The following is a 119,842-nucleotide window of genomic DNA, read 5'->3' as shown; positions in this document are numbered from 1 at the left end:
TATGGCAATGAAGCTGGTAGCGCTACTCATACCTTTCAAAGCGGTGGGCGCCGTGATGTCCTGAGGAATGAATCAGCTGATGATCGGTGTGTTTCCAAGCGTCCTTCAGGCAGGCAGACAAAGGCAGGAAATCCAGCATTGAATCTTCTTTCGTGGGACGATGGCCTCCTTTCCAGACTAAACTAACTGAAACAGAGTTTTTCGACTAAAATGTAAGGACTTGATCTTTCGACAACACAAAAGACCTAAGCCACTAGGGGGCTGTTACCGGGAAATTCTAGCTGACACGTCGTCTGTGGAGTTTCCAATGAGATGAATCCAAACGTGCTCAAACGTTTTTATTTTATGCTACAACAATCCCGTTAAAACGATACACTTTCATTACCCTACACACACTTATACTGTTAATAACTTGTATGCAAAAAAACAAAAGGCTCAGAGTTAGGCCACTAAACGGTTGTTTTTTGCTCCACTAACTCAACTAGTTCCACAAGTTAACTGAAACTGGACAGCTGTTACCAAGCAACACAAACATTCTCCTGCACTCTGTGTCTACATGTTACCACAGATCAGCTGTTTTTATCATGTACATTTATCTGTTTGTTTTAATTTATCATCAACCAGTGAGATAAGAGTCTCCTGTGTGATTTAGAGGTACCAGCTTGATCAGTTTAGACATACACGGTCCAATCAGATTAATTGTTCAGAACTAACTATTGTATAATATAAGATATCTCCTTATAGTGAAAACATTGAAGCCTTAAAATCCCTCAGTCAGATATCCACTTAATTAAAATGCATTAAATAGTCTGAAGTTTAATCTATGAAACATGTTTTTATATCTTTTAATATTTTAAGTGCACGCTTGTTGTGCATCAATGAGGAATTTTTAGGGAAAGTTGTCTGTAATTTCTAGTAGGATCCGTCAGTAATCTTCACCTTTCAGTCGGACATTTACAAAAGAAGAAAAACAACAACTTAAAACTACTTTCCCTTCCTGTACAGATGTGTCATGTCCTGCACATTTTCAGATAAGGTCCTGATGAGTCAGTTTTTGTGAGGTTGAATTCTTATTTGGTGATGTCATTTTCGAGATATGCTATATTTGTTATATATGACCTGATATTTTAAAGGACATGTTATAAAAATCATGGCAGGAAGGATTAGATCTCTCTGTATTCTCTCTGCTAACTGCATGGAATTGTGATATAGCCATAAACTTGTTCACCAGTGGATCATGGTGCATCACAAACTGTCTGTTCTGCTGCAACTCTGCTCTGATGATTGTATTTGTTGATACATTCTGGGAACTATGGAGAGATTCAACAATCTGCCATTTGATCCCATCAAGAAAGAACAAAATGACTCGACACTCTGTTAACGTGGCTCCGTCCCAGGTGATTGCAGGTGGAGCTTCCTGTCCTCTTGTCCTGCGAGTCTTGAGGTGTTGAACTGGCTTCATCAACAGTTACAGGACAGACAGCATGTTGCTGTCAGTTCAGCACCTCAGACAGCGACAGCCACACAAGACTCCCAGGAGAAGAGAACAAGAAACTTTAGGTTACAAAGGTATCCCCGGTTCTCTGATAACATAAGTGAGGTATCTCACTATGGGGTACGCCCCTCTGCGTAGTCCTCAGAAGCCATATACCATTACGCCAGCCACATTGGCTGGCAGTCGTGACGACTGCAGCAAGAGGAGGGACATCCTCTCCCTGCAAAGGGGCTGATGCAGTCTCACCAGATCATTCAAAATAAGCACACCTCTTTCTCGCTTCAGGCAAGGAGGGTGGTCTGGTGAGAAACCTCACTCATGTTATCAGAGAACCGGGGTTCCCTTTGTAACCTAAAGTTCTCTTTCAAACATTCGCTCTGTATCTCACTATCTGGATATACTGACTCCCGTATTGCCAGACAAGCTTATCTTGAAGACCGACTGCCAATGATTAGGCTGACGACTCATGGCCCTCAGAGGAGCCTACACTCAGCACAGTATGCGCTAAAGAGAGAGCAGTGACATCCAGTACATAGAACCTTGCAAAGGTATGATGTGAAGCCAAACTGGCCGCAAAGCATATATCTTGGATAGACACGCCTCTAAACAGGGCCCAGGATGTTGCCATCCCCCTTGTGGAGTGAGCGCGTAAACCAGCTGGGGCTTTAAGCCCCTTGCTGCTGTAGGCCATAGAAATGGCCCCGACTATCCAATGAGAAAGCCGTTGTTTTGTAATAGGCTTTCCAGTATGAGGTTTTTCCCATGACACAAACAGCTGATTTGTTTTCCTAAAGCCTTTTGTTTTGTCCACATACATGCGTAAGGCACGCACTGGGCACAAATTGTGTAACCTCTTCTGTTCCGAGGTGGAAAAAGGAGGAGGTGAAAAGGCAGCTAGGTCAAGTGGAAGACACACCAAAGTAGGATTCTTTGGTATAAAAGCTGGATTTGGCCTTAGCACCACACATGCATGTCCTGTGGCAAACTGAAGGCAGTCAGGATGCACTGAAAATGCCTGGATATCACTGACCCGCTTAGCAGACTCCAGTGCCAATAACACGGCCGTCTTATGTGATAAAACCTCAAGATCGACCTGATGTAATTCATTCGGCAATTAATCATTCGGCAAATCCCATGATGGGGCCAGCTGTTTGGACACCAGACGCAGGCGACGAGCACCCTTCATAAAACGGCTGACAAGGGGATGTTGTCCCACAGCCTTACCACCAAAACCTACATGGCATACTGCAATAGCAGCCAAGTAAACCTTAACGGTGGAGAAGGCTTTCTGCAGAATCTGCAGAAAGCTGAGAATAATAGGAACTGAGACCTGGAAAGGCACCTCCTGTGACCTTGAACACCAGTCCTCAAACACACGCCATTTGCAATCATATAGTGACCTGGTGGAAGAGGCTCTAGCCCACACCCACAATCTGCCCTCTTGGGTGGCCCCCCACCCCTGCAGGGATGCGTCTGTCGTGACCACTTTCCTGGATAGGACAGGTCCCATTGGACTCCCCTGTGTCAAAAATAGGGGGAGTTTCCACTGGTGAAGTGCTGCCACACATTCTGCTGAAACCCACACAAAACGATTCCTGTGAAGTGAACGATCCAGCCCGAGGGATGCGACCCAGCGTTGAAAACCCCTCATGTACAAACGGCCTAATGGTATAGCCACTATGGCTGATGCCATCAGTCCCAGAAGACGTAGGCATGTCCTGAAGGGTAACAACTTTCCCCTGCGGAAGAGGGCTAGGCATGCTGAAAATGCTCTCACTCTCTCTGCTGACAGGTGGGCTCTGAGTGAAACCGAATTCAGAGACAGACCAATGAAAGAGATTGTTTGACTTGGAGTCAGCACACTCTTCCTGATTCACTCTGAACCCTAAGCTCTCCAGGTGTTGCAGGAGTAACCTTGTATGCTCTAGCACCCCCTGGTGGGACTCTGCAGCCAAAAGCCAGTCGTCGATGTACATGGCTATGCGTATGCCCTGCTGTCTGAGAGGAGCAATAGCTGCCTCTGTGCACTTCACAAATACCTGAGGGCTTAGGGAAAGCCCGAAAGGCAGAACCATATAGTCGTAGATTGTGTCTTGGAAGGCAAATCTCAGGAATTTCCTGTGAGGAGCATATATTGGTATGTGAAAATATGCATCCTTCAGATTGATTGAAGTGAACCAGTCGCTGGGGTTCACAAAACGCAGCAGTGCAGCGTGTGTCATTCTGAACTTGTATGACTTTAGGTGTCTGTTCAGAGCCCGCAGATCGAGGATAGGGCGGAGCCCTGTCCCCCCCTTTTTTGGTACGAGGAAATACCTTGAGTAGAAGCCGCATTGGCTCTGCTCTTGAGGCACAATTCGCATTGCTCCTTTTTTCAACAGCAATGACATCTCTTCCTTGAGTATCAGTGCTGATTTCCCCTGCGCATGGGAAAAGACAATCCCTGTGAAGCTGGGTGGGGCAAAAGCAAACTGGAGCCCGTATCCTCTGTTTATTGTCCCGAGGACCCAAGCGGATGCTCCACACCTTTGCCAGCTCTCTTTCCTTGCAGAAAGAGTTGCTGTCACAGTAGCCCCTGCCACTGGGGGTGCATTTGTGCCCCCCTGTGTAGGAGCGGTGTGTGATCATCATCTCCCTCAGAGAGGAGAATGTCGGGCGAGACGTCCGAGTTATCAGACTCTCCGTCATCGCCTAACAGCGAGCTGAAATTACACGCTGGCATGCAATCATCAAACTCTTCGGGCACAGGAGTGTTGCCCCAGCTCGTACCTGGCGTGGCCGAGTCATGATATTCCATCGGGGTCGCCGCCGTTTCTAACAGCGGGTCTTGGATACTGAGGCTTGCCTGGCGCGACAGCCTCCGGCCGAGACTCTTAAGAGTGAAGCGGCTACAGTGCTCACATGAGCCTGGTATATCCAGCGCTGCCCGGGCGTGCTGCACTCCGAGGCACGCAACTTTGGTGGGTGAGTGTCCATAGCCGATATCTTAGCCCCGCATACACAGTCCTGTGGAGGGGGTTTAACTGCTAGCACAGGCGTGAGTAGTGGTGTGGCTTGTGCGCTGTCGGGCGGTACAATGAGCTTCGACTGAGCCATGGTGAGCGAGACGATGTCAGAACTGTAGCCGAAGTAGTGATTAGCTATGCGGGATGCTAGTGTGGAGGCTAGCTCATTGCTGTAACTGTAAATGTGGAGGCAGGCTTAGCTAATGCTAGGAAGGTGGCTAGCTTGGCTAAGGTGCTTGGTGCTACTGTTTGGTAACAGGCTAACAGGTGAGCTACAGTTAGCTGTATGGAGACAGTAAAAGTAGCTTCTTTATTACTCCGTGAAACCCTTGATTTCAATGGTGAAGAAATCGGGGTTCCGTACACGACACAGAAAAATTTGTGCCCGGCGATCAAGTGATCAGCTCAATCTGTGGACCGTTAAACTAGTAATCCCGTTGGCAGTCGTGTTGGGACATAATATGTCAAAGTCGAATCAAGTATGAAAAACAATTATTTTCCTGAAACATAACTTCAACACTTCTTATGCACAGACTGTACCTTTGACTGAATCAGACATAAAGCGTCCTGCTGCGCTGTTGGAAAGCATTTAACATTTATAATGAAAGAGATTGACACTGATTCTGAATTATATCACACTTCAATGTACAATTACATTTTTCATCTTTAAGCCTTTACCTTTAAATATTATTGATCTTCCTCATTGAACCTCGTTCTTAATGTCATTCTGTGGAGCATCAAACCAGCAGATTTGAATCCTACTGTCGAAATATTTTCTCAAATGACGTTTTTTTGTTAAAACATGAAGTTTAATCTGGTAAATTATTAATAATGTAACAATGAAATGTTAAAAGTGCATTTTTAGTCACATTCAGAGCCTCTTCAACGCTGCAGCTGTTCTACATCAGGTTCTATGCTCCACATACAGCTGGAACATTAAATGTTAATTATTATAAACATATAAATATATAGTTTGTTTCTCTTATTTAAGCTGAGGAAATGTTCACAGACACAGTGAGCAGCTCTGACAGGAAGCCTGGCCTCAGCCATCATCGGTGTGTTTGCTGTGACCAGAAGAAGTTGATGTAATCACAAACAGATCATCAGCTGATGGTTGTTTTTACGTTGAGTCCCTGAACAAACATATGGGCCAGCAGGAAAACCACTTTTCCCAGAGCTCTGATGGATTTTAAATCATTTTAGGAGAGAAATGAGCGCGAAAAGCCGCTGAGCAGTGCTGCTCACGGCGGTGAATGTGTGAGGTTTGGAGGCTCCACAGAGAAAAAGCAGCCAGCAGCAGAGCTGAACATGACTTCAATATGAAGAGACACAAGTCCGCTATCTGCTGCTTCACTGTCAGCCTTCAGCACGGCTCCCACATTTAGTTTGGACTCTTTTATCGGGGAAGAGAAAACACAAGAGGCCCGGCATTCAGGCGGCTCTAAGGAGGCACAGGGTTGAGTCTCCGCGGTTCTCATGGTGTGTTTAAAGCCAGCCTCCTGCGCTGGACTGTCCATCAGTTCAGTCACTCCGTGTTGTGAACGAAACTCCGAGAAAACAATGGCAGAAGAAGCTCCAGCTCCCGCTCCAGCCGCCGCCCCGGCGAAAGCGGCAAAGAAGAAGGTCCCCAGGCCGAAGACGGCCGGCCCCAGCGTCAAGGAGCTCATCGTTAAAACTGTGTCCGCGTCCAAGGAGCGGAGCGGCGTGTCCGCGGCTGCCGTCAAGAAGGCTCTGGCCGCCGGAGGCTACGATGTGGAGAAGAACAAGGCCCGCGTTAAAACCGCTATCAAGAGCTTGGTGATCGAGGGGGTCCTGGTCCAGACCAAGGGCGTCGGGGCCTCCGGCTCCTTCAAGATGAGCAAGAAGACCGAGGTGAAGGCCAAGAAGCCGGTCAAGAAAGCCGCTCCTAAAGCCAAGAAGCCCGCAGCCAAGAAACCCGCAGCGGCGGCCAAGAAGCCCAAGACAGCGGCAGCCAAGAAGCCAGCAGCCGCTAAGAAGTCCCCGAAGAAGGTCAAGAAACCCGCAGCGGCCAAGAAGGCAGCCAAGAGCCCAAAGAAGGCCACCAAGAGCCCCAAGAAGGCCGCTAAGAGCCCCAAGAAGGTGCAGAAAAAGGCCCCTGCAGCCAAGAAAGCCCCCGTAAAGAAGGCTGCCAAGCCCAAAGCTAAGAAGGCAGCACCCAAGAAGAAGTGAGCTGTCAGCGCCTCAACAAACACAAAAGGCTCTTTTAAGAGCCACACACATCTCTCACACTAAGAGTCCATTCCTCTTTCGGAATATCTGTCGTGTGTTTTTAATAGAAATAAGTATCCTTTAATATGCTATCCATAAATGTTACCAATCACTACTTATGTCCGCATGTTTAAGATGTATCACAAATAAGGTGTATTCATTGTTATAATAACATACATGTATTAGGACTGGGAGCCACACACATCTCTAACTGAAGAGTTTACTGCTGCTCATTGAATTGGCAATATTTTTTTATTAATTTTCTTCGCCTACCTGCTCGTCTAAATTTTGATCATTACAGTGAAATTACATCCTACAACATTAACAATAAAAAACAGACTGTTTGTTGTGTTTACTATAGTGAGCAAAGAAAGATCAACAAATATAAAGACAATAAAATCTCTCAGTGCTGCAAAAACAAAGAAGGACAAATAAACAGACTTTAGAAGATTCAGACACTTTCTTCAGACTCATTTCGATCTGATCTTTGCATTTTTGTGCTTTATTAATGTTTTCTTCTTCATGTATTTAAACATGAAGTATTTTATTCCTGAAAAGGACCTTTGGGTTACTTTGATGATCAGGTTTACTCGGTCGCAGCTTCGCGTGTCCAAACATTCAAAAAGTACGATTTTACCCCCATAGGCCCACATTTATTTTATTATATTTCTCACGTTTTTACAGACATGACGAGTAAGTTTGTATTAAATATATTAAGAATATAATCGATTTACTTTATTAAATGCATATTATTTATTAATGCATTTATTCCTGTGTTCATTTAGGTTTAATTTTAGCTTCGTATTCTTTGTTGCATCATGCAAATCAGCTTCGTATTAAAATGTTGTCTACCTCAGACATGCGGTTGGGTTTCAGTTAGCAATAACTTTTATTTAATTCAGGAACGTCGTGTAGTCGACCTTTGTTGTGCTCCTCATAATCTGCTGCCGTTTTTCACGTGCTCAGCCTTAATTCCCGTCCTCAACAAGTTTAGACGACTTACAACGTACCTTTGTGTCCTCGTGGCCAAGTGTGTTTTTTGTTTTTGTAAATTGAATGTTTGATGAGCAGTTATTTATTATCACTTTGAAAGATGGATAGGCCTACTTGAGAAACTTCGCTTTTTATTGTCGGTGTGTGGCTCTTAAAAGAGCCGTTGTGTGTGTTTTATAGTTGGTTGTGGATATCTACTTCTTGGCGGCCTTCTCGGTCTTCTTGGGCAGCAGCACAGCCTGGATGTTGGGCAGCACGCCGCCCTGAGCGATGGTCACTCCGCCAAGCAGCTTGTTGAGCTCCTCGTCGTTGCGGACAGCCAGCTGCAGGTGACGGGGGATGATACGGGTCTTCTTGTTGTCGCGAGCAGCGTTTCCGGCCAACTCGAGGATCTCAGCGGTCAGGTACTCCAGCACAGCCGCCAGATAGACGGGGGCGCCGGCACCAACACGCTGGGCATAATTACCTTTGCGCAGCAGCCTGTGAACACGGCCGACTGGGAACTGGAGTCCGGCACGAGAAGAGCGGGTCTTTGCCTTAGCTCTGGCTTTTCCGCCGGTTTTCCCCCTTCCACTCATGGTCTAGTCTGCTTTCTGGAGTCGGGACTCAGAGAAATGTTACGCCCGACGGACTTAACACTCCTTTATATGCCGAGGCGCGCGGGAGGGTTCCTGCCGGACCAACCAGAAAAGAGGCTTCCAGCGGAGAAGAGAGTGGGGGCTGCGCCCAGTTTCGGACCAATTTTCTTCCAATAAGCTGCGGGGATTGAGGTGGTGAGTCGCTCCTCCAGGCGGGGCTGAGCTCCCGCAGCAGTCCATCACCAATCAGGGTCCGGAGGTGTGAACCAGCGTCACCCTTTCACAGCCGCTCCTCCACTTTAAGAGGAGCGCGTCTTCTCTCTCTCTGCTACACTTTTCTCCTGTTCAGAGAAAGAAGAGACGATGGCAAGAACCAAGCAGACCGCTCGTAAGTCCACCGGAGGCAAAGCCCCCAGGAAGCAGCTGGCCACCAAGGCTGCCCGTAAGAGCGCCCCAGCCACCGGCGGCGTGAAGAAGCCCCACCGTTACAGGCCCGGTACCGTGGCTCTGAGAGAGATCCGTCGCTACCAGAAATCCACGGAGCTGCTGATCCGCAAGCTGCCCTTCCAGCGCCTGGTCAGAGAGATCGCTCAGGACTTCAAGACCGATCTGCGCTTCCAGAGCTCCGCTGTCATGGCTCTGCAGGAGTCCAGCGAGGCTTACCTGGTCGGCCTATTTGAGGACACCAACCTGTGCGCCATTCACGCCAAGAGGGTCACCATCATGCCCAAAGACATCCAGCTGGCCCGCCGCATCCGTGGAGAGCGAGCTTAAACTGTCTGCTGGTGCACGAACGAACCACAACGGCTCTTTTAAGAGCCACCTCACTCTGACTCAAGAGATCATTCCTCTGCTGCGTGTGTTCAAACATTTCAGTAGTTTTATCAATTTAAACTGCACTTTTTAAACATAATTTTTAAGCTAAAAGCCTTCACACTGTCCGTTTATCCACGATTTCCCACCCTGACCAGACTTAACGCATGGAAGAATACCATATATGTTTGCCTGTAAGCAGGCTGTGCTCTTATTCAAAGGCTAATGTCTCAGAGAATCTCCGATTTGGCTGCCCTATTTTTATTAAAACTTTGTCAACACATGCATGCATGCTGCATAAACCAGACGTCTAATTTACAAAAACAGTCCGTCTGTTTTGTTTTCCTCCATTTATCATAAAAAAGGGGATCCATTTATCGTTGCCAGATCACTTACACCTCCTCATCCTGGACCGTTCTCGCCTCTACCTGAACAATGTCGTCCTCAGAACCCTTTTCTGCCCAAAACAACAAGCTGATATTCAGGGCTCGTTTGGGGTACCTAAAGTTAAATCTAACCGCTAACCCAACCTCCTCCGTTATAGCAGAACCATTTTCCCTCTGAAGTCATGGCTCCCCCAAAACACAACTGAATGGTCAGGATTATTCTCGGGTTATTACAGGCAGTGTGTCTCTGATTATCTTGCTCTCCTGCAACTGTTCACATTGCTACGTGAAACTTAATCATAAGGCTGACACTACTTTAGCGCATAACTGTTTCACTGTAGTATAATAATAATAATAATAATAATAATAATAATAATAATAATAATAATAATAATAATAATATGATGTGAATAATAATAGAGCATTTATTGGGTGAATTTTATGTAACATTATAAATCAAGATTGAATTGACAGAAGGACAGGATTGAGAGAAAAAGCCACAATTACTAATCCCTCTGCAACTTCAGCACCAAGGACAGAGCCATGGATTTGTCAAAAAACAGCAAATTTAGGCCACTAAATAACAAAGCACTGAACGGTCGACCAATCAATCCATTTCTAGTTTATTGAATGCCAAATCATTGCAAATAATATTTTGATATAAAGCAGGTCTGTAAGGAGGAGGTTCAGGGAAGACAACTATGCAGGACACAACCTCCCTGCTGAGTTCAGACTAAAGTTCTGATAAAGACACACACAGGCACGTTTCTCTATCATCATGCTCACATTGTTTTTCAGTGATCCTAAAATGTACATGATCAGTAAATCACAATTTGTTAATCCAAAACTTTATCACAATCAAAATGTAAGCCTTTTTACACTGCGGTTCCGCCTCAGCACTGTAACGAAGCTCCGCTGTCATGTCAGCCTTTGACATTTTACATTGGACCAAGCAACCGCAGCGTAAAGCCGCCCCAGCGTGTGTTTTTACTCGTGTGTTCAGGCGCTGCAGAAGCAAAGTGTGCGCGAGGTGTGAACAAACAGCATGTGCTTCAAAGACACAAACATGGTGCTGTTCCGCCCTGCCGGCTCCGCGTAATAATCCAGCCTTGAACTGGCAGTGTGAAAGGGGCTTTAGTCAGACACCACCTTGTTTCGCACTTAAGTGGCTGTTTTTTGAAACACAGTCTGATGAGAGGAACAGCACAGTCTACCGTTCATGATAGACTCATTCGAAAGGTGAATTTCCTATGAAGAGAAAATGCCTGATCAAGTGAAAGCACCGAAGAAGGACCTTGAGTTGCCCGTTTTTTTTTCCATTATCACACAGAAATGACTCGAGAAAACTTGAATTACATTCAGAAAAGTTGGCACCTCATTTTCAATCTTCATATCATTTAAGATAGCAGTTAGACATTTGCTTTGTTTTACAACGTGGAAATCAGCTCTTATTGATTCAGTGTGTGGCTCTTAAAAGAGCCTTTGTGTTGTTGTTGTTGTTGTTGTTGTTGTTGTTGTTGTTGTTGTTGATGATGATGATGATGATGATGATGATGATGATGATGAAAGAATATAAGAAACATACTGTAACTCCAGATGTTAGAGACACAGGCCTCCAGATCCTGATCCCACTAACTCTGTGAATAGCAGAAGAAAAGTTGTTTGAGGGAGAAAATAAAAAGTGTTCGAAATACAGGTTTCAGACAGAGACAGACAGAGAGACGGCTCTCTCATGAACAAGTCTTCACATGTTAAAACATCAGTAGATCTGCAAATTACATTTTAATTTTCTGCCATTATTATTGCTAAAGACAGCTCAGTAAAGTTCGATGTTGGTGGAGACATGATGTCAGCATCACTAACTGATTGTAAGATCCTGAAATGAGGATGGAAATAGAAAGGCTGTTGTATGAAGTCAGGGAAATATGTTTAAAGTAGTTTTAATATGATGTCAAACTTTTACTTGTTTTTCTTAAACTGCTGTTATGAAAACTTCTACTGAAGTCAAATATCTAAAGACTTCTTCCACCACAGGACGATGTGGAGCTCAGTCACTTTTACAGGAGACATGCTGTCCCTGATTCAAGCTGCTGGTCAATGGGGGCGCTAATGCTCTGAAGAGAGAATCATCGACTGACAGGAAAGAAGAAGGGTCAACCCCTGTCTTCTATTAGGTCCTCAGACAACAGATATATAGCTGTGAATCGGTCAGAGAGCATTATTCGTCTTGAAACTATCAACAAGTGACCATGAGTGGAAGAGGAAAAGGCGGGAAAGGACTTGGTAAAGGAGGCGCTAAGCGTCACCGTAAAGTTCTCCGTGATAACATCCAGGGAATCACCAAGCCCGCTATCCGCCGTCTGGCTCGCCGAGGTGGAGTGAAGCGCATCTCCGGTCTGATCTACGAGGAGACCCGCGGTGTGTTGAAGGTGTTCCTGGAGAACGTCATCCGTGATGCCGTCACCTACACCGAGCACGCCAAGAGAAAAACCGTGACCGCCATGGATGTGGTGTACGCTCTGAAGAGACAGGGCCGCACTCTTTACGGCTTCGGAGGTTAAACATTCACTGACCTACAACAACACAACAACGGCTCTTTTAAGAGCCACGCACTTTACTTGAGGAGTCATTCCTGTCTGATCGTTAAATCACTGCGATTGTTCAATATAGTGGGGCGACCAAAGTGCTCAAATTTACAGTGAAGTGAAAAGGATACAGACCAATGAAAAGATTATTAGCAAGTATGTGGGCACATAATAATTTAAAGTTATTAGTGGAAAAACACATGCTACAAGGAGAAGTAGGAGGGACTGTGGGCAAAACATTTTCACTACAACTGTTTAATTAAAATACGTCATATTTTAATGTGCACTATTTTAACTAGTGAGCAAACTGATTAACACAATTCAAATTGGAGGTAATATTCAGTTAAACTCGGTGCAGGGATCCTACTCTGTTTCTGTAGGCGGAGAGAGAAGCCTAGTGAGTGTTTTTTCACTAGCTTGATTCTTATTGAAGGAATCAAGTGTCTTGCAATGACTCCCGGTCACCCACACAAACAGTGGCTCTACGGAGCAGCAGACAGACCGTGCAACTTTCGGGCCATTTCTTTAGACAGGCCGTCGTTCTTCGGTTGAAGGGACACAGTATCATCATCAAATGTATAGAATAAGGCTCGTAGTTTCGTGGTGGGTGGTCCTGAAAAGGACCGTTGGGTTGTAACAGATATCTGCGGGTTTACTTGGAGCTGGTGTACTTGGTCACCGCCTTGGTTCCCTCAGACACGGCGTGCTTGGCCAGCTCACCGGGCAGCAGCAGGCGGACGGCGGTCTGGATCTCCCTGGACGTGATGGTGGAGCGCTTGTTGTAGTGGGCCAGACGGGAGGCCTCACCGGCGATGCGCTCAAAGATGTCGCTCACAAAGGAGTTCATGATGCCCATGGCCTTAGAGGAGATCCCGGTGTCGGGGTGGACCTGCTTCAGTACCTTGTAGACGTAGATAGCATAGCTCTCCCTCCTGGTCTTTCTCCTCTTCTTACCGGTCTTCGTTGCTTTCGACACGGCTTTCTTTGAGCCCTTTTTGGGCGCCTTGACGGTTTCTGGCATATTTGCTCGGTGCAATTCTCTGAGACAGATAGGGTCGACAGTGTTGGGACGCTCTTTATGTATGTGCCTGATGCAAATAAGCTCGTGCTCTTGCTTTCGCGGGATTGGCTGAGATGTGTGCGCACAGTCCGAGCACCCAGAGGGGGGAGGCTTTGTCCAAAATCATTTCAAAGGCTTCAGTAAATATAATAATCCCCCGTATAGTGATGGCTGATTTACCATCAGAAGTAATGTAGACCAACCGATGCTTGTCACTAATCAAGCACAACTGCCCTACTACTACTACTACTACTACTACTACTACTACTACTACTACTACTACTACTACTACTACTACTACTACTACAACACCACCACCACCACCACCACCACCACCACCACCACCACCACCAAGGCTCTTGTAAGAGCCACACACTGAATCAACAAGAGCTGATTTTCCAACAATGTCTTCTTCACAAATCTCTAATTGCTATACGAATAAGGAAATGGGCCAACTTTTTTTTAGCCGAACACGCAAAACAAAAAGCTGTCTAGAAAACTTAACGGATTCCCGAGGGACAGAAAACGGGTCTGTAAAAAAAAAAACCGTAGCTCGGGGCCCACGCAGCTTAAGGCAAAAAGCAGTGATGCAGTTAAGAGCATGATTCTTTAAATACATTAGATTCTTAAATGAACTACACCAGTGTGTTTAAAATAATAAAATGTAATTTTATTTTCTACCGTTGGGGGTAAATGTTCTTCCTGTCTGAAGTGTAGCCTAATTCCTTGTTGTGGGGAAGAGATGCATAGCAGATAGACTGACTGGGGAATAAATGGTTAGGCCTATTACAACTCAAAGAGGCAAATGTAGATTCTTTTTTTTTTAACACCCCATTCACAATCCCAGCGACTATTTCAGTTAGACGTTTAAATGATGACTATGGCACCGTTGAAGACACGTTCAAAAGGAGCATTTAACTCAAAGACCGTTTTAAGTGATTTTTCAACAAGTCAAGTCAACATTTACAGCAATGTTTTTGAAATATACCATTTTATTCTTTTATTACACATTTTAGTGTGAGCCATACTGTAGCTCTCCAGTGCACACGAGAGTTTAATAGAATGTAGTTGCAGACACACCGTGTCAACTACATTAACGCCACGAGCACATAGATACTACAGAGCAATCACGCTTCAGTTATAGTGGGTGGCTCTTAAAAGAGCCGTTGTATTTAGATTAACAGCAGAGCCGTTTACTTGGAGCTGGTGTACTTGGTCACAGCCTTGGTTCCCTCAGACACGGCGTGCTTGGCCAGCTCACCGGGCAGCAGCAGGCGGACGGCGGTCTGGATCTCCCTGGACGTGATAGTGGAGCGCTTGTTGTAGTGAGCCAGACGGGAGGCCTCACCGGCTATGCGCTCAAAGATGTCGCTCACAAAGGAGTTCATGATGCCCATGGCCTTAGAGGAGATACCGGTGTCGGGGTGGACCTGCTTCAGGACCTTGTAGACGTAGATGGCATAGCTCTCCCTCCTGGTCTTTCTCCTCTTCTTGCCGGTCTTCGTGGCTTTAGACACGGCTTTCTTTGAGCCCTTCTTGGGCGCCTTGACGGTTTCTGGCATATTCGCTCGGATGACTTTTCTGAGACAGTTGGGATTGTTAGTGTCGGGACGTTCTTTATGTACGTGCCTGATGCAAATAATCTCGTGCTCTTGCTTTCGCGGGATTGGCTGAGATGTGTGCGCACAGTCCGAGCACCCAGAGGGGGGAGGCTTTGTCCGAAATCATTTACCGCCAACCCTACAGTGAGTAACTAGAGTGAGTTAACTATTTTGTAGCCTATGTCTGTGTCAGTTTTAAGTAATATAATAATCCCCAGTGTATAGTGATGCCTCAATTTACCATCAGAAGTAGTGTAGACCGACCGATGCTGGTCACTAATCAAGCACAACATAGCATCAGCAGCAAACATCTCTAGTATAAAGCTTGATTGATCAGGAGAGTTATAAAAGGATTTTGTCCAGGATTGTAAACACTCTAGAATGAAGAGAACTGTTTATCACAAAGCCCAAGAAGCCCACATCACCTTTATACGAGAGACTCACTTGTTTGATTCAGATGCGGACAGGTTGATGAGAGACTCGCTCCTTCAGATATATCCTAAATCATTCTCTGGTTAAACATGGAGTCGTCTTTGTCTCGTCATAAACCAGCAACAACACGAGGAAGCGCTAATGACATGTCTATCATTTTTATGTTTCAAATGTGGACAATTCAAGCATTTCTCATCTAGTCAGTAGGGAGCAAAGTAAAGGGACATACAACAATAGCTTGATCCACCTTCTCTTATAATGTACCCAAAGGCAGAGCGGGGACCGAGGTATCGACGAGTCCAGGCTAGTCTAGTACAAGGACTGAAACAAACACACAAAAGAAATAATTTTCTTTATTTCAGGAGCCATAATTTAACCGTTTTATAGACAAAGACGTCAACATTTTTATTCGAGAACAAAGAAACAATTAAATGAGTTGATCAGTCTAAGGCCGACACGATGGGGAAACATTAGCCTGCTTCAGTAGCAAAAGGGATCAAACACAAAGGGATCAACACAAAACACAAAGATCAAACACAAACCTTGAATCTCAAATAAGAGAATTAAATCAACGAAAACTTTCCATTAAAAATGATTTCAACAAATGTCAGAAGTGAACTGAAGTTTGTTCTATCTAAATGTTCAGCAGGCAGGATCGTCACTGAGAGCGAGACTCGGCCTTTTATAGAAAAGTTATATTCAAGTATCAAATTAATAAATGTAACATTTGGATCACAGTAAAGACACAAAACTAGCTTTAAATAAGTGACATGACATCCCCGACGGCTTGGCGCTTGTGTGTCTACTTGCCCAGGGACTGCCGATGGAAAGGAGCTAATCAGCTAAATCTGGTGCAATGCATCTCCTCTCATTAACTGAGATTAATGTATGTTGCACATGGTCACCCTGCTTAATAAAGATGCAACAATCAAACAAGAACCAAAGTGTGACCAAAAATTAAGACTACTTAAACTGCACAAGTGATTTTTAAGACTCCTAGTTTGTTATACTCTGTACTTAAAGCTGCACTATTCCTTAAAGTAAACACACACACACTTAAGTCGGCCTAATTTAACACATGGCGACAAAAGGCTCTTTATTGGTTTCTGCTTAATTTTCTTTGAAATAAAATGTAGTCATACTTCTCATGTAGGCCATGAGTAGGCCTGCATTATGTAAGTAAAACATGAATGGCTCATACCGTTGTTTTCGCCTATGTTAATTAAGGTCCCGTTTCTAATGTAAATAAAGTTACTTGTTTTGTTTACAGGACCCACAGGGGAAACTGCTACTCAAATAAAAGTGTTGATAACACAAAGTAAAATATGTCTTTATCCTTATTAAGCGTTGTGTAATAACAGATTCAGAATTGTGAGCAATTAGTCACGGGGAGGTCCTGTGCTGTTGCGTTTGTCCAAGTTACTTTAGTGTTAGTGATGAAAATAATTCCCACCAAAGTAATCTTACTTCACTTGATATTGTGCATGGACTTAATACTATTGTTCTAAAGCACTTATATTGATGCTGTGTTTGGACTGACGTCATCATCAGGAAGTTCACGCTCTCATTTGATTCAGTGTGTGGCTCTTAAAAGAGCCGTTGTTGTAGTTGTAGGACAGTGAATGTTTAACCTCCGAAGCCGTACAGAGTGCGTCCTTGTCTCTTCAGAGCGTACACCACATCCATGGCGGTCACAGTTTTTCTCTTGGCGTGCTCGGTGTAGGTGACGGCATCACGGATGACGTTCTCCAGGAACACCTTCAACACACCGCGGGTCTCCTCGTAGATCAGACCGGAGATGCGCTTCACTCCACCACGGCGAGCCAGACGGCGGATAGCGGGCTTGGTGATTCCCTGGATGTTATCACGGAGGACTTTACGGTGACGCTTAGCGCCTCCTTTACCAAGTCCTTTCCCGCCTTTTCCTCTTCCACTCATGGTCACTTGTTGATAGTTTCAAAACGAATGATGTTCTCTGATCGATTCACAGCTAGATATATGTTGTCTGAGGACCTAATAGAAGACATGGTCCGACCCTTCTTCTTTCCTGGCAGTCGATGATTCTCTCTTCAGAGCATTAGGGCCCCCACTGACAAGCAGCTTGAATCTGGGACAGCATGTCTCCTGTAAAAGTGTCTGAGCTCCACATCGTCCAGTGGTGGAAGAAGTCTTTAGATATTTGATTAACTACTTTAATACGTAAAGTTAAAGTTTAAAATATGTGAGGCACTCAGAGGGGATAAGGCCTTAATGGCTGAAACACATAGGCATGTTTTTACTGAGTCTGTAACCCTGAAGACAGACAGGCTTTATATTAATTAGAGCCTCAAATCTTTTCAATCACTTCAGACTTGGATCCCCACACTGAAGAGCGCCAGAGCGACACCTTCTTCACACCCATGCCACACTCTATGTATCTATTTTTTTGACCAATTTAAAACACCTCTTGCTAACCTCATACACAGCTGCCTCTCTATCGTCATCCTCAGTTCAGGATCTTACAATTTAGTGATGCTAACATCGCGTCCCCACAAACATCCAATTTCTACTGAGCTGTCTTTAGCAATAATGTTTTTAGAAGAGTAAAATGTCATTTGTAGATCTACTGATGTTTTCAACATGTGGAGGACTTGTTCATGAGACAGCCGTCTGCCTTTCTGTCTCTGCTAACAGTGGAACATGAGACCTTCAGGTACCGCAAGGACGACGAGAGATACCAGTGTAGCTGTTAGCAACTTTATTTAACTTCCTGTTTACATCTCGCGGGTCCCTCCCTATATATGTTCCCCCTGTAATTGTAGGTTCTGACGTGTATACTATTCCTACAAACAGAAACTCCAGCCTGCTGTGTATTTCATACACTTGCTGTTGGGTTATACTTCTGTGATACTCCTGTGAATCAGGAGGGACGGATAAAGACCCGGATTGCTGCTTCATGTAGTGGATTAAACAGATGCTGGGAGCGGTGCAAGGCAGATAAACAGCGTGCCCATGAGGCTGAGGAGATGATGAAAAAAAGCTTTTGAGTGTGTTCTAGTTTATCTTTCAGCTGGAAACCAACATTAGACACACACACACACACACACACACACACACACACACACACACACACACACACACACACACACAAATACCAAACCTAGATTAAATCATCTCCAACACAGCAACTTGCGCTGCTAACAAGTTTATTCTTCTGGAATGAGAATCATATGTGATAAAGTTTGTAACCATGTGCAGTATAACAGTGGAAAATCATCAATGATCAAACTCGCTTTGATTTCTCTCTCTTTACATAATCAGAGACTGTAATTTCCAGTAGGATCCGTCAGTAATCTTCACCTTTCAGTCTGACATTTACAAAAGAAAAAAAACAACTTTAAACTACTTTCCCTTCCTGTACAGATATGTCATGTCCTGCACACTTTCAGATAAGGTCCTGATGAGTCCGTTTTTGTGAGGTTGAATTCTTATTTTGTGATGTCATTTTCGAGATATATATATAACTATATTTGTTACATATGACCTGATATTTTAAAGGACATGTTACAAAAATCATAGCAGATGATATCATTTTAAAAATCTATGAAGGATCAGACCTCTCTGTATTCTCTCTGCTTACTGCATGGAATTGTGATATATCCATAAACTTGTTCACCAGTGCATCATGGTGCATCACAAATGGTCTGTTCTGCTGCAACTCTGCTCTGATGATTGTATTTGTTGATAACTTCTGGGAACTCTGGAGAGATTCAACAATCTGCCATCGGATCCCATCAAGAAAGAACAAAATGACTCGACACTCTGTTAACGTGGCTCCGTCCCAGGTGATTGCAGGTGGAGCTTCCTGTCCTCTTGTCCTGCGACTCTTGAGGTGTTGAACTGGCTTCATCACAGCTGCAGCTCAGAGCAGCAGAGAAACCTGTTCTTACACTGAGCTCAACAGTTACTGTCAGTTCAGCACCTCGGACAGCGACGGCCACACAAGACTCCTAGGAGAAGAGAACAAGAAACTCCACCTGCACTCACCTGGGAGAGCTGAGACACAGCACTATTTCTGCCACTTCCCATAGTTATTAAAACTAGTGTTTCAGAATTTAACAATAATAATGATAATAATAACAATGTTCATAATAATGACAATAATAATAACAACATCATGCATCTTTATTTTTAATTGAACTAAAGCTTTTGACTCAGATGACCAATCTGTGCTTGGAGCTGATTAAAAGTTTAAAAAAGGAAAAATGTAGGAATAATATTAGAGTCACATTATATTTTGAATGACTAAATATAAATATTGATAGGGATAAATCTGTTTAGTTATATAGTTTTTTTCATCGTGTCCTGCACAAAAAGGAGCCCAGCCCACATGGGCTCACGAGACACTCCGCACAAAACAAACAAGAGCATCGACAGAATGAGAACAAAAGAACAGTTACACCTCCAAATATGTCAAAGTCGAATCAAGTATGAAAAACAATTATTTTCCTGAAACATAACTTCAACACTTCTTATGCACAGACTGTACCTTTGACTGAATCAGACATAAAGCGTCCTGCTGCGCTGTTGGACGGCATTTAACATTTATAATGAAAGAGATTGACACTGATTCTGAATTATATCACACTTCACTTTACAATTACATTTTCCATCTTTAAGCCTTTACCTTTAAATGTTATTGATCTTCCTCGTTGAACCTCGAATGAATGTCATTCTGTGGAGCATCAAACCAGCAGATTTTAATCCTACTGTGGACATATTTTGTCCAATAACGTTGTTTTTTTGTTAAAACATGAAGTTTAATCTGGTAAATTATTAATAATGTATCAATGAAATGTTAAAAGTGCATTTTTAGTCACATTCAGAGCCTCTTCAACGCTGCAGCTGTTCTACATCAGGTTCTGTGCTCCACATACAGCTGGAACATTAAATGTTAATTATTATAAACATATATAGTTTGTTTCTCTAATTGTAGCTGAGGAAATGTTCACAGACACAGTGAGCAGCTCTGACAGGAAGCCTGGCCTCAGCCATCATCGGTGTGTTTGCTGCGACCAGAAGAAGTTGATGTAATCACAAACTGATCACCAGCTGATGGTTGTTTTCACTTGGAGTCCCTGAACAAACATGTGGGACAGCAGGAAAACCACTTTTCACAGAGCTCTGATGGATTTTAAATCATTTTAGGAGAGAAATGAGCGCGAAATGCCGCTGAGCAGTGCTGCTCACGGCGGTGAATGTGTGAGGTTTGGAGGCTCCACAGAGAAAAAGCAGCCAGCTGCAGAGCTGAACATGACTTCAATATGAAGAGACACAAGTCCGCTATCTGCTGCTTCACTGTCAGCCTTCAGCACGGCTCCCACATTTAGTTTGGACTCTTTTATCGGGGAAGAGAAAACACAAGAGGCCCGGCATTCAGGCGGCTCAGAGAAGGCACTGGGTTGAGTCTCCGCGGTTCTCATGGTGTGTTTAAGGCCAGCCTCCTGTGCAGGACTTTCCATCAGTTCAGTCACCCCGTGTTGTGAACGAAGCTCCGAGAAAACAATGGCAGAAGAAGCTCCAGCTCCCGCTGCCGCCCCGGCCAAAGCCGCCAAGAAGAAGGTCTCCAAGCCGAAGACGGCCGGCCCCAGCGTCACCGAGCTCATTATTAAAACTGTGTCCGCGTCCAAGGAGCGGAGCGGCGTGTCCGCGGCTGCCGTCAAGAAGGCTCTGGCCGCCGGAGGCTACGATGTGGAGAAGAACAAGTCCCGCGTCAAGACCGCCATCAAGAGTCTGGTGATCAAGGGGGTTCTGGTCCAGACCAAGGGCATCGGGGCCTCCGGCTCCTTTAAGATGAGCAAGAAGACCGAGGTGAAGGCCAAGAAGCCGGTCAAGAAAGCCGCTCCTAAAGCCAAGAAGCCCGTAGCCAAGAAAGCCGCAGCGGCCAAGAAGCCCAAGACAGCGGCAGCCAAGAAGCCACTAGCCGCTAAGAAGTCCCCGAAGAAGGTCAAGAAACCCGCAGCGGTCAAGAAGGCAACCAAGAGCCCCAAGAAGGCCACCAAGAGCCCAAAGAAGGCAGCCAAGAGCCCCAAGAAGGTACTGAAAAAGGCCCCTGCAGCCAAGAAAGCCCCCGCAAAGAAGGCTGCCAAGCCCAAAGCCAAGAAGGCAGCACCCAAGAAGAAGTGAGCTGTCAGCGCCTCAACAAACACAAAAGGCTCTTTTAAGAGCCACACACATCTTTCACTAAGAGTCCATTCCTCTTTCGGAATATCTCTCTGTGATTTAATATAAATAAGTATTCTTTAATATGACATCCAATCACTACTTATGTCCGCATGTTTTATATTGTATTCATAGACTACTTTTAATAACTGATATATTTGGACACTTTCGTCTTCTTCTTTTGTTTCATAAATCATTAACAGTAAGAAAAACAGTAAGAAAAGAAAGATCAACAAATCCAAAGACAATAAAATCTCTCAGTGCAGCAAAAACAAAGAAGGAAAATAAACAGACTTCAGAAGGTTCAGACTCATTTTGATCTGATCTTTGCTTTTTTGTGCTTTATTAATGTTTTCTTCGTTTATAAACGCTTTAGCATAAACACAAGATTCATTAATTCAGCAGTAAGTGATAATCTTTCTAAATGTATTTGTTTCAGGTTCTTTGGGAGTAAATATAAATGTGTAAAAACATGAAAATAATATTATATAATATGATTTGAGCTCAATCATGAAGTGACACAGTGAGATCAGGTATCAGGCAGGACAGCAGCTCTTCTGGACCGGAAGGTTTTTCCTGACAATTACCTTTGGGTTACTTTGATGATCAGCAGGTTTACTTGGTAGCAGCTTTCTTATTAACATTCGTATTTTAAAATGGTTTGATAATGTTTATTATTTTGTTTTACATTAATGAAAACAACTTGGAGTTTCTAATATTAGCTCCTGTTTCCAGAACCGATTTCATCATTTCACTTCTTATGAAACATGATTGAATGTTGTCAGAAGAATAACAACGATGTACTCTGTAACCCATCATGTGGATTTTTTCCACTTTATTTTCGTGCTCATTGTTTAAACGTCTCACAATGTTACTTTGTATCTTCGTGGCCAAACGCGTTTCGTTATTATTATTATTATTATTATTATTATTATTATTATTATTATTATTAGTCGTCGTCATCATCAGATACATGAGAAACTCTGCTCTTCATCGTCGGTGTGTGTGGCTCTTAAAAGAGCCGTTGTGTGTTTCAAAGTCAGTTGTGGATCTTCACTTCTTGGCGGCCTTCTCGGTCTTCTTGGGCAGCAGGACAGCCTGGATGTTGGGCAGCACGCCGCCCTGAGCGATGGTCACTCCGCCCAGTAGCTTGTTGAGCTCCTCGTCGTTGCGGACAGCCAGCTGCAGGTGACGGGGGATAATACGGGTCTTCTTGTTGTCGCGGGCAGCGTTTCCGGCCAACTCGAGGATCTCAGCGGTCAGGTACTCTAGCACAGCCGCCAGGTAGACGGGGGCACCGGCACCCACACGCTGGGCATAGTTACCTTTGCGCAACAGCCGGTGAACACGGCCGACTGGGAACTGGAGCCCGGCACGAGAAGAGCGGGTCTTTGCCTTAGCTCTGGCTTTTCCGCCTGTTTTGCCTCTTCCACTCATTGTTCAAGTCTGCTTTCTCGAGTCGGTACTCAGAGAAATAATGCCTCCAACGGCTGAAACACTCATTTATATGACAAGGAGCGCGGGAGGGTTCATACCGGACCAACCAGAGGCTTCAGTGAGAAGAGAGGGGGGTCTCGCGCCCAGTTTCGGTCCACTATTCCTCCAATAAGCGGCAGAGATTGAGGTGGTGAGTCGCTCCTCCAGGCGGGGCTGAGCTCCAGCAGCAGCCCATCACCAATCAGGGGCCGGAGGTCCGAACCAGCGTCACCCTTTCACAGCCGCTCCTCCAGTTTAAGAGGAGCGCGTCTCCTCTCTCTGCTACACTTTTCTCCTGTTCAGAAAAGAAAGAGACGATGGCAAGAACCAAGCAGACCGCTCGTAAGTCGACCGGAGGCAAAGCCCCCAGGAAGCAGCTGGCCACAAAGGCTGCCCGTAAGAGCGCCCCAGCCACCGGCGGCGTGAAGAAGCCTCACCGTTACAGGCCCGGTACCGTGGCTCTGAGAGAGATCCGTCGCTACCAGAAATCCACGGAGCTGCTGATCCGCAAGCTGCCCTTCCAGCGCCTGGTCAGAGAGATCGCTCAGGACTTCAAGACCGACCTGCGCTTCCAGAGCTCCGCTGTCATGGCTCTGCAGGAGTCCAGCGAGGCTTACCTGGTCGGCCTGTTTGAGGACACCAACCTGTGTGCCATCCACGCCAAGAGGGTCACCATCATGCCCAAAGACATCCAGCTGGCCCGCCGCATCCGCGGAGAGCGAGCTTAAACTGTCTGCTGCTGCATAAACCACAACGGCTCTTTTAAGAGCCACCTCACTCTGACTCAAGAGATCATTCCTCTTTACATATTCTCAATTATTATAAAAATGATAATTATTGTAATCCTTAAAACATCATCTACCCTCTTCGCATTGAATGTTTTGAAAGTGAGGGTATGAAACTAAACCTTTTACTTTTCATTTTCCTCCAAATTATTTAACAATACATATAGCAGACTCTTTACATTTTCAGCTATGATTAACTTTTCTAGCTAAAATGACTTAAGCTGTCGAGTTTTAGTTTGAAACACCTTCATGCTACAATGTTACAATGTCCTTAAGCAGACGCTTTTGTCCAGACGTACATTTGAGAGTTAATACATCACCAGCACGGATGAAGACAGGAGCGGAAAAAGTCACTAAGTGCTGACAAACCGCTTCAAGTGCGACCAGACACAGGTGCCAAACATCCTCCATTTCAGGGTTTCTCAAACTTTTTGGGGCCAGGGACCCCTTACACAGGACAACATTTTCCAAGGAACCCCCCATAATCGTAACACAGATTAAGCATATGCATACTGACATTTGCACTCTCAGATTCCATTGGAACTTTTTGTATTGTAAAACCTAAATACTTCAGACATGTTTCATCGTGAGAAACCAAAACATTTCACTTTGAATCATGTTAATACCACTTATATACTTTAAAACAGATCAAATAGCTTGTGGACTCAACTTGACAGCATTTACATTTCGAGCTTTCAGAAAGTTAAAGACCCCGATTAGATGTCTTTTCATTTCCGAACCACTTTTTATTTGAGCGTTACCGTTTTTCTTTACAGTCACTGCGTTATATGCACACTCTGCTGCAGCCGCACATCACAAATATCACCCACCATGAACAAGCACTCACATGGAAGTTTTCTTTATAATATTGGGGATGCGGAGCACCTCAGCAAAGCCACTGTCTGCAGGGCAGTGAGGAAAGTGCGCAGGCTCTGAGATGTTTTTTGCACAATTGTGTTAAATTCCCTGGCCACAAACCTCTGAGAGCCATGAAGGAGAAATTCCACTGGATTGCAGGTAAACGTTGTAGAAATCTGTTTTAAAGAATGATAATGTATTGTGTACTGTTAATGACATGTTGCTGTGCCCTCAGACTAGGATTACTAATTTCAGTTTATTCTAGGATTTCCCAATGCGATTGGGTGTGTCGACGGAACCCATATTCCCATCAGGGCTCCCTCTGAAAATGAGGGAGACTATGTAAATAGTCCATCCACAGCATTAATGTGCAGGTAGATATGACCACAGTGTCAAAATGTGAAAGACTGCATCACAATCCTGCAACTAACATCTGTCATTCTCTGCACTGTCAAGATCATATGTGATGCTTCACACCTCATAACAAATGTGGAGGCCAAGTGGCCCGGGTCTGTGCATGACTCTCTGGTATACCGTAAGTCTACTGTAAGCCACAGAATGGAACGCGGTAAGTAGCCTAGAGTTTTGTTCAATATAATTCATTTGTCTCCCTCCTTTGACACACTCAAGGTATCCACTAGACATAACAGGACACTTTGACGGCTATCTGCTGGGTGACAGGGGGAACCCATGCCAACCAACATTGTTGACCCCTTACCCTGAGCCAGACCCCAAGCAGCGCTTCAATGTGGCCCACTGCAGAGCGAGAGCTCGGGTGGAGATGACCATAGGCCTGTTGAAAACCCGTTTCCAGTGCCTACGTCACCTCAGGGTAACCCCTGAGAGGGCCTGCGACATTGTGGCATGTGTTCTCCATAATATTGCCACAATTAGAGGAGAGCAACGCCCTGCCCTACAACTAGAGGCTGATGAAGACCCCATCCCTGCAGCTGACATGCAGGATGGAAGGGCAGTCAGAGATGTCGTCTGCCACAATCATTTCGCTGTCTGAGACACGTTTTTTTTTTTTTTTTTTTCTTTAACATGTCTTACCTTATTTAGATCATACATACTTTAAAGTCTTATACTTCTTAACTTCCAACCGCTTAGCCATTGTTCATATGTTTGACCTTTGACCCATTTACACAGTGCTTCTCAGATGAGGCCTGGGTAGTTTTCTACTTTCTGAAGCCCAAGGACACTGAGTACTCCTATCTCAATAAAATGCCTGTATATTCACTCATTTCTTTATCATTCTTATTAGGCTCTCTTTGGTTGCCTCTCTGTGGTGCTCTGACCCTTTGCAAAAGTCTTTTATAGTTATAATAAAATAATCAAAAGACAAATCTTTGTCAAAGTCATGTTTTGTAGATTTTCCACCACCACTGCCGAGAGCGCTCAAATAAGACAAATGAGTCACATTTTATTTGGTCCTCTTTATTTCCTACAAATACAAAAGCAGTCGTTAATTACTGGAACAATATTTAGAAAATGAAACAACACAATTCACCTGTGACTATGCACCCACCTCTAACTTGTGTTGCAATATTTCGATCTCCCGCGCTGACTTTTTAATCTGGAGGTCCAGGAACACCATTTCTTTGTTGGTTTTTTAATTTTTTTTTAAAAAGATGGCTCCTTTACAGGTAACTGGGAATACATAAGGATGACATTAAATCCTGCAGTTCATGCAGTGCTGTTGACTCTGATGGACCCTCCTCCTGCTGCCCAGCCATGCTCTGTTAAAATGGATAACAATGTCTGTTCATACTTCAATGTAGGCAACATGCCACAATATTCCACACAAGAATTTTAAGAGCAGTGAATGGGAAGAGAACGCCAGATATCAGTAACATATCATTTTAACATGTTACCTCTGTAGTCCGTTCTGTGTCAGCAGAGAGGGTCTCTTCATCATCTTCCTGAGGTTCTTCCTGTTTAGATGAGCATTAGGTTTTAGAACACTTTACACTACTATTTGGTCATCTCTGGAGTATTGAGTAGCCTACTTACAGCTGCAAGGTGTTCTGTCGTTGGATGGGGCTCGACAAGGCAGAGAACCCCCATTAGAATCTGTTAGGACAAATGGCCATGGCTATTACATCAATTAATTCATTTTCATTTGTATAGTGACAAATCACAACGAAAATAATGTCATAACACTTAACATACACTGCAGGTTTAGACCGTACTCTTTATTTCTTACATCTTATGAAGGCACTTGTGTCCTGGGGGGGTGACAGGCTCAGATGAGCTCCCCCCAGGGATTCCCTCTGCCACTGGCCTCCCCGTGTTCTGGCTCAGGGCCAGCTCCTCTGCCGCAGTCAGAGGTGGTGGTGCTGGTCCTCCACCCGTTTTGCGGGCCTCTGCCTTCTTTCTGTTGGCTGAGCAGAATTTAAATGTATTGAGGCCTAATAAATTGAATGTATGTGAAATCAGCATTATGTTAGGGATAAATCACTGAATGATATTCACTTTAATATTTTAAATATGATTGAAGTGAGATTCAGACATGAGTCCATTTCTCCTAAGGCTTACCTGTTTGAATGATGTTCTTATACTTAATTTTTAGCTGCTTCCATGTGCGTTTAGGTCCCGCTGGATTGCACTTAAATTAATATCAATTTTAGCTTCTATTCCGTGATTAAAAATGTAATTAATACACCAATTCAAACTTACGTGTTCACTCGAGCAGCGATTTATTCCCACGCCGCTTCTTTCTCTCTTGCAGCTGCAGTCGTGTTACTTCTCTTGCGAAATACATGTTTGTGTTCGCCATACCTCATCCGCATGAGTATTTCGAGCTCCATTGGTGTGAAGTAGAGGACCTCTTATTGTGTACCGTCGCCATGATGAATGTTGGTATCGGGGCTCCATTAATGCTGGCTTTTTATAGTCAGCGTGCACGCACTTAACTCCGGCTGAACCTACTCAGAGTTGATTGAACTAACTCTGATCAGCTGTTCTGGAACTGAAAACTCAGAGTTTCCTATCTCAGAGTAGATCAACTCAGAGTTTAGGGTTAGACTCACAGTTTGTTGAACCTGCTTTGTGAAATGGACCCCTGAGTGAGTTGAGTGATTCATGACAGATTGATGTGATGTGTCGCAATCATCTCAGTTTCTATTGGTCCAAAGCTAACGTGTGCACGAGTAATGGACACATGCTTCTTTCAAATGGCGCAAATGGTCCTCATCTGTAGACATGCAGTTTTTAATGATACAGCACAATTTTATAATTTATTATAATTATTTCACGGACCCCCAGGCTATGGTTCGAGGACCCCACTTTTAGAACCACTGATTTCGATCATAATAAAGACACATAAACTAATCTATAAATAAGTTATGACTTCCCCGATATGTTGAAATATATTTTAAATATATTTAAATCACCATAGATCCACTTCCACACATTTAATCTTCATCTTTTATTTTTTATTTTATTTTATTGAACACACTTATTTGACTTTTTTTTTTTCTTACTTCTATTTCATGCCATATATTTCTCTATGCTTTCTCTGTGTCAGAGCAACTGTCACTTCCGAATTTACCCCCGGGATTAATAAAGTATTCATGATTCTGAAATATCTTAAAAGCTTGAGCACTATCCTGCTCCTCACTCACTAGTTTGGGAGTTCAGAGGAAAAGACTAAAGAGCTCTTCAACAAATAAAAACACGTCCGGAAATTTCTCGGCTCATTTTCTTTGTGCTGTTAATCATCACTGCTGTTTGTTTCTTTCAGCATGATGCAGGGTGCTGTGTTGTGCTTGATTAGTGACCGTCGGCCATACACTACCTTTCATGGTAAATTGAGGCATCACTATACTGGGGATTATTATATTTACTTAACACTGACAGACAGGCTACAAAATGGCAACTTCATTGTACGGTGGGCGGTAAATGATTTCGGACAAAGCCTCCCCCCCTCTGGGTGCTCACACATCTCAGCCAATCCCGCAAAAGCAAGAGCACGAGCTTATTTGCATCAGGCACATACATAAAGAGCGTCCCAACACTGTCGACCCTATCTGTCTCTGAGAACTACACCGAGCAAACATGCCAGAAACCGTCAAGGCGCCCAAGAAGGGCTCAAAGAAAGCCGTGTCGAAAGCCACCAAGACCGGCAAGAAGAGGAGAAAGACCAGGAGGGAGAGTTATGCCATCTACGTGTACAAGGTCCTGAAGCAGGTCCACCCCGACACCGGGATCTCCTCTAAGGCCATGGGCATCATGAACTCCTTTGTGAGCGACATCTTTGAGCGCATAGCCGGTGAGGCCTCCCGTCTGGCCCACTACAACAAGCGCTCCACCATCACCTCCAGGGAGATCCAGACCGCCGTCCGACTGCTGCTGCCTGGTGAGCTGGCCAAGCACGCCGTGTCCGAGGGAACCAAGGCTGTGACCAAGTACACCAGCTCCAAGTAAACCCGCTGATTATCGGCAACAACCCAACGGTCCTTTTCAGGACCACCAACCACTAAACTACGAGCTTTATTCTATATATTTGACGATGATACCGTGTCCCATCTACCGACAAACGAACGACGGCTTGTCTAAAGAAATGCTTATTGTCTTGCTGGTAAAGGCATCGGTCATGACTGAGGCTGCTCGCGCCTACTGTCCAAAATGTACAGTAGGCTATAAATATTGGATTAAGTTTCGAAACGTTTTTCACGGGACTAACAAATGTGCCCGCTTAAAACATGGACCGAAAGTTGCACGGTCTGTCTGCTGCTCCGTAGAGCCACTGTTTGTGTGGGTGTCCGGGAGTCATTGCAACACACATAATTCCTTCAATAAGAATCAAGCAAATGATGAAACGTACTCAGTAGGATTCTCTCTCTGCCTACTAAAAAGGAGCAGGATCACTGCACTGAACATTACCTCCACATTTAATTGTGTTAATCAGTTAACATGTCCATCTTCAAACCATTTCATATAGTTGTGAGAAAAATAGACAAACTTTTGCTTTGAATTTATACCACAGCAGATTAAGCTTATTTGAAATAGTCTATGTCTTACTACATTAACACCGACTTTATTCCCTACATGTAATAAAATATTTTGCTCACGACTTACAGTGCACATTAAAAAATGACTTGTATTTCAATTAACGCTTCAAAGTAAAATCTTTAAATTGTCCCCGGTCCCCCCCACTTGTCCTTGTTGCATATCAGTATGTTCTCTCATCGAGTGATTGAGAACCTTAAATTATTTGAATGTGCCCACATACTTGGCTAATAATCCTCTTATCGTTAGGTATCCTACTTTTCACTTCACTAATTAATTTGAGCACTTAATTGGTTGGTCCAAGTCATCCCTAAGTTACTTTAGTGTTAACGATGATCATAATTGCCCTCAAAGTAATCTTACTTCACTTGATGTTGTGCAATGTGCATGGACTTAATACCATTGTTCTGAAGCACTTATATTGATGCTGTGTTTGGAATGACGTCATCATCAGGAAGTTTACGCTCTCATTTGATTCAGTGTGTGGCTCTTAAAAGAGCCTTTGTGTTGTTGTTGGACAGTGAATGTTTAACCTCCGAAGCCGTACAAAGTGCGGCCCTGTCTCTTCAGAGCGTACACCACATCCATGGCGGTCACGGTTTTTCGCTTGGCGTGCTCGGTGTAGGTGACGGCATCACGGATGACGTTCTCCAGGAACACCTTCAACACACCGCGGGTCTCCTCGTAGATCAGACCGGAGATGCGCTTCACTCCACCACGGCGAGCCAGACGGCGGATAGCGGGCTTGGTGATTCCCTGGATGTTATCACGGAGGACTTTACGGTGACGCTTAGCGCCTCCTTTACCGAGTCCTTTCCCGCCTTTTCCTCTTCCACTCATGGTCGCGTGTTGATAGTTACAAGACGAATAATGCGCTTGGACCGATTCACAGCCATATATGTGTTGTCTGAGGACCTAATAGAAGACATGGGCCGCCTCTTCTTCTCTTCATGGTAGTCGATGATTCTCTCTTCAGAGCATTAGCGCCCCCACTGACCAGCCGCTTGAATCAGGGACAGCATGTCTCCTGTAAAAGTGACTGAGCTCCATATCGTCCTGTGGTGGAAGAAGTCTTTAGATATTTGACTTCAGTAGAAGTTTCATAACAGCAGTTCAAGAAAAACAAGTAAAAGTTTGACATCATATTAAAACTACTTTAAACATATTTCCCTGACTTCATACAACAGCCTTTCTATTTCCATCCTCATTTCAGGATCTTACAATCAGTTAGTGATGCTGACATCATGTCTCCACCAACATCGAACTCTACTGAGCTGTCTTTAGCAATAATAATGTCAGAAAATTAAAATGTAATCTGCAGATCTACTTATGTTTTAACATGTGGAGGACTTGTTCATGAGAGAGCCGTCTCTCTGTCTGTCTCTGCCTGTATTTCAAACACTTCATGTGCAGCGTGGGCCCACTCACCGTCTTGAGTTGGGCCTCTTGTATGACTTTAATTCAGACAATTTTCTCCCTCAAACAACTTTTCTTCTGCCATTCACAGAGTTAGTGGGATCAGGATCTGAAGGCATGTGTCTCTAACATCTGGAGTTACAGTATGTTTCTTATATTCTTTCTTCTTCAACAACAACAACAACAACAACAACAACAACAACAACAACACAAAGGCTCTTTTAAGAGCCACACACTGAATCAATAAGAGCTGATGATGATATGAAGATTGAAAATTAGGTAAAGTGAGCCTAATTATCAGAACATACATCTGCCAGCTTTTCTGAATTTCATTCAAGTTTTCTCGAGTAATTTCTTTGTGATAATGGAAAAAAAACGGGCAACTCAAGGTCCTTCTTCGGTGCTTTTACTTGATCAGGCATTTTCTCTTCATAGGAAATTCACCTTTTGAATGACTCTATCATGAACGGTAGACTGCGCTGTTCCTCTCATCAAACAGCCACTTAAGTGCGAAACAAGGTGGTGTCTGACTAAAGCCCCTTTCACACTACCAGTTCAACACGGGATTATTATGCCTCTGTCACATTCCGTCTTCTTTGTAAGACACAGGAGGCGGAATGTTGGGGCGAAGTTGTTACACCTCTGAGCCAGCATCGGAGGTAGTAACAGAGGTGAAAGGGCGTCTGGGTGAACAGCGGAGCCGGCAGGGCGGAACAGCACCGTGTGTGTCTTTGAAGCACACGCTGTTTGTTCACACCTTGCGCACACTTTGCTTCTGCAGCGCCGGAACACTGAGTAAAACACACGCTGGGGCGGCTTTACGCCGGGGTTGCTTGGTCCAATGTAAAATGTCAGAGGCTGACGTGACAGCGGAGCTTCGTTACAGTGTTGAGGCGGAACCGCAGTGTAAAAAGGCTTACGTTTTGATTGTGATAAAGTTTTCGATTAACAAATTGTGATTTACTGATCATGTACATTACGATCACTGAAAAACAATGTGAGCATGATGATAGAGAAACGTGCCTGTGTGTGTCTTTATCAGAACTTTAGTCTGAACTCAGCAGGGAGGTTGTGTCCTGCATATGATGCCCCTCCTCCTTACGGACCTGCTTAATATCAAATATTATTTGCAATGATTTGTCATTCAATAAACTAGAAATGGATTGATTGGTCGACTGTTCAGTGCTTTGTTATTTAGTGGCCTAAATTTGCTGTTTTTGACAAATCCATGGCTCTGTCCTTGGTGCTGAAGTTGCAGAGGGATTAGTAATTGTAGCTTTTTCTCTCAATCCTGTCCTTCTGTCAGTTCAATCTTGATTTATAATGTTACATAAAATGCACCCAATAAATGCTCTATTATTATTCACACATTATTATTATTATTATTATTATTATTATTATTATTATTATTATTGTTGTACTACAGTGACAGTTATGCGCTAAAGTAGTGTCACCGTTATGATAAAGTTTCACATAGCAATGTGAACAGTTGCAGGAGAGCAAGATAATCTGAGACACACTGCCTGTAATAGTCCGAGAATAATCCTGACCATTCAGTTGTGTTTTGGGGGAGCCATGACTTCAGAGGGAAAATGGTTCTGCTATAACGTGGAGGTTTGGGTTAGCGGTTAGACTTAACTTTAAGTACCCCGAACGAGCCCTTAAAAATCAGCTACTGCCTGTAGGTATTTTTATTCTACAATGTTATTAAAAAGTCATTATTCCAGGTGGAATCATACATACATATATAATAATATATGGTATCATAATCATATCTATAGAATAATATCAGAAGAATAATGTGAATAATATTTATTTGCAACAGTTTTGTTTTTTCCATAAAAAATGTTCACTAGCACTTATTGTTAACCCTCTAAGAACCACTGTTGCAAAAATATCACATTTATCTTTCCTAAAAAAATATCTGTTCATGTTTTTCTCCTTTGTAGTATTTCAACTCTGCCTTAAACAGCCTACATGTCACTGATCCAGGACTTTCTCATGAGCTGGTTTGCTTGTTATTTTGGGCAGAAAAGGGTTATGAGGACAACATTGTTCAGTGTCAGGTGAGAATGATTTAGGGGTGCAACTTCATTGTTCAGGTTGAGGTGAGAACAGTCCAGGATGAGGAGGTGTAAGTGATCTGGCAATGATAAATGGATCCCCTTTTTTATGATAAGCGAGAGTGTATGCATGTGTTGACAAAGTTTAAAAAAAAAAAAAAATAGGGCTGCCAAATCGGAGATTCTCAGAGACATTAGCCTTTGAATATGAGCACAGCCTGCATTTACACACAACCATATGTGGTATAAATTCTTCCATGCGTTATGTCTGGTCGAGGGGGCAATAGTGCATAAATTGAGAGTATGAAGGCTGTTCAGTAGTGATTAAATACTGTTTAAGGTGCAGTTTAAATTGATAAAACTACTGAAATGTTTGAACACACGCAGCAGAGGAATGATCTCTTGAGTCAGAGTGAGGTGGCTCTTAAAAGAGCCGTTGTGGTTCATGCAGCAGCAGCAGCCGACGACGACGGTTTAAGCTCGCTCTCCGCGGATGCGTCGGGCCAGCTGGATGTCTTTGGGCATTATGGTGACCCTCTTAGCGTGGATGGCGCACAGGTTGGTGTCCTCAAACAGACCGACCAGGTAAGCCTCGCTGGACTCCTGCAGAGCCATGACAGCGGAGCTCTGGAAGCGCAGGTCGGTCTTGAAGTCCTGAGCGATCTCTCTGACCAGGCGCTGGAAGGGCAGCTTGCGGATCAGCAGCTCGGTGGATTTCTGGTAGCGACGGATCTCTCTCAGAGCCACGGTACCCGGCCTGTAACGGTGAGGCTTCTTCACGCCGCCGGTGGCCGGGGCGCTCTTACGGGCAGCCTTGGTGGCCAGCTGCTTCCTCGGGGCTTTGCCTCCGGTGGACTTACGAGCGGTCTGCTTGGTTCTTGCCATCGTCTCTTCTTTCTCTGAACAGGAGAAAAGTGTAGCAGAGAGAGAAGACGCGCTCCTCTTAAAGTGGAGGAGCGGCTGCGAAAGGGTGACGCTGGTTCACACCTCCGGACCCTGATTGGTGATGGACTGCTGCGGGAGCTCAGCCCCGCCTGGAGGAGCGACTCACCACCTCAATCCCCGCAGCTTATTGGAAGAAATTTGGTCCGAAACTGGGCGCGGCCCCCGCTCTCTTCTCCGCTGGAAGCCTCTTTTCTGGTTGGTCCGGCAGGAACCCTCCCGCGCGCCTCGGCATATAAAGGAGGGTTAAGTCCATCGGACGTATCATTTCTCTGAGTCCCGACTCTAGAAAGCAGACTAGACCATGAGTGGAAGGGGGAAAACCGGTGGAAAAGCCAGAGCTAAGGCAAAGACCCGCTCTTCTCGTGCCGGACTCCAGTTCCCAGTCGGCCGTGTTCACAGGCTGCTGCGCAAAGGTAATTATGCCCAGCGTGTTGGTGCCGGCGCCCCCGTCTATCTGGCGGCTGTGCTGGAGTACCTGACCGCTGAGATCCTCGAGTTGGCCGGAAACGCTGCTCGCGACAACAAGAAGACCCGTATCATCCCCCGTCACCTGCAGCTGGCTGTCCGCAACGACGAGGAGCTCAACAAGCTGCTTGGCGGAGTGACCATCGCTCAGGGCGGCGTGCTGCCCAACATCCAGGCTGTGCTGCTGCCCAAGAAGACCGAGAAGGCCGCCAAGAAGTAGAGACCCACAACCGACTTTGAAACACACAACGGCTCTTTTAAGAGCCACACACACCGACAATAAAAAGCAAAGTTTCTCATGCAGGCCCTACCCATCTTTCAAAGTGATAATAAATCTCTGTGTCACGCACACGCGCGCGCGCGCGCGCACACACACACACACACAGACACACACACACACACACACACACACACACACACACACACACACACACACACACACACACACACACACACACACACACACACACACACACACACACACACACACACACACACACACACACACACACACACACACACACACACACTCAAAACAGTTACTGAGGTGGTATTGTATTGTCCACTCTGTCCGTTATTATTGTTTCAAACTCGCGTTCACTCGCATGACAGGATTTGTCTTGCTATATTAACATTTTCTAAAACAAAGTCCCATATCTGCCCACTGGAAGGGGAAGCTCTGCCTCGGCATTTACAGTGTTTGATTATAATCAGTTCATACATTTAGCACTTTTAACAAGTGGGCATTTGCGAATGCAATTATGCATTACAAAACTTAAAGCAGAAAAGAGAACATAATAAAAAAAGTCTGTTTCGTGTTTTTTTGTGAAACATTTTTAAAGACAAATGAATAAGTACATTTTAAAATGGATTTTAGTTCAGTGTCAAGCTTCAGCATTTACAATTGCAATTTTTGGGATATCTGTATTTTGCCACGAGGACACAAAGGGACGTTGTGAGTCGTCTTTAAACACTGATGAGGACGGACATTAAGGCTGAGCACGTGGAAAACGGCGGCAGTTTATGAGGAGCACAACAAAGGTCGACTACACGACGGTCCTGAAATAAATAAGTTGTTGCTAACTGAAACCCAACAGCATGTCCTCTATTGCAGTGTTCTGTTCTGAGGTAGACTACATTTTAATACGAAGCTGATTTATAAATGTATTATGAGTGAAGATGCCCACTTTGCATTAACCAGAATCAATGATGCAACAGAGAATATAAAGCTAAAACAAAAAACACCAACAGGTCCTGTTAATGATGTGGAGAAAATTTAAGCTAAATGAACACAGAGGACTAAATGTATTAATGAATAATGTGCATTTAATAAAGTAAATCTATTATATTCTTAATATATTTAATACAAACTTACTCGTCATGTCTGTAAAAACATGTGAGAAATATAATCAAATAAATGTGGGCCTATGGGGGTAAATTCATACTTTTGAATGTTTGCACAAGCGAAGCTGTGACCAAGTAAACCGGATCATCAAAGTAACCCAAAGGTCCTTTTCAGGAATAAAATACTTCATGTTTAAATACATGAAGAAGAAAACATTAATAAAGCACAAAGATGCAAAGATCAGATCGAAATGAGTCTGAAGAAAGTGTCTGAACCTTCTGAAGTCTGTTTATTTGTCCTTCTTTGTTTTTGCAGCACTGAAAAATGTTATTGTCTTTATATTTGTTGATCTTTCTTTGCTCACTATAGTAAACACAACAAACAGTCTGTTTTTTTATTGTTAATGATGTAAGATATAATTTCACTGTAATGATCAAAATTTAGACGAGCAGGTAGGCGAAGAAAATTAATAAAAAATATTGCCAATTGAATGAGCAGCAATAAACTCTTCAGTTAGAGATGTGTGTGGCTCCCAGTCCTAATACATTTATGTTATTATAACAATGAATACACGTTATTTGTGATACATATTTAACATGCGGACATAAGTAGTGATTGGAAACATTTATGGATAGCATATTAAAGGATACTTATTTCTATTAAAAACACACGACAGATATTCCGAAAGAGGAATGGACTTTTAGTGAGAGATGTGTGTGGCTCTTAAAAGAGCCTTTTGTGTTTGTTGAGGCGCTGACAGCTCACTTCTTCTTGGGTGCTGCCTTCTTGGCTTTGGGCTTGGCAGCCTTCTTTACGGGGGCTTTCTTGGCTGCAGGGGCCTTTTTCTGCACCTTCTTGGGGCTCTTAGCGGCCTTCTTGGGGCTCTTGGTGGCCTTCTTGGCCGCTGCGGGTTTCTTGACCGGCTTCGGGGACTTCTTAGCGGCTGCTGGCTTCTTGGCTGCCGCTGTCTTGGGCTTCTTGGCCGCCGCTGCGGGTTTCTTGGCTTTAGGAGCGGCTTTCTTGACCGGCTTCTTGGCCTTCACCTCGGTCTTCTTGCTCATCTTAAAGGAGCCGGAGGCCCCGACGCCCTTGGTCTGGACCAGGACCCCTTCGATCACCAAGCTCTTGATAGCGGTTTTGACGCGGGACTTGTTCTTCTCCACATCGTAGCCTCCGGCAGCCAGAGCCTTCTTGACGGCAGCCGCGGACACGCCGCTCCGCTCCTTGGACGCGGACACAGTTTTAACGATGAGCTCCTTGACGCTGGGGCCGGCCGTCTTCGGCTTGGAGACCTTCTTCTTGGCCGCTTTGGCCGGGGCGGCGGCGGGAGCTGGAGCTTCTTCTGCCATTGTTTTCTCGGAGCTTCGTTCACAACACGGAGTGACTGAACTGATGGAAAGTCCTGCACAGGAGGCTGGCCTTAAACACACCATGAGAACCGTGGAGACTCAACCATGTGCCTCCTCAGAGCCGCCTGAATGCCGGGCCTCTTGTGTTTTCTCTTCCCCGATAAAAGAGTCCAAACTAAATGTGGGAGCCGTGCTGAAGGCTGACAGTGAAGCAGCAGATAGCGGACTTGTGTCTCTATATATTGAAGTCATGTTGAGCTCTGCTGCTCGCTGCTTTTTCTCTGTGGAGCCTCCAAACCTCACACATTCACCGCCGTGAGCAGCACTGCTCAGCGGCTTTTCGCGCTCATTTCTCTCCTAAAATGATTTAAAATCCATCAGAGCTCTGTGAAAAGTGGTTTTCCTGCTGGCCCACATGTTTGTTCAGGGACTCAAAGTAAAAACAACCATCAGCTGATGATCAGTTTGTGATTACATCAACTTCTTCTGGTCACAGCAAACACACTGATGATGGCTGAGGCCAGGCTTCCTGTCAGAGCTGCTCACTGTGTCTGTGGACATTTCCTCAACTTAAATAAGAGAAACAAACTATATATTTATATTTATATGTTTATAATAATGAACACTTAATGTTCCACTGTTAATTAATCAACACACTGACCAATGTCAGCTGTATGTGAAGCACAGAACCTGATGTTGAACAGCTGCAGCGCTGAAGAGGCTCTGAATGTGACTAAAAATGCACTTTTAACATTTCATCGATACATTATTAATAATTTAAAGTATCAAACTTCATGTTTCCACAGAATGACATAAAGAACGAGGTTCAACGAGGAAGATCAATAATATTTAAAGGTAAAGGCTTAAAGATGGAAAATGTAATTGTACAGTGAAGTGTGATATAATTTAGAATCAGTTTCAATCTCTTTCATTATAAATGTTAAATGCCGTCCAACAGCGCAGCAGGACGCTTTATGTCTGATTCAGTCAAAGGTACAGTCTGTGCATAAGAAGTGTTGAAGTTATGTTTCAGGAAAATAATTGTTTTTCATTCTTGATTCGACTTTGACATATTTGGAGGTGTAACTGTTCTTTTGTTCTCATTCTGTCGATGCTCTTGTTTGTTTTGTGCGGAGTGTCTCGTGAGCCCATGTGGGCTGGGCTCCTTTTTGTGCAGAACACGATGAAAAAAACTATATAACTAAACAGATTTATCCCTATCAATATTTATATTTAATCATTCAAAATATAATGTGACTCTAATATTATTCCTACATTTTTCCTTTCTTAAACTTTTAATCAGCGCCAAGCAGAGATTGGTCATCTGAGTCAAAAGCTTTAGTTCAATTAAAAATAAAGATGCATTATGTTGTTGTTGTTGTTGTTGTTGTTGTTGTTATTATTATTATTATTATTATTATTATTATTATTATTATGATGAACATTGTTATTGTTATTATTATCATAATTAAATGCAGAAACACTAGTTTTAATAACTATAGGAAGTGGCCGTCGCTGTCCGAGGTGCTGAACTGACAGTAACTGTTGAGCTCAGTGTAAGAACAGGTTTCTCTGCTGCTCTGAGCTGCAGCTGTGATGAAGCCAGTTCAACACCTCAAGACTCGCAGGACAAGAGGACAGGAAGCTCCACCTGCAATCACCTGGGATGGAGCCACGTTAACAGAGTGTCAAGTCATTTTGTTCTTTCTTGATGGGATCCGATGGCCGATTGTTGAATCTCTACCGTAGTTCCCAGAAGTTATCAACAAATATAATCATCAGAGCAGAGTTGCAGCAGAACAGACCGTTTGTGATGCCCCATGATGCACTGGTGAACAAGTTTATGGATATATCACAATTCCATGCAGTAAGCAGAGAGAATACAGAGAGATTTGATCCTTCATAGATTTTTAAAATGATATCATCTGCTATGATTTTTGTAACATGTCCTTTAAAATATCAGGTCATATGTAACAAATATAGTTATATATATATATCTCGAAAATGACATCACAAAATAAGAATTCAACCTCACAAAAACTGACTCATCAGGACCTTATCTGAAAATGTGCAGGACATGACACATCTGTACAGGAAGGGAAAGTAGTTTAAAGTTGTTTTTTTTTCTTTTGTAAATGTCAGACTGAAAGGTGAAGATTACTGACGGATCCTACTGGAAATTACAGTCTCTGATTATGTAAAGAGAGAGAAATCAAAGCGAGTTTGATCATTGATGATTTTCCACTGTTATACTGCACATGGTTACAAACTTTATCACATATGATTCTCATTCCAGAAGAATAAACTTGTTAGCAGCGCAAGTTGCTGTGTTGGAGATGATTTAATCTAGGTTTGGTATTTGTGTGTGTGTGTGTGTGTGTGTGTGTGTGTGTGTGTGTGTGTGTGTGTGTGTGTGTGTGTGTGTGTGTGTGTGTGTGTGTGTGTGTGTGTGTGTGTGTGTGTGTGTGTTTCTAATGTTGGTTTCCAGCTGAAAGATAAACTAGAACACACTCAAAAGCTTTTTTCATCATCTCCTCAGCCTCATGGGCACGCTGTTTATCTGCCTTGCACCGCTCCCAGCATCTGTTTAATCCACTACATGAAGCAGCAATCCGGGTCTTTATCCGTCCCTCCTGATTCACAGGAGTATCACAGAAGTATAACCCAACAGCAAGTGTATGAAATACACAGCAGGCTGGAGTTTCTGTTTGTAGGAATAGTATACACGTCAGAACCTACAATTACAGGGGGAACATATATAGGGAGGGACCCGCGAGATGTAAACAGGAAGTTAAATAAAGTTGCTAACAGCTACACTGGTATCTCTCGTCGTCCTTGCGGTACCTGAAGGTCTCATGTTCCACTGTTAGCAGAGACAGAAAGGCAGACGGCTGTCTCATGAACAAGTCCTCCACATGTTGAAAACATCAGTAGATCTACAAATGACATTTTACTCTTCTAAAAACATTATTGCTAAAGACAGCTCAGTAGAAATTGGATGTTTGTGGGGACGCGATGTTAGCATCACTAAATTGGAAGATCCTGAACTGAGGATGACGATAGAGAGGCAGCTGTGTATGAGGAGAGAATCATCGACTGCCAGGAAAGAAGAAGGGTCGGACCATGTCTTCTATTAGGTCCTCAGACAACACATATATGGCTGTGAATCGGTCCAAGCGCATTATTCGTCTTGTAACTATCAACACGCGACCATGAGTGGAAGAGGAAAAGGCGGGAAAGGACTCGGTAAAGGAGGCGCTAAGCGTCACCGTAAAGTCCTCCGTGATAACATCCAGGGAATCACCAAGCCCGCTATCCGCCGTCTGGCTCGCCGTGGTGGAGTGAAGCGCATCTCCGGTCTGATCTACGAGGAGACCCGCGGTGTGTTGAAGGTGTTCCTGGAGAACGTCATCCGTGATGCCGTCACCTACACCGAGCACGCCAAGAGAAAAACTGTGACCGCCATGGATGTGGTGTACGCTCTGAAGAGACAAGGACGCACTCTGTACGGCTTCGGAGGTTAAACATTCACTGTCCTACAACAACACAAAGGCTCTTTTAAGAGCCACACACTGAATCAAATGAGAGCGTGAACTTCCTGATGATGACGTCAGTCCAAACACAGCATCAATATAAGTGCTTTAGAACAATAGTATTAAGTCCATGCACAATATCAAGTGAAGTAAGATTACTTTGGTGGGAATTATTTTCATCACTAACACTAAAGTAACTTGGACAAACGCAACAGCACAGGACCTCCCCGTGACTAATTGCTCACAATTCTGAATCTGTTATTACAGAACGCTTAATAAGGATAAAGACATATTTTACTTTGTGTTATCAACACTTTTATTTGAGTAGCAGTTTCCCCTGTGGGTCCTGTAAACAAAACAAGTAACTTTATTTACATTAGAAACGGGACCTTAATTAACATAGGCGAAAACAACGGTATGAGCCATTCATGTTTTACTTACATAATGCAGGCCTACTCATGGCCTACATGAGAAGTATGACTACATTTTATTTCAAAGAAAATTAAGCAGAAACCAATAAAGAGCCTTTTGTCGCCATGTGTTAAATTAGGCCGACTTAAGTGTGTGTGTTTACTTTAAGTACAGAGTATAACAAACTAGGAGTCTTAAAAATCACTTGTGCAGTTTAAGTAGTCTTAATTTTTGGTCACACTTTGGTTCTTGTTTGATTGTTGCATCTTTATTAAGCAGGGTGACCATGTGCAACATACATGAATCTCAGTTAATGAGAGGAGATGCATTGCACCAGATTTAGCTGATTAGCTCATTTCCATCGGCAGTCCCTGGGCAGGTAGACACACAAGCGCCAAGCCGTCGGGGATGTCATGTCACTTATTTAAAGCTAAAGTTTTGTGTCTTTAATGTGATCCAAATGTTACATTTATTAATTTGATACTTGAATATAACTTTTCTATAAAAGGCCGAGTCTCGCTCTCAGTGACGATCCTGCCTGCTGAACATTTAGATAGAACAAACTTCAGTTCACTTCTGACATTTGTTGAAATCATTTTTAATGGAAAGTTTTCGTTGATTTAATTCTCTTATTTGAGATTCAAGGTTTTAACCCTTTGTGTTTGATCCCTTTTGCTACTGAAGCAGGCTAATGTTTCCCCATCATGTCGGCCTTAGACTGATCAACTCATTTAATTGTTTCTTTGTTCTCGAATAAAAATGTTGACGTCTTTGTCTATAAAACGGTTAAATTATGGCTCCTGAAATAAAGAAAATTATTTCTTTTGTGTGTTTGTTTCAGTCCTTGTACTAGACTAGCCTGGACTAGTCGATACCTCGGTCCCCGCTCTGTCTTTGGGTACATTATAAGAGAAGGTGGATCAAGCTATTGTTGTATGTCCCTTTACTTTGCTCCCTACTGACTAGATGAGAAATGCTTGAATTGTCCACATTTGAAACATAAAAATGATAGACATGTCATTAGCGCTTCCTCGTGTTGTTGCTGGTTTATGACGAGACAAAGACGACTCCATGTTTAACCAGAGAATGATTTAGGATATATCTGACGGAGCAAGTCTCTCATCAACCTGTCCGCATCTGAATCAAACAAGTGAGTCTCTCGTATAAAGGTGATGTGGGCTTCTTGGGCTTTGTGATAAACAGTTCTCTTCATTCTAGAGTGTTTACAATCCTGGACAAAATCCTTTTATAACTCTCCTGATCAATCAAGCTTTATACTAGAGATGTCTGCTGCTGATGCTATGTTGTGCTTGATTAGTGACCAGCATCGGTCGGTCTACACTACTTCTGATGGTAAATTGAGGCATCACTATACACTGGGGATTATTATATTACTTAAGACTGACACAGACATAGGCTACAAAATAGTTAACTCACTCTAGTTACTCACTGTAGGGTTGGCGGTAAATGATTTCGGACAAAGCCTCCCCCCTCTGGGTGCTCGGACTGTGCGCACACATCTCAGCCAATCCCGCGAAAGCAAGAGCACGAGCTTATTTGCATCAGGCACGTACATAAAGAACGTCCCGACACTGACAATCCCATCTGTCTCAGAAAAGTTATCCGAGCAAATATGCCAGAAACCGTCAAGGCGCCCAAGAAGGGCTCAAAGAAAGCCGTGTCGAAAGCAACGAAGACCGGCAAGAAGAGGAGAAAGACCAGGAGGGAGAGCTATGCTATCTACGTCTACAAGGTACTGAAGCAGGTCCACCCCGACACCGGTATCTCCTCTAAGGCCATGGGCATCATGAACTCCTTTGTGAGCGACATCTTTGAGCGCATCGCCGGTGAGGCCTCCCGTCTGGCCCACTACAACAAGCGCTCCACCATCACCTCCAGGGAGATCCAGACCGCCGTCCGCCTGCTGCTGCCCGGTGAGCTGGCCAAGCACGCCGTGTCCGAGGGAACCAAGGCTGTGACCAAGTACACCAGCTCCAAGTAAACCCGCAGATATCTGCTACAACCCAACGGTCCTTTTCAGGACCACCCACTACGAAACTACGAGCCTTATTCTATACATTTGATGATGATACTGTGTCCCTTCAACCGAAGAACGACGGCCTGTCTAAAGAAATGGCCCGAAAGTTGCACGGTCTGTCTGCTGCTCCGTAGAGCCACTGTTTGTGTGGGAGACCGGGAGTCATTGCAAAACACTTGATTCCTTCAATAAGAATCAAGCTAGTGAGAAAACATACTCACTAGGCTTCTCTCTCTGCCTACAGAAACAGAGTAGGATCCCTGCACCGAGTTTAACTGAATATTACCTCCAATTTGAATTGTGTTAATCAGTTAACATGTCCTATGTTAACTGTCTTATAACATGTCTTATAACATTTCATACAAGCTTAGACCGTCCGTGACTCAATCTATTTGAGTAAAATTAACTTAATTCAAATACAAAGAGCTTCCACAAGAAGTTGAATAAAAAAGATACCACATATGTTACTATAATGTTTCAATAAGTTTATTCCTTAAATTTAAAATATTTTGCTCACTAGTTAAAATAGTGCACCTTAAAATATGACGTATTTCAATTAAACAGTTGTCGTGAAAATGTTTTGCCCACAGTCCCTCCTACTTCTCCTTGTAGCATGTGTTTTTCCACTAATAACTTTAAATTATTATGTGCCCACATACTTGCTAATCTTTTCATTGGTATGTATCCTTTTCACTTCACCGTAAATTTGAGCACTTTGGTCGCCCCACTATATTGAACAATCGCAGTGATTTAACGATCAGACAGGAATGACTCTTCAGGTAAAGTGCGTGGCTCTTAAAAGAGCCTTTGTGTTGTTGTAGGACAGTGAATGTTTAACCTCCGAAGCCGTAAAGAGTGCGTCCCTGTCTCTTCAGAGCGTACACCACATCCATGGCGGTCACGGTTTTTCGCTTGGCGTGCTCGGTGTAGGTGACGGCATCACGGATGACGTTCTCCAGGAACACCTTCAACACACCGCGGGTCTCCTCGTAGATCAGACCGGAGATGCGCTTCACTCCACCACGGCGAGCCAGACGGCGGATAGCGGGCTTGGTGATTCCCTGGATGTTATCACGGAGAACTTTACGGTGACGCTTAGCGCCTCCTTTACCGAGTCCTTTCCCGCCTTTTCCTCTCCCACTCATGGTCACTTGTTGATAGTTTCAAGACGAATAATGCGCTCTGACCGATTCACAGCTATATATCTGTTGTCTGAGGACCTAATAGAAGACAGGGGTTGACCCTTCTTCTTTCCTGTCAGTCGATGATTCTCTCTTCAGAGCATTAGCGCCCCCATTGACCAGCAGCTTGAATCAGGGACAGCATGTCTCCTGTAAAAGTGACTGAGCTCCACATCGTCCTGTGGTAGAAGAAGTCTTTAGATATTTGACTTCAGTAGAAGTTTCATAACAGCAGTTTAAGAAAAACAAGTAAAAGTTTGACATCATATTAAAACTACTTTAAACATATTTCCCTGACTTCATACAACAGCCTTTCTATTTCCATCCTCATTTCAGGATCTTACAATCAGTTAGTGATGCTGACATCATGTCTCCACCAACATCGAACTTTACTGAGCTGTCTTTCGCAATAATAATGGCAGAAAATTAAAATGTCATTTGCAGATCTACTGATGTTTTAACATGTGAAGACTTGTTCATGAGAGAGCCGTCTCTCTGTCTGTCTCTGTCTGAGACCTGTATTTCGAACACTTTTTATTTTCTCCCTCAAACAACTTTTCTTCTGCTATTCACAGAGTTAGTGGGGTCAGGATCTGGAGGCCTGTGTCTCTAACATCTGGAGTTACAGTATGTTTCTTATATTCTTTCATCATCATCATCATCATCATCAACAACAACAACAACAACAACAACAACAACAACAACAACAACAACAACAACAACAACACAAAGGCTCTTTTAAGAGCCACACACTGAATCAATAAGAGCTGATTTCCACGTTGTAAAACAAAGCAAATGTCTAACTGCTATCTTAAATGATATGAAGATTGAAAATGAGGTGCCAACTTTTCTGAATGTAATTCAAGTTTTCTCGAGTCATTTCTGTGTGATAATGGGAAAAAAAACGGGCAACTCAAGGTCCTTCTTCGGTGCTTTCACTTGATCAGGCATTTTCTCTTCATAGGAAATTCACCTTTCGAATGAGTCTATCATGAATGGTAGACTGTGCTGTTCCTCTCATCAGACTGTGTTTCAAAAAACAGCCACTTAAGTGCGAAACAAGGTGGTGTCTGACTAAAGCCCCTTTCACACTGCCAGTTCAAGGCTGGATTATTACGCGGAGCCGGCAGGGCGGAACAGCACCATGTTTGTCTTTGAAGCACATGCTGTTTGTTCACACCTCGCGCACACTTTGCTTCTGCAGCGCCTGAACACACGAGTAAAAACACACGCTGGGGCGGCTTTACGCTGCGGTTGCTTGGTCCAATGTAAAATGTCAACGGCTGACATGACAGCGGAGCTTCGTTACAGTGCTGAGGCGGAACCGCAGTGTAAAAAGGCTTACATTTTGATTGTGATAAAGTTTTGGATTAACAAATTGTGATTTACTGATCATGTACATTTTAGGATCACTGAAAAACAATGTGAGCATGATGATAGAGAAACGTGCCTGTGTGTGTCTTTATCAGATCTTTAGTCTGAACTCAGCAGGGAGGTTGTGTCCTGCATAGTTGTCTTCCCTGAACCTCCTCCTTACAGACCTGCTTTATATCAAAATATTATTTGCAATGATTTGGCATTCAATAAACTAGAAATGGATTGATTGGTTGACCGTTCAGTGCTTTGTTATTTAGTGGCCTAAATTTGCTGTTTTTTGACAAATCCATGGCTCTGTCCTTGGTGCTGAAGTTGCAGAGGGATTAGTAATTGTGGCTTTTTCTCTCAATCCTGTCCTTCTGTCAGTTCAATCTTGATTTATAATGTTACATAAAATTCACCCAATAAATGCTCTATTATTATTCACATCATATTATTATTATTATTATTATTATTATTATTATACTACAGTGAAACAGTTATGCGCTAAAGTAGTGTCAGCCTTATGATTAAGTTTCACGTAGCAATGTGAACAGTTGCAGGAGAGCAAGATAATCAGAGACACACTGCCTGTAATAACCCGAGAATAATCCTGACCATTCAGTTGTGTTTTGGGGGAGCCATGACTTCAGAGGGAAAATGGTTCTGCTATAACGGAGGAGGTTGGGTTAGCGGTTAGATTTAACTTTAGGTACCCCAAACGAGCCCTGAATATCAGCTTGTTGTTTTGGGCAGAAAAGGGTTCTGAGGACGACATTGTTCAGGTAGAGGCGAGAACGGTCCAGGATGAGGAGGTGTAAGTGATCTGGCAACGATAAATGGATCCCCTTTTTTATGATAAATGGAGGAAAACAAAACAGACGGACTGTTTTTGTAAATTAGACGTCTGGTTTATGCAGCATGCATGCATGTGTTGACAAAGTTTTAATAAAAATAGGGTAGCCAAATCGTTGATTCTCTGAGACATTAGCCTTTGAATAAGAGCACAGCCTGCTTACACGCAAACATATATGGTATTCTTCCATGCGTTAAGTCTGGTCAGGGTGGGAAATCGTGCATAAACGGACAGTGTGAAGGCTTTTAGCTTAAAAATTATGTTTAAAAGGTGCAGTTTAAATTGATAAAACTACTGAAATGTTTGAACACACGCAGCAGAGGAATGATCTCTTGAGTCAGAGTGAGGTGGCTCTTAAAAGAGCCGTTGTGGTTCGTTCGTGCACCAGCAGACAGTTTAAGCTCGCTCTCCGCGGATGCGGCGGGCCAGCTGGATGTCTTTGGGCATGATGGTGACCCTCTTGGCGTGAATGGCGCACAGGTTGGTGTCCTCAAATAGGCCGACCAGGTAAGCCTCGCTGGACTCCTGTAGAGCCATGACAGCGGAGCTCTGGAAGCGCAGATCGGTCTTGAAGTCCTGAGCGATCTCTCTGACCAGGCGCTGGAAGGGCAGCTTGCGGATCAGCAGCTCCGTGGATTTCTGGTAGCGACGGATCTCTCTCAGAGCCACGGTACCGGGCCTGTAACGGTGAGGCTTCTTCACGCCGCCGGTGGCTGGGGCGCTCTTACGGGCAGCCTTGGTGGCCAGCTGCTTCCTGGGGGCTTTGCCTCCGGTGGACTTACGAGCGGTCTGCTTGGTTCTTGCCATCGTCTCTTCTTTCTCTGAACAGGAGAAAAGTGTAGCAGAGAGAGAAGACGCGCTCCTCTTAAAGTGGAGGAGCGGCTGCGAAAGGGTGACGCTGGTTCACACCTCCGGACCCTGATTGGTGATGGACTGCTGCGGGAGCTCAGCCCCGCCTGGAGGAGCGACTCACCACCTCAATCCCCGCAGCTTATTGGAAGAAATTTGGTCCGAAACTGGGCGCAGCCCCCACTCTCTTCTCCGCTGAAAGCCTCTTTTCTGGTTGGTCCGGCAGGAACCCTCCCGCGCGCCTCGGCATATAAAGGAGGGTTAAGTCCGTCGGACGTATCATTTCTCTGAGTCCCGACTCTAGAAAGCAGACTAGACCATGAGTGGAAGGGGGAAAACCGGCGGAAAAGCCAGAGCTAAGGCAAAGACCCGCTCTTCTCGTGCCGGACTCCAGTTCCCAGTCGGCCGTGTTCACAGGCTGCTGCGCAAAGGTAATTATGCCCAGCGTGTTGGTGCCGGCGCCCCCGTCTATCTGGCGGCTGTGCTGGAGTACCTGACCGCTGAGATCCTCGAGTTGGCCGGAAACGCTGCTCGCGACAACAAGAAGACCCGTATCATCCCCCGTCACCTGCAGCTGGCTGTCCGCAACGACGAGGAGCTCAACAAGCTGCTGGGCGGAGTGACCATCGCTCAGGGCGGCGTGCTGCCCAACATCCAGGCTGTGCTGCTGCCCAAGAAGACCGAGAAGGCCGCCAAGAAGTAGAGATCCACAACCAACTATAAAACACACAACGGCTCTTTTAAGAGCCACACACACCGACAATAAAAAGCGAAGTTTCTCAAGTAGGCCTACCCATCTTTCAAAGTGATAATAAATAACTGCTCATCAAACATTCAATTTACAAAAACAAAAAACACACTTGGCCACGAGGACACAAAGGTACGTTGTAAGTCGTCTAAACTTGTTGAGGGGAATTAAGGCTGAGCACGTGAAAAACGGCAGCAGATTATGAGGAGCACAACAAAGGTCGACTACACGACGTTCCTGAATTAAATAAAAGTTATTGCTAACTGAAACCCAACCGCATGTCTGAGGTAGACAACATTTTAATACGAAGCTGATTTATAAATGTATTAGTGAAGATGCCCACTTTGTAGTAAAGTAAATCGATTATATTCTTAATATATTTAATACAAACTTACTCGTCATGTCTGTAAAAACGTGAGAAATATAATAAAATAAATGTGGGCCTATGGGGGTAAAATCGTACTTTTTGAATGTTTGGACACGCGAAGCTGCGACCGAGTAAACCTGATCATCAAAGTAACCCAAAGGTCCTTTTCAGGAATAAAATACTTCATGTTTAAATACATGAAGAAGAAAACATTAATAAAGCACAAAAATGCAAAGATCAGATCGAAATGAGTCTGAAGAAAGTGTCTGAATCTTCTAAAGTCTGTTTATTTGTCCTTCTTTGTTTTTGCAGCACTGAGAGATTTTATTGTCTTTATATTTGTTGATCTTTCTTTGCTCACTATAGTAAACACAACAAACAGTCTGTTTTTTATTGTTAATGTTGTAGGATGTAATTTCACTGTAATGATCAAAATTTAGACGAGCAGGTAGGCGAAGAAAATTAATAAAAAAATATTGCCAATTCAATGAGCAGCAGTAAACTCTTCAGTTAGAGATGTGTGTGGCTCCCAGTCCTAATACATGTATGTTATTATAACAATGAATACACCTTATTTGTGATACATCTTAAACATGCGGACATAAGTAGTGATTGGTAACATTTATGGATAGCATATTAAAGGATACTTATTTCTATTAAAAACACACGACAGATATTCCGAAAGAGGAATGGACTCTTAGTGTGAGAGATGTGTGTGGCTCTTAAAAGAGCCTTTTGTGTTTGTTGAGGCGCTGACAGCTCACTTCTTCTTGGGTGCTGCCTTCTTAGCTTTGGGCTTGGCAGCCTTCTTTACGGGGGCTTTCTTGGCTGCAGGGGCCTTTTTCTGCACCTTCTTGGGGCTCTTAGCGGCCTTCTTGGGGCTCTTGGTGGCCTTCTTTGGGCTCTTGGCTGCCTTCTTGGCCGCTGCGGGTTTCTTGACCTTCTTCGGGGACTTCTTAGCGGCTGCTGGCTTCTTGGCTGCCGCTGTCTTGGGCTTCTTGGCCGCCGCTGCGGGTTTCTTGGCTGCGGGCTTCTTGGCTTTAGGAGCGGCTTTCTTGACCGGCTTCTTGGCCTTCACCTCGGTCTTCTTGCTCATCTTGAAGGAGCCGGAGGCCCCGACGCCCTTGGTCTGGACCAGGACCCCCTCGATCACCAAGCTCTTGATAGCGGTTTTAACGCGGGCCTTGTTCTTCTCCACATCGTAGCCTCCGGCGGCCAGAGCCTTCTTGACGGCAGCCGCGGACACGCCGCTCCGCTCCTTGGACGCGGACACAGTTTTAACGATGAGCTCCTTGACGCTGGGGCCGGCCGTCTTCGGCCTGGGGACCTTCTTCTTTGCCGCTTTCGCCGGGGCGGCGGCTGGAGCGGGAGCTGGAGCTTCTTCTGCCATTGTTTTCTCGGAGTTTCGTTCACAACACGGAGTGACTGAACTGATGGACAGTCCAGCGCAGGAGGCTGGCTTTAAACACACCATGAGAACCGCGGAGACTCAACCCTGTGCCTCCTTAGAGCCGCCTGAATGCCGGGCCTCTTGTGTTTTCTCTTCCCCGATAAAAGAGTCCAAACTAAATGTGGGAGCCGTGCTGAAGGCTGACAGTGAAGCAGCAGATAGCGGACTTGTGTCTCTTCATATTGAAGTCATGTTCAGCTCTGCTGCTGGCTGCTTTTTCTCTGTGGAGCCTCCAAACCTCACACATTCACCGCCGTGAGCAGCACTGCTCAGCGGCTTTTCGCGCTCATTTCTCTCCTAAAATGATTTAAAATCCATCAGAGCTCTGGGAAAAGTGGTTTTCCTGCTGGCCCATATGTTTGTTCAGGGACTCAACGTAAAAACAACCATCAGCTGATGATCTGTTTGTGATTACATCAACTTCTTCTGGTCACAGCAAACACACCGATGATGGCTGAGGCCAGGCTTCCTGTCAGAGCTGCTCACTGTGTCTGTGAACATTTCCTCAGCTTAAATAAGAGAAACAAACTATATATTTATATGTTTATAATAATTAACATTTAATGTTCCAGCTGTATGTGGAGCATAGAACCTGATGTAGAACAGCTGCAGCGTTGAAGAGGCTCTGAATGTGACTAAAAATGCACTTTTAACATTTCATTGTTACATTATTAATAATTTACCAGATTAAACTTCATGTTTTAACAAAAAAACGTCATTTGAGAAAATATTTCGACAGTAGGATTCAAATCTGCTGGTTTGATGCTCCACAGAATGACATTAAGAACGAGGTTCAATGAGGAAGATCAATAATATTTAAAGGTAAAGGCTTAAAGATGAAAAATGTAATTGTACATTGAAGTGTGATATAATTCAGAATCAGTGTCAATCTCTTTCATTATAAATGTTAAATGCTTTCCAACAGCGCAGCAGGACGCTTTATGTCTGATTCAGTCAAAGGTACAGTCTGTGCATAAGAAGTGTTGAAGTTATGTTTCAGGAAAATAATTGTTTTTCATACTTGATTCGACTTTGACATATTATGTCCCAACACGACTGCCAACGGGATTACTAGTTTAACGGTCCACAGATTGAGCTGATCACTTGATCGCCGGGCACAAATTTTTCTGTGTCGTGTACGGAACCCCGATTTCTTCACCATTGAAATCAAGGGTTTCACGGAGTAATAAAGAAGCTACTTTTACTGTCTCCATACAGCTAACTGTAGCTCACCTGTTAGCCTGTTACCAAACAGTAGCACCAAGCACCTTAGCCAAGCTAGCCACCTTCCTAGCATTAGCTAAGCCTGCCTCCACATTTACAGTTACAGCAATGAGCTAGCCTCCACACTAGCATCCCGCATAGCTAATCACTACTTCGGCTACAGTTCTGACATCGTCTCGCTCACCATGGCTCAGTCGAAGCTCATTGTACCGCCCGACAGCGCACAAGCCACACCACTACTCACGCCTGTGCTAGCAGTTAAACCCCCTCCACAGGACTGTGTATGCGGGGCTAAGATATCGGCTATGGACACTCACCCACCAAAGTTGCGTGCCTCGGAGTGCAGCACGCCCGGGCAGCGCTGGATATACCAGGCTCATGTGAGCACTGTAGCCGCTTCACTCTTAAGAGTCTCGGCCGGAGGCTGTCGCGCCAGGCAAGCCTCAGTATCCAAGACCCGCTGTTAGAAACGGCGGCGACCCCGATGGAATATCATGACTCGGCCACGCCAGGTACGAGCTGGGGCAACACTCCTGTGCCCGAAGAGTTTGATGATTGCATGCCAGCGTGTAATTTCAGCTCGCTGTTAGGCGATGACGGAGAGTCTGATAACTCGGACGTCTCGCCCGACATTCTCCTCTCTGAGGGAGATGATGATCACACACCGCTCCTACACAGGGGGGCACAAATGCACCCCCAGTGGCAGGGGCTACTGTGACAGCAACTCTTTCTGCAAGGAAAGAGAGCTGGCAAAGGTGTGGAGCATCCGCTTGGGTCCTCAGGACAATAAACAGAGGATACGGGCTCCAGTTTGCTTTTGCCCCACCCAGCTTCACAGGGATTGTCTTTTCCCATGCGCAGGGGAAATCAGCACTGATACTCAAGGAAGAGATATCATTGCTGTTGAAAAAAGGAGCAATGCGAATTGTGCCTCAAGAGCAGAGCCAATGCGGCTTCTACTCAAGGTATTTCCTCGTACCAAAAAAGGGGGGGACAGGGCTCTGCCCGATCCTCGATCTGCGGGCTCTGAACAGACACCTAAAGTCATACAAGTTCAGAATGACACACGCTGCACTGCTGCGTTTTGTGAACCCCAGCGACTGGTTCACTTCAATCAATCTGAAGGATGCATATTTTCACATACCAATATATGCTCCTCACAGGAAATTCCTGAGATTTGCCTTCCAAGACACAATCTACGACTATATGGTTCTGCCTTTCGGGCTTTCCCTAAGCCCTCAGGTATTTGTGAAGTGCACAGAGGCAGCTATTGCTCCTCTCAGACAGCAGGACATACGCATAGCCATGTACATCGACGACTGGCTTTTGGCTGCAGAGTCCCACCAGGGGGTGCTAGAGCATACAAGGTTACTCCTGCAACACCTGGAGAGCTTAGGGTTCAGAGTGAATCAGGAAGAGTGTGCTGACTCCAAGTCAAACAATCTCTTTCATTGGTCTGTCTCTGAATTCGGTTTCACTCAGAGCCCACCTGTCAGCAGAGAGAGTGAAAGCATTTTCAGCATGCCTAGCCCTCTTCCGCAGGGGAAAGTTGTTACCCTTCAGGACATGCCTACGTCTTCTGGGACTGATGGCATCAGCCATAGTGGCTATACCATTAGGCCGTTTGTACATGAGGGGTTTTCAACGCTGGGTCGCATCCCTCGGGCTGGATCGTTCACTTCACAGGAATCGTTTTGTGTGGGTTTCAGTAGAATGTGTGGCAGCACTTCACCAGTGGAAACTCCCCCTATTTTTGACACAGGGGAGTCCAATGGGACCTGTCCTATCCAGGAAAGTGGTCACGACAGACGCATCCCTGCAGGGGTGGGGGGCCACCCAAGAGGGCAGATTGTGGGTGTGGGCTAGAGCCTCTTCCACCAGGTCACTATATGATTGCAAATGGCGTGTGTTTGAGGACTGGTGTTCAAGGTCACAGGAGGTGCCTTTCCAGGTCTCAGTTCCTATTATTCTCAGCTTTCTGCAGATTCTGCAGAAAGCCTTCTCCACCGTTAAGGTTTACTTGGCTGCTATTGCAGTATGCCATGTAGGTTTTGGTGGTAAGGCTGTGGGACAACATCCCCTTGTCAGCCGTTTTATGAAGGGTGCTCGTCGCCTGCGTCTGGTGTCCAAACAGCTGGCCCCATCATGGGATTTGCCGAATGATTAATTGCCGAATGAATTAGATCAGGTCGATCTTGAGGTTTTATCACATAAGACGGCCGTGTTATTGGCACTGGAGTCTGCTAAGCGGGTCAGTGATATCCAGGCATTTTCAGTGCATCCTGACTGCCTTCAGTTTGCCACAGGACATGCATGTGTGGTGCTAAGGCCAAATCCAGCTTTTATACCAAAGAATCCTACTTTGGTGTGTCTTCCACTTGACCTAGCTGCCTTTTCACCTCCTCCTTTTTCCACCTCGGAACAGAAGAGGTTACACAATTTGTGCCCAGTGCGTGCCTTACGCATTTATGTGGACAAAACAAAAGGCTTTAGGAAAACAAATCAGCTGTTTGTGTCATGGGCAAAACCTCATACTGGTAAGCCTATTACAAAACAACAGCTTTCTCATTGGATAGTCAGGGCCATTTCTATGGCCTACAGCAGCAAGGGGCTTAAAGCCCCAGCTGGTTTACGCGCTCACTCCACAAGGGGGATGGCAACATCCTGGGCCCTGTTTAGAGGCGTGTCTATCCAAGATATATGCTTTGCGGCCAGTTGGGCTTCACATCATACCTTTGCAAGGTTCTATGTACTGGATGTCACTGCTCTCTCTTTAGCGCATACTGTGCTGAGTGTAGGCTCCTCTGAGGGCCATGAGTCGTCAGCCTAATCATTGGCAGTCGGTCTTCAAGATAAGCTTGTCTGGCAATACGGGAGTCAGTATATCCAGATAGTGAGATACAGAGCGAATGTTTGAAAGAGAACTTTAGGTTACAAAGGGAAACCCGGTTCTCTGATAACATGAGTGAGGTTTCTCACCAGACCACCCTCCTTGCCTGAAGCGAGAAAGAGGTGTGCTTATTTTGAATGATCTGGTGAGACTGCATCAGCCCCTTTGCAGGGAGAGGATGTCCCTCCTCTTGCTGCAGTCGTCACGACTGCCAGCCAATGTGGCTGGCGTAATGGTATATGGCTTCTGAGGACTACGCAGAGGGGCGTACCCCATAGTGAGATACCTCACTTATGTTATCAGAGAACCGGGGATACCTTTGTAACCTAAAGTTTCTTGTTCTCTTCTCCTGGGAGTCTTGTGTGGCTGTCGCTGTCTGAGGTGCTGAACTGACAGCAACATGCTGTCTGTCCTGTAACTGTTGATGAAGCCAGTTCAACACCTCAAGACTCGCAGGACAAGAGGACAGGAAGCTCCACCTGCAATCACCTGGGACGGAGCCACGTTAACAGAGTGTCGAGTCATTTTGTTCTTTCTTGATGGGATCCGATGGCAGATTGTTGAATCTCTCCAGAGTTTCCAGAAGGTATCAACAAATACAATCATCAGAGCAGAGTTGCAGCAGAACAGACCATTTGTGATGCACCATGATGCACTGGTGAACAAGTTTATGGATATATCACAATTCAGTGCAGTCAGCAGAGAGAATACAGAGAGATCTGATCCTTCATAGATTTTTAAAATGATATCGTCAGCTATGATTTTTGTAACATGTCCTTTAAAATATCAGGTCATATGTAACAAATATAGTTTTATTTATATATATATATATATATCGAAAATGATATCACAAAATAAGAATTCAACCTCACAAAAATGTGCAGGACATGACACATCTGTACAGGAAGGGAAAGTAGTTTAAAGTTGTTGTTTTTTCTTTTGTAAAAGTCAGACTGAAAGGTGAAGATTACTGACGGATCCTACTGGAAATTACAGTCTCTGATTATTTAAAGAGAGAGAAATCAAAGCGAGTTTGTTCATTGATGATTTTCCACTGTTATACTGCACATGGTTACAAACTTTATTACATATGATTCTCATTCCAGAAGAATAAACTTGTTAGCAGCACAAGTTGCTGTGTGTGTGTGTGTGTGTGTGTGTGTGTGTGTGTGTGTGTGTGTGTGTGTGTGTGTGTGTGTGTGTGTGTGTGTGTGTGTTTCTAATGTTGGTTTCCAGCTGAAAGATAAACTAGAACACACTCAAAAGCTTCTTTCATCATCTTCAAAAGTCTGAGGAGGAGGCCGTGTCTCATCTCCTCAGCCTCATGGGCACGCTGTTTATCTGCCTTACACCGCTCCCAGCATCTGTTTAATCCACCACATGCACAGTGAAGCTGATTCACAGGAGTATCACAGGAGTATAACCCAACAGCAAGTGTGTGAAATACACAGCAGGCTGGAGTTTCTGTCTGTAGTAATAGTATACACATAAGAACCTACGATTAAAGGGGGAACATATATAGGGAGGGACCCGTGAGATGTAAACAGGAAGTTAAATAAAGTTGCTAACGGCTACACTGGTATCTCTCGTCATCCTTGCAGTACCTGAAGGTCTCATGTTCCACTGTTAGCAGAGACAGAAAGGCAGATGGCTGTCTCATGAACAAGTCCTCCACATGTTGAAAACATCAGTAGATCTACAAATGACATTTTACTCTTCTAAAAACATTATTGCTAAAGACAGCTCAGTAGAAATTGGATGTTTGTGGGGACGCGATGTTAGCATCACTAAATTGTAAGATCCTGAACTGAGGATGACGATAGAGAGGCAGCTGTGTATGAGGTTAGCAAGAGGTGTTTTAAATTGGTCAAAAAAATAGATACATAGAGTGTGGCATGGGTGTGAAGAAGGTGTTGCTCTGGCGCTCTTCAGTGTGGGGATCCAAGTCTGAAGTGATTAAAAAGATTTGAGGCTCTAATTAATATAAAGCCTGTCTGTCTTCAGGGTTACAGACTCAGTAAAAACATGCCTATGTGTTTCAGCCATTAAGGCCATATCCCCTCTGAGTGCCTCACATATTTTAAACTTTAACTTTACGTGTTAAAGTAGTTAATCAAATATCTAAAGACTTCTTCCACCACTGGACGATGTGGAGCTCAGTCACTTTTACAGGAGACATGCTGTCCGTGATTCAAGCTGCTGGTCAGTGGGGGCGCTAATGCTCTGAGGAGAGAATCATCGACTGCCAGGAAAGAAGAAGAGGCGGACATGTCTTCTATTAGGTCCGCAGGCAATATATATTTAGCTGTGAATCGCTCAGAGAACATCATTCGTTCTGAAACTATCAACACGTGACCATGAGTGGAAGAGGCAAAGGCGGGAAAGGACTCGGTAAAGGAGGCGCTAAGCGTCACCGTAAAGTCCTCCGTGATAACATCCAGGGAATCACCAAGCCCGCTATCCGCCGTCTGGCTCGCCGTGGTGGAGTGAAGCGCATCTCCGGTCTGATCTACGAGGAGACCCGCGGTGTGTTGAAGGTGTTCCTGGAGAATGTCATCCGTGATGCCGTCACCTACACCGAGCACGCCAAGAGAAAAACTGTGACCGCCATGGATGTGGTGTACGCTCTGAAGAGACAGGGACGCACTCTGTACGGCTTCGGAGGTTAAACATTCACTGTCCTACAACAACACAAAGGCTCTTTTAAGAGCCACACACTGAATCAAATGAGAGCGTGAACTTCCTGATGATGACGTCAGTCCAAACACAGCATCATGTTACTTATTTAAAGCTCAAGTTTTGTGTCTTTACTGTGATCCAAATGTTACATTTAGTAATTTGGTACTTGAAGATATTTTTTCTTTAAAAGGCAGTCTCGCTCTCAGTGACGATCCTGCCTGCTGATTTGATCAAACATAAATAACAAGCTTAAGTTCACTTTTGACATGTGTTTTAATAATCGTTCAGTGTTCTTTGATTTAATTCTATAATTTGAGATTCAATGTTTTAACCCTTTGTGTTTGATCTTTTTTTCTATTGAGGCTAATGTTTCCCCACCATGTCAGCCTTAGAGAACAAAGAGTCAATAAAATAAATTGGGTCAGTCTAATACAAATTTTGAGGTTGTTTTCTACAAAACTTTTAAATTGTGGCTCCTGAAAAAGAGAAAACGGATCCTCTGTTTGTCTTGTTTGTTTTTTTAGCCAGGCAACAATTAAAGATCCTACATCGATACTCCTGTCACCATTCTGCCTTTAGGTGCATTATAGTCGAAGATAGATCTCAAGCTATCCAGGGTTGCAACAGGAGGGGGGCCGTGGATCCATGAACATGTTTTTGAGAAAGAAAGAAGGAAAACCCTGACTATGATTCAATGTCATTATGAATGTCTATGATGTCTGTTTGGCTCACTGGTTTATTATGATTTGGTAGGTTGTAAACTTTGCTGTCTGCATATACTTATCTATTTCAGGTGTGAGTAATACATGAAGTAAATTTAGTTATAAAGTCTGAAAACAGCTGAAATCAGGAACTGGAACATCCGAGGAGAACATGAACGCAAGGTTATCTAGATAGAACTTCATAGTCACCTCACCAACTCACGGCTGCTCGCGTATTCATACTTGAAACAACGTCTGTCTGCTGTTCACTGGCTGCTGATGCTGCTGAACTACTTTGTGTGGATGGTGGCTGTGATCCACTCCTCTTAAAAAAGCCCACAAGGTTCGTCCATGAGCTAGTTAGCAAGCTTTCTCTCTGAGGTGTTATAATTCACAACATACACGTCAACAGAAGGCAAAGCTTCCCCCGTAGTGAAACTTTTGCCCCACTGTTCACCAGTCAGGTTAGAAACACAGAGTGGAATCGACACAAAGATGAAGATAAATAAAAAGCAAACGTGGAGCCCAAGAAGCTCCCTGCTCCTTAAGTGCAAGATGGCGCCGCTCTAGTGGCAGCCTGTGATAGCAGCTCTGGCCCGTCACTGGAGGCCTTTCTCATTTCTCTATTTTGTGTCTCCTCGTCTCCTCGCTCCTCGGTCCTCCTGCCTGTGACCCAGAAATCGATCTCAGCACGCCATCTTGAAGGATGTCTCAATTCATAAAATGCATCTCGAGGAGAGAGGAGGCTTGCCGGAGGAGCTATGAGCTAGGATACAGCGGTGTATCCTTTGCGGAAGTCTTTTCGGCACCGTGACGTAAAAAGAGGCGTGAAACACAGCTGGAATATACGAACCACGGCGGGAGCCTTTTGTTGCATATCTTTGCTCCTGGGACACCTGTTCCGTCTGAGCAGGTATTCTCAGCGGCAGTCTCACATATAACAGAGTGCGAACCAGACTAACCCACAGCATGTCCACATGTTGCTCTTTCTTCATCCAAACCAGAAGACAAATTGTCTCCTACAAAATAAGGACTGTTGTAGGCCTGGACTTTTTATTTTAAGTTTCCACAGCCTGATGTTCATGTATTGACTGTTTTTGAGCAGAAACAACAAACATTTTCGCACGAGACACAGCAGGTAACTCATTAATTATCTAAATCTGCAGACACGCCGTCAGGTCCGGACAGGATCTCATGTTTATTGAAGTTCTGTGTTCTGACCATCAGAGAAAGGTGGCAGTAAGTGTTTACAGCCTCGGTGATCGCTCCTTTAAAGCAATTCTTACCTTTCTGGCATTTTTACGCTTTTTTTTTAAATCATAAAATATATATATATATATATATAAGCGTATAGCACAATAAAATGTAAAAGAAATCAACTAGGCGTTGAAACTCATCAATATTTAATTCTCATATATTTCTGATAGTAGAGCGGTGAGAGAGAGAGCAAGGAAGGGAGAACTGACACTGACTGACCAAGACGAGCCGCCACTTCCATCATCAGCTGCCCCCACAGAGAAAATTATCAGGACAAAGAAGACTATTTCACAAAAAGCTGCCTTAAAGAAAGAGCTTGATGTGGCAAGAGGCAAGACTGGAGTCAACATCGGCTCTGCTTTCCAGCAATGGAGGAGGCTAATGCAGCTACATCCGGAGCTAAAAAGAGATGAGATGGTCGCGGAGTTTCTGCTGGACCCCACGGCCCTGCTGCTCCTACCCTGGCAGCCCCTGGAAGGACCTGCCCTTCTCGGGGCTCTTACACCCCCTGTGCTGGTTCCTGCTGTAGGCTGCTGCTGTCGGCCCCTGCCTCTGAAGATCCGGAACGTAGTCGGGATCTCCAACCATACTCTCCTCCAAGAAGCACCACAATTTAAAAGAAGAAAGAGCCTTTTACTTTGTGACTTTAACATAAAGTTAAAAGAAAAAAATGTTGAAGCTAAACGTCTGAACGAGGGCTAAAGTTAGCTACCAATAGCTACCGTTAGCTGACAAAACAGGTTCTCAACAAAGTTAACCTGTAAACAAAACTGCTTGTACTGCTCCTAATTTTATGACAAACGTTACCGGGACAATTCAGGCAAGGTAAGACGTTATGACGGCAAGAAAATATTAATTCTGCCGAAAAACAACGCATTTGACTGTAAACAAACAGGCGATGAAATGCTATAATTACGATAGCAACGTTGGTAGTTCGTCAGACCACAAAAGGTAACTAAACGTTACGAGGGAGGGAATTTTATTTTATACCACATGCAGAATTGAATATTATTTAATTACTGTTGGTTAGTTTTAATTTACCTGTGCCTCTGACTCTGACTCTGACTCCGACTCCATTGACCCGTTTCACTCGCGCTACTTCTCTCACCGCACGCGTCAGGGATGCATGGAGGAGGAGGGAGGGAGGGAGGGAGGGGAGCGTCAGAGGTCAGGCAGGGGGAAGAGGGTGGGACTTTGAAGGGAGGCGGAGTTGTTCTTGTTCAAATTTTAACTAAGTGCTGAGGGACATGCCAGAAAGGTAAGTATTGCTTTAAGTGCGGAAGAAGCGTCACATGACGCGTACACACCCCCTTTTTCTGTGAGCGTGCACAGAGCGTGAAGCAGGAAGCCTGAGTTAACAGAGATAACGGGTGTCACGAAGGTGGTGATAAACTTTCTCTAACTGGTGCTTGAGGGTTGAAATTGGATTTTAATGTCCGACAGCCACCGCTAACATTTGAGTCTCGTCTCGTTAACGAAAACAAAACATACTTGTCGTCTGAGTTTTTATTGTCAAAGATCTATTTTTAACTCGACAACGTCTCGTCTTTGTCATGGAAAAATGATCGTTGACGTCTGATCGTCTTAATTTTCGTTTGCGGAACACTGTTGAAAACCTCCTTTTGTCAGTTACATGTTTGTTCTTTCTCTGGTTGGTTTCCTGTTTGAAGCTGCTTGTTAGTTTCATTTCACTCCTCGACCTCATGCAGATTCTTCTCTCCATCAGAAGGTAACGTAACAACAGTTTTCATAATGTTTGTGTGAGTGGCTGTTAAAGTGATCTGAGAACCCATGTTTGCTGCGTTTGCTGCGTTTGCTGCGTTTGCTAAATATCAGCATAAGTCTTTCTCTTTCCGGTGTGTTTCCCCCCTAACCCCGCCCCGTCCGAACGCCGAGGCTCCAAACTAAGTTGTTTTGAGCGAGCTGTAGGCTATCTGTAGAATGTTGAATTCTTGAAGTGAAAGGCAAACTTTGTCACTGTCTAGTTTTATGTAGAAAATGGGGTAACAGAACCTATTTGCTTTTGAATGTCTTTGGTAATATAACTATAAATAATGACTGTTACTGTTGAAAACCCGACATAAATGCTGTTATTTTATCATGAATAACGCCCCTGACAAATAAAAAGACTACTAAAACTATAAACCAAACATTAACATTTACAACAATAATAATACACTATAATAACTCTGCAATAGTAAATGCTTCAAATATGGATGTTCCTGCAAAGTAGCTACAAATTAGAAAAAGATGCTTGACACAAATATTTAACTGGCCATTGTGGTGGCAATTTTCTGATGACGAGACCAATAAAGTTATTAGGGAAACAAAGTTGTCTTTTGATGTCATTTAATTGAAGAATATTAAAAGATGAGTAAAAGCAATTAACAACTCGAGCTGGGTCAGACCAGTACTGCTCAGAACGCAGCTGTCTAGCTGACTGACACAGAATCAAGGTTCACAGTGTGTGTTATACATTACAGAATGAACTCCCTCTCACAGAGACAAAGTAAGGTGTTATTGTTATGACTTTAGCTGAAGCGCCTGACTATCTAGAGTTTACCCCTTGCCCTGGAGCTCTCAGCCCAGACAAGGCCACCAACTATCTCTCTAAGACAGAAGGAGCAACAGTAAATCATGCACAAGACCCTGGAGAGGAGCAGACAATACATATCCTTAAAATTAACCTGAGCTGATTATACCAATGATTATTAACTCTATAATATTAAATAAATTTTAACACATGATCAAACAGGTTAAGATAAAAATTTCCTTCACAACTATCCACTTTTTATCATTAACTGATAATTAAATTCGAGTGTATGAGTATATAAGCCTTCAGCAACACAAGAATGTAAACCCTGTTTTACAGTTTAATTACACTCGTCACACAGAAGGGGAGTAAAGGAATCATGGTGAAAATCATTGTGATATCTGCTGTCCTGTGAGAATTGTCAATACTTACCCATGTGTGATATCATGTCTGTGTCAAGGGAAAAGGTCAGGTGAGCAGGGGTCATCAGGGAGGTCAGAGTCAGTTTGGATCAGTGCTTTGAACGTCTGCTGTTTAGTCAAACTCACGCGTTAGTCTGGTTTGTTTTATTGGTCAGGTCGTGTGTGCGTCACACTAGTAGTCAGGTTATCAACTCTGGTTGTCTGCTGTTGCATTTCGAACCATAACAAAGGAAAAATGACGATCAATATTACAAAAGTTAAACAACATATCCAGGCTGCCGGAATGGTCACCACGGTCGTTGACAATCCATTCTGGGGCAGCACCAAAGGCCACTAATGAGATGGAGCTTGGCACGCTACTTTTGGAGGAGGGCGCTTGTTTCACCACTGCCTCTTACTTTAGGTTCCAACGCAGCTGTAGGGTAGGGTGGCGCTAGGCTCACTTCCCAGTTGTCAAATTTTGGCTTTTCAGCCTTTTTATTTCATTCAGGTTCTCCCCAAAAGGAGACAAAACTTGTATATTCCAAAGGTTGTAAATCATTTCCTCAGAGGCTCCCCTGTTGGAAAAGGAGCCAGTTTGCAGTGGCTGGTGTGGACCCAAGTGGCCCTCCCTTGGACTTTGAGAGGGTTGTGTGGGGTTAGGAGGACCTGGAAAGGGCCGGTGAAACGCCCTTGCTTCCATTGCTTTCTCCTGAAATCTTTGAGCACCCAGTCACCAGGCTGGGTGTTGTGTTGAGGACCAGTGGCCTGTTTAGGCAGTGCAGCCTTCACTTGGAGGTGAAGGGCTGAAAGGGAAGCTGTTAAGTGTACCCAGTAATTATCTGAAAAGTGCTCAGCCTGCGCTTATCTCACATGTGCGTCCGCATGTGAAACAGCACGAGCAGATACATCTTTACCCATATAAGTGCAGCATCCTTAGCTTTAGCATTTAGCTTTAGCTTTGAAGGAACCATTTTCACACTCTACTGCACCTGCACTCTGTGGCTGATAGGAGCAGTGGTGTAAATCAAACCCCAAAACTTCAGACATTTCCTTTGATATTAGTTATATGGTTAGTAAATTAGTTAGTTAGATACTTTATTAATCCTTTACAGGAAATTTCACTGCTACAGCAGCTTCAATCACAGTCAAGACACCACATGTAACACTACAACACAATCAGGCACATAAAAATACCAACATCAGTTTCTAAACAAAACTAAAAATCACAACTGACACATAAGTAGATATTTAATAAATGTTATAAAAATATACATTGTGGATTGAGATGGACGCAGATGGCTTGATGAATGACAGTAAGACCATCACCACAGCTCATCTTACCAGGGATCCCCCACCGGGGAATCACTTCCATGAGCAGGGCTTTTGCCTCTGCTGTTGAATCCTGTTTGCTGGGGAGGAAAACTTAAACCCATTTACTGAACATGTCCACCATGACCAAACAGCACGTTTTACCTTCACAGACAGAGTATAATGAAATCCATCATCCAATGTTGTCCTGGGCCTGTAGGGGCGGATTGGATTGGGATCGGATTGGGCGGATGACTGTGCTGTGGGACTTTTGGAGCACCCACTGCATTGTGAGTTGCACAGATAACACAGTTTTTGCAGAAATGTTTAGCAACAACAGAAAATCCTCAGGTATACCAGCATGAATTAATGGCATCACACATTCCCCCTTACCCACGTGATCTTTTCCGTGAGCCAGGCGTGCATACAAAGTGAAAAGAGCGTGTGGTAAACCAACCAATCTTGACCAAAGTGTTTTTTCAGATTGTGTAGCCATGTGAGTGAAGGCTGTTAGATCAGGTGGAGTGTCAGACAAATGTGAGGATGAGAACTTGTTAAATACACCACCAGAGCGGGCTGCTGCCTTTGCAGCTGTGTCCGCTGACGCATTTCCACAAGAAGCAGCATCATCACGTCGTGTGTGTGTGCTTCACACTTGATTACAGAAACTGCTGAGGGGAGTAAAACAGCATCGAGGAGTGATGAGACCAAAAAATAAGGTTAGAAACAGGTTTACCTGAGGATTTTAAAATCCTCCGTGTCTCCAGAGAGCACCAAAGTCATGCACTATTCCAAATGCGTATCGAGAGTCAGTGTAGATGTTAACAGATTTACCAGCAGCTTGTTTACAGGCTTCTGTGAGGGCGACAAGTTCAGCTGCTTGAGCAAAATAGTGTGAGGGTAATTTACCTGATATCAAAACTTCATGTTGTGTAACTACTGCAAACCCCGTTTGATTCTTCCCTTTTTCATCACGTGAGGCAGAGCAATCAACGAAAAACTCGAGGTCAGCATTTGGAATGGGTACATCTTTCAGATCCACTCTGGGAGAGCAAACTTCCTGTAAAACTTGAACACAGTCATGTGAGTCATCAGCCTCTCCATCCTCCTCAGTGGGCAGGAGGGAGGCGGGGTTAAGAACAGAACATTTTTTTTACAGTGATGTTAGGCATGTCCAATAAGGTAGTGTGATACTTAAACCAGCGCTGCGCAGAAAGTTGTGATGTTTTCTGAGTGTGTAGAATGTGTGTGACAGCATGTGGAAACACAAGAGTCAAATCAGAGTACTCTACTGAGTATCCAGAGGCTAGTGCAGCTTTCCTGCAGCTGCTGCAGCTCTGACACAGAGAGAGATTATTGCCACTGGATCCAGCTTTATTATTATTATTATTATTATTATTATTATCATTATTACGATTTTTAAAGGCAACAGGACGTTATCTAACACAGTGTTTTTGGCACAACACTGATGTTGAATAGCATGCTTTGTTATCCACAAACGTTACAAAAGGTTTATCAGGGTCAGGTAAACCTAGAGTTGGAACACTTTTAAGTGTGGATTTTAAATCAGTGAAAACCTGTTGGGCTTCAGGTGTCCACGTGATCTTAGCATGGGCAGAGAGTTGTTGTCATGAGTCAAAGATGAGAGAGGAGCTTGTTGTTCAGAGTAGTTAGGGATCCATTGTCGGGAATATGACGTCATGCACAGGAAACTCATCATTTATTTGTTTGTTACCGGTTTGGGGAGCTCCGGTACAGCCTGAACACGTTTGGGAGAGAGGGATTCGCCCTCTGCTGTGATCACATGTCCCAGATAGGTTTCTTTAGTTTGAGCAAACTGCAGTTTTGTGAGACTTGTTATGTGGCCATTTTCTGCTAGGAACATCAGCAGTGCGAGTGTGTCTTCTTGATAGGCTTCAGCTGAAGGGCTACACACCTTTTGATCGAATGTACTGAATGAGGGTGGAGCCTGATGGAAAAGTTTAGCAAATTTTGAGTCAGCTGTTGATGGAAGTGCGCGGGAGACTCAGAATAAACTTGGACGCAACGTGTCCATGTATACATTTTACCTTTAAACGAGAACGCAAACCAGTACTGGCTATCGGGGTGTACTGGGACCGAAAAAATATCGCATTAGTGAGGTCGACAACCGAAAAATGAGTAGTGGTGGTACTTGCAGCAAGATTCTGTGTGGATTTGGTACCTCAGGAACTCTTAGGTGAACTGCAGCATTTACTGCTTGCAGATCTTGTACAAATCTCCATTCTGTGGGTGCACCCTGGTTTCTAATTTTCTTTACAGGAAACATAGGAGTCCTGACTGGAGATGTTTCACAAAGTATAATGATCCCTCTTTTAAAGGGACTCAAAAACTGGCATAATTCTGTTTACTGCATCTTTATTTTACTTCTTTATTTATTTATTTGAGAGGATATTGTTTTGAACAGGCCTGTAGTCTGATTTTGGATGAATGATTAAAGGTTCTGACTTCTTCATGAGACCTACATCATATTTATGTCTGGCCCAGAGACATTCTGGGACTGTCGACAGATAAGGTGGAATTTCAGGTGAAGCCATGGTTATATAGGCATCAGTAAGCAAACCACGTGGTGTGACATTTTTGCACATGTACAGCTGTTGTCAGTCTCGTACGATATACATCACCTTGTGCGCTGTATTCTCTTAGGATCCTCGACGGCGAACAAAGTCATGACAAGCGGCCCTCTAACGAACCCAGTGTCCTGGATCTTGCCACTCCCAGTCTCGTGGTTTAGCCAGAGGTGCATGCATTATATTTCTCTGAAAAACACACGTTTGGAGAGAGGACAGGGAAACGGCAACAGCAGACAACAAACTTTTCCAGTATACGTGAGTTAAACTTATTCTCTCTGGTTCAACAACTTGGCCAAACCATCTGTCCTCATACTCTTTATCTGGACCGTTTGTAGGCATGTAGTTATCTATACTTTCTTTCTGTCTTTCTGTTCTTTGCGTGAACATATACTCTCTAATATTTCACGTAACTGGTCAAGTTGGCGGAGACTGAAACTGCCCTGTTGAGGGAAACCCAATTCTACCCGTTTTGATAATTGATCACCACTTCCTGGGTGCTTTGACTCCGTCACTTTAATCATGTCTGATTGGAATTTAGGTTTCGGACCTGGGTCCGGTTCGCGAGACTGCTTGCTCTGAGCCCTACCCATCCTATCCCTAGCCTTAACTTACCTCCTATTTGAATACACAACCTTGGTATCAGTTATCTATGAGTCACCGGACTCCCAACTACTGTTAAGTACTATGACACGTCTATCACCGACCCTGTGAAGCCCTCTCTCTACTTTAATAAACAACCTTGGTATCAGTCATTTACGAGTCAGCCGGACTCTCTCCTTGGCGACACGGTCCGTGGGATTTTAAGCTTTTTCTTCTTTTACCGGTAAACCTTTAGCCTACTCAAAAATCAATACTCAACAACTAGACATCATTGGAAAATTTCAAAATTAATTAAAATTTTCTCTCACCGTTGTATTGTTTCTTTGCACGCGGTTTTGGGTTGGTTCTTTTCCCTTTCGATAGGATCCGAGCGCTGGCCGGGCTCCGCAAGGCGGTCAGCTGCGCTTTTCTGCCAGTCCGGCAGAGTCCGATCAGGCGTCGAATCCCATCCTCGTCGCCAAGTAGTGGTGGCAATTTTCTGATGACGAGACCAATAAAGTTCTCAGGGAAACAAAGTTGTCTTTTGATGTCATTTAATTGAAGAATATTAAAAGATGAGTAAAAGCAATTAACAACTTGAGCTGGGTCAGACCAGTACTACACAGAACGCAGCTGTCTAGCTGACTGACACAGAATCAAGGTTCACAGTGTGTGTTATACATTACAGAATGAACTCCCTCTCACAGAGACAAAGTAAGGTGTTATTGTTATGACTTTAGCTGAAGCGCCTGGCTATCTAGAGTTTACCCCTTGCCCTGGAGCTCTCAGCCCAGACAAGGCCAACAACTATCTCTCTAAGACAGAAGGAGCAACAGTAAATCATGCACAAGACCCTGGAGAGGAGCAGACAATACATATCCTTAAAATTAACCTGAGCTGATTATACCATGATTATTAACTCTATAATATTAAATACATTTTAACACATGATCAAACAGGTTAACATAAAAATGTCCTTCACAGCCATCATAGAACATCTACCCGGTTAGTGTCACCAATCCAGTGTATTGTAATGCCACTCAGTTCATTTGTCAGTCACAGCATTGGAAACAATAATAGGTCAAAATGAAAGTTAACCGTTTACCATCCATTGTACGGGGCACTAATTTTAAATGTCGCAACATTTTGCCACATTTAGCTCAAAACAACGTTTAAAAGAGTGATGTGAATTATTTCAAGTCAACATTTACTAGAGTTACAGCAATACGTATTATCTGTAAGCAGACTGCAAACTTCAGAAGTTTCACAGAGGGGTCCCCTGAGGTGCAGTCATTAGTGTAGAGGGAAAAGCAATGGGGAGAGCTACATTGCGATTTCGATATGATTTGCGATATTAAAGGGAATTATCATTTTTACATCATTATTCTCATTGTAATTGAAAAATTAGTGATCATGGTGTGATTTTTGCAGGGATCTGTACCTAGTGAAGATATTTGATACTTTTGTCTATGTATGATGTGTAGGCCACAGCATCTCTGCAACACAATATTTGAATTAAAATGCGCTTCCTGCGATTTAAAATTGCAGTAGCCCATATTGCGATTTGGGCTGAATTTCAATTAATTGTTCAGCCCTGTGGATTTGTGCAGTGTCTAAAAATGTTTTAAAGAACAAACTTTTAAAACATTTACTATTTAAATTTGTTTTCAGACAATATTTTCTATAATATCCATTTGATTAGTAACAAACATTTTTGATGGTCCTTTTGAGGCACTTTCACTTATTTGTTAAAGTTGAGAAATAAAGATGGAGGTCTTGGATAAAATTGGTGAAAGTCAACAGTGAGTTTAAACGTTGTTTTCAGCTTCAAATGAGTTTTGGTGCTAGACATACTCAGGGTTTTTGTTTATTTTGAGACATAGAAACATATTTGGTAAAACACACTGGTAGTAGATGTGCATTTCTGGGTCGTTTTCTTTGCTGTCGATTTATGAAGATTGTTGTATTAATATTAATAACTACACCACACCTACTTCATCTTTGTTCAGTTATTTTGTGTTGAGTTAAAGCTGACAGAAAATGACGTTGATGATGGGACAGTTTGTTTTTATGAGCGTGTTTCTTTTTTATATAAAATCTCCAGATATATTTTTTTTCCTGTTAGAATAAATCAGACAAGAGAAAGATGTAATTAAGTATGAACTGCAGTGAAATCAGATATTATCCTGTGTCCCTCTGACTTTATTCATTCATGTCCTGACTGAACTGTTCTGGACTCTGGTTGTAGGTTACACTGATTTAATGTCATGTTCATGTTTCTAGACTTTGACTGTGAAGTTATTCTATGTGACAGCATCCTCAGATTGTTGAAGAAGAACTTATGAAAAATGATCAGTAGCAGTTTCTCTCTTTGTGTTTCCTCTACAGGTGAATGTAGAACGTGGACCTGAAGTCACCTGGTGAGTATTTTCTTTATCCTGCCACATGTTAAGTTGATTTTGCATGTCCTCACTTTGAACAGAAGTGAACTATAAATGAATCCATATGAGCTCTCTAGTGGACAAAAAGTACAGCTGTATAAAAAGGAATATATTCTTCTACATTTATCCACAGTGGAAATCTTTGAATCATTTCTTCCTTTGTTGCCATCTGGTGGTAGAATCAGGAATGACACTGTGGTAGAGAGCAGTGTGTGTCTCTGTGATGTAAAGCTGGTTGTAATGAATGAGCATGTTGTTGTGTTTGTGTGAAGGTGGGGGCTCTGCTATGAGTCAGTGTGAGGACAGAGAGGAGGGAGCCCCTCCCTCTAAAATAACGCGTTATGGAGAACATGACAGCCAGACCAAAGCTCAGAGGTGAGATGAGGATCTCTAACTGTCCATGACTCTTCTCCACGTCAGAGCTCAGCACTCAAATCACTGCACCATCATTATTCACACTCACAGCTCTGTGTGTGTTGTGTTGAAGGCCAGAGCAGCAGCTCAGACCAGACTCTGCTGGACCTGGACCTGGACCTGGACCTGGACCTGAGCCCAGCTGTGTGTCCTTCAAGAGTGACCAGTCTGTGGGTCGATTTATTGTTTTCAAAGATGGCCAGCAGTCTGAGGATCAAAAGTAATCATTTATCTCAAAGTTTGTTGTTATCAGTATTAAAACTTTAATAATTTTCAGCAGCAATAATTCTGGAAGATTTTCAGTGTTTATGAACGTTCATCAGAGTTTGTGATTCTCTCAGTGTCGAACATGAGAGACCAGATTCTCCTGGACCTGAACCCAGCTGTGTGTCCTTCAAGAGTGACCGGTCTATGGATGAACTAATTAATTTCAAAGATGTAAATAACTCTGACTGTCAAAGGTAAGAATTTAAAACAGAACATGTTTCTGTTGTTCTGTATTAAAACCTTTAAAATCCAACATGTCAGCAGTGTTTTATGTCTGAACCTGAACATTTATCAGTGTTTGTGTTTCTATCAGGATCCAACAGCAGGAAACTATTTTACACATCAATAACTGTACTGAGCATGTACCTTCATGTGTGTCCTGTGTTTGTAGGAGGATCTAACAGGATCCACTTGATAGAATCTATCACATGTAACACTGTGTCTTTATATTATATACAGTACATTATATTATATCTGTTCCACAGAGTTCAGCAGCAGAGATCAGAGGTTCCCATTGCTCAGTCTGCCCAGCAGCATCAAACACAGCTGGACTCCATATTAATGGTGTGTAAATGAACAAACACAGTTACTACTGAGAATCAAAGTGTACTTAAAATTACATTTGTATGTTACTGAATTGTTTCCTGATTACACTGCAAACATCATCTCTGTCTGAATTATGTTCACAGTCAGTGTTTTATTGACTGAATGAAGCGTTACATTGCTGAGCAGCACAGAGTCAGAGGTCAGAGGTCAGAGGTCGTGGTGGATGGTGGTCTCACACAGACTTTGGCAGCAGAGAGCAGAGTTCACAGACTGAGTCCAGTTTGTGTTTGAAACAACAGAAACACTTTGGTTCATGCTAATGACAGTTTGTGGTTTCAGCTTCATTCTAATAAACACATCGTGTCCAAAGTCACTGCAGATCTTTTCTGTGTGAAACCAGACCAGGATATTTCTCCAACATGAATCCCATTTTATATCAACTTAATTTCTAGGAGACAGGACCATCCACAGACTAAATACTGAACTACCATTGTGATCCAGTCTCCATGCTGCTCTCTGCAGACCAGCAGGCTTTCTGTCTGTCACTGATGATCTGATGTTGACTTCTACAAGTCAAAGTTCACTTCTTGTTCTGTTCCAGCTGCTGGAGGAGAACATTGTCAGTTTTGTGAAGAACGAGCTGAAGGAGATCAAGAGGGCTCTGAGTTCAGATTACCCAGAATGCTTAGAGATTCAGAGGGAGGATGAGGTGTTGGACAGTGAGGAGGAAGAGCAGAGGAGGAGAAGCAGAGAGGCATTTGTGAAGATCACACTGTACTTCCTGAGGAGAATGAAGCAGGAGGAGCTGGCTGACTGTCTGCAGAGCAGTAAGAGGATTTAACACATTTAACATGATGGAAAGAGGAAATGGAGGCAACATGGGAGAGGGTCACATTTAAAACTCTGCTGTTAATATGATGCACACATTTTATCAGATCTGTAGCTGCCCTCGGCATCTTGTCCTTATTTGTTAAACACTGTGAAACTAAAACATACAAAATCATTGTCAGTTCACGCACACGCACACACACACACACACTTATAAACATACAAACAATTTCATTTATCATAACAAAGTTAAAATGTGATCAAACAAACGGCGTCAGTAAATTACAATGTTGCATTATCCTTTTAAATCACTATACAACAAGGTATTAACGGTCATTAAAAACGTAGGAAACAATTACCTCGCTTCGCCTTCCAAGGGTGCAAATTTTGGACTGGCGACAGGTATGCCTCCATTTACTCACTGCTCGTGATCAATTACACAAAATACAATCAGATAAGCATAAACAACAGAGTTTAACCATAACAAAATTATTTAACGCCACATACCTTCTGAACTTCCTGCACACACACAATAAGCTCCTGGTTTCAATTTAAAAGTTGGCGTGCGACGACACACCTGACCTTTTATACAAGTTCCGGGGCACGCCGCTCAAACCCCGGAGCATGAATACACAAACCAAATGCCGGTGGCCACTTACGAGATCTATGAACTGTGAGAAACTGTTCACACCTGATGTGCTGAAGAGATTTCAGAGAGGAAGAAAATAAACACCATCCTGATGTCTTTAAGTTTAAAATCATCAGATTGATTATAGCTTCAACTTATTGATCACATTTCTTGTTTGTTCATTCAGGAACTGTTATTCCAGCTTGTCAGCGTAAACTGAAGTCTAACCTGAAGGAGAAGTTCCAGTGTGTGTTTGAGGGGATTGCTAAAGCAGGAAACCCAACCCTTCTGAATCAGATCTACACAGAGCTCTACATCACAGAGGGAGGGACTGGAGAGGTCAATGATGAACACGAGGTCAGACAGATTGAATCAGCATCCAGGAAACCAAACAGACCAGAAACAACCATCAGACAAGAAGACATCTTTAAAGCCTCACCTGGAAGAGATCGACCAATCAGAACAGTGATGACAAAGGGAGTGGCTGGCATTGGGAAAACAGTCTTAACACAGAAGTTCACTCTGGACTGGGCTGAAGACAAAGCCAACCAGGACATACAGTTCACATTTCCATTCACCTTCAGAGAGCTGAATGTGCTGAAAGAGAAAAAGTTCAGCTTGGTGGAACTTGTTCATCACTTCTTCACTGAAACCAAAGAAGCAGGAATCTGCAGTTTTGAAGAGTTCCAGGTTGTGTTCATCTTTGACGGTCTGGATGAGTGTCGACTTCCTCTGGACTTCCACAACAATGAGATCCTGACTGATGTTACAGAGTCCAGCTCAGTGGATGTGCTGCTGACAAACCTCATCAGAAAGAACCTGCTTCCCTCTGCTCGCCTCTGGATAACCACACGACCTGCAGCAGCCAATCAGATCCCTTCTAATTGTGTTGACATGGTGACAGAGGTCAGAGGGTTCACTGACCCACAGAAGGAGGAGTACTTCGGGAAGAGATTCAGAGATGAGGAGCAGGCCAGCAGAATCATCTCCCACATCAAGACATCAAGAAGCCTCCACATCATGTGCCACATCCCAGTCTTCTGCTGGATCACTGCTACAGTTCTGGAGGATGTGTTGAAGACCAGAGGGGGAGGAGAGCTGCCCAAGACCCTGACTGAGATGTACATCCACTTCCTGGTGGTTCAGTCCAAACTGAAGAACATCAAGTATGATGGAGGAGCTGAGACGGATCAACACTGGAGTCCAGAGAGCAGGAAGATGATTGAGTCTCTGGGAAAACTGGCTTTTGAGCAGCTGCAGAAAGGAAACCTGATCTTCTACGAGTCAGACCTGACAGAGTGTGGCATCGATATCAGAGCAGCCTCAGTGTACTCAGGAGTGTTCACACAGATCTTTAAAGAGGAGAGAGGACTGTACCAGGACAAGGTGTTCTGCTTCGTCCATCTGAGTGTTCAGGAGTTTCTGGCTGCTCTTTATGTCCATCTGACGTTCATCAACTCTGGTGTCAATCTGATGTCAGACAGACAAATGTCACTGATCTATAAAATCTTCATGACCAAACATAATCTGAAACATCTCCACCAGAGTGCTGTGGATAAGGCCTTACAGAGTCCAAACGGACACCTGGACTTGTTCCTCCGCTTCCTCCTGGGTCTTTCACTGCAGACCAATCAGACTCTCATGCAAGGTCTGCTGACACAGACAGGACATATCTCACAGACCAATAAAACAACAGTCCAGTACATCAAGAAGATGATCAGTCAGTGTCTCTCTCCAGAGAAAAGCATAAATCTGTTCCACTGTCTGAATGAACTGAATGATTGTTCACTAGTGGAGCAGATCCAACAGTCCCTGAGATCAGGACGTCTCTCCACAGATAAACTGTCTCCTGCTCAGTGGTCAGCTCTGGTCTTCATCTTGCTGTCAACAGAAAAAGATCTGGACGTGTTTGACCTGAAGAAATATTCTGCTTCAGAGGAGGCTCTTCTGAGGCTGCTGCCAGTGGTCAAGGCCTCCAACAAAGCTCTGTGTGTGTGTGTGCACACACACACACACACACACACACACACACACACACCTAACTATACAAGTTTAAAGAAGCTTTTCTTTATTCAGAAAAAACAAACTAAAAATTGTTTGTGATTGTTCTCTGTTGATTCTTCTTCAGGCTGAGTGGCTGTAATCTGTCAGAGAGAAGCTGTGAAGCTCTGTCCTCAGTCATTAGCTCCCAGTCCTCTAGTCTGATAGAGCTGGACCTGAGTAACAACGACTTGCAGGATTCAGGAGTGAAGCTGCTGTCTGCTGGACTGCAGAGTGAACATTGCACATTGGAAACTCTCAGGTCAGTATGAGGCTGATTGAACGACACTTGATATATTTTGCTTTCAAAATCAGTAAGATTTTTTTAATGACATCATTTTATTTCCAGTCTGTCAGGCTGTCTGATCACAGATGAAGGGTGTTCGTCTCTGGCCTCAGCTCTGAGCTCCAACCCCTCCCATCTGAGAGAGCTTGACCTGAGCTACAATCATCCAGGAGAACAAGGCGTGAAGCTGCTGTCTGCTGGACTGGAGGACCCACACTGGAGACTTGACACGCTCAGGTATGGACAGACAACAAGAACTGCAGGTGCCTCTACTTAAAAAAGATACTGTATATGTATCCTTCTGCTCATTGTTTTTGAAGTTCATACTTAAAAAGGTGTCACTCAAAGTTCAGTTCACACAGGCTAAAATTACAAAGTCTCTTCAAAGACTCTTCAAACAATTAGACAATAAAAAACTTCTCTGTGAACATTAATCTAATATGTGCAGATCACATTGTCTTCTTCTTCTTCTTCTTCTTCTTCTTCTTCTTCTTCTTCTTCTCTCAGATAAAGTGACAGACTGATGCAGACAGTTGACACAGATGAGTTTCAGCCTGTTTCTCTGTCACAGTGACAAACTGAGGAACACTGCTTCATGTTGAACAGCAGTTAAGACTCATGTTGGATAGAAAATCATTCTGACTGTGTTTCTTCCTCCAGGGTGGGCCATGGTGGAGAGCTGAGGTTAAAGCCTGGTGTGAAGAAGTGTAAGTGTGGAATCAGTTTGACTCATGATGACCAAACAGCAGACTGTCAGTTAACATAGAATAAACCCTTCAGGTGTTTCTGATGATAAACTGCTGCTGTGTTGTGTCTTTTTCTCGCCATCAGATTTCTGTGAACTCACTCTGGACTCAAACACAGTAAACAGAAAGCTCCAACTGTCTGACAACAACAGGAAGGTGACACGTGTGGAAGAGCATCTGTCATATCCTGATCATCCAGACAGATTTGACCACTGGCGTCAGCTGCTGTGTAGTAATGGTCTGACTGGTCGCTGTTACTGGGAGGTCGAGTGGAGACAAAAGGTTTATATATCAGTGAGTTACAGAGGAGTCAGAAGGAAAGGAAACAGTCATGACTGTGTTTTTGGATGGAATGACCAGTCCTGGAGTCTAATCTGTACTGATGAAGGTTACTCTGTCAGCCACAATAACAGAAGAACAGTCCTCCCTCCCTCCTCCTCCTCGGTCTCTCACAGAGTAGCAGTGTATGTGGACTGTCCTGCTGGCACTCTGTCCTTCTACAGAGTCTCCTCTGACACACTGATCCACCTCCACACCTTCAGCACCACATTCACTCAACCTCTTTATCCTGGGTTTGCGTTCTGTTATTCTGGTTCCTCAGTGTCTCTGTGTTCTCTGCAGGAGGGAGAGTCTCCTTTCAGTCCTGTGGTCTAAATGTTGCTGGACGAGGCTTCACTTTGGTTCATATTTGGCTGATTGTGTTTTTAATGTCACAAATGTTTTCCACTGAACAATCCTGACACAAAGAGGAAGTAACTCTAATGAACTACCAAAATAAAAGCTCACCAAACTTCCTGAGATTTACACATTTTTCTCTAAATGAAGATGTCCACCCTTACTATTAAACACAATGACTTTATTTACAGCATTTCATAAACATGTGTTTACAGACACATTAAACTTACATTACAGTGTGTACCCAACTCAGTGTGCACATTAGACAAGAGCTGTTAGCAGAAACACACTTCACTTAAATCATAACAAGTCCTCTGAAGGTCTGTAATAGAAATGTGCAGAGTAAAGTTGATATAAAAAAGTCAGAGAACAAATGTGAACATTTGTGTTCCTCACACAAACTAACCCTTATAAACACACTTTTACTTTTTAGACTTTAATAATGTGAAGACATAAGAGAGCCATAAGATAATTAATCTGTGAAATAAACTAAATGTGGAATAATAAGGAGGTGTAGTTAAAAGAATAAATAAAACATCAACAGAAAAGGATTTCAACAGGCAAAGATACAACAAGTAGCACCATACAGCTTGGCGTCTGAAGCACAAGTTAAAGGGAGAAACACTGGGATTTATTACATCCTCAGCTCCACTGATGACAGGTGAGTCTCAGGTGTGAGGAGTGTGAGATCTTAGCTCAGAGGTGTGGCAAACTGGGAGCAGGAGGGTTCGGCTGACCCGCAACACAAACAGAGTGAGAGAGGTTAGAATTTTAAATGAAAAATAAAGCTGCACAATGTTGTTTTATTATTATTATTATTATTATTATTATTATTATTATTAAATGCTGAGACACTATTTTTAATAACCAGGGAAGTGGCAGAAATAGTGCTGTGCATAGGAACCCTGGCTGACATGTAGTTAGTATGAAATGATTGGATATGAATTGTTTCAACTCTTCATTGACTCGAGCAAGACAACATATTTGCTGTTACACAGACAGAATGATGAAAATCCAGATTTCAGATTTTTACACAAACAGTCTTGGATAAATATCTGCTCATTTGCTGATGTCCTGACTGTCTTGTGCTTTAAACCACGAAGACCTGTCACTGACATAAGCTGCTACTGACAACTACTGGTGAAAACAAGTATTGCCCTGCTATTAAGATGCAGCAGGTAACATGTCCTCTGTTTACAGTGACACAGATTGTTTTGATAAATGATGAGAGCAGTTAAGATCTCCTGTGAACAAAGGTCCATTGCTTTGACAAAAGCCACAGCTGTGTGGATTTCCCTGTTCTCTTGTCCTGGGAGCCTGGTGTGGCAGTCGCTGTCCGAGGTGCTGAAATTACAGCAACAGAGCAGGTAGCTCCTGGCTCTGTTCGCGGGGATGTACCTGAGCTGCTGCTGAGCTCTGTGGAGCGGTCATGAAGCTGCATCACTCAACACCAACATGCTGTCTGTCCTATAACTGTGAGATGGAAACATTTAGTAACAACTGAGCTCAGAGTAAGAACAGGTTCCTCTGGTGCTGTGGTTCATTAAGTCATGTGTAAATACTGACTTCATGGACGCTTGTATTATTACCAAGTAAAGTCTGAACTTCAGAGCAGCTGCTGCACTGAGCTGCAGCTGTGATGAAGTCAGTTCAGCACCTCAAGACTCGCAGGACAAGAGGACAGGAAGCTCCACCTGGGACGGAGCCACGTTAACAGAGTGTCGAGTCATTCTTTCCCTTTCTTGATGGGATCCAATGGCAGAGTGTTGAATCTCTCCAGAGTTTCCAGACGGTATCAACAAATACAATCATCAGAACAGAGTTGCAGCAGAACAGACCGTTGACATCATCAGATGGGATTTCAACCTAACAAAAAACTGACTCATCAGGACCTTATCTGGAAAGATCCAACACATGACACGTCTGTACAGGAAGGGAAAGCAGTTTTAAGTTGCTGTTGAAAGGTGAATTTTACTTCCGGGTCCTACTGCATATTAGAGACCTGTAAAACCTCCCTGAAACAACAAACATGCACTTAAAATATTAAAATATATAAAAACATGTTTCATAGATTAAACTTCAGGTTATTAAATGCATATTGAATAGGACGGTGTGGGCGCATACCTCTGATATAACCAGACGTCCACGGTTGGATCCGGTTGTAACTCTTGATTTTCCTTGCTGATAGTCGCTTTCCTTTTTAGACTGTTTGCCTTCATCTGAGCGTCGAAGTTATTTATTTTTCTTTGGATTTTTCTTTGAGTTTTCACTTCTTTTTGAAGTTGTATATGTAGTCATCGATCTTTTCTGTGTTTGTTCAGCCATAGTAGATTACTGTTTGCTCACAACACTTGCAGAGACCGGAAAAGCAGCCGCTTAGCTCTGTCTACCCTCTCTGGCAGACCAACCACTGCTGGGTGATGGAAAACGCTTCACTAACTGGGCACCGCTTGTGATTTTTTCAACAAAAGTCGCACCAAACACCCAGTCTGTAATTCTGCAAATGCAAAGGCTTTCATCAGTCGGCTAAAGGCTCAATCACCATTGTGTTACCTCATTCGCAAAGATAGTGACTTAACATTAATTTAAATGAAAATCTTCAAGATCATTTCTTTATCTAGAACACACTTCAAAGTTTCTTTCATCATGTTCACAAGTCTGAGGAGCACGCCTTTCTCTGCCTCACATCGCTCCCAGCATCTGTTTAATCCACAACATGAAGCAACAATCTGGGTCTTTATCCATCTGCACAGTGAAGCTGATTCACAGGAATATATCTCTGGGATGGATCACAGCGCAATCTAGCAGAGAGATTTCCTCAGTGGTTTTGCATCCAGGGATAACAGAGAGGAAACTGTCTGGTCTGAATCAGAGCTGCTGAAATGTGCAAGAGTATAACCCAAAAGCAAGTGTATGAAATACACAGCAGGCTGGAGTTTCTGTTTGTAGTAATAGTATATGTTTACAGGGGGAACATATATAGGGAGGGACCCACGAGATGTAAACAGGAAGTTAAATGAAGTTGCTAATAGCTACACTGGTATCTCTCATCATCCTTGCAGTACCTGAAAGTCTCATGTTCCACTGTTAGCAGAGACAGAAAGGCAGATGGCTGTCTCATGAACAAGTCCTCCACATGTTGAAAACATCAGTAGATCTACAAATTACATTTTACTCTTCTAAAAACATTATTGCTAAAGACAGGTCAGTAGAAATTGGATGTTTGTGGGGACGCGATGTTAGCATCACTACATTGTAAGATCCTGAACTGAGGATGACGATAGAAAGGCAGCTGTGTATGAGGTTATCAAGAGGTGTTTTAAATTGGTCAATAAAATATATACATGGAGTGTGGCATGGGTATGAAGAAGGTGTTGCTCTGGTGCTCTTCAGTGTGGGGATCCAAGTTTGAAGTGATTGAAAAGATTTGAGGCTCTAATTAATATAAAGCCTGTCTGTCTTCCGGGTTACAGACTCAGTAAAAACATGCCTATGTGTTTCAGCCATTAAGGCCTTATCCCCTCTGAGTGCCTCACATATTTTTAACTTTAACTTTATGTATTAAAGTAGTTTTAAAACAATTGAACGTCAATCCTTATTGCTAAAGACAGCTCAGTAAAGTTCGATGTTGGTGGAGACATGATGTCAGCATCACTAACTGATTGTAAGATCCTGAAATGAGGATGGAAATAGAAAGGCTGTTGTATCAAGTCAGGGAAATATGTTTAAAGTAGTTTTAATATGATGTCAAACTTTTACTTGTTTTTCTTAAACTGCTGTTATGAAACTTTTACTGAATTCAAATATGTAAAGACTTCTTCCACCACTGGACGATGTGGAGCTCAGTCACTTTTACAGGAGACATTTCGCTTGACCGAATCTCTCTCTCTCTCTCTCTCTCTCTCTCTCTCTCTCTCTCTCTCTCTCTCTCCGGACATTTCTCGGCTTATTTTCTTTGTGCTGTTAATCATCACTGCTGTTTGTTTCAGCGCGATGCAGGGTGCTATGTTGTGCTTGATTAGTGACCAGCATCGGTCGGTCTACACTACTTCTGATGGTAAATTGAGGCATCACTATTCACTGGGGATTATTATATTACTTAAGACTGACACAGACATAGGCTACAAAATAGTTAACTCACTCTAGATACTCACTGTAGGGTTGGCGGTAAATGATTACACCCCCCCACCCCCACCCCCGGGTGCTCGTACTGTGCTCACACATCTCAGCCAATCCTGCAAGAGCACGAGCACGAGCTTATTTGCATCAGGCACGTACATAAAGAACGTCCCGACACCGACAGTCCCATCTGTCTGAGAGAAGAAGTAATCTGAGCAAATATGTCAGAAACCGTCAAGGCGCCCAAGAAGGGTTCAAAGAAAGCCGTGTCGAAAGCCACCAAGACCGGCAAGAAGAGGAGAAAGACCAGGAGGGAGAGCTACGCCATCTACGTGTACAAAGTCCTGAAGCAGGTCCACCCCGACTAGAGATGTCAACTCTCGTTCACTTCAGTGACCCGGATCTTCGGATCTCGTTCAGCTGAACGATTCGTTCATTACATTCGTTCACCAGGTCGTTCAGTGACATTTCCGGTTTACCCGTAACTCACTCTCACTCGTTCACGAACAATACGGCTCCCATTGCATTACTGGTCTTCTTGTTCAATCATCACAAAATAACAGTTACTTGGCCCAACTATATTAAAAAGAAAATATTATATTTATATAAAAATAAACATTCATGTGTTATCTCATCTTGTTGTTGTGTCAGTTTATTTTTGAGCTGTTGTAATATCATTTCTAGTATTGTACTTTACTTTATTTCTTTATTTCAGACACATACGTCCATATCTGTACAAAACACAATACATAAAATAAAATACGAAGACTACAACTTCATTGTGCGATCAGTTCATCATAGTTTATAACGCAGCGCGGGGAGAACACAGACGTTTAATAACGTGGACCTGTGTTCAGATCTGTCTGTCAACAGAGACTGCAGTCCGCTGTGTACTACATATATTTTACACAGAGCTGTAGATGATCAGGCTTTATGATCAAACTTTTATATCTCGTCATCACTTCAGTCCGCGATGACCCGCTCCCCCCCTCCCTCTGTGCAGATGCTCTCTCCCTCTCAGCGCTGCGAGTCTGCATCACCGTTTTTATGATATGTTGTTTTTAAAGTTTAACGGAGGTGAATGAGGCTCCTTATATATTCACAGGGCCTGATGATGTAATATATTTAATCAGAGTCTGAGTCTGTGAATTGACTTGTATGTACAGATGCACCTAATCAGGTCGCTTCGTTCAGTGAACGAGAGAGAGAGAGAGAGAGAGAGAGAGAGAGAGAGAGAGAGAGAGAGAGAGAGAGAGAGAGAGACATTCGGTCAAGCGATACGTTCAGTCACTGTCACTCGTTCATGAACGATGATACGTTCAGTCGTTCTCCTAACCAATGATGGTGATTTGATACATTAGATGTGATACAAACAGCCCTCCTCTGAAACGCAATTGGCTCGTGCTAACATCAATCAGTCTGGTTTCCTAAAAGAAGAAGTGGGGAGCCAAGTGAACGAAAGGAACGACTTTGATGCTTGAAAGTGAACGGATCATTCCGTTCACTGAAAAGATTCGTTCTTTTTGAACGAATCGTTCAGGACCGAAACATCTCTAACCCCGACACCGGGATCTCCTCTAAAGCCATGGGTATCATGAACTCCTTTGTGAGCGACATCTTTGAGCGCATCGCCGGTGAGGCCTCCCGTCTGGCTCACTACAACAAGCGCTCCACCATCACCTCCAGGGAGATCCAGACCGCCGTCCGCCTGCTGCTGCCCGGTGAACTGGCCAAGCACGCCGTGTCTGAGGGAACCAAGGCGGTGACCAAGTACACCAGCTCCAAGTAAACGCGCTGATATGTGCAACAACCCAAAGGTCCTTTTCAGGACCACCCACCACTAAACTACGAGCTTTATTCTATACATTTGATGATACTGTGTCCCATCTACCGACGAACGATGGCTTGTCCAATAGAGATGTCAACTCTCGTTCACTTCAGTGACCCGGATCTTCGGATCTCGTTCAGCTGAACGATTCGTTCATTACATTCGTTCACCAGGTCGTTCAGTGACATTTCCGGTTTACCCGTAACTCACTCTCACTCGTTCACGAACAATACGGCTCCCATTGCATTACTGGTCTTCTTGTTCAATCATCACAAAATAACAGTTACTTGGCCCAACTATATTAAAAAGAAAATATTATATTTATATAAAAATAAACATTCATGTGTTATCTCATCTTGCTGTTGTGTCAGTTTATTTTTGAGCTGTTGTAATATCGTTTCTAGTATTGTACTTTACTTTATTTCTTTATTTCAGACACATACGTCCATATCTGTACAAAACACAATACATAAAATAAAATACGAAGACTACAACTTCATTGTGCGATCAGTTCATCATAGTTTATAACGCAGCGCGGGGAGAACACAGACGTTTAATAACGTGGACCTGTGTTCAGATCTGTCTGTCAACAGAGACTGCAGTCCGCTGTGTACTACATATATTTTACACAGAGCTGTAGATGATCAGGCTTTATGATCAAACTTTTATATCTCGTCATCACTTCAGTCCGCGATGACCCGCTCCCCCCCTCCCTCTGTGCAGATGCTCTCTCCCTCTCAGCGCTGCGAGTCTGCATCACCGTTTTTATGATATGTTGTTTTTAAAGTTTAACGGAGGTGAATGAGGCTCCTTATATATTCACAGGGCCTGAGGATGTAATATATTTAATCAGAGTCTGAGTCTGTGAATTGACTTGTATGTACAGATGCACCTAATCAGGTCGCTTCGTTCAGTGAACGAGAGAGAGAGAGAGAGAGAGAGAGAGAGAGAGAGAGAGACATTCGGTCAAGCGATACGTTCAGTCACTGTCACTCGTTCATGAACGATGATACGTTCAGTCGTTCTCCTAACCAATGATGGTGATTTGATACATTAGATGTGATACAAACAGCCCTCCTCTGAAACGCAATTGGCTCGTGCTAACATCAATCAGTCTGGTTTCCTAAAAGAAGAAGTGGGGAGCCAAATGAACGAAAGGAACGACTTTGATGCTTGAAAGTGAACGGATCATTCCGTTCACTGAAAAGATTCGTTCTTTTTGAACGAATCGTTCAGGACCGAAACATCTCTATTGTCCAAACAAATGTTTGTCTTGCTGGTAGAGGCATCGGTTAGGACTCAGGATGCCCGCACCTATTGTCAAACAGGTACAGTAGGCTATACATATTGGATTACGTTTTCGAAACGTGTTTCACGGGAGTAAGAAATGTGCCCGCTTTAAACATGGACCGAAGGTTGCACGGTCCGTAGAGCCACTGTTTGTGTGGGAGACCGGGAGTGCAACACATTTAATTCCTCCAATAAAAATCAAGTTAAAGTGATATATACTCACTGCACTGTTTAAGTGAATATTACCTCCACATTTAATTGTGTTAATCAGTTAACATAATTCAAATACAACGAGCTTCCACGAGAAGTTATGTGGAAAAATATATTTTTGCTTAGAATTTCTACCACATACAAAATAGGGATCTTGATTGGATACCACAGCAGATTAAGTTTATTTGAAATAGTCTTAACACCGATTTTATTCCCTAATTTTAATAAAATATTTTAATTATTAAACTGACTATTTCAATTAAACAGATTTAAATGTTTACATTGCCCCGGTCCCCCCTACTTGTCTTTGATTCATAGCAATGTGTTCTTTCATCGAGTGATTAAGAACCTTAAATAAGTGTGCCCACATACTTGGATGATATTCTTCTTTTCATTGTCAGGTATCATACTTTTCACTTGAGCACTTAGTCTCCTCACTATATTTAACAATCGCAGTGATTTAACGATCACAGACAGGAATGACTCCTCAAAACTTGAGCTTTAAATAAGTAACATGATGCTGTGTTTGGACTGACGTCATCATCAGGAAGTTCACGCTCTCATTTGATTCAGTGCGTGGCTCTTAAAAGAGCCGTTGTTGCCGTTGTTGTTGTACAGTGAAAGTTTAACCTCCGAAGCCGTACAGAGTGCGTCCCTGTCTCTTCAGAGCGTACACCACATCCATGGCGGTCACGGTCTTTCTCTTAGCGTGCTCGGTGTAGGTGACGGCATCACGGATGACGTTCTCCAGAAACACCTTCAACACACCGCGGGTCTCCTCGTAGATCAGACCGGAGATACGCTTCACTCCACCACGGCGAGCCAGACGGCGGATAGCGGGCTTAGTGATTCCCTGGATGTTATCACGGAGGACTTTACGGTGACGCTTAGCACCTCCTTTACCGAGTCCTTTCCCGCCTTTGCCTCTTCCACTCATCGTCACGTGTATGTAGTTTCAAGAATAATGCTCGCTTACCGATTCACAGCTAGATATATGTTGTCTGAGGACCTAATAGAAGACAGGGGCCGACCCTTCTTCTTCTTCTTCTTCTTCTTTCCTGGCAGTCGATGATTCTCTCTTCAGAGCATTAGCGCCCCCACTGACCAGCCGCTTGAATCAGGGACAGCATGTCTCCTGTAAAAGTGACTGAGCTCCACATCGTCCAGTGGTGAAAGAAGTCTTTAGATATTTGACTTCAGTAAAAGTTTCATAACAGCAGTTTAAGAAAAACAAGTAACAGTTTGACATCATATTAAAACTACTTTAAAACATATGTCCCTGACTTCATACAACAGCCTTTCTATTTCCATCCTCATTTCAGGATCTTACAATCAGTTAGTGATGCTGACATCACGTCTCCACCAACATCGAACTTTACTGAGCTGTCTTTAGCAATAATAATGGCAGAAAATTAAAATGTAATTTGCAGATCTACTGATGTTTTAACATGTGAAGACTTGTTCATGAGAGAGCCGTCTCTCTGTCTGTCTCTGTCTGAGACCTGTATTTCGAACACTTCACTGAAATATGTGCAGCGTGGGCCCACTCACCGTCTTGAGTTGGGCCTCTTGTATGACTTTAACTTAGACAATTTTCTCCCTCAAACAACTTTTCTTCTGCCATTCACAGAGTTAGTGGGATCAGGATCTGGAGGCATGTGTCTCTAACATCTGGAGTTACAGTATGTATCTTATATTCTTTCATCATCATCATCAACAACAACAACAACAACAACAACAACAACAACAACAACAACAACAACACCACAAAGGCTCTTTTAAGAGCAGCACACTGAATCAATAAGAGCTGATTTCCACGTTGTAAAACAAAGCAAATTTCTAACTGCTATCTTAAATGATATAAAGTACGAAAATGAGGTAAAGTGAGCCAAATTATCAAAACATACATCTGCCAACTTTTCTGAATTTAATTCTAGTTTTCTCGAGTAAACTCAAGGTCCTTCTTCGGTGCTTGTACTTGATCAGGCATTTTCTCTTCATAGGAAATGAGTAGGAAACAGTAGACTGCGCTGTTCCTCGCATCAGACTGAGTTTCAAAAAGCAACCAGTTAAGTGCGAAACAAGGTGGAGTCTGACTAAAGCCCCTTTCACACTGCCAGTTCAAGGCGCGATTATGACGCCTCTGTAACATTCTGTCTTATTTGTAAAACACAGGAGGCGGAATGTTGGGGCGAATTTGTTACACCTCTGAGCCAGCATCGGAGGTAGTAACAGAAGTGAAATGGCGTCTGGGTGAACAGCGGAGCCGGCAGGGCGGAACAGCACCGTGTGTGTCTTTGAAGCACACGCTGTTTGTTCACACTTTGCTTCTGCAGCGCCGGAACACTGAGTAAAAACACATGCTGGGGCGGCTTTACGATCACTGAAAAACTATGTGAGCATGATGATAGAGAAACGTGCCTGTGTGTGTCTTTATCAGAACTTTATCAGTCTGAACTCAGCAGGGAGGTTGTGTACAGCATAGTTTTCTTCCCCGATGCCACGATCCTCCTCCTTACAGACCTGCTTTATATCAGAAAATTATTTGCAATGATTTGGTATTTAATAAACTAGAAATGGATTGATTGGTCGACCGTTCAGTGCTTTGTTATTTAGTGGCCTAAATTTGGTGTTTTTTGACAAATCCATGGCTCTGTCCTTGGTGCTGAAGTTGCAGAGGGATTAATAATTGTGGCTCAATCCTGTCCTTCTGTCAATTCAATCTTGATTTATAATGTTACATAAAATTCACCCAATAAATGCTCTATTATTATTCACATGTTGTTGTTGTTGTTGTTGTTGTTGTTGTTGTTATAATACTACAGTGACAGTTGTGTGCTAAAGTAGTGTCACCCTTATGATTAAGTTTCACGTAGCAATGTGAACAGTTGCAGGAGAGCAAGATAATCAGAGACACACTGCCTGTAATAGTCCGATAATAATCCTGACCATTCAGTTGTGTTTTGAGGGAGACATGACTTCAGAAGGAAAATGGTTCTGCTATAACGTGGAGGTTTGGGTTAGATTTAACTTTAGGTACCCCAAACGAGCCCTGAAAAACAGCTTGTTTTGGGCAGAAAAGGGTTGTGAGGACAACATTGTTCAGGTTGAGGTGAGAACGGTCCAGGATGAGGAGGTGTAAGTGATCTGGCAATGATAAATGGATCCCTTTTTTTATGATAAGTGGAGGAAAACAAAACAGACTGACTGTTTTTGTAAATTAGACGTCTGGTTTCTGTATGCATGTATGTGTTGACAAAGTTTTAATACAAATAGGGAAGCCAAACCGGAGAATCACTGAGACATTAGCCTTTGAATAAGAACACAGCCTGCACTTAGAGGCAAACATATATGTTATAAATTCTTCCATGCGTCAAATCTGGTCAGGGTGGGCAATTGTGCATAAACTGACAGTATGAAGGCTGTTGACTTAAATACTCAATAGTGATATTAAAATACTATTTACGGTGCAGTTTAAATTGATAAAACTACTGAAATGTTTTAACACACGCAGCAGAGGAATGATCTCTTGAGGCAGAGTGAGGTGGCTCTTAAAAGAGCCGTTGTGGTTCGTCCTGCTGCAGCAGACAGTTTAAGCTCGCTCTCCACGGATGCGGCGGGCCAGCTGGATGTCTTTGGGCATGATGGTGACCCTCTTGGCGTGGATGGCGCACAGGTTGGTGTCCTCAAACAGGCCGACCAGGTAAGCCTCGCTGGACTCCTGCAGAGCCATGACAGCGGAGCTCTGGAAGCGCAGGTCGGTCTTGAAGTCCTGAGCGATCTCTCTGACCAGGCGCTGGAAAGGCAGCTTGCGGATCAGCAGCTCGGTGGATTTCTGGTAGCGTCGGATCTCTCTCAGAGCCACGGTACCGGGCCTGTAACGGTGAGGCTTCTTCACGCCGCCGGTGGCCGGGGCGCTCTTACGGGCAGCTTTGGTAGCTAGCTGCTTCCTGGGGGCTTTGCCTCCGGTGGATTTACGAGCGGTCTGCTTGGTTCTTGCCATCGTCTCTTCTTTCTCTGAACAGGAGAAAAGTGTAACAGAGAGAGGAGACGCGCTCCTCTTAAACTGGAGGAGCGGCTGCGAAAGGGTGACGCTGGTTCACACCTCCGGACCCTGATTGGTGCTGGACTGCTGCTGGAGCTCAGCCCCGCCTGGAGGAGCGACTCACCACCTCAATCCCCGCAGCTTATTGGAGGAAAATTGTACCGAAACTGGACGCAGCCCCCATTCTCGTCTCCGCTGGAATTCTCTTTTCTGGTTCGTCCGGTAGGAACCCTCCCGCGCTCCTCGGCATATAAAGGAGGGTTTCAGGCATCGGAGGCATTATTTCTCTGAGTCCCGACTCTTGAAAGAAGACTTAAACCATGAGTGGAAGGGGCAAAACAGGCGGAAAAGCCAGAGCCAAGGCCAAGACCCGCTCTTCTCGTGCCGGACTCCAGTTCCCAGTCGGCCGTGTTCACAGGCTGCTGCGCAAAGGTAACTATGCCCAGCGTGTGGGTGCCGGCGCCCCCGTCTACCTGGCGGCTGTATTGGAGTACCTGACCGCTGAGATCCTCGAGTTGGCCGGAAATGCTGCTCGCGACAACAAGAAGACCCGTATCATCCCCCGTCACCTGCAGCTGGCTGTCCGCAACGACGAGGAGCTCAACAAGCTACTGGGCGGAGTGACCATCGCTCAGGGCGGCGTGCTGCCCAACATCCAGGCTGTCCTGCTGCCCAAGAAGACCGAGAAGGCCACCAAGAAGTAGAGACCCACAACCGACAACACACAACGGCTCTTTTAAGAGCCACACACACACACCGACAATAAAAAGCAACGTTTCTATAGGCCTAACCATCTTTCAAAGTTTAAGTGCTGGTAAATAACTGCTCATCAAACCTTCAATTTACAAAAACAAACTACACACTTGGCCACGAAGACACAAAGGGACGCTGTGAGTCGTCTAAACCCTGAGGACGGGAATTAAGGCTGAGCACGTGGAAAAACGGCGGCAGATCATGAGGAGCACAACAAAGGCCAACCACACGACGGTCCTGAATTAGTTATTGCCAACTGAAACCCAATCGCAAATGTCTTCTGTTGTATACTTCTGATCTGAGGTAGACTACATTTTCATACACAGCTGATTTAGAAATGTCTTATGAGTGAAGATGCCCACTTTGCATTAACTACAATCAATGATGCAACAGAATATAAAGCTAAAACAAACAACACCCAGAGGTCCTGTTAACGATGTGAGAAAATTAAACCTAAATGAACGCTGAGGAATAACTGCATTAATGAATAATACGCATATAAGTAAATCGATGCTATTCTTAATATATTTAATACAAACTTACTCTTCATGTCTGTAAAAACATGTGAGAAATATAAAATAAATGTGGGCTCATGGGGGTAAAATCATACTTTTTTAATGTTTGCACAAGTAAACCTGATCATCAAACTAACCCACAAAAATGCAAATATCAGATCGAAATTGAGTCTGAAGAAAGTCTGAACCTTCCAAAGTCTGTTTATTTTTCCTTCTTTGTTTTTGCTGCACTGAGAAATTGTATTGTCTTTATATTTGTTGATCTTTCTTTGCTCACTATCGTAAACACAATAAACATAGTCTGTTTTTTTTTTTTCTGTTTATGATATAAGATATAATTTCACTGTAATGATCGAAATTAAGACGAGCAGGTAGACGAAGAAAGTTAATAAAAATGCCAATTCAATGAGCAGCAATAAACCCTTCAGTTAGATGTGTGTGTGGCTCCCAGTCCTAATATATCTGTTATTATAACAATGAATACACGTTATTTGTGATTGACATGCGGACATAAGCAGTGATTGAAAACATTTATGGATAGCATATTAAAGAATACTTATTTCTATTAAAAACACAGAGAGATATTCCGAAAGAGGAATGGACTCTTAGTGAGAGATGTGTGTGGCTCTTAAAAGAGCCTTTTGTGTTTGTTGAGGCGCTGACAGCTCACTTCTTCTTGGGTGCTGCCTTCTTGGCTTTGGGCTTGGCAGCCTTCTTTACGGGGGCTTTCTTGGCTGCAGGGGCCTTTTTCTGCACCTTCTTGGGGCTCTTAGCTGCCTTCTTGGGGCTCTTGGTGGCCTTCTTTGGGCTCTTGGCTGCCTTCTTGGCCGCTGCGGGTTTCTTGACTTTCTTCGGGGACTTCTTAGCGGCTGCTGGCTTCTTGGCTGCCGCTGTCTTGGGCTTCTTGGCCGCCGCTGCGGGCTTCTTGGCTTTAGGAGCGGCTTTCTTGACCGGCTTCTTGGCCTTCACCTCGGTCTTCTTGCTCATCTTGAAGGAGCCGGAGGCCCCGACGCCCTTGGTCTGGACCAGGACCCCCTCGATCACCAAGCTCTTGATAGCGGTTTTAACGCGGGACTTGTTCTTCTCCACATCGTAGCCTCCGGCGGCCAGAGCCTTCTTGACGGCAGCCGCGGACACGCCGCTCCGCTCCTTGGACGCGGACACAGTTTTAACGATGAGCTCCTTGACGCTGGGGCCGGCCGTCTTCGGCTTGGAGACCTTCTTCTTGGCCGCTTTGGCCGGGGCGGCGGCGGGAGCTGGAGCTGGAGCCGGAGCTTCTTCTGCCATTGTTTTCTCGGAGCTTCGTTCACAACACGGAGTGACTGAACTGTTGGAAAGTCCTGCACAGGAGGCTGGCCTTAAACACACCATGAGAACCGCGGAGACTCAACCCTGTGCCTCCTTAGAGCCGCCTGAATGCCGGGCCTCTTGTGTTTTCTCTTCCCCGATAAAAGAGTCCAAACTAAATGTGGGAGCCGCGCTGAAGGATGACAGTGAAGCAGCAGATAGCGGACTTGTGTCTCTACATATTGAAGTCATGTTCAGCTCTGCTGCTAGCTGCTTTTTCCTCTGTGGAGCCTCCAAACCTCACACATTCACCGCCGTGAGCAGCACTGCTCAGCGGCTTTTCGCGCTCATTTCTCTCCTAAAATGATTTAAAATCCACCAGAGCTCCGTGAAAAGTGGTTTTCCTGCTGGCCCACATGTTTGTTCAGGGACTCAAAGTAAAAACAACCATCAGCTGATGATCAGTTTGTGATTACATCAACTTCTTCTGGTCACAGCAAACACACTGATGATGGCTGAGGCCAGGCTTCCTGTCAGAGCTGCTCACTGTGTCTATATATTCATATGTTTATGATAATTAACATTTAATGTTCCAGCTGTATGTGGAGCACAGAACCTGATGTAGAACAGCTGCAGCGTTCAAGAGGCTCTGAATGTGACTAAAAATGCACTTTTAACATTTCATTGATACATTATTAATAATTTACCAGATTAAACTTCATGTTTTAACAAAAAAAAACAACGTCATTGGAGAAAATATGTCGACAGTAGGATTCAAATCTGCTGGTTTGATGCTCCACAGAATGACATTCATTCGAGGTTCAACGAGGAAGATCAATAACATTTAAAGGTAAAGGCTTAAAGATGGAAAATGTAATTGTACAGTGAAGTGTGATATAATTTAGAATCAGTGTCAATCTCTTTCATTATAAATGTTAAATGCCGTCCAACAGCGCAGCAGGACGCTTTATGTCTGATTCAGTCAAAGGTACAGTCTGTGCATAAGAAGTGTTGAAGTTATGTTTCAGGAAAATAATTGTTTTTCATACTTGATTCGACTTTGACATATTTGGAGGTGTAACTGTTCTTTTGTTCTCATTCTGTCGATGCTCTTGTTTGTTTTGTGTGGAGTGTCTCGTGAGCCCATGTGGGCTGGGCTCCTTTTTGTGCAGGACACGATGAAACTAAACTATAAAACAAAGGTAAGGAAACAGATTTATCCCTATCAATATTTATATTTAATCATTCAAAATATAATGTGACTCTAATATTATTCCTACATTTTTCCTTTCTTAAACTTTTAATCAGCTCCAAGCAGAGATTGGTCATCTGAGTCAAAAGCTTTAGTTCAATTAAAAATAAAGATGCATGATGTTGTTATTATTATCATTATTATTGTTAAATTCTGAAACACTAGTTTTAATAACAATGGGAAGTGGCAGAAATAGTGCTGTGCATAGGCATGAACCCTGACTGACATGTAGTCCGTACGAAATTATTGGAAATGAAGAGAGATCTGAGATTGTTTCTCAGCTGTCCCAGGTGAGTGCAGGTGGAGTTCTCTTTCACACATTCGCTCGGTATCTCACTATGGGGTACGCCCCTCTGCATAGTCCTCAGAAGCCCAATACCATTAAGCCAGCCACATTGGCTGGCAGTCGTGACGACTGCATCAAGAGGAGGGACATCTTCTCCCTACAAAGGGGCTGATGCAGTCTCACCAGATCATTCAAACACCTCTTCTCGCTTCTATCTCAGGAAGCCTTATGTCCCTTATGATTGCTAGTTTAACGGTCCACAGTTTGAGCTAACCACTCAATCGCTTGGCACAAATGTTTCTGTTTTGTGTACGGAACCCTGATTTCTTCACCATAGAAATCAAGGATTTCACGGACTAATAAAGAAGCTACTTTTACTGTCTCCATACAGCTAACTGTAGCTCACCTGTTAGCCTGTTACCAAACAGTAGCACCAAGCACCTTAGCCAAGCTAGCCACCTTCCTAGCATTAGCTAAGCCTGCCTCCACATTAGTTACAGCAACGAGCTTGCCTCCACACTAGCGTCCCGCGCAGCTAATCACTACTTCGGCTACAGTTCTGACATCGTCTCTCTCACCATGGCTCAGTCGAAGCTCATTGTACCGCCCGACAGCGCACAAGCCACACCGTTACTCACGCCTGTGCTAGCAGTTAAACACCCCTCACAGGACTGTGTATGCGGGGCTAAGATATCGGCTATGGACACTCACCCAATATGCGTTGCGTGCCTCGGAGTGCAGAACGCCCGGGCAGCGCTGGATATACCAGGCTCATGTGAGCACTGTAGCCGCTTCACTCTTAAGAGTCTCCGCCGGAGGCTGTCACGCCAGTCAAGCCTCGGTATCCAAGACCCGCTGTTAGCAACGGCGGCGCCCCCGATGGAATATCATGACTCAGCCACGCCAGGTACGAGCTGGGGCGACACTCACTGATCACTGCCTCAACCTCACCAAGTGCGCTGTGTAGTCAGCGGGGAGGGTCATGTCCACCATGATTGCCCAGGAAAGGGCCCGATGGCTCAACCTCTCTGACCTGTCTGACAAGCAAAAGCTTGACATCCTGGATGAGAGCATGGATCCAAGTGGGCTGTTTGGCACTGCTGTTGCGACCATGCAAAAGCGGTGTGAGGAGAAAAAGAAAGAGAGAGAAGCCCTGCAGCTTTGGCTTCCTAGGAAAACTCAGGCCTCTGTCACTCCTCGCCGAACCTTCACCCAACTGTGACTCAACAGGCCAGTGGCACAGCCTTCAAGATTCCCAGGCACCCAGCCCCCCAGCCTCCAGCGCAGAGTCAGCCAAGGCCACCAAACAAGGGACCCTGGCCAAAGAAATCCTTCGCCTTGGTGGCTGCTCAGGGGGGACCTCCAGCCCCTGGCCCCTCCCAGGGAGCAAGGAGGAAGAAGCGGGCCTAGCAACTCACTGATGCCATGTTGCCCTTCTTCAGCTCTGTTCCTGAGCCTGTTCCAGAGTGCAGCCTTCATGCAGCGTGCAGGGCCCAAGTTGGCGTCCACAGTTCAACGCCCCATGAAGAGAAAGAGAGACTGTTCACCTGTGGTAGCTGTTCACATGCTCCCTGTATGTCTCACAAGCACTCACATGTGTCCCACATCCATAAAGTCGGGCCCAGTGTAGCCAGGCATGTTGCCAAGGGCACTGGGGAATACAATAAAAAAAAAAAATACACTGTTGAAAAACAATGTAAAAAATAAAACACTGTGTGTCCCCTCTATTAGAGGTGACAGGCCATATAAGCACTGCATCAGTGCAGGCCTCCCACAGTGTTCCCCTTGCAGTCTGCCACACCACTCCTCCACAGGGGGGCACAAATGTACCCCCAGTGGCAGGGGCTACTGTGACAGCAACTCTTTCTGCAAGGAAAGAGAGCTGGCAAAGGTGTGGAGCATCCGCCTGGGTCCTATGGACAATAAACAGAGGATAAAGGCTCAAGTTTGCCATTGCCCCACCCCGCTTCACAGGGATTGTCTTCTCCTGTGCGCAGGGGAAATCAGCACTGATACTCAAGGAAGAGATATCATTTCTGTTGAAAAAAAAAGCAATACGAATTGTGCCTCAAGAGCAGAGCCAATGCGGCTTCTACTCGAGGTCTTTCCTTGTACCAAAAAAGGGGGGGGACAGGGCTCCGCCCTATCCTCGATCTGCGGGCTCTGAACAGACACCTAAGGTCATGCAAGTTCAGAATGCTGAGAGACACACACACACACACACACACACACACACACACACACACACACACACACACACACACACACACACACACACACACACACTGCACTGCTGCGTTTTGTGCACCCCAGCGACTGGTTCACTTCAGTCAACCTAAAGGACGCATATTTTCACATACCAATATATGCCCCTCACAGGATATTCCTGAGATTTGCCTTCCGAGACACAATCTACGACTATATGGTTATACCTTTCGGGCTTTCCCTAAGCCCTCGGGTATTTGTGAAGTGCACAGAGGCAGCTATTGCTGCTCTCAGACTGCAGGGCATACGCATAGCCATGTACATCGACGACTGGCTTTTGGCTGCAGAGTCCCACCAGGGGGCGCTAGAGCACACAAGGTTACTCCTGCAGCACCTGGAGAGCTTAGGGTTGAGAGTGAATCAGGAAAAGAGTGTGCTGACTCCAAGTCAAACAATCTCTTTCATTGGTCTGTCCCTGAATTCGGTTTCACTCAGGGCCCAATTGTCAGCAGAGAGAGTTAGAGCATTTTCAGCATGCCTAGCCCTCTTCCGCAGGGGAAAGTTGTTACCCTTCAGGACATGCCTACGTCTTCTGGGACTGATGGCATCAGCCATAGTGGTTATACCATTAGGCCATCTGTACATGGGGGTTTTCAGCGTTGGGTTGCATCCCTCGGGCTGAATCGCTCACTTCACAGGAATCGTTTTGTGTGGGTTTCAGTGGAATGTGTGGCAGCACTTCACCAGTGGAAACTATTTTTGACACAGGTGTGTCCAATGGGACCTGTCCTATCCAGGAAAGTGGCCATGACAGACGCATCCCTGCAGGGGTGGGGGGCCACCCAAGAGGGCAGAACTGTGAACGGGGTGTGGGCTTTCCACCTTTGTTTGACCCACATAAATTCCCTGGAACTCCTAGCAGTTTCCTTGGCACTGAAGCACTTTCTCCCCTTTATAAAGGGTCATCACGTGCTTGTAAGATCAGACAATACAACTGTGGTCGCATATATCAACAGACAAGGCGGACTGCGATCCTTCATTTGCACACATTGGCTCACAGACTGTTTTTGTGGAACAATGTGCATCTCCTGTCGTTGAAAGCCACCCATGTGCCAGGAGTACAGAATTGTGGGGCAGACCTACTCTCCAAAGGCAACCCTCATTACCTTCCTTACTGTCTCTTACTGGTTCTATGCATGTCACTGCGCTCTCTTTAGCGCATACTGTGCTGAGTGTGGGCTCCTCTGAGGGCCGTGAGTCGTCAGCCTAATCATTGGCAGTCGGTCTTCAAGATAAGCTTGACTGGCAATACAGGAGTCAGTATATCCAGATAGTGAGATACAAAGCGAATGTTTGAAAGAGAACTTTAGGTTACAAAGGGAACCCCGGTTCAACCCTCTTTGCCTGAAGCGAGAAAGAGGTGTGCTTATTTTGAATGATCTGGTGAGAATGCATCAGCCCCTTTGTGGGGAGAGGATGTCCCCCCTCTTGATGCAGTCATCACGACTGCCAGCCAATGTGGCTGGCGGATTGGTATTGGGCTTCTGAGGACTACGCAGAGGGGCGTACCCCATAGTGAGATACCTCACTCATGTTATCAGAGAACCGGGGTTACCTTTGTAACCTAAAGTTTCTTGTTCTCTTCTCCTGGGAGTCTTGTGTGGCTGTCGCTGTCCGAGGTGCTGAACTGACAGCAACCAAGTAGGTAGCACCTGTCTCTGTTCAGGGTGCTGCACCTGAGCTGCACTCAACGCCAACATGCTGTCTGTCCTGTAACTGTTGATGAAGCCAGTTCAACACCTCAAGACTCGCAGGAGAAGAGGACAGGAAGCTCCACCTGCAATCACCTGGGACGGAGCCATGTTAACAGAGTGTCGAGTCATTTTGTTCTTTCTTGATGGGATCCAATGGCAGATTGTTGAATCTCTCTGTAGTTCCCAGAAGTTATCAACAAATACAATCATCAGAGCAGAGTTGCGGCAGAACAGACCGTTTGTGATGCCCCATGATGCACCTGTGAACAAGTTTATGGATATATCACAATTCCATGCAGTTAGCAGAGAGAATACAGAGAGATCTGATCCTTCACATATTTTTAAAATGATATCGTCTGCTATGATTTTTATAACATGTCCTTTAAAATATCAGGTCATATATAACAAATATAGCATATCTCGAAAATGACATCACAAAATAAGAATTAAACCTCACAAAAACTGACTCATCAGGACCTTATCTGAAAATGTGCAGGACATGACACATCTGTACAGGAAGGGAAAGTAGTTTTAAGTTGTTGTTTTTTCTTTTGTAAATGTCAGACTGAAAGGTGAAGATTACTGACGGATCCTACTGGAAATTACAGACAACTTTCCCTGAAACTTCCTCATTGATGCACAACAAGCATGCACTTAAAATATTAAAATATATAAAAACATGTTTCATAGATTAAACTTCAGACTATTAAATGCATTTTTATTAAGTGGATATCTGGCTGAGGGATTTTAAGGCTTCAATGTTTTCACTATAAGGAGATATCTTATATAATACATTAGTTAGTTCTGACCAAATAATCTGATTGGACAAGAGGCATTCCATGAGCAATACAGAGAACATCATTGGGACTTTTCACTCTGTGTATCACTCCGCCTCAGCCAAGTGTTCTGAATACTGTTAATTAACATTACAGCAGACCGTGTATGTCTAAACTGATCAAGCTGGTACCTCTAAATCACACAGGAGACTCTTATCTCACTGGTTGATGATAAATTAAAACAAACAGATAAATGTACATGATAAAAACAGCAGATCTGTGGTAACATGTAGACACAGAGTGCAGGAGAATGTTTGTGTTGCTTGGCAACAACTGTCCAGTTTCAGTTAACTTGTGGAACTAGTTGAGTTAGTGGAGCAAAAAACAATCTGTTGTTGATTATTACTGTTGACTACTATTTGCCGCGGCTGTGATTATCTGCGGCCTCGTGCTTACGACCGAATGACAGCCGTGATGATATTCAGTACAACATCACTCCCTCTAATGTGATATTGATTAATCGTATCATCATCTCACCATCACAGTACCATTCTTCTGTTTATTTATTTAGTCCTAAAGAGCCTGAACACCTCCATCACTGCCTCCACCTGCAGATTCTACATACATATATGTTTATAAACAGACGTCGTTTCAGAGGCTCTGCGGCTTTTTTTTAAACTGAAGTGGTCAGACAGTCCAGTGAAAAGTCTCAGATTATTTAAAGAGAGAGAAATCAAAGCGAGTTTGATCATTGATGATTTTCCACTCTTATACTGCAAATGGTTACAAACTTTATTACATATGATTCTCATTCCAGAAGAATAAACTTGTTAGCAGCACAAGCTGCTGTGTTGGAGATTGTTAAATCTAGGTTTGGTATTTGTGTGTGTGTGTGTGTGTGTGTGTGTGTGTGTGTGTGTGTGTGTGTGTGTGTGTGTGTGTGTGTGTGTGTGTGTTTCTAATGTTGGTTTCCAGTTGAAAGATAAACTAGAACACACGGAAAAGCTTCTTTCATCGTCTTCAAAAGTCTGAGGAGGAGGCCATGTCACATCTCCTCAGCCTCATGGGCACGCTGTTTATCTGCCTTACACTGCTCCCAGCATCTGTTTAATCCACTACATGAAGCAGCAATCTGGGTCTTTATCCGTCTGCACAGTGAAGCTGATTCACAGGAGTATCACAGAAGTATAACCCAACAGCAAGTGTGTGAAATACACAGCAGGCTGGAGTTTCTGTCTGTAGTAATAGTATACACATAAGAACCTACGATTAAAGGGGGAACATATATAGGGAGGGACCCGCGAGATGTAAACAGGAAGTTAAATAAAGTTGCTAACGGCTACACTGGTAACTCATGTCATCCTTGCAGTACCTGAAGGTCTCATGTTCCACTGTTAGCAGAGACAGAAAGGCAGATGGCTGTCTCATGAACAAGTCCTCCACATGTTGAAAACATCAGTAGATCTACAAATTATATTTTACTCTTCTAAAAACATAATTGCTAAAGACTGCTCAGTAGAAATTAGATATTTGTGGGGACGCGATGTTAGCATCACTAAATTGGAAGATCCTGAACTGAGGATGACGATAGAGAGGCAGCTATGTATGAGGTTAGCAAGAGGTGTTTTAAATTGGTCAAAAATATACACATACATACACATACATAGAGTGTGGCATGGGGGTGAAGAAGGTGTCGCTCTGGTGCTCTTCAGTGTGGGGATCCAAGTCTGAAGTGATTGAAAAGATTTGAGGCTCTAATTAATATAAAGCCTGTATGTCTTCAGGGTTACAGACTCAGTAAAAACATGCCCATGTGTACAGGAGACATGCTGTCCCTGATTTAAGCTGCTGGTCAGTGGCGGCGCTAATGCTCTGAAGAGAGAATCATCGACTGCCAATGAAGATAAGAGGAAGAGGCGGACCATGTAGGGCCTCCTAGGAAAGGAAGAACCACCACAGACAACATCCTCCGATTATCAGAAGACATCCACAGAAACTTCAACAAAAAAGAAATAACCCTGGCAATATTCTTCGACATAGAAAAAGCATTTGACAAAGTATGGCATAACGGACTCAAATACCGACTACTGGACACCAACCTCAAACTCCCAAAACCCTCCCAATCCATCATTTCAAGCTTCCTCAATAACCGACAAATCAAAGTAAAAATTGCCTCCACCATCTCAACACCTTTCACCCCCCAAGCAGGAGTTCCCCAAGGTGCAGTTTTAAGTCCACTTCTCTTCCTTCTGTATGTCTCCGACATCTACTACCCCCCAGCCAACAAAGCTAACGTCTCACAGTTCGCCGACAATCTCTGTTACTGGTCAAGCTCCAAAACTCCACAATTAGCAGCCAAAAAACTCAACATATGCATAAATGAAATAGAAAACTGGTCAAATATGTGACGAATCAAACTAAACCCTGCCAAAACACAATGCCTCCTATTCACCTGCAGCCCAACAACAACATCAACTTAACACTATACAACCAGAAAATCAACATCGGCAAAGAAGCAACATTCCTAGGAGTAACATTTCAAAGCAACAACACCTAATAACAGACTCAACCACCTCAAAGCCCTCTGCGGAAAGCACGGCGCATCATCCTCTACAGTCATCAAAGTCTACCTGGCATACATCCGACCACTCTTTGAATACTCTGCCCCCGCCTGGATCACCATCTCAGACAACCAGCTACAACGACTTCAAACCATCCAGAACAAAGCACTAAAACTGGCACACAGGCACCCTTTCTACATCAGCAACCATTACATACACACCATGACAGGCATCCAAACCGTAAGACAAAGACAACAAGCAATAACACTGAAATACCTAAAGACAGCAACAAACAACCCCGCCCTCCAGAAGATCATTAAGGAAGCACGAGCAACAGCCAACACCACCCTGTCATCCATCCTACAGCTGGCCAAAGTCACTCAACCCCCCGTAATCGAGTAATCGAACCTACGAACAGAACACTATTCCACCACCACTAGTGCCTAAAATCACCTAATATCACTTAATATCACCCACACGCACACACACACACACACACACACACACACACACACACACACACACACACACACACACACACACACACACACACATATTAATGTAAGTGACACATCACGCACAAGTCGTTTTTTTTGTTTTTTTGTCCTTTTTGTTTGTCTGTGCCTTGGTCCACATCCGTCCTCCAACCTCAAGAGCCCCTCGGTTCCTTCCTCCCCTCTTAAAACCAGATAAGCCATGACCACCTACTATGGATAGAAAAGGGCACAGGCCCTGAGCTATCCCTCCAGGCTCATGATCTCTTACCTTACCTAGAGTGCATCCTTCGACTTTAAACCATCGACCAGTGACCATGAGTGGAAGAGGCAAAGGCGGCAAGGGACTCGGTAAAGGAGGCGCTAAGCGTCACCGAAAAGTCCTCCGTGATAACATCCAGGGAATCACGGATGACTTGGACAAACGAAACAGCACAGGACCTCCCAGTGACACAATGCTTACTATTCTGAATCTGTCATTACAGAACGCTTAATAATGATAAAGACACATTTTACATTATCAACACTTTTATTCAAGTAGCAGTTTCCCCTGTGGGTCCTGTAAACAAAACAAGTTACTTTATTTACATTAGAAACGGGACCTTAATTAACATAGGCGAAAACAACCATATGAGCCATTCGCCTTTTACGTACAAAATGTAGGCCTACTCATGACCTACATGAGACTTCTGATTACATTTTATTTCAAAGAAAATTAAGCAGGAACCAATAAAGAGCCTTTTATCGCCATATGTTAATTTAGGTGCTGTTTCTAATGTAAATAAGTTCCTTTTCTGTTCAGACCAACCCCCGAAACCTGTGAAACAACCCGAATTTACCCCTGGATATGGCAAACAGCCAGGTAAAGTGAAGAGTGATTCATGTACTTTTACTATAGCAGAGTTATTTACAGTGGCTTCACACGCCTCTTCATTCATCCTGTATAATAAATCTGAATGACATTAATGAAGCGAACATATTCAGATTGTTTGAGGCCTTTATGAAGGTAAAACTCATGTACAGGACAGACAGGCCTGAAGCCCAGCTGAAGCATCAGCCGCCACGCTCTGCTCATGATTCCAGTGTGAAGCCGCCTGAACCGTGTGTGTTTACTTTAAGGAATAGTGCAGCTTTGAGTACAGAGTATAACACACTAGGAGTCTTAAAAATCACTTGTGCAGTTTAAGTAGTCTTAATTTTTGGTCACACTTTGGTTCTTGTTTGATTGTTGCATCTATATTAAGCAGGGTGACCATGTGCAACATACATTAATCTCAGTTAATGAGAGGAGATGCATTGCACCAGATTTAGCTGATTAGCTCATTTCCATCTGCAGCCCGTGGGCAGGTAGACACAAGTGCCAAGCTTTTATGATACATATTTCAACATGTCGGGATGTCGTGTCACTTATTTAAAGCTAAAGTTTTGTGTCTTTACTGTGATCCAAATGTTACATTTCATAATTTGGTGCTTGAAGATAACTTTTCTATAAAAGGCCGAGTCTCGCTCTCAGTGACGATCCTGCCTGCTGATTTGATCAAACATTTAGAAAGAACAAACTTCAGTTCACTTTTTTAATGGGATTTTTTCTTTGATTTAATTCTCTTATTTGAGATTGAAGGTTTTAACCCTTTGTGTTATATCCCTTTTTTCTATTGAAGTAGGCTAATGTTTCCCCATCATGTCGGCCTTGGACTGACCCAACTCATTTCATTGTTTCTTTGTTCTCTAATAAAAATGTTGAGGTCTTTGTCCATAAAACTTTTGAATTCTGGCTCCTGAAATGGAGAAAATTTTTTCTTTTGTCTGTTTCAGTCCTTGTACTAAACTAGCCTGGACTAGTCGAGACTTCGGTCACCGTTCTGTCTTTAGATACATTACAAGAGAAGGTGGATCAAGCTTTTGTTGTACATTTGAAACATAAATATGTCAAACATTAATTTGAGTTACATTAATTTAGGCCTCCAGACATGTCATTAGTGCTTCCTCATGTTGTTGCTGGTGACGAGACAAAGACGACTCCGTGTTTAACCAGAGAATTATTTAGGATCTATCTGACAGAGCGAGTTTCTCATCAACCTGTCAGCATCTGAATCAAACAAGTGAGTCTCTTGTATAAAGGTGATGTGGGCTTCTTGGGCTTTATCATAAACACTTCTCTTCATTCTAGAGTGTTTACTATCAGGGACAAAATCATTTTACAACTCTCCTGATCAATCGAGCTTTATATTAGAGATATTTCGGTCCCGAACACTCCACTCCTATGGAGGAGGGCTGTCTGTATCAAATCAAATGTATCAAACGACCAACATTGGTCTATGGAACGTTTCGCTTGACCAAACGTGTGTGTGTGTGTGTGTGTGTGTGTGTGTGTGTGTGTGTGTGTGTGTGTGTGTGTGTGTGTGTGTGTGTGTGTGTGTGTGTGTGTGTGTGTGTCTGTCTGTCTGTCTGTGTCTCTCTCTCTCTCTCTCTCTCTCTCTCTCTCTCTCTCTCCGGACATTTCTCGGGTTATTTTCTTTGTGCTGTTAATCATCACTGCTGTTTGTTTCTTTCAGCGCGATGCAGGGTGCTATGTTGTGCTTGATTAGTGACCAAGCATCGGTCGGTCTACACTACGTCTCATGTAAATTGAGGCATCACTATACTGGGGATTATTATATTTACTGAAGACTTCGACAGACATAATAAACTCACTGTAGGGTTGGCGGTAAATGATTTCGGACAAAGCCCCCCCCCCCCCCCCCCCCCCCCGGGTGCTCGGACTGTGCTCACCAATCTCAGCCAATCCTGCGCAAGCGAGAGCACGAGCTTATTTGCATCAGGCACGTACATAAAGAGCGTCCCGACATTAGGAATTCTATCTGTCCCGGAGAACTACACCGAGCCACTATGCCAGAAACCGTCAAGGCGCCCAAGAAAGGCTCAAAGAAAGCCGTGTCGAAAGCCACCAAGACCGGCAAGAAGAGGAGAAAGACCAGGAGGGAGAGCTATGCTATCTACGTGTACAAGGTCCTGAAGCAGGTCCACCCCGACACCGGGATCTCCTCTAAAGCCATGGGCATCATGAACTCCTTTGTGAGCGACATCTTTGAGCGCATCGCCGGTGAGGCCTCCCGTCTGGCTCACTACAACAAGCGCTCCACCATCACCTCCAGGGAGATCCAGACCGCCGTCCGCCTGCTGCTGCCCGGTGAGCTGGCCAAGCACGCTGTGTCTGAGGGAACCAAGGCGGTGACCAAGTACACCAGCTCCAAGTGAACCCGCTGATATCTGTTACAACCCAACGGTCCTTTTCAGGACCACCCACCACTAAGCTACGAGCTTTATTCTATACATTTCTTCATCATCATCATCATGATCCAATACGTACAGTAAGCATTGAATATTGGATTAAGTTACGGGAGTAAGAAATGTGCCCGCTCAAAACATGGACCGGAAGTTGCACGGTCCGTCTGCTGCTCCGTAAAGCCACTGTTGTGTGGGAGACCGGGAGTCATTGCAACACACCTAATTCCTTCAATAAGAATCAAGCTAGTGATGAAACATACTCAGTAGGGTTCTCTCTGCCTACTAAAAAGGAGCACGATCACTGCACTGTTTAACTGAACATTACCTCCACATTTAATTGTGTTAATCAGTTAACATTTCATACAAGCTTAGACTGTCCGTGACTCATCTGAGTAAAATTGACTTAATTCAAAATCGAGTTTCCACGAGAAGTTGAATGAAAAATAGATACCACAGCAGATTAAGCTTATTATGTTCCAATAACTGAGTTTATTCCTTATATTTAATACGATTATTTTGCTCCGCAAACATAACGCACATTAAAATGACGTATTTCAATTAAACAGTTATAAAGGGAAATGATGCCCCCAGTCCCCCCTACTTGTCCTTGTAGCATGTCAATGTCTTCAATAATCGAGTGAAAGAACCTTTAACTCTTTGAATTTGCCCACATACTCAATAGTCCTTATTCTTTTCATCGTTATGTATCCTACATTATGACTTGTGCTTAGGTCGCCTCACTATATTTAACAATCACAGACAGGAATGACTCCTCAAGTAAAGTGTGTGGCTCTTAAAAGAGCCTTTGTGTTGTTGTAGGTCAGTGAATGTTTAACCTCCGAAGCCGTACAGAGTGCGTCCCTGTCTCTTCAGAGCGTACACCACATCCATGGCGGTCACGGTCTTTCTCTTAGCGTGCTCGGTGTAGGTGACGGCATCACGGATGACGTTCTCCAGGAACACCTTCAACACACCGCGGGTCTCCTCGTAGATCAGACCGGAGATGCGCTTCACTCCACCACGGCGAGCCAGACGGCGGATAGCGGGCTTGGTGATTCCCTGGATGTTATCACGGAGGACTTTACGATGACGCTTAGCGCCTCCTTTACCGAGTCCTTTCCCGCCTTTGCCTCTTCCACTCATTGTCACGTGTTTATGGTTTCAAAACGAATGAAGCTCTCTGGCCGATTCACAGCTACATATATCTTGTCTGAGGACCTAATAGAAGACACGGTCCGCCTTTTCTTCTCTTCCTGTCAGTCGATGATTCTCTCTTCAGAGCATTAGCGCCCCCACTGACCAGCAGCTTGAATCAGGGACAGCATGTCTCCTGTAAAAGTGACTGAGCTCCACATCGTCCAGTGGTGGAAGAAGTCTTTACATATTTGACTTCAGTAAAAGTTTCATAACAGCAGTTTAAGAAAAACAAGTAACAGTTTGACATCATATTAAAACTACTTTAAACATATTTCCCTGACTTCATACAACAGCCTTTCTATTTCCATCCTCATTTCAGGATCTTACAACCACTTAGTGATGCTGACATCATGTCTCCACCAACAACAAACTTTACTGAGCTGTCTTTGGCAATAATAATGTCAGAAAATTAAAATGTAATTTGCAGATCTACTGATGTTTTAACATGTGGAGGACTTCATGAGAGAGCCGTGTCTCTGTCTGAGACCTGTATTTCAAAGACTTCACTGAAATATGTGCAGCGTGGGCCCACTCACCGTCTTGAGTTGGGCCTCTTGTATGACTTTAATTCAGACCAGACAATTTTCTTCTGCCATTCACAGAGTTAGTGGGACCAGGATCTGGAGGCCCGTGTGTATAACATCTGGAGTTACAGTATGTATCTTATATTCTTTCAACAACAACAACAACAACAACAACAACAACAACACAAAGGCTCTTTTAAGAGCCGCACACTGAATCAATAAGAGCTGATTTCCACGTTGTGAAACCAAGCAAATTTCTCACTGCTATCTTAAATGATATGAAGATTGAAAATGAGGTGAAATGAGCCTAATTATCAAAACATACATCTGCCCACTTTTCTGAATTTAATTCAAGTTTTCTCGAGTAATTTCTGTGTGATAATGAAAAAAAAAACGGGAAACTCAAGGTCCTTCTTCGATGCTTTTACTTGATCAGGCATTTTCTCTTCATAGGAAATTCACCTTTGAATGACTCTATCATGAACAGTAGACTGCGCTGTTCCTCGCATCAGACTGAGTTTCAAAAAACAACCAGTTAAGTGTGAAACAAGGTGGTGTCTGACTAAAGCCCCTTTCACACTGCCAGTTCAAGGCGCGATTATGACGCCTCTGTTACATTCTGTCTTCTATGTAAAACACAGGAGGCGGAATGTTGGGGCGAAGTCGTTACACCTCTGAGCCGGCACCGGAGGTAGTAACAGAGGTGAAAGGGCGTCTGGGTGAACAGCGGAGCCGGCAGGGCGGAACAGCAACATGTGTGTGTCTTTGAAGCACATGCTGTTTGTTTACACCTCGCGCACACTGAGTAAAAACACACGCTGGGGCGGCTTTACGCCGGGGTTGCTTGGTCCAATGTAAAATGTCAAAGGCTTGCATGACAGCGGAGCTTCGTTACAGCATCACTGTTTTATGACAAATCCATGCCTCTGTCCTTGGTGCTGAAGTTGCAGAGGGATTCATAATTGTGGCTTTTTCTCTCAATCCTGTCCTTCTGTCAATTCAATCTTGATTAATAATTTTACATCAAATTCACTCAATAAATGCTCTATTATTATTATTATTATTATTATTACTATTATACTACAATGAAACAGTTATGGGCTAAAGTGGTGTCACCCTCATGATTAAGGTTCACGTAGCAATGTAAACAGTTGCAGAAGAGCAAGATAATCAGAGACACACTGCCTGTAATCGTCCTATAATAATCCTGACCATTCAGTTGTGTCTGTGTTACTATTGAGCCAACTCAACAACAAAGTGTTTGGGGGAGACATGACTACAGAAGGAAAATAGTTGTGCTATAACCTGGAGGTTTGGTTAGCGGTTAGATTTAACTTTAGGTACCCCGAACGAGCCCGGAAAATCAGCTACTGCCTGTAGGTATTTTCTTTCCACAACGTTATTAAAACGTAATTATTCTAGATGGAATCATACATATATAATAAAATATTGTATCAGAACCATATCTTTAGAATAATATCAGAAGAATAATTTGTAGTTTTATTTTTTTTCTCCAAAAAAATATTCACTAGCACTAATTCTTAACCCTGTAAGAACCACTGTTGCAAAATATCTGTTGATATGATTTTTTCTTAAAGACAACAGTAACTCAGTCAGTCTGATTGTTTATCCTCACAATGTTTCCTCCTTTGTAGTATTTCAACTCTGCCTTAAACAGCCTATATGTCACTGATCCAGGACCTTCTCATGAGCTTGTTGTTTGGGGCAGAAAAGGGTTCTGAGGACAACTTTGTTCAGTGTCAGGTGAGAATGGTTTGGGGGGTGCAACTTCATTGTTGAGGCAAAGGTGAGAACGGTCCAGGAAGAGGAGGTGTAAGTGATCTGGCAATGATAAATGGATTCCCTTTTTTATGATAAGTGGAGGAGAACAAACAAGACTGACTGTTGTTGTAAATTAGACGTCTGGTTTCTGTATGCATGTATGTGTTGACAAAGTTTTAATACAAATAGGGAAGCCAAACCGGAGAATCACTGAGACATTAGCCTTTGAATAAGAATACAGCCTGCACTTAGAGGCAAACATATATGTTATAAATTCTTCCATGCGTCAAATCTGGTCAGGGTGGGCAATTGTGCATAAACTGACAGTATGAAGGCTGTTGACTTAAATATTCAATAGTGATATTAAAATACGGTTTATGGTGCAGTTTAAATTAATAAAACTACTGAAATGTTTTAACACACGCAGCAGAGGAATGATCTCTTGAGGCAGAGTGAGGTGGCTCTTAAAAGAGCCGTTGTGGTTCGTCCTGCTGCAGCAGCAGAAAGTTTAAGCTCGCTCTCCACGGATGCGGCGGGCCAGCTGGATGTCTTTGGGCATGATGGTGACCCTCTTGGCGTGGATGGCGCACAGGTTGGTGTCCTCAAACAGGCCGACCAGGTAAGCCTCGCTGGACTCCTGCAGAGCCATGACAGCGGAGCTCTGGAAGCGCAGGTCGGTCTTGAAGTCCTGAGCGATCTCTCTGACCAGGCGCTGGAAAGGCAGCTTGCGGATCAGCAGCTCCGTGGACTTCTGGTAGCGTCGGATCTCTCGAAGAGCCACGGTACCGGGCCTGTAACGGTGAGGCTTCTTCACGCCGCCGGTGGCCGGGGCGCTCTTACGGGCAGCTTTGGTAGCTAGCTGCTTCCTCGGGGCTTTGCCTCCGGTGGATTTACGAGCGGTCTGCTTGGTTCTTGCCATCTTCTCTTCTTTCTCTGAACAGGAGAAAAGTGTAACAGAGAGAGGAGACGCGCTCCTCTTAAACTGGAGGAGCGGCTGTGAAAGGGTGACGCTGGTTCACACCTCCGGACCCTGATTGGTGCTGGACTGCTGCTGGAGCTCAGCCCCGCCTGGAGGAGCGACTCACCACCTCAATCCCCGCAGCTTATTGGAGGAAAATTGTACCGAAACTGGACGCAGCCCCCATTCTCGTCTCCGCTGGAATTCTCTTTTCTGGTTCGTCCGGTAGGAACCCTCCCGCGCTCCTCGGCATATAAAGGAGGGTTTCAGGCATCGGAGGCATTATTTCTCTGAGTCCCGACTCTTGAAAGAAGACTTAAACCATGAGTGGAAGGGGCAAAACAGGCGGAAAAGCCAGAGCCAAGGCCAAGACCCGTTCCTCCCGTGCCGGACTCCAGTTCCCAGTCGGCCGTGTTCACAGGCTGCTGCGCAAAGGTAACTATGCCCAGCGTGTGGGTGCCGGCGCACCCGTCTACCTGGCGGCTGTATTGGAGTATTTGACCGCTGAGATCCTCGAGTTGGCCGGAAATGCTGCTCGCGACAACAAGAAGACCCGTATCATCCCCCGTCACCTGCAGCTGGCTGTCCGCAACGACGAGGAGCTCAACAAGCTACTGGGCGGAGTGACCATCGCTCAGGGCGGCGTGCTGCCCAACATCCAGGCTGTCCTGCTGCCCAAGAAGACCGAGAAGGCCACCAAGAAGTAGAGACCCACAACCGACAACACACAACGGCTCTTTTAAGAGCCACACACCGACAATAAAAAGCAACGTTTCTATAGGCCTAACCATCTTTCAAAGTTTAAGTGCTGGTAAATAACTGCGCATCAAACCTTCAATTTACAAAAACAAACTACACACTTGGCCACGAAGACACAAAGGGACGCTGTGAGTCGTCTAAACCCTGAGGACGGGAATTAAGACTGAGCACGTGGAAAAACGGCGGCAGATCATGAGGAGCACAACAAAGGCCAACCACACGACGGTCCTGAATTAAAGTTATTGCCAACTGAAACCCAATCGCAAATGTCTTCTGTTGTATACTTCTGTTCTGAGGTAGACTACATTTTCATACACAGCTGATTTAGAAATGTCTTATGAGTGAAGATGCCCACTTTGCATTAACCACAATCAATGATGCAACAGAGAATATAAAGCTAAAACAAACAACACCCAGAGGTCCTGTTAACGATGTGAGAAAATTAAACCTAAATGAACGCTGAGGAATAACTGCATTAATGAATAATACGCATTTAATTAAGTAAATCGATGCTATTCTTAATATATTTAATACAAACTTACTCTTCATGTCTGTAAAAACATGTGAGAAATATAATCAAATAAATGTGGGCTGATGGGGGTAAATTCATACTTTGCGACCAAGTAAACCTGATCATCAAAGTAACCCAAAGGTCCTTTTGAGGAATAAAATACTTCATGTTTAAATACATGAAGAAGAAAGCATTAATAAAGCACAAAGATGCAAAGATCAGATCGAAATGAGTCTGAAGAAAGTGACTGAACCTTCTAAAGTCTGTTTATTTTTCCTTCTTTGTATTTGCTGCACTGAGAGATTTTATTGTCTTTATATTTGTTGATCTTTCTTTGCTCACTATAGTAAACACAACAAACAGTCTGCTTTTTTTTTTTTTTTTTTTTTACTGTTAATGATGTAAGATATAATTTGACTAATGATCAAAATGAAGACGAGCAGGTCGACGAAGTAAATTAATAAAAATAATGCCAATTGAATGAGCAGCAATAAACTCTTCAGTTCGAGATGTGTGTTGCTCCCAGTCCTAATATATCAGTAAATATAACAATAAATCCAAGTTATTTGTGATACATTTTAAACATGCAGACATAAACAGTGATTGTAAACATTTCTAGACAGCATATTAAAGAATAGTTATTAATGTTAAAAACACAGAGAGATATTCCGAAAGAGGAATGGACTCTTAGTGAAAGATGTGTGTGGCTCTTAAAAGAGCCTTTTGTGTTTGTTGAGGCGCTGACAGCTCACTTCTTCTTGGGTGCTGCCTTCTTGGCTTTGGGCTTGGCAGCCTTCTTTGCGGGGGCTTTCTTGGCTGCAGGGGCCTTTTTCAGCACCTTCTTGGGGCTCTTGGCTGCCTTCTTTGGGCTCTTGGTGGCCTTCTTGGGGCTCTTGGTTGCCTTCTTGACCGCTGCGGGTTTCTTGACTTTCTTCGGAGACTTCTTAGCGGCTACTGGCTTCTTGGGCTTCTTGGCCGCTGCGGGTTTCTTGGCTACGGGCTTCTTGGCTTTAGGAGCGGCTTTCTTGACCGGCTTCTTGGCCTTCACCTCGGTCTTCTTGCTCATCTTGAAGGAGCCGGAGGCCCCGATGCCCTTGGTCTGGACCAGAACCCCCTTGATCACCAGGCTCTTGATGGCGGTCTTGACGCGGGACTTGTTCTTCTCCACATCGTAGCCTCCGGCAGCCAGAGCCTTCTTGACGGCGGCAGCTGACATGCCGCTCCGCTCCTTGGACGCGGACACAGCTTTAACGATGAGCTCGTTGACGCTGGGGCCGGCCTTCTTCGGCTTGGAGACCTTCTTCTTGGCCGCTTTGGCCGGGGCGGCGGCGGGAGCTGGTGCTTCTTCTGCCATTGTTGTCTCAGAGCTTCGTTCACAACACGGGGTGACTGAACTGTTAGAAAGTCCTGCGCAGGAGGCTGGCCTTAAACACACCATGGGAACCGTGGAGACTCAACCCAGCGCGTGCCTCTTCTGAGTTGTGTGGATGCCGGGCCTCTTGTGTTTTCTCTTCCCCGTTAAAAGAGTCCAAACTAAATGTGGGAGCCGCGCTGAAGGATGACAGTGAAGCAGCAGATAGCGGACTTGTGTCTCTTCATATTGAAGTCATGTTGAGCTCTGCTGCTCGCTGCTTTTTCTCTGTGGAGCCTCCACACCTCACTTATTCACCGCCGTGGGCAGCACTGCTCAGCTGCTTTTCGCGCTCATATCTCTCCTAAAATGATTTAAAATCCATCAGAGCTCCGTGAAAAGTTGTTTTCCGGCTGGCCCACATGTTTGTTCAGGGACTCCAAGTAAAAACAATCATCAGCTGATGATCAGTTTGTGATTAAATCAACTTCTTCTGGTCGCAGCAAACACACTGATGATGGCTGAGGCCTGTGCTGCAGGTCGGCGAGGCTTCCCGTCAGTGCTGTTCTACGGTTGTGAATAATAATAATAATAATAATAATAATAATAATAATAATAATAATAATAATAATAATAATTGTTCTTTCAATAATACATGTTTGTATATTGCAACATATTTATCTGCAGTAGTAACACGTGTGTTCAGTATAACACTGTATTTACGGTTAGATAAATAAACACACTCACCAACAGAGCTCTGATATAATACCATCTATGATCTTCAGCCAGTGCTGAAAAGAGGCCCTACATATTGTTATACTGATAAACGTAGTAGAGGTCGACCGATAGTGGATTTTTAAAGGCCGATATAATAACGATAGTTTGTTCGAGGAAAAAGCCGATAGTCGATTAATCGGCCAGTATCTCCCTACCCCACGAAAAAAAATTGAAACTAATTTAAATAAACAATCTTTATCTTTATTACATGTCCTTACACATATCTGTTGAACTGAAAGTCTATTTCAAATTAATAACAAAATAAAAACATCAATCTGGAACAGAACATGGATCTCAAAGAGTAATCAATACCTAAATAAATAAAATAAGTAGTAAAGAAAATATAATCTGCAAATGAACATCTAACTCAAATTTTTGTGCCCACATTGTGCCTTTCCTCAGCTAAATAGTCCCATAGAGGGACTGTGTTTCCTTCATCTGGCGTCTAATGTAAGAAACAAACATGTAAATCAATTCAATATAGCTATTAACTAAATAGGCTATCAAATAGATAATGTATATATATATATAACTTTATTATTTACTTTTATATATTTAATATTTATTTCAGTCTACATGAATGATTTAAGTTGCATTTTATTAATCATTTTTAAATTGAAATGATACTGCAGTTGTTTTCTTAAAGTTGCTGGTTTAATAAAACCTTTCTGATAAAGTAAAGTTTTACTAAAGTTACAAATGAATGGTTATTATCATCACAGAAGCTTTCTGGCATATATTTGTCGCCCCTGCGTCAGTCTCTCGCTCCTTTCCTTTAACTTTACCTACACATTGTTCACAACAGTTTGTGTTAACGTCGTGGCGTGCTTTACTCCTACAACAGCCTTATGCAAACGCCGGTTTTTAATAAACCCGTTTTTTGCCATTTCGACTGTAGCGTATATCAGGCCAGATGCTGTGCATCCCGTTACATTTTTAAATACCACTCTTTCAAACTATTAGTGTTTGTGCACATTACCGGAGTGAGGAGGATCATAAAAAAAGTGTGAATTCATGTCATGAATGGACAGTTGACGTTACGTGGTTGGATTATTTAGAAGAGAGAACGGCAAATTGGTAAGTCATTTAAGTAACAGTTAAATGATTTATTTTCCTCCCTGCCTGCCCGTCTTGTATCGTGGAGAGCTTGTTACGTTATATTCCAGAGATAACTTTTGAGGGGAGAAATAAACTGAAACGAGTCAGATATAATATGAATCACGTACAACTTGTCAGCTGTTCCCCGGTGCAGCAAAGGTTTAGCCCCCACCTGCCCGGTCTCCACGTACGAGTGGCATTTCATGTTTTTTTTATGATCCCATTAGTTGTGCAAGGCTTGCACTCACTGCTAGCCAAATTGTAGCGAGCTTGCTAACTAAACAGAGATGGCAGCAGCATGAGTTCGGCAGAAAAGCAGTAAAAGTTATTGATAGTCTAATTCATTAATAATGCAATACTATAAACAACAACCTTATCATGATCATACTTTGTGAATAAAGCTGTGTTATGAAGTTAACTTTAATTCATTATCCCAGGTACCTGCATTACCTGTATGTCACGTATGGAGACTCCATTAAAAAGGCGAATGCACGCGATGTACGTCCCTGCCTGAGGCTGCACAGCCATCGGCCACTATCGGAGCCCAGATCCGCTGATGATTATAGTTTTTAATAAGTCCTATCGGGGCCGATTAATCGGCCAAAACGATCAATCGGTCAACCTCTAACACGTAGTGTTAATGAATTATAAAAACATTGTGATTGGAGGAAAATATGTTGACAGTAAGATTAAAAGCTGCTGCACCCAATGACATAATAATCGTCAGACTCAAATATATTTTGTTAAAATAAACAAACACTGTTAATGAGAACTAAACATTTATTGAAGCCCACAGCTTTTTATTTTCATGCAAACCAACTCTTTAGATACAATTATTAGAGTTCTTTCTGTTGTTTCAACTATAATATTCTATTTTACAAATATTTTCAAAAAGATAAAAAGCATTTCCCTAATTTATAGATTTTTAATCTGCTGAATTGTTCCTTCAGAAATGTAATATGCCCATCTGCAGACTTTCAGCATGTGGAGGTCTTCTGTTGTAACAGCTCTGCTCTTGAGGACACACTTGACAAAGCTTCATTTTAACATTTTACAAATCTGCATCATGATGTTGAAATTTCAGCGAAGGTAAGACCCGTTGATTAAAGTCAATCACAAGAAAAAGGGTTCATTTATCTGTCAACAATGCAGCACGCAAAAAAGACTGGAAGTCGTTTATCCCGTTCACCTTGACACATTTGTTCTTTCTTGATGGGATCCAATGGCAGATTGTTGAATCTCTCCGTAGTTTCCAGAAGTTATCAATAAATACAATCATCAGAGCAGAGTTGCGGCAGAACAGACCGTTTGCACCATGATGCACTGGTGAACAAGTTTATGGATATATCACAATTTCATGCAGTTAACAGAGAATACAGAGAGATCTGATCCTTCACAGATTTTTAAAAAGATGTCATCTGCTATGATTTTTGTAACACATCCTTTAAAATATCAGGTAATATGTAACAAAGATAGTAGATCTGGAAAATGACATCATCAAAGGAGATTTCAACCTTACAAAAACTGACTCATCAGGACCTTCTCTGGAAATGTGCAGGACATGACACATCTGTACAGGAGGGGAAAGTAGTTTAAAGTTGTTGTTTTTTTTCTTTTGCAAATGTCAGACTGAAAGGTGACGATTACTGTGAGCTCCTACTGGAAATTACAGACATGTTAACCTTCCCTGACACTTCCTCATTGATGCACAACAAACATGCACTTAAAATATTAAAAGATATAAAAACATGTTTCATAAATTAAACTTCAGGTTATTAAATGCATATGTATAAAGTAGATATCTGGATGAGGGACTTTAAGTCTCATATTGTATAACAGTAAGTTTTGACCAAGTAATCTGATTGGACAAGAGGCATTCCATGAGTGGCGATATAGAGAACATCACTGCGACTTTTTACTCTGTGTATCACTCCGCCTCAGCCAGGTGTTCTGAATACTGTTAATTAACATTACAGCAGACCGTGTATGTTTACACTGATCAAGCTGGTACCTCTGAATCAGTCAGCAGACTCTTATTTCACTGATTGATGATAAATTAAAACAAACAGATAAATGTACATGATAAAAGCAGCTGATCTGTGGTAACGTGTAGACACAGTGTGCAGGAGAATGTTTGTGTTGCTTGGCAACAACAGTCCAGTTTCAATTAACTTGTGGAACTAGTTGAGTTAGTGGAGCAAAAAACAATCTGTTGTTGATTATTTCTGTTTACTTGCTGCGGCACGAGGCCGTAGATGTGTTTTTGTTTAGTCTTCTGCTCTCCCTCTCTGGTCGCATTTACCAGAGAGGAACTTCTAAACATCGGGTTTTCCTCTGATAGTTTTAGTTTTTTTTAGTTTTCACCTAACTAGAAAATTTTACAGAGATTCTTGTCAGAGGATCAGCAGCTCTATATGGAATCAGCCGGAAACACAGATGGGGGAAACGAGCAGGAACACTCATGAAACTGAGGCAGCAGGGATTACGCACTGCGCTCCCATCTATCCATCTGTCAGCTCTCTGGCTAACAAGATGGACAAACTGCTGCTCCTCGACTCTAAAGTTACTCCCCGTTATGCGGTGCGCTCAGTGAACACATCCCAGACAGCTCATTACATCTACCAAGCTTCCAGCTTTACTGAGCGCACCACATAACGGAGCTTTCGGGAAAGACGATGGGAGGGGGAAAAGACGGGTCCCCACCGCCATACAGGCCCGTCGCCCTGATGTCTGTGGTCATTAAATCCTTTGAAAGACAGGTGTTGAGTCACCTGAAGGACATCACAGCCCCCCGGCTTGACCACCAGCAGTTTGCCTACCGAGCAAACAGGTCGGCGAATGATGCAGTCAACATGGGATTGGACTACATCCTGCATCACCTTGACTCCCCAGGGACCTTCACGAGGATCATGTTTGTGGACTTTGGCTCAGCCTTCAACACCATCATCCCTGAAATCCTTCACTACAAACTCACCCAGCTCACAGTGCCACCCCTTACCTGCCAGTGGTTTACCAACTTCCTGACTGACAGGAGGCAGCAGGTGAGGCTGAGAAACATCACATCCAGCACCTGGACAATCAGCACTGGCGTCCCCCAGGAGTGTGTGCTCTCCCCTCTGCTCTTTTCCCTCGTCACTAATGACTGCTCCTCAGGGGACCCCTCTGTGAAACTCCTGAAGTTTGCAGACGACACGAAGGTCATTGGCCTCATCCGGGATGGTGAAAAGACTGCTTACAGACGGGAGGTGGATCAGCTGGTCCTCCGGTGCGATCAGATTCACCTGGAGCTTAACCTGCTCAAGACTGTGGAGATGACAGTGGACTTCAGAAGAAGCCCCCCTACACTTCCCCCCTCGCAATCCTCAACAGCACAGTGTCTGCTGTAGACACCTTCAGGTTCCTAGGATCCACTATCTCCAAGGACCTGAAGTGGACCTCCCACATAGACACTGTTAGGAAAAAGGCCCAGCAGAGGATGTACTTCCTGAGACAGCTCAGGAAGTTCAACCTGCCTCTGGAGCAGCTGTCACTCTGATGAACAGGTAACTCAGCCAGAGTGTCAGGGACTATAAATGTGTAACCTAATCAGCTGTACATCCGAGTTATACAAACATCCACTGTGCATGAGAAATATGTTATTTATCATTTATTTTCATTGCTTAATTAACGGACCTATCGTGTATATATCACTCCTACATCGAAGGTCAATCCACATTCTCTGTAAATACTGTAAATACTACGACCATCTACCTCTTATAACAACCTGATTCACAACCATTTTTATCTCTGCACCTTTGCACTCTCTATTGCACCATTGCACCATTGACTCATGTCTATAAGTCATGTAGTGTTTTCTTTAAAATATTATAGCAAATAATACATTAATAATTTGTAATATATATTTGTATGCATAGGTCTTTAGTTTTAGTTTTTAGTGTCTAAATGTCTGCGTTACCTTTGTCTAACCTGTCCTTGTTTTTTAATTTTAGTATGTGTGTCTGTACATCGAGTGCAAAGAAAACCCAGACTCAGACTCCTTGTATGCGCACACATACTTGGCCAAGAAAGCTGACTGTGATTCTGATATGTAACAGAGGCTTGTTTAAGCGGACCTACTCGTGACGTGGTGTTTACAGACTGGGAAGATGGTGTCACATGCGGCGTCCCAAGACAGGAAGTACCACTAGGTGTCATTCTTTGTTCACTTAACTTGCTGACATACCAATGAAAGAACCACAAAACAGGCCTGCAAGGAGAATTATCTATGTAAACTCTGTTACACAAGAAGTGTGGCCTGTGTAAGAAAAAAAGTTTCAAGAAAATCTGAGGCTCTGATTAACACAAAGCCTGTATGTCTTCAGGATTACAGACTCAGTATATATAAAAAAAGAAGCATGCCCATGTGTTTCAGGCATTAAGGCTTTATCCGTGCCTCAGATCTTTTAATAACGTTTTGTGTTGAAGCAGTTTTAAAATGATGCCAGACTCTTACTTGCTTTTCTTCAACTTTTACTGAAGTCAAATATCTAAAGACTTCTTCCACCACTGGACGATGTGGAGCTCAGTCACTTTTACAGGAGACATGCTGTCCCTGATTCAAGCTGCTGGTCAGTGGGGGCGCTAATGCTCTGAAGAGAGAATCATCGACTGCCATGAAGAGAAGAAGAGGCGGACTCTGACTTCTATTAGGTCCTCAGACAAGATATATTTAGCTGTGACTCGGACAGAGCGCTTCATTCGTTTTGAAACTATCAACCAGTGACGATGAGTGGAAGAGGCAAAGGCAGGATTAATGAATGAGTCCTTTCCCTGCACTCTCTTTATTCTACTGTTATGGCTCCCCTCAGACCTGCTCCTTATGCTGCTAAATTCGGACACTTATGGGTAAGGCTTAAATACACTGGTGATGGTGAAGCACCCCCTCGTGATTATGTAGCAGAGGAGCTATTGTTTCAGACAAATTGGCTCAGTGCCAAAGACATTTACTCTTTCATTTTGTTACCAAACAAGAAAGATTATGAGTTGGTTTTCTGCCAAGAGGCTCCCCTCCGCCGTTTCTTGGAAGCAGCATCAAAACAATCACAAGACCCAAAATGGAAGGAGTGGTTAATTGAATCCTCCATAGAAATTGATGTCACCACAATTGTGGTCAAATTCTGGACAGGCAGAATCCCGGATGAGGACGTTGAACTTTACCTGAAAAGGTACTGTGACATTCTTCAGCCTCCATTCAAACCAGTGGACAGATTTGGGATTTGGTATGGGGTGAGGAAATTCAAAGTCAGAATGAAAAAAGACAGCAACGGCCACCTCGTCCAAATACCCAACTCCATATCACTCGGTAACTTACAACGGCCGAGTCATTTACAACGGGCAAGCAGCCAGGTGCTTTATCTGTCAGGCATCCGACCATCAGGTGAAGGAGTGCCCTACTGTAAAATGCTGGCGCTGTGGGAAACTAGGTCACAAGGCCAAAGGTTGTCAGGGAACAAGTAAATGTTCCCTTTGCGGACAGAAGGGTCACACCTTCTTCAACTGTCCGCTGTCATATGCCAATAAAACAAAGAATGTCAAAGCACCCAACATTCAGACACACAATACAGCTCAAGCTCTCCCACAGCTGGCTCCCCTGCCTCCTCTGCAGGACGAACCTGCTCCTCTTCCGACGCCTGTTCCAGCTCAGCCTCAGCCTGAGCAGCTGATCGTGGCCCCCCAAACACAGCCTGTCGATCAGCAGGCTCCAGATCAGCCCCCACCACAGCTGCAGACAGACAGCCAGTATCACTGCGAGGAGATCCCACCTGCTGAGCCGCAGGCTGCAGAGGAGGTGCAGGCAGAAACCCACAACGACCCCGTTTCCTGCTCAACCCCGCCGATGGGAAGTGAAGGAGATGACGACGACGATGATGATGAAGAACAACAACAACAACAACAACAACAACAAGGTGACAACAATGACGTTGGCAGTGACGACGACGACGCGTCGGAGAAGTATGAGAGCCCCAGTGATAGTGATGAATTCAGCACTTCCATTGTTCCCGGAGGACATCACACCAGCTCCCCCCTCCCTTCTTCTGGTGAAGTAGATGTGAGTATCCCGTCCTCCTCCTCCAGCTCCCCTCCATCTTTTCCAAGGGAGCTGGTACCTGAACTCAGTGCCCCGGAAGTTGTTCAGCAGCGCACCAAGTTCTGGCCCAACGGAGAAACATAAACGAACCAACGAGAGAGTCCTACATGATCATTAACGCGTAAGTATTGATCATATATGTTGTCTGTGTCTTACTAGACGTTTTGTTGTTTTGTTCTGTTGTGGTTAGTAAGTTTTTATTGAATTAACGTTAGCTAACGTTAGCTATTGCTATCAATAACGATTGCTAGCTAGCTAACCACACACACACACACACACACACACTAGTACTAACTTTGCAGAAAATCAGGCAGTGTAGGTAGGATTTTGAATGCAGGATTCTATTTGTAATGAAGTATTTTTACATGTGGCATTGATACCTTTGCTTAGGTAATCTGAGTACTTCGGGTCACAGAATCTGCTGGTTAACCAAATACCGCGTAACACCGGCCTGTTTTCTTTTCTGGTTAACTTAGATATGTAAGTGCATGTGATGATAACTTTTTTAATAAAAAAGCATGTTAATTTGCCGTGACAATCACTGGAGGCTGAATGTATCTTGACTGTCATCTTCACTTTGTAGAACAATGTAACATTGTGGGAACAGAGCAGGACCTACACAACAATGCAATCCCAGGTAGGTCAATACATGGTGTATTATAACAGATTATGATCCAGCTAATACATCGCAATGTCACTAATGCTACAAATTTGCACATGTAACATATCTATGACTGCCCCTGACATTTTAATTTTACAAGCATTATTGACGTGCAAATGTAGAGCTTGGGCTTATCTCGTCAATTTGCCACATGCTATAGTATTTTTGGATCGTGTAATGAAATGTGTCCAGTTGTATAGACATTAAGGTTACTTTGTACTGACTTGGCAATATCTGTGCCTGCAGGAGCAAGGACGAGAGGAAATCTTGCAGAGGATTCAAGCAAGATTCAGCTTGGTTCTCATAAATGAAACAATAGATTTGGATTACCTCCTGGACGTTGCTCAACAAGAGCTTTCCTTGGCAACAGTTGCATCACATCACCTAAACATCCCACAGGAACTCATTAACAATCTACAGGAGTTGATCAACGCACTTAGCTTGCCTGTTCCTACCGGTACCTAGTATATCTGACACCGATAAACTATTTGACATAACACTAAATTCAGTAGCTTAGAAAAGCCAAAAACACAAACTACACCAAGTCATACATTTATTTTGCTTCCTTTTGTTGGTAACTCAGACCATGTATGCAAATTTGTAGCATTAGTGACATTGCGATGTATTAGCTGGATCATAATCTGTTATAATACACCATGTATTGACCTACCTGGGATTGCATTGTTGTGTAGGTCCTGCTCTGTTCCCACAATGTTACATTGTTCTACAAAGTGAAGATGACAGTCAAGATACATTCAGCCTCAAGATACATTCAGCCTCCAGTGATTGTCATACCGGTGTTACGCGGTATTTGGTTAACCAGCAGATTCTGTGACCCGAAGTACTCAGATTACCTAAGCAAAGGTATCAATGCCACATGTAAAAATACTTCATTACAAATAGAATCCTGCATTCAAAATCCTACCTACACTGCCTGATTTTCTGCAAAGTTAGTACTAGTGTGTGTGTGTGTGTGTGTGTGTGTGTGTGTGTGTGTGTGTGTGTGTGTGTGTGTGTGTGTGTGTGTGGTTAGCTAGCTAGCAATCGTTATTGATAGCAATAGCTAACGTTAGCTAACGTTAATTCAATAAAAACTTACTAACCACAACAGAACAAAACAACAAAACGTCTAGTAAGACACAGACAACATATATGATCAATACTTACGCGTTAATGATCATGTAGGACTCTCTCGTTGGTTCGTTTACGTGTCTCCGTTGGGCCAGAACTTGGTGCGCTGCTGAACAACTTCCGGGGCACCGAGTGAGCTCTCCAGCTATGGAGCTGTCTCATTAGCCAATGGGGATGCACCCCTTAAAGAACCCGCCCACCCGAGAGGTTTGTGCCAAAACTCCAAACAAAAAATCAGGGAGCGCAAACGAGACAGCTGGGAGCGCAACCGTAAAGCCAGCAGTGAGAAGGAAATAAAGGGAACTGTAAACAAAATGATATGTTATGAAAAGAGTAAAAGACCAATACTTTACACAATTACACAGATAATTTGTTTGCAAATGTTTTAATTTTGAGATTACTTTTTTTTTTTGCTTGGGTGAGTTTTATTCTCTTTGAAATTCATATTTTTGTTTGATATTTAAAAAGTTTTGTTTGATTATTTTGGCACAAATCTAATTCCATAGAAACGGCCTCCACAGACACATATCAGTGTACCTTTTTTTTTTACAGTCAAACAGACTTGTTGGAGTTGCTCTCTCTGAAGTTGACTCTATGTAACACTCAAAAACCCCATAGATAAAAGTGGACTGCTTTTTCGTAAAGTGTGGAAGCAAATGTTCAATTCATGGATATAAAATGTGAATTTTCATAAGGGTGCCTTTTTTAAGAAAACTTCCTTTTAATTGATATTTTATGCACTTCAGTATTTTGTTTTGGTTATTCTAATGTCAAGCAGTCTAACACTCAAATATATCACATTCTCTTTGGTGATTTATCATCATGTAAGGGGGTAGACGGTAGTTTAGTCTGGAGGGACTTGGCTTGGGAACTAAAGGATGGCCGGCTCAAGGCCCACAATGGATCAAGCGATCAGGGCTGGTAGCTGAAGAGGTGCCAGTTCCTTTCCTGGGCTCTGTCTAGGTGTCCTTGAGCAAGGCACCAACAGCTCGGTGTGCATGTCCATGTGCAGCCCCCTCACTCTGACGTCTCTCCTTTAATGCACGTCCATTGGTTCCTGTTTGTGGGTTTTGGGCCTTTGTGTGTGTGTAGCATGAAAAAATTGAATTTCCCCTCGGGGATTAACTAAGTCTCTCTCTCTCTTTAAAGTTACCATCAGAAAAGTGCTGCTAAGTCTGATCTCTCATGGACATAACCATTCAGTTGTTACTTCAAACCATGCAGGACCAGTGCCTGCAGTCAGCTATGACTTAAGACTGTAGAGAAAACCTATATTTTACATCTTTTGCTTTTTCTTTAGATTTTTGACACAATGAATAAACATAAAAAGCCTTTGTGTTCTTTGTGTTCTTGTCTCTTTGCT

At 43.8% G+C, this 119,842-nt stretch overlaps 27 protein-coding genes and 3 pseudogenes across 28 annotated transcripts; 14 read left to right on the top strand and 16 right to left on the bottom strand.

Annotated features, from left to right (window-relative positions):
• Positions 1–2,609: 2,609 nt before the first annotated feature.
• On the bottom strand, positions 2,610–4,591 carry LOC138594418 (uncharacterized; annotated as a pseudogene).
• Positions 4,592–6,060: 1,469 nt separating this feature from the next.
• Positions 6,061–6,690, top strand: LOC138594559 (histone H1-like). The gene has a single exon (XM_069665694.1). The coding sequence runs from the start codon at positions 6,061–6,063 to the stop codon at positions 6,688–6,690; it is 630 nt and encodes a 209-aa protein (XP_069521795.1).
• A 1,226-nt stretch (positions 6,691–7,916) lies between these two features.
• Positions 7,917–22,815, bottom strand: LOC138594392 (histone H2AX-like). The gene is made up of 3 exons (XM_069665464.1): positions 22,436–22,815; positions 9,109–9,127; positions 7,917–8,303 (listed from the first exon to the last, which is right to left on the bottom strand). The coding sequence occupies exons 1-3, from the start codon at positions 22,813–22,815 to the stop codon at positions 7,917–7,919; spliced, it is 786 nt and encodes a 261-aa protein (XP_069521565.1).
• Positions 8,664–9,074, top strand: LOC138595133 (histone H3). The gene has a single exon (XM_069666471.1). The coding sequence runs from the start codon at positions 8,664–8,666 to the stop codon at positions 9,072–9,074; it is 411 nt and encodes a 136-aa protein (XP_069522572.1).
• LOC138594611 (histone H2B 3-like) lies at positions 12,737–13,105 on the bottom strand. The gene has a single exon (XM_069665763.1). The coding sequence runs from the start codon at positions 13,103–13,105 to the stop codon at positions 12,737–12,739; it is 369 nt and encodes a 122-aa protein (XP_069521864.1).
• Positions 14,338–19,106, bottom strand: LOC138594614 (histone H2B 3-like). Its single transcript, XM_069665767.1, has 2 exons — positions 19,097–19,106; positions 14,338–14,711 (listed from the first exon to the last, which is right to left on the bottom strand). The coding sequence occupies exon 2, from the start codon at positions 14,704–14,706 to the stop codon at positions 14,338–14,340; it is 369 nt and encodes a 122-aa protein (XP_069521868.1). The 5' UTR covers positions 14,707–14,711; positions 19,097–19,106.
• LOC138595304 (histone H4) lies at positions 16,804–17,115 on the bottom strand. Its single transcript, XM_069666673.1, has one exon. It carries the CDS (start codon positions 17,113–17,115, stop codon positions 16,804–16,806), a length of 312 nt encoding a protein of 103 aa, XP_069522774.1.
• On the top strand, positions 20,722–21,342 carry LOC138594587 (histone H1-like). The gene has a single exon (XM_069665734.1). The coding sequence runs from the start codon at positions 20,722–20,724 to the stop codon at positions 21,340–21,342; it is 621 nt and encodes a 206-aa protein (XP_069521835.1).
• Positions 22,816–23,171: 356 nt separating the features above from the next.
• Positions 23,172–23,582, top strand: LOC138594948 (histone H3). Its single transcript, XM_069666238.1, has one exon. It carries the CDS (start codon positions 23,172–23,174, stop codon positions 23,580–23,582), a length of 411 nt encoding a protein of 136 aa, XP_069522339.1.
• Positions 23,583–28,556: 4,974 nt separating this feature from the next.
• Positions 28,557–28,925, top strand: LOC138594565 (histone H2B 3-like). Its single transcript, XM_069665700.1, has one exon. It carries the CDS (start codon positions 28,557–28,559, stop codon positions 28,923–28,925), a length of 369 nt encoding a protein of 122 aa, XP_069521801.1.
• A 1,113-nt stretch (positions 28,926–30,038) lies between these two features.
• LOC138595250 (histone H4) lies at positions 30,039–30,350 on the bottom strand. The gene has a single exon (XM_069666612.1). It carries the CDS (start codon positions 30,348–30,350, stop codon positions 30,039–30,041), a length of 312 nt encoding a protein of 103 aa, XP_069522713.1.
• A 3,113-nt stretch (positions 30,351–33,463) lies between these two features.
• LOC138594935 (histone H3) lies at positions 33,464–33,874 on the bottom strand. The gene has a single exon (XM_069666225.1). The coding sequence runs from the start codon at positions 33,872–33,874 to the stop codon at positions 33,464–33,466; it is 411 nt and encodes a 136-aa protein (XP_069522326.1).
• A 361-nt stretch (positions 33,875–34,235) lies between these two features.
• Positions 34,236–48,020, top strand: LOC138594299 (histone H2AX-like). Its single transcript, XM_069665361.1, has 3 exons — positions 34,236–34,615; positions 46,812–46,830; positions 47,634–48,020. Exons 1-3 carry the CDS (start codon positions 34,236–34,238, stop codon positions 48,018–48,020), a joined length of 786 nt encoding a protein of 261 aa, XP_069521462.1.
• Positions 36,506–37,093, bottom strand: LOC138594571 (histone H1-like). The gene has a single exon (XM_069665706.1). The coding sequence runs from the start codon at positions 37,091–37,093 to the stop codon at positions 36,506–36,508; it is 588 nt and encodes a 195-aa protein (XP_069521807.1).
• LOC138595253 (histone H4) lies at positions 40,306–40,617 on the top strand. The gene has a single exon (XM_069666615.1). It carries the CDS (start codon positions 40,306–40,308, stop codon positions 40,615–40,617), a length of 312 nt encoding a protein of 103 aa, XP_069522716.1.
• LOC138594548 (histone H2B 3-like) lies at positions 42,671–43,039 on the top strand. Its single transcript, XM_069665681.1, has one exon. The coding sequence runs from the start codon at positions 42,671–42,673 to the stop codon at positions 43,037–43,039; it is 369 nt and encodes a 122-aa protein (XP_069521782.1).
• Positions 43,909–44,220, bottom strand: LOC138595254 (histone H4). The gene has a single exon (XM_069666616.1). It carries the CDS (start codon positions 44,218–44,220, stop codon positions 43,909–43,911), a length of 312 nt encoding a protein of 103 aa, XP_069522717.1.
• On the bottom strand, positions 46,865–47,275 carry LOC138594936 (histone H3). The gene has a single exon (XM_069666226.1). The coding sequence runs from the start codon at positions 47,273–47,275 to the stop codon at positions 46,865–46,867; it is 411 nt and encodes a 136-aa protein (XP_069522327.1).
• Positions 48,021–49,192: 1,172 nt separating the features above from the next.
• On the bottom strand, positions 49,193–49,822 carry LOC138594547 (histone H1-like). The gene has a single exon (XM_069665680.1). The coding sequence runs from the start codon at positions 49,820–49,822 to the stop codon at positions 49,193–49,195; it is 630 nt and encodes a 209-aa protein (XP_069521781.1).
• Positions 49,823–51,291: 1,469 nt separating this feature from the next.
• On the top strand, positions 51,292–53,273 carry LOC138594416 (uncharacterized; annotated as a pseudogene).
• Positions 53,274–56,353: 3,080 nt separating this feature from the next.
• LOC138595255 (histone H4) lies at positions 56,354–56,665 on the top strand. Its single transcript, XM_069666617.1, has one exon. The coding sequence runs from the start codon at positions 56,354–56,356 to the stop codon at positions 56,663–56,665; it is 312 nt and encodes a 103-aa protein (XP_069522718.1).
• A 3,300-nt stretch (positions 56,666–59,965) lies between these two features.
• LOC138595275 (NLR family CARD domain-containing protein 3-like) lies at positions 59,966–75,056 on the top strand. The gene is made up of 12 exons (XM_069666640.1): positions 59,966–60,362; positions 68,458–68,489; positions 68,783–68,885; positions 68,998–69,144; positions 69,266–69,385; positions 69,677–69,755; positions 70,339–70,564; positions 71,381–73,181; positions 73,322–73,495; positions 73,583–73,756; positions 74,180–74,226; positions 74,351–75,056. Exons 3-12 carry the CDS (start codon positions 68,797–68,799, stop codon positions 74,917–74,919), a joined length of 3,426 nt encoding a protein of 1,141 aa, XP_069522741.1. The 5' UTR covers positions 59,966–60,362; positions 68,458–68,489; positions 68,783–68,796; the 3' UTR covers positions 74,920–75,056.
• Positions 75,057–76,685: 1,629 nt separating this feature from the next.
• Positions 76,686–80,848, top strand: LOC138594448 (histone H2B 3-like). 2 transcript variants are annotated; one of them, XM_069665536.1, is made up of 3 exons: positions 76,686–76,883; positions 79,344–79,416; positions 80,616–80,848. In XM_069665536.1, the coding sequence occupies exons 1-3, from the start codon at positions 76,794–76,796 to the stop codon at positions 80,846–80,848; spliced, it is 396 nt and encodes a 131-aa protein (XP_069521637.1). In that variant the 5' UTR covers positions 76,686–76,793. The 2 variants fall into 2 exon arrangements, with proteins under 2 accessions (XP_069521637.1, XP_069521639.1); XM_069665538.1 differs by lacking the exon at positions 76,686–76,883 and having other exon boundaries at positions 79,281–79,416.
• A 2,164-nt stretch (positions 80,849–83,012) lies between these two features.
• LOC138595246 (histone H4) lies at positions 83,013–83,324 on the bottom strand. The gene has a single exon (XM_069666607.1). The coding sequence runs from the start codon at positions 83,322–83,324 to the stop codon at positions 83,013–83,015; it is 312 nt and encodes a 103-aa protein (XP_069522708.1).
• A 2,655-nt stretch (positions 83,325–85,979) lies between these two features.
• LOC138594939 (histone H3) lies at positions 85,980–86,390 on the bottom strand. Its single transcript, XM_069666228.1, has one exon. It carries the CDS (start codon positions 86,388–86,390, stop codon positions 85,980–85,982), a length of 411 nt encoding a protein of 136 aa, XP_069522329.1.
• A 362-nt stretch (positions 86,391–86,752) lies between these two features.
• Positions 86,753–106,771, top strand: LOC138594253 (histone H2AX-like; annotated as a pseudogene).
• On the bottom strand, positions 88,367–88,987 carry LOC138594475 (histone H1-like). Its single transcript, XM_069665573.1, has one exon. The coding sequence runs from the start codon at positions 88,985–88,987 to the stop codon at positions 88,367–88,369; it is 621 nt and encodes a 206-aa protein (XP_069521674.1).
• Positions 101,205–101,573, top strand: LOC138594544 (histone H2B 3-like). The gene has a single exon (XM_069665677.1). The coding sequence runs from the start codon at positions 101,205–101,207 to the stop codon at positions 101,571–101,573; it is 369 nt and encodes a 122-aa protein (XP_069521778.1).
• On the bottom strand, positions 102,435–102,746 carry LOC138595257 (histone H4). Its single transcript, XM_069666618.1, has one exon. The coding sequence runs from the start codon at positions 102,744–102,746 to the stop codon at positions 102,435–102,437; it is 312 nt and encodes a 103-aa protein (XP_069522719.1).
• A 1,311-nt stretch (positions 106,772–108,082) lies between the features above and the next one.
• Positions 108,083–108,688, bottom strand: LOC138594541 (histone H1-like). Its single transcript, XM_069665670.1, has one exon. The coding sequence runs from the start codon at positions 108,686–108,688 to the stop codon at positions 108,083–108,085; it is 606 nt and encodes a 201-aa protein (XP_069521771.1).
• Positions 108,689–119,842: the final 11,154 nt, after the last annotated feature.

Source organism: Semicossyphus pulcher, unplaced genomic scaffold (genome assembly GCF_022749685.1).
Source record: "Semicossyphus pulcher isolate SPU_LCO1_2020_fin unplaced genomic scaffold, fSemPul1.0.p SCAF_17, whole genome shotgun sequence".
Classification (NCBI taxonomy): Eukaryota; Metazoa; Chordata; class Actinopteri; order Labriformes; family Labridae; genus Semicossyphus; species Semicossyphus pulcher.
Note: the sequence above shows the minus strand (reverse complement) of the source record. Positions and strands in the feature narration are given on the sequence as shown.

What these genes read in the sequence shown, in the direction of transcription:
- LOC138594559 (XM_069665694.1), top strand. Translation starts at nt 6,061, where the DNA reads ATGGCAGAAGAAGCTCCAGCTCCCGCTCCAGCCGCCGCCCCGGCGAAA.
- LOC138595133 (XM_069666471.1), top strand. Translation starts at nt 8,664, where the DNA reads ATGGCAAGAACCAAGCAGACCGCTCGTAAGTCCACCGGAGGCAAAGCC.
- LOC138594611 (XM_069665763.1), bottom strand. Translation starts at nt 13,105, where the DNA reads ATGCCAGAAACCGTCAAGGCGCCCAAAAAGGGCTCAAAGAAAGCCGTG.
- LOC138594614 (XM_069665767.1), bottom strand. Translation starts at nt 14,706, where the DNA reads ATGCCAGAAACCGTCAAGGCGCCCAAGAAGGGCTCAAAGAAAGCCGTG.
- LOC138595304 (XM_069666673.1), bottom strand. Translation starts at nt 17,115, where the DNA reads ATGAGTGGAAGAGGAAAAGGCGGGAAAGGACTTGGTAAAGGAGGCGCT.
- LOC138594587 (XM_069665734.1), top strand. Translation starts at nt 20,722, where the DNA reads ATGGCAGAAGAAGCTCCAGCTCCCGCTGCCGCCCCGGCCAAAGCCGCC.
- LOC138594392 (XM_069665464.1), bottom strand. Translation starts at nt 22,815, where the DNA reads ATGAGTGGAAGAGGCAAAACAGGCGGAAAAGCCAGAGCTAAGGCAAAG.
- LOC138594948 (XM_069666238.1), top strand. Translation starts at nt 23,172, where the DNA reads ATGGCAAGAACCAAGCAGACCGCTCGTAAGTCGACCGGAGGCAAAGCC.
- LOC138594565 (XM_069665700.1), top strand. Translation starts at nt 28,557, where the DNA reads ATGCCAGAAACCGTCAAGGCGCCCAAGAAGGGCTCAAAGAAAGCCGTG.
- LOC138595250 (XM_069666612.1), bottom strand. Translation starts at nt 30,350, where the DNA reads ATGAGTGGAAGAGGAAAAGGCGGGAAAGGACTCGGTAAAGGAGGCGCT.
- LOC138594935 (XM_069666225.1), bottom strand. Translation starts at nt 33,874, where the DNA reads ATGGCAAGAACCAAGCAGACCGCTCGTAAGTCCACCGGAGGCAAAGCC.
- LOC138594299 (XM_069665361.1), top strand. Translation starts at nt 34,236, where the DNA reads ATGAGTGGAAGGGGGAAAACCGGTGGAAAAGCCAGAGCTAAGGCAAAG.
- LOC138594571 (XM_069665706.1), bottom strand. Translation starts at nt 37,093, where the DNA reads ATGGCAGAAGAAGCTCCAGCTCCCGCCGCCGCCCCGGCCAAAGCGGCC.
- LOC138595253 (XM_069666615.1), top strand. Translation starts at nt 40,306, where the DNA reads ATGAGTGGAAGAGGAAAAGGCGGGAAAGGACTCGGTAAAGGAGGCGCT.
- LOC138594548 (XM_069665681.1), top strand. Translation starts at nt 42,671, where the DNA reads ATGCCAGAAACCGTCAAGGCGCCCAAGAAGGGCTCAAAGAAAGCCGTG.
- LOC138595254 (XM_069666616.1), bottom strand. Translation starts at nt 44,220, where the DNA reads ATGAGTGGGAGAGGAAAAGGCGGGAAAGGACTCGGTAAAGGAGGCGCT.
- LOC138594936 (XM_069666226.1), bottom strand. Translation starts at nt 47,275, where the DNA reads ATGGCAAGAACCAAGCAGACCGCTCGTAAGTCCACCGGAGGCAAAGCC.
- LOC138594547 (XM_069665680.1), bottom strand. Translation starts at nt 49,822, where the DNA reads ATGGCAGAAGAAGCTCCAGCTCCCGCTCCAGCCGCCGCCCCGGCGAAA.
- LOC138595255 (XM_069666617.1), top strand. Translation starts at nt 56,354, where the DNA reads ATGAGTGGAAGAGGCAAAGGCGGGAAAGGACTCGGTAAAGGAGGCGCT.
- LOC138595275 (XM_069666640.1), top strand. Translation starts at nt 68,797, where the DNA reads ATGAGTCAGTGTGAGGACAGAGAGGAGGGAGCCCCTCCCTCTAAAATA. An exon ending in AGCCAGACCAAAGCTCAGAG is followed by an intron (nt 68,886 to 68,997) that starts GTGAGATGAGGA and finishes GTTGTGTTGAAG; the next exon opens with GCCAGAGCAGCAGCTCAGAC. An exon ending in TGGAGACTTGACACGCTCAG is followed by an intron (nt 73,757 to 74,179) that starts GTATGGACAGAC and finishes TTCTTCCTCCAG; the next exon opens with GGTGGGCCATGGTGGAGAGC.
- LOC138594448 (XM_069665536.1), top strand. Translation starts at nt 76,794, where the DNA reads ATGGGATTTCAACCTAACAAAAAACTGACTCATCAGGACCTTATCTGG. An exon ending in CTGTACAGGAAGGGAAAGCA is followed by an intron (nt 76,884 to 79,343) that starts GTTTTAAGTTGC and finishes AAAGCCACCAAG; the next exon opens with ACCGGCAAGAAGAGGAGAAA. An exon ending in CAAAGTCCTGAAGCAGGTCC is followed by an intron (nt 79,417 to 80,615) that starts ACCCCGACTAGA and finishes GAAACATCTCTA; the next exon opens with ACCCCGACACCGGGATCTCC.
- LOC138595246 (XM_069666607.1), bottom strand. Translation starts at nt 83,324, where the DNA reads ATGAGTGGAAGAGGCAAAGGCGGGAAAGGACTCGGTAAAGGAGGTGCT.
- LOC138594939 (XM_069666228.1), bottom strand. Translation starts at nt 86,390, where the DNA reads ATGGCAAGAACCAAGCAGACCGCTCGTAAATCCACCGGAGGCAAAGCC.
- LOC138594475 (XM_069665573.1), bottom strand. Translation starts at nt 88,987, where the DNA reads ATGGCAGAAGAAGCTCCGGCTCCAGCTCCAGCTCCCGCCGCCGCCCCG.
- LOC138594544 (XM_069665677.1), top strand. Translation starts at nt 101,205, where the DNA reads ATGCCAGAAACCGTCAAGGCGCCCAAGAAAGGCTCAAAGAAAGCCGTG.
- LOC138595257 (XM_069666618.1), bottom strand. Translation starts at nt 102,746, where the DNA reads ATGAGTGGAAGAGGCAAAGGCGGGAAAGGACTCGGTAAAGGAGGCGCT.
- LOC138594541 (XM_069665670.1), bottom strand. Translation starts at nt 108,688, where the DNA reads ATGGCAGAAGAAGCACCAGCTCCCGCCGCCGCCCCGGCCAAAGCGGCC.